Below are 133,529 nucleotides of genomic sequence, written 5' to 3' on the forward strand. Positions count from 1 at the left end.
GGTGTTGGATTCCTGTGATCGCCGGGCCCTCTGCTCAGGATGTGGGTGATGGGAGGTCCTTTGGGGAAGATGGCCCTGCTGGAGGAAGTGAGACGGGCTCACTGCACAAGGTCCACATGCAATCCCGCTGTTGCAATATTAAGAAAAAAGCCAAACTGTACAGACATCAGTATAACAGGAGGGACATGAGCTTAGATCTATGTTTCTTACCAGCAGAGAGAACTCGAGAAACTTTGGGTTATTAAAACCACATTCCAGAAGACGGTGAGGGTGGGATGTTTCGAGAGAACAGCATTGAAACATGTATATTATCTAGGGTGAAACAGATCACCAGCCCAGGCTGGATGCATGAGACAAGTGCTTGGGCCTGGTGCACTGGGAAGACCCAGATGAATCAGGTGGAGAGGGAGGTGGGAGGGGGGATTGGGATGCGGAATACTTGTAAATCCATGGCTGATTCATGTCAATGTATGACAAAAACCACTACAATATTGTAAAATAATTAGCCTCCAACTAATAAAAATAAATGAAAAAAAAAAAAAAATACCACATTCCCACCTCTCCCTCGTACCCATGTCCAAAGGCCTGGTCTTGGCCTCCTCTCTGCCCACAGAGAGCTGTGTGACCCTGGGCAACCTGCCTCCTGGGGAATTGGTTGTTCTATTCTCTTACTAAGGTTTTAAAAGCTGATTTCCATTTTCCCTGTGGGGGCAGATGTTTTTTCTGACCTAGTTTACGGGATCGTTGGCAATTATAATTTCCAAGAGTCCAGTAGGTCAGAATTTCCTTTATATCTTGTGGAATGTGTATATTTAGAAAGGTTTCCTCAAATCAATGTTACTGTTAATGCTTCCTTCAGTCCCTCCAGTTTTTTCTCTCTGGTTTACACTGGATCCTTTTGAATGATTGACTGATTAGGACCTTTAGTTTCTTTTCCACCTCTTCTCTATTCTCTTCCTCTTTCTCCCCTTCTATCCTCCCTCTCTTTTTAACTTTCATAGGGACCTGGGCTTGTGCTGTGTCATCGAGAAGCTAGTTGTTTCATGTCCCCAGAAGGGGTCCCACCCCTCATATTTTGGCCAGGCTGTGCCCAGGAGGGCGGAGGGTGCCCAGAGGTCCTGGACAGGAGGAGCAGCAGAGAACAGACAGGGCCCCTGATGATGTGGGTAGGGTTCTCAGACCTGGAGGAACTAGGCAAAAATGGAACACAACCAGGAAAGTGTGACCTTCAAGAGGAGCTGGAGAGGAACTGGCGGAAGAGGAACTGGCAGAGGGAGGCTTGGAGCTGGGCCTCCAGGGACAAGTAACCCACCACATAGTGAGGCCAGTGGGGAAACACATTTCATGGGGAGGGGCAGCCTGTGCCAAGTGAGGTGTCAGTCTCCTGCAGCAGGCCCTGTGGAGACAGAGAGTGTGAGGAAGACAGGAGCTGGGGCAGTCGGGAGGGTCTGGGTGCTCGGCTAGGGACTTTCTTAACACTGCTCTCCCTTCCAAGGGAGCATGACGGCAGGCACATGAGGGAGGTGGTTGGGGAGAATCCATCTGCCCATGAGGATGGGAGGGATGAATGATTTGCCATGCAGCTGGGCAGGGACAGGCTTCTCCGGAGTCCTCACCTCTCCCACCAACAGCGTTTCCATAAAAGGACCAATCAGAACTAACAGAGGAAGATGCACTGGACGGAATCAAGCAGAGGAAGCACTGACCAAGTCCACACCCAGCTGAGGCCCCAGACAAGGGTCAGGACCAGGCCAGGAATGAGAGGGAAGGATGGAAGGATGAGTCCAGTGTTCAACGCATTTACAATTGTTTGTCATTATCCAAGAGCTGGCCCTTCTGCCTGATCCCTCCTCTTCTTTCTGACTTGACTCTCTTCTCATGTTTCATGATTTCAATAGGCTGATCTGGTTCCTGGGGTCCTGCAGCTTCTCAGGGCAGAGAAGGAGGCAGGGGGCCAGCCAGCTCTCCTCTCCCACGTGCTTCAAGAAGAGCCTGCCTGTATGAATTCTCTTCCAGCCACATGTCAGTACCTCCAGTCTCTGCCACCACTTCCCAGCGAACAAGCTGAGGGTTAGGTTACTCTTCCTGAGGGAGAACCCTGGGCATCACAGAGGAAGATGTAGAAAGATTCTAGGATGGAGCTCAGGTGAGGCAATTTGTGGGAGGCTCTAAGGAAATAGGGCCACTCTAGGTTGAGTGCTGCAGAGAATGGCGCCGGGGGAGCTGGGGCAGTCAATGAGAGTCTCAGTAACACCATGTATGGAGACCAGAGCGAGGATAAAGCTGTAATGGGTAAAGAAGGAGCAGTCGTGCTTTTCAGCCAAGGGAGGGGGCGAGGTATGGGTGAGGGCGCAGTGATGGGTGTTTGCTGTCTCCTCACTCCTGCTCTCAGGGTGACCCTGTGTGAGGCTGGAGTTCTGTGAGAGCCTTTACATCCAACTGGAGAAGAGCATCGCCCTGTTGTGACACCAGGCCAGCTTCGGGAAGTCAGGGGTTCTTTCTTTCTCAATCTTTTATTAACATTCATGTAAATAAACAGAGAGGAATACATCCATAGACTTTAAGATGCCTCTTATTATTAAATTCAATTAACATAGAATATTCCCATCACATTCACTCTTCTTTGCACCATAGAAACAAAAGAAAGGCACCCTCTCAGATGTGTCCAGCTCTTCGCAGCCTCATGGATGCAGCCCTCCCAGCTCCTCTGTCCATGGGTTTCCCAGAAAGAGTCCTGGAGTGGGCAACCATTTCTTTCTCCAGGGGATCCTTCCTGCCCAGGGATCGATCCCATATCTCTTCCATCTTGCGTCTCCTGCATAACCACTAGCATTCCTTTTAAAGTTTATGTCTCTCTTTTTGGCCACACTTTACTAAAGTCCTCTCATTTGAATATTATTATGAACTCATGGCCTTTCACAGACTCAGCCTGTCTCAATGAAACATATTCATAGCAATCATTATCTTTTATTATTATTATTATATGTGGGTGCCCTGTTATGACCACTTCTCTGATCACCTTCAAGAGCATCTGTGCCTTTGCAGGAGCAGAGTTGTCGGCCTGTGGGATTCACCTCCCCAGTAAGGGGTCTTCCTTCCTTTGAGGGGACAGAAGCCCAAGGGTTCACATGTCAGTGGGCAAGATGCTGCTGGACAATATCTGTTTACAGCCCACTCATGCTTTTCAACCAAGTATGTTCACTCTTATTATTCTGGTTTAGCTCTGTCTTCATGCCTACTTTACTAGAGAACTAGATTATATTTTTGGGCTCCAAAATCACTGCAGATGATGATTGCAGCCATGAAATTAAAGGATGTTTATTCCTTGGAGGGAAAGTTATGACCAACCTAGGCAGCATATTAAAAAGCAGAGACATTACTTTGCCAACAAAGGTCTGTCTAATCAATGCTATGGTTTTTGCAGTGGTTTTGTATGGATGTGAGAGTTGGACTGTGAAGTAAACTGAGCACCGAAAAATTGATGCTTTTTAACTGTGGTGTTGGAGAAGACTCTTCAGAGTCCCTTGGACTGTAAGGAGATCCAACCAGTCCATCCTAAAGGAGATCAGTCCTGGGTGTTCATTGGAAGGACTGACACTGAAGGTGAAACTCCAAAACTTTGGCCACCTGATGCAAAGAGTTGACTCATTGGAAAAGACCCTGATGCTGGGAGGGATTGGGGGTGGGAGGAGAAGGGGACGACAGAGGATGAGATGGCTGGATGGCATCACCGACTCGATGGACATGAGTTTGAGTAAACTCCAGGAGTTGGTGACGGACAGGGAGGCCTTGCGTGCTACGATTCATGGGGTTACAAAGGGTCGGACACAACTGAGCGACTGAACTGACTGAATGAGTTTCATCAACACAAACATGTCTCCTACACTGACAGTTGTCACAGCAGGAGCCACACACTTCTTGTTGGCATTTCATTCAGCTGCTTCCATCACCTTTAAGATGGTGGCACTAGAAATCAGACCAATCTTGTGGGTTATTGACTACTATAAAGTGACTTCTGCTATCTTAGAGTTAATACAATCTAGTCCTAAGTGCATATGGTTAAAACAGATCAGTTTGTACAGAGGGTTCTGCTCTTTTCTTCCAAGGAAAAGCTTCTTCTTTAGATAGTTGATCAATCTCTTTAAATGATATTACTGCTTTGGGAGGTGGAATAATGTGAGAATGTGTGCGCAGTAGACAGGAACCTGGATTTGGATTCTGGCTCTAGACTAGCTATGTGCCTTAGGTAAATTACTTAACCTCTCTGAGTGTCAGTTTCCTTTCTTATAGGATTATTGTGAGAACTAAAAGGAAGTGAATTCATACCAAGCAATTGGGAAGGTGCCTGGTGCAAAGTGGGAAGTCATCAACCACAATCGCTAATAAGTAGTAGGTATTACATTTTGCTTGTCCTTGACTTAAATTTGATAGTATTTGTTTGCTTCTTATTAGGAAAAATAAGGATTTCATTTATGTTTATACTTTCTATTATACCTGTCCCCTTCTTCTTTTTTTTTTTTTTCCCTTCTTCTCCTCATATTATTATTCCACTAATTATATATCCTCTGTTAGGAAGCTTTGTACTTGTAAGCACTTTACTTACATCTTTGTTTCTTATGCTCTCGACTGGACCTACTATTTCTTGATTCCCAGCTTTGTAAACTGAGATATTAATCCTCCTCCTCCCTTCAGTGCTTTGGCTCCCAAGTTCTGGAAGTGTATTTTGATTTTTAAATTAACAAGTATATTTATTTCACATATTTAAATACTCTGTTTCATTTTAAAAGATAAATATTATTTTATAATGACTATAAATGAAATAAAACTAAGATTTTTGAATCACTATATTATACATTTGAGAGTTAAATCATATTATATATATTAATATTACTTCAGTTTTGAAACAGTCTCCCAGGGACTTGGACATAGATAGATTTACTTTAGACTTTTTAAAAAAAATCAAACAAAAGAGTTTACATTTTTTGTGATATTGTAATACATTTTTTCAGAGCTAACTTGTACCATATAGCTGCACATGCTTCTCAGCAGTTCAGTTCAGTTCAGTGTAGCCGGTCAGTCGTGTCCTACTATTTGCGACCCCATGAACTGCAGCACAGCAGGAATCCCTGTGCATCACCAACTCCCGGAGCCTATCCAAACTCATGTCCATTGAGTCGGTGATGCCATCCAACCATCTCATCCTCTGTCGTCCCCGTCTCCCCCTGCGCTTTAGTTTTTCCTGATGTTTCTCACTGTCCTTATCTTCACCCCTTGCACTGTTTCTCTTCAACATTTCCTCCATTTCTCTCCAACTGTGCCTCATGGGATACTGAGCCCCCTATCCCCACAGACTCTGGATTTCTTACCCCATTCTGGACTGGTTTCTCTCTAGGTCTGCTGCACACCCAGCTGGGATCCTTGGATTCCTTTCCCACTGGGTTGATGTTCCTGATTCCTGGATCCCACGTCTATCTCTCTCATGGGTATCCTTTACCTTCCTCCATAATTAAACAGAGACGTAATCTATTTTTTTTTCCCTGCATCTCATTCTCAAGTAACCTTCTAAATGTCTGGTGAAGAGTGAAGGCTGCTGTGAATATGGGAGGGGATGTGGGGTTGGTCAGCTTGTCCCCTGCTCTCCCCTAGGCCTCTCTCTGATCTTGCTCCCTCTCTGGGGCTCTGCCCAGCAGACCAGTCTTCTCTCCTGTGAACAGGCTCCCTGTTTCTCTCCCTCTACTGCACTCCTCTTTATTCAGCTATCACTTCTCCATCCAGTGAGTCTTCAAATATTTGTTAAAGACTCTGGTCTCCTATTGTTCCCGTCCTTGTTTTTGCTAGCAGCAGAGGGAAGAGAGGCAGGCTATGGGTTCTTGACCCAGTGAGTGGGGTCAAACCAGTGTACCAAAGGCAAGACTTCTGAACTTAGGTAAGTCAGGTAACACCTATGTGTCAGCTTCCTTATTTGTAAATGAGGATACAATGGTACACATCCCAAAAGCTAATGGAATAACATATGAGGTACCATTGGTAAAGTTTCAGAGCTGATACCAATGCAGAGCAATGATCACAAAAACAAGTTGCTCTTATCAGTGAAAGTGAAAGTTGCTCCGTCATGTCCGACTCTTTGTGATCCCTTTGATTACACAGTCCATGGAATTCTCCAGGCCAGAATACTGGAGTGGGTAGCTGTTCCCTTCTCCAGGGGATCTTCCCAACCCAGGGATCAAACCCATGTCTCCTGAATTGCAGGTGGATTCTTTACCCATTGAGTCACAAGGGAAGCCCAGGTGAAGTTGTTTCCACTTGATTGTGAACCGGGGACCTTTGGCATGTTAGGTGAATGTGATAACCACTACACTACAGAAACCATGCACTCTTATCAGTAGATGGTACTATACCAATATATACCTTTACCATCATTTCAGTCAAGTCTCAGGAAGAGTAGTTGAGAGATGTTCTTTTGCTTTCTTAAATACAGTAGCTGAACATCAATACTTGCTTGCCTTCCTCATCTCCCATTGCAAGATAATCACATGCAGAACCAAAATAAATTATTTAATGATAAAAATATGATCTATTTTTTAGAGAAAGACCATGGAGAAAGGGCATATCTGAAAGGATAGACACCCTTATATATTAAAAGTGTGAACATAAATTGCTATAGTTTGTTTGCATATCATTGTGGCTCTAGGTATGGAAATATTTAGGTGTTGATGCCATCTGATCTTAATTCTACTTCTAGATATAGCTTAAGGATACATTCTCAGATGTAGGTGAAGTTTTATACAAGGAGAATATTCTGTGCACTATTATTTACATAAAGGATTAGAAACTACATCAAGTCCAATATTCAGGAGGCGAAATCAAGGAGGACAGAACACCTGCAGGGCTTCTCAGCCACTCAGAGCAGGGAGACAGGAATTGGGGCAGGGCTGATGGGACTCCAGACCCTTGGGGGAAAAAGGCTCTTGCAAAAGCAAGGAAGACCTGGGCTCTGGGAGCTGTATCACCAGGAACTTTATCAAGGAGAGACTTGAGCACAGGGAGCTCATCATTTTGGAACGAAAAGAGACATTTACCAGTTAACATATATCCACAAATAAATATTTTTGTATATTAGAGGGAGTAGACATAGTCATGACAAATGTGTGATTTGCATCAGAAAGACTCGGGTTCCAGTCCAGACACTGGCACCAGCGTGAAAACTTGGACTGAGCTAAGTTTAAGTAAGTTTCAGGAGCCTGCAAGTCAAGGACACTGGATCAATATTATCATTAATATTAGTTATTACCAATTCAAAAACACAGGTGTCCCAACCTCACTTCATTTCCAGAGTATCACCTCCTATCTGTTCTTCTAGCCTCTGGTTTGATTGTTTCTATAACTTCACAGATGGCTGTCTCCTGTCTGATGACCTTCTCCTTGGGCCCCACAGGAAAGCAGGACTCAGATTTGGCTTGGAAGAAACTGTAGGAGGTGAATGTCTTTGCTGAACTAACAACCAGCAGAGCCCAGGAGACAGAGAACCACACTGGGATAAGTCCCTGGAGGCACTGGTGACCGACCAAGGGGAACCCCCTAGAGAACTTGGCCCTCGCTGCTCCCTGCAGCCACTGTGCCCTCACAGTGGAGCTCACAGTCTGTTTTCTCTTCCCCAGGGGTGAGGTCACACCTCCTTCCAGCCTGATGCAGACAAGGAGCTGAAGGGAGGTCTCTGAGAGCCCCTGCTGCCAACATGAGCTCAGAAAACTTCGGACACTGCTCAGGTAGTCAGCTGCCTCTTCTCTGGAAGGTTCCTACTTCTGACCCAGAAGTGAGGGTGGTGTTTCCAGGCTGAGTTAAACGCCAAGGAATCAAGAACCATGAAGAGGATGGATAAGCATCCTTGAGCTTCCAAGAGAGACCAGGAGATTCCCCTCACCCTGGGGTCTGCCCACAGCCTCCTTCCCGACCCTCTTCTCAGGATCCATGACCAAGGTGCTGACTTCCTGCCTCTCCCACCACCCAGCAAGTGACTCAGAACAGAGGCAGGGAGAGCACATGTGGAGCATGGACAGCAGATGGGAGTCCCCAAGGCCAGGCAGGCCTGAAGGAGGTCGTCCAGCATCACTGGAGCTTCTGCTGCTCTCTCCCTTGACCCTAGCCTCCTCCTGTTCCCAGACCCTGGGCCATCACCACAGAAGCTGTTTCCTCTGTCTTTGCCCAGCCACCTGCCCAGCTGCTCTGCAAGGGTCAGTGGACCCTGCACTGAGACCCAGTCTGGCCTTTGCCATCTCCCACCTGGAGGGGAGGGGTGATGAGGATCACATCTGACTCCACCCCTCCTCCACGTGGTTGATCCCCTCCCCTGCCTATCCTAGAGTCTGTGGTCAGAAGCAGGAATCCTCTCACATGGCAGTTTTACTCAATGGCATGTGGTCCTAAAGTCTTTTTTCAAATTAGGTAACACGAGTTTGTAATGTTTTCCAAGTTTCATGTGTACAACATTATATTTCTACTTCTATATACACTACTGCATGCTCATCACCAAAAATGAGTTGCAAAGAATCCCCTTTGTGTTCTATAAAGTAGAATGGACAAATCACAGGAGATTTAAATGTAAGGAGGATTCAAGTCATGTCCAAGAAATGTCTGATACTTGACCTTGGATTCAACCTCAGAGCTTTTGGCTCTGTGGCCTTGGGCTGTCCATTCTCCTGTCTGAGTTTCACTTTCCTCTTCTGTGAAATAAGAATAATGCCTCTTTGTGTGCATTTACCAACAAACACATTTTATTTCAAGTCCCAGGCCACACACATATATATAGCCTGGCCACCAATATCTTAGCTGCAATTCTATAACCTCCAGATCTCTGAAATCACACATGGATTTTGATAACTCATGAAAGAGTAACCTTACCATGTAGTGATCTGAGGCTATTTATAGTCATTACATTCTTAATCCAATTTAACATCAGTATTCAATTGTTTCGCTGCCCAAACATGAAAGCATTCATTTATAGGCTGCTGCCAGTCTATTCTGGAAGTGGTAGCTAACAGATCACACTTGCTCTTTCTTCTCTTTGTGTGTGTGTGTTCAGTTGTTCAGTCATGTCCAACTCTTTGCAACCATATGGACAGCAGCCTGCCAGCCCCCTCTATCCATGGGATTCTCCAAACAAGAATTTTGGAGTGGCTTGCCATGTCCTCCTTCAAGGGATCTTCCTGACTCAGGGATCAAACCTGCATCTCTTACATCCCCTGCATTGGCGGGCAGGTTCTTTACCAATAGAACTTGGGAATCCCACCTATGACATCAGTTTACCTGGGAATCCCACATAAGACCTCATTTCACCTAACCTCCTTACAAGCCCTATTTCAAAAAGGTCACCCGGGGATTAACTCTTCAATACAAACTGGGGGGTGGGGGGACAGTCCATCCATAACCCTAGATGACCTCACCAAGAGCACCCCAGGTGACTGCTGCTCAGCAAGATGAATTTTAACTACTTTATACTCAATAACGTTTATGTTCCACCACAAATTCTTCTAATCTGATTCCCTTTTCTCTCATCTAGATATTGAGATCTTTTTTGAGGAGGTCGTTGAATGTCTCTGGGACATACTGAGCAGAAAGGAACTGCTCCTCCTGCTGAATAAAATCCTAGAGAGAATTAAGACCGAGGCCACTTTATCCAGGTAACCTGCCCAGCTGCACCAGGATGGTCACCCATGTCCCCGGCACCAGGCTAGCTTCCTCCTGGCAGGCACACCTCCTCCAGGAAGGACCCTATTGTTGGGGTCAAGGATGTTCCTTCTCAAGATCCCATCAGGAATGTTTCTTCCATGTCATTTGCTGACAGTGAATGATCCTGGGTTGAGAAGAGATGAAACCTGCAAGGAAGGTGCAGGTTATGTGACCTTGGACAAATTACTGAACTACTGTCTGCTTTAGTTTCTTCATCTTTTCATTTTTAGTGTGAGGACACTGTGAGCATGCAATTAAGTGCTTACCATAAGGACTGACATAGAGTAAGAACTCAGTCAATATTAACACTTAAAAAACTTGTTGGGAAGAGACAGGGGTCAAGGGTCTTCTTTCTGGTAATGAGAACCAAGCAGAATTTCCTTTGGGACAAGTTAGAAAATTCTGACACCACCATCTGTGTCCTGGGCTTCTGCCTACTTTCTTTCTATTCCCCATGTTAGGAACTGTACCAACCCTACAGGATCCTGCTGGCCCATAAGGAAGAGAGGCTAGAGAGGAACTGGAGGAGCTGGTGGTATCCTGGATCTAGCCCTGCCCAACTCCTGGGCCTATGGGTTTAAGACTTTGAATCAGATCTGTTTGTGTCCAACAGGAATAGCAATTCAGTCTGATGGATTATGGTGATGGCTTCAGAGTGAACTGCAGGGTCAGAGGTGGGAAACCAAGAGCAATCATCTTGTCCAAAGGACCAGGGAGGCCTGGACCAGGGTCAGACCCAGGGGTCAGGGTGAGGCAGAGGGTCTAGGTTGGGGGACTAGTAGGCAGGCTTGGGTAGCAGGACCAGGACTAGATTGAGGAGAGTGGGCCCTAAGGACACAGAACTGAAGGGGCTGTGACCCTACCAGAGTTCCCCTTAGTGGGAATAGGGGACATTTCTTCCCTCTCTGATGGGATCCCCTCATGCTGGGCTAGAGGGCCCTGGGTGACTGTGTCTGCACACCCTGCCTTGGACCTGGCTTCTCACTCAGTCTGGGACCCTCTTCTAATCTACGTGGAGTCACCCTGACAGTGGGAAGGCAGTGTGGCTCAGTGAGCCCTCCAGAGTCACAGTGAGTGGCTGCGACTGTGTGTCATTAGAGGGATTCTGAGGAGCCTCATGCATCCCCACCCAAGAGGAAATGCTTCCTCCACCAGCTGTGCAAGTGCCGGTCTCCTCAGGCTCAGCTGTTCAGATGGGTGTTTCCTCAAGTCCCTTGAATCTTTAGAGGTTCCACATAGTTGCACACAGCCTGGGGTACAGGCAGGTGACGCTGTCACCAGGTAAATTGTGAGTTAAGCTGGTGACCCCTGAGCGGTTGAGGGTGCTGGGTGATGGGTCAGGAGTCAGTGAGATGAGCTGGAGAGTCCAAGGGAAACCAGGGCTCATAGCACATCTCCTGCTTCCCTGTCAACTGGGGCAGTGGGTGGACCCAGTGACCTTCTGCTGAGAAGGTCAAGGGCACAATGCTTAGGAGACAGCAGATGGCAGACCAAATGATTATAAGGTGCCTTCGAGCTCTGACTTTTGGGGTTTAAAAAATTCTAAGTCATAGAGACAGCCAATCTGCAAAGTATAAGGGCACAGTGCCCAGGACTGCCCTTACTTTGACTTCAATGGAAAATTTAGGGGATCCCCAAAACAACTCTCAGGTTCAAGAATTCCCTATAGAATGGACAGGACTCACTGAAAGCTTCATGATCCCAGCTACAGTTTACTACAGGGAAGGAGAAAAGTGCCCACCAGTCAGAGGGCAGAGTCTGGGCAGGTTTCACAGACGAAGCTTCCATTGTCCTCAGGACACGTTACTGACCTGCATTCAGTGTGTGACAAGATGCACGGAGTACTGCCCATCAGGGACTCTGACCTTGCTTAAAAGCCAAGTTACCCTGACCTGTCATCTCCAGCCCCTCCTGGAAGTCACACTTGTGCCCTAGTGTCCAGCTCTCCCAGATGGCAGAAGTGACACCATGAGACCCAGAGACCCTGGGTCACTCGTCACCTTGTGAGACTGGCCAGTGGCCAAAGGCCCAGGCAGGCAAGGACATGCCTATCAGTCGGAATTCTACGGGCTTAGGGACCACTTCCCAGTAGCCAAGTGCAAAGAGCAGGGAGACCTCTCACTACACACCGAGGCCCTCAAATGAAGGTTTTCTCCTCCAGTGCTACATGTCTTTATTTATCTGTGGAGTTCCCACTCCAAAAACTCTTTTGAAGTGATGGTGTTGACCCACCTGTGAGACGTCTTTACCATATACCTTTTCTGTGGCTGAGCCATATGACCTGTGGGATCCTCATTCCCCAACCAGGGATTGAGTCAAGGGGCAGTGGGAGTTCAGAGTTGTAACCTCTGGACCACCTGGGAATTCTCTCAAATACCTGTCTTAAGTTGCCAGTATCCTAAGGTGACTTTTGTTTACCTATGCCAAGTTTAGCTATGTCAAGATGGAGCATCCATAAAGTATAAAACGTGTTTAAGGTTGAAAGGGAAATGTTTACATTTATAAAATTCTTCTCTAATTGATTGATAGTAACCTATCTGTGTTTATGCAGAATAGATATTATGGAGCCAATTTCACAGACAAGCAAACTGCCTTTCTAATCCCTTGACCTTCATTGTTACAGGGAAGAGGCAGAGGAACTACACAAATACGTGGACGAATTAAAAAGAGCCTTGGTTGAGGAGGACCAAGAAAGAGTCCCCAAAGAGCAGCTGGACAGGAGGAGTTTTCTGATTAAGTTTCCTCAGGTGAAACAGCAGCTGGAGGAGTTCATAGGCAAGTTCTACGCACTCGCAGACAAGGTTGACAAGGTGCATAAGGGATGTACCATCTCCAACATGATGACCCATAGCACCGTTGCTGTGTCTAGTATTCTGACCATTGTTGGCCTGGCTCTGGCACCCGTGACAGTGGGGGCCAGTGTGGTGCTCTTGGCCACTGGGATAGGGCTGGGAGCAGCAGCGGCTGTGACCGGTGTGTCCACCAGTATCATCGAACATGTGAAGAGGTCATCAGCAGAAACCGAAGCCAGTTGTATGATGTCAAGTGTTGTCAAGAAATGGAAGGTTCTCCTCGAGGTACTCAAGGGCATCCCCACAACAGAGAAAGTCACAGAGGTTATACAATGCATTGAAATGAACATCCATGCCATGGAGACAGGCAAAGCCAACCCTGGCTCTGCAGCCAATGCAAACATCAACATGAGCCTTGGGAGAATCTCAGGCCCGGCCATCCAGCAGATAGAGGGAGGTTTAAAAACCACACCTTTAACAATTCCCAGAGGAACCCGCATCATGGGTTAGGCCACTGCAGGTGTCTTCTTTCTGGTGAATGTGGGCTTGCTGGTGAAGGAGTCAAAGCACTTGCACGATGGTGCCAAGACAGTAGCAGCTGAAAGCCTGAGGCAGCGGGCATGGGAGTTGGAGAGGAAGTTGGAGGAGCTCACCCAGATCTATGAGAGTCTGCAGGAGGACCTGATTTAGCCATCCCCAGAGCAGTGCAGGGTCCAGGGACACGTGAGGGGCTAACATGCAGAGGTACCTTGTTAGAGGGAAAGAGAGGGAGACCACATTAATGAAGCTGGGGGTTAGGAATTTGGCATTTCTGTGGTTGAGCACAGCTGGGAAGGGATGGATGTAGGTGATGGATGAGGAGAGAGAAGGAAGGGGCCTAGAGCCTGGATTAAGGGAGGAGGGGGCATGAGAGAATGAGAAGCAGGGAGAAACCACTTTTTTTCATACTAAGAACTTTTTACTTTGTGTTAGAGTATAGCCGATTAACAGTGTTGTGATAGTTTCAGCTGAACTGCAAAGTGACTCAGCCATACACACACATGCGTGCATTTTCCCCCTAACTCCCCTCCCATCAGAAACCACTTCCTTTGGACTAAAGATGACCCTGGAGGCAGAATAAAGGGAGAGACAGGCAAACTAGCAATGAGAGGCCAGGTATACGAATGGGTTGAAAATGGGATAAAGTCAGAAAGTTAGGATTGTTGGGATCCAGAAGGAGCAGGGGCTCCTCTATCGCCCTCCAGAGGCTGTGATGTCCCAGCAAGAAGAGTCTTCCCCTGCTGGTTGTCTCTAGACCTCTCTTCCAATATCAACTCACTTTTAGCCCTAGCTGATGTGTCTTACTAAGGCAGTGACTTCTTTTGTTTGTTTGCTTTATTAAAGGATCATTGATTTACAATATTCTGTTAATTTCAGGTATACAGCAAAGTGATTCAATCATACAGGTATCTATGTATTTATCTGGGCTTCCCAGGTGGCGCTAGTGGTAAAGAATATGTCTGCTAAGCAAGAGTCACAGGTTTGATTCCTGGGTAGGGAATTTCCGTGGCGGAGGAAATGACACCCACTGCAACATTCTTGTCTGGAAATCCCATAGACAGTGGAGCCTGGCATGCTAAGGTCCATGGGTTGCAGAGAGTCAGACACGACAGAACATCTCAGCATGTGTATATCTATATTCTTTTTATTCTTTTCCATTATAGTTTCTTACAAGATATTGAATACTGTTCCTATGCTACTACAGTAGGCAGGCCCTTGTTTATCTGGTGTATATCTGATAATCCCATCTCTTAATTTATCTGTCCCCCCAAAACTTTGGTAAAAAGTTCACTTTCTATGTCTATGAGTCTGTTTCCATTCATTTGTTCACTTGTATTATTTTATGGATTCTACATATAAGTTAATATCACATCTTTGTCTTTGTCTGACTTACTTCACTCAGTATAGTAATCTCTAGATCCATACATATTGTTACAGATAATATTATTTCATTCTTCTTTATGGCTGAGTAGTATTCCATGGTATGTATAAGTGTACCACATTTGCTTTATTCATTAATCTGTCAACAGACATTTAGGTTAATATAATGTCTTGGCCGTTATGAATAGTACTGCTATGAACATCAGGGTACACGTATCTTTTCAAATTAGAGCTTTACTTTTTTCTAGATATATGCCCAGAACTGGGATTGCTAAATCATGTGGTAGCTCTATTTTTAATTGTTTAAGAAAACTCCATGTAGTCTTCTATGGCAGCTGCAATTTACATTCCCACCAACAGTGGAGGAGGGTTCCCTTTTCTCCACAGCCTCAGAGCATTGCAGATGTAGATGATGGCCCCTCTGATTGCTGTAAGGGAGATACCTTATTGTAGTGTGACTTGCATTTCTCTAATGATTAGTGATGTTGAGTATGTTTTCATGTCCCTGTGGCCATCTGTACGTCTGCATGGAGAATTGTCTATGTAGATCTTCAGGCAGTGACTCTTGATGACAATGATGGTGATGACGCTGGTGACAGCAGTGGTGATGACAGCACAGTGGGGGGAACAGGTGACAAGTAGCTAGGTGCTCTTTGAGTCCACAGTGCACTGAGAGACCAGTGAAGTTTCCATGAAAATCCAAGTGTGGAGTAGGAACAGAGGTTGATTTAAAAAAAGAGAAAAAAGGATGAAGCAAGGAGGCAGAAACAAGCCAAGGAACTTTGCGGTGTGTGAGGAGATGAAACAGCCTGGGGCCAACAGACACGACTCTCTGACCCTCGCTGTCTTCTTCAGCTGGGGGTGAGGCTGGAGAAGATATTTCAGGTTGCTCTGCTTCCCTCCACCTTGTGTTCTATAGACTCTGATTCACTGAGGCTTCCTTGAGTTGACTGATGGGTTCACCTGGGCTCCAGATGCCTGACCTCCTTCTCCACGAGCCTGTCTCCCGGGATCTCAGGGAGCACGTCCTCCTTGGCTCCTCCTGCCTGCCTGCTGGGCTCCCATCCAATCATTTCCCTAAGCCCCTGGAGCCCTGCAGCCTCCGTGGGACGCACGGGGGAGCCCATGTCATCTAACTTGGGCTGAACACAGGGGTACTCCTCTTCCAGCCCTGGGGACAAGGATGGACACGGGCACCCAAGGGTGATTGAGAACAGAGGGCTTGTGTGCATTGTGAGAGAGGGTCAGCGATAAACAGAGGGGCAGAGAGAGACAGCACACACCTCACCCAGGCTGCCTTCATGTTTCCGCAGGACTCCTGCATGAACTTCCAGAACAGTCTTCTTGTGTTTACCTTGGGGGACTGACCTGCCTCACCTGTCTATTCCCCACAGGGGACTAGAATGACTCTTTAGAATATTGATCTTAGCCCTACCTGCTTCCACGCCTCCATGGCTGCCCATGACTCTGAGCACAGACATTCAAAGCCTCCCTGCAGCCTAGCCTGCTGGAGCCGTGAGGGACCAAGGGCAGAGCTGGATGCCAGGCTCACTCCATCCCCAGGAGCAGGACTGAGGGGCTCGGGAAGTGGGCAGGAAGGAGCGAAAGTCCATCCAAGACCATATTCTGACCTGGTCACCCATCTGGTCTTGCACCTGCCAGGACCTTCTGAGGAGCCTTCTCGGGATGCCTCAGGCTCCTCCTCTGCAGGGAGGAGAGGGGAGCATCTGGGTGTTGCTCTCAAGCCCACGGGCCTGCTCCACGGGGCACTGACTCTCTGTGTTTCCATGTGTGGAGCATGTGAGCACCTAACAGGCTCCCACACCTGGAGCCCAGGGTAGGAAGCCAGAGACGCGGGACCTGGAAATGATCCCAGGATGTCTCCTAAGTCCCTCCCCATGTGCTGCAGAGCCTTCTCCACACTTTTGTCCAAACCTCCCTCAGAAGACTGTCCTCAGTGCCTCTGACTCCCTCTCAGCCCTGTTTTCCTGAGGCTCCAACCACTCTCATTCCTTCCTGAAGACGTCAGCAGTCATGGCCATCGCCTGCCTGACCCTCAGACATGTGAGTTCATTCCTTCATCAGTCCTTCCTCAGTTCCTGGAGAATTCCCATCCTGCACAGACTTCTCTGGGCAGGTTTCAGGCACCGGGTACAGAGCCACTCAGTGTCCCCCCATCTCCCCTGAGCCCTTAGAGCTGGACCCCATTGAGCTCACTGTGCGGCTGATCCAACTCCACGGTGACGCATGTCAGGTGAGAGCCCTGTGGTTCTGAGCAACAGAGACTGAGTCTGGCTGAGTGAGCACAGAAGAGCGTGCACTGGGAGGGAAGAAGCCCAGGTCAGAGAATAGAAAGAAGTCCCCAACATGCACAGTTCAGGGAGGACAGGAAGCAGGACAGGTCCCCCTCCAGGATCCCACAGTCTGGCCCCTGAGGTCCCGTGAGCAGGGGCTTAGGTCCAAACACCTGGAATCTCAGTGTCAAGTTCCCAGGAGACAGAATAACTTGGGCCTGGGGAAATATCCTTGGATTAATAGTTCAGGCTGAAGGATGAAGAAGATGAATGATTAACAGGGACCCAAACCCTGGGCAAAGTCTCAGGAAGAGAGGCTTCAGATTTAGTGCTTCCTGGATGCACACGTCCCTCTTCTCAGACCAACAGAAATGACTCTCCTCATGCTGTTCTGGGTCCAACCATCCCACACAGGACAGTAAGACCCCATATACTTCCCCAGCTGGAGACAAACACGAATCATCTCCACCTGCTATGCGTTGCAGGGATGTCAGGGGTAAAGGGCCCCAGTTCAATGCTAGTGCTTCTCCTGCTCTGTTGGGCTCCTTTCTCAGCATTCTGCATGCATGTTATATATGTGCAGGCAACAAGGAGGTGCAGTAGAGACCCTGGGCTCCAGGAACATTGCTCCCCTGATACCAGTCTTCACTGGGATCCCACTCCCTGTTCCTCTTTCCTGCAGGGAAATTCACGCCTGGGGAGCCTAGGCTGGGCCATCGCTGTTCAGCACCATCACCTGGGTCCTCATCAGGTCCTCACTTCCCCTCTGAGAGCAGGTGGTATCACCCCCCTGGAGAACAGGAGGAAGCTGGGCCCAGGGACCAAGTGAGTGGCTGAGGCCCCTGCCTGGGAAGGGCCATTCTGGGTGGGCCCTCTCGGTACCTTGAGCCTCCTCCCTGATGCATGTTGAGCTGATTGGTCAGGAGAAGGCAGGGTGTCCTGTTCCAGGAGGAAGTGAAGCAAGCCTGTGGTGTTTCTGTAGCACAGCTCATCCTGGCCCAGGGCAGTGTACCCCCCCCCTGGGAGCCCAGCCCATGCAGCTGTCTGTCCCCACCTGCTGTCCTGTCCCACGTGGGTGAGACGGGCAGTGAGGTGTGCTGCACACGTGTGCCCGCCACCGAGGACCTACGCGCCTCTGGGCAGAGCCTCTGCTGACAATTTCATGTTTCTCTCATGCCTTTGTGTTGGGCATCTTTAAGATCCTGCTCCCATCTCTCAACAATGCCTGGAAGTTCATATTAACTTGTTCTTTTCCAAAGGGTGCTGTCCTGGACCTCACACTGGTGATCACAGCTGAGTCTGGGCAGAGCCCTCCCTCCAAAGATAGGGGCATTGTTTTTGAAAGACAGCAGACGTGTTATTACCAACCATTCTTTAACCTGATACTTAAAGAAGCTGTATATTTCATTATGAAAACACTACAACTAACAGTTCAGATTCAGGAAGTGGGGTAAAACCTGGAGAAGTAAAATAACTCCCCCAGTAAGATTATTGGACATCTCCCTACATTACAGCTATGGTTTTAGAAGCAAACCTCAAAAATCTTGTCATTTCTTAGTATATACTTTAGTTCATCCCTATATTTTAAAAAGGTCTTTGCCTGGTGGCCAGACCCTAAAGAATCTGCCCACAATGCGGGAGACCCGAGTTCATATCCCTTGGTTGGGAACACTTCCTGGAGAAGGGAATGGCAACCCACTCCAGTATTCTTGCCTGGAGAACTTCATGGACAGAGGAGTTTGGCAAGTTACAGTCCATGGCTTCACAACAACTTGAACAAAACACTTTGCAAATGTCTAAGTTTGCTCTTCCCATATTGTTGGAAGTTTAGGCTCTTGCAACTTCCTTCATTTTCAATAACACTGGAGTGAACATATTTTTGGTATGAAGATTTTTTCTCATCTTTGATGCTGTTTTTCTGGAGGTGGGCCCTGCAGATGACATTGTTAGTGTAAAGGGAATGAGCGCTTAACAGCTCCCTATGTTTGACCCATCCCACCCCCACCGCGACCTGCCCCTAGTGTCCCTGCAAGCTGACTTTGCCACCAAGAACTTGGCCAAGGCCACCAAGGAGCGCATGTTCCACTGGCTGGTCCTGTGCATCAACAAGGCTCTGGACAAGACCAAGAGGCAGGGCGTCTCGTTCATAGGGATCCTGGACAGCGCTGGCTTCAAGATCTTTGATATGAACTTCTCTCCCTGGAGCCCTTCCTACCTCCCAAGCCTCTGGGGCTGCCTTTTCCAGACATCCCTGGATATCTGCAGGTGAGGGTTGGGAAACTGTAGGGAGTGTAACACAGCCCCCTGGGTGAGGGTCACAGCTGTAGGCATTGTTGGCTTTGTTACTGCCAAAGTTATGGGCAGCAAATAGCAGAGCTGACTGCATACTACCTGGCACCCAGCCTCCAGTGACTGGATCCCAGGGCTTGGACCTAATTGAACAGGGGTGTCCTCAGCCTGTGGAGGTCCTGGCTGAGACGAAAACTGGCTCTCCTCTGCAAACTGTGTTGCCTGCACAGAGTGTCTAACAATTGGTTACATTCGGATACTGGGTTGCACCCAGTCTGGGCCCAGCCTCCTCATCAATGACAACTGTTGATGAGAGACTCGTCCTGTCACAGCGCTGCTCCCAAGCCACTTGTGGCCCTTGTGTGCCATCCTGCACCTGGCCCCACTTTCTTGGCTTCCCCCGCTTCACTCCTTAGGTTCCTAAGTATGTCGAAGCCCCTCTTGACTTTAAACTACCTGTTTAAAGAAACACACTTTCCCTAATTACCTAGGGTAATGCTACCAAAGCCCCGATGTCCACTGCCACCTTTGTTAGAAATGCATGGAGACAAAGATGCCAGCAGGTAAGATCCCTTCAGGGCCCAGGTTCTGTGTTTCTCTACAAGTCTGACTCCTTACCTGGATCTTGCTGGCCCCCATGTGCCCTCTACGTGGCATCCCTCCACCCACTTTCCCTGCACCAGGAGAAGTCTGCCCACAGAGCATCAAGACCAATCCAGGGCCTTGGCTTTTCTCCAGGACTGCGTGGTGGCTGGGGTGGATGTGGTCAGAGGCCAGATCTCCTCTCCAGATCAAGGCCCTGGAGCTCGAGAGCAACCTGTACCACAGGGGCCAGAGCAAGGTCGGCTTTGGGCAGCCATCCTAGCCCATCTGGATGAGGAGCGGGACCTGGAGATCACAGACGTCATCATCGGCTTCCAGGCCTGATGCGGGGGCTACCCGCCCGGGAAGTGAGTCCCGGGATGCCCACCAGCGGCTCAGGGCCCCCAGCTGGCCCGTGGTGGAGGCACTGAGGAAGGGGCGCCTGGGCGCCCTCATGCAGGCAGGTGTCTCCCGGGGAGGCCACATGGCTTTCCCGCCCCCCTGCTTCCTGGGTTTCTGCCTGAGGTTTAAAGTGAGCAGGCGGGAGGGGTGACTGCACTCTGATTTTCCCTGCAGGAAAAACCCCTGCCTCCCACTGTCCCTCCCTGTGTCCCTTCTGTAGGGGTGACACCCAGAGCCGGCTGTCCTCAGAGCACCCCGAGCCCCGGGGGGAGGCGCGCTGGTGTCCCGGCGGCTCCTGTGGGGGAGGGGCGGACTTGCGCAGGTCAGTGGGCGGGGCGGCTGCCCGTGTGCCCCTGATTCCTCTGTGTCTGGGCTCTGGGGCGTCTGTCCTGGCCTGAGCCCTTAGCCCTGGGAACAGGGTGTCAAGTGAATGTTTGCAGGACGTGAGCTGCTGACACTCTCCCACCAAACACAAGTCCCTGAGTTGCTAAAACAAAGCGCCCGCCTCTCCCCTGCTCTCAGCGCCCTTAGCTGCAAAACACATCAGATACATAACAGTTGGCTTTAAGACCAAACTATGGTTGGCTATCCTCATGGAATAATCTTCTGTCCCTCCCTCAGTCCTGGATGGTGGGGACCATAATGGCCCAGGGACACTTCCTGGGGTGAATCAGCCCTGGGGGAAGGGCAGGCGGGCCTCCATGGGGCATCCAGGTCCACTGCAGTCACTTCTGCTTGAGGCAACCCGAGAAGTTCACCAGCAGTCCAGCTACAGGACTCTCAGACTGTGGGAACTTGATTCTCCATTTCTTCATCCGTGAAACGGAGCCAACACTCCTAGAGGTAATGAGAGATTTCAGCAGGAAAGGGGTGGACGGGGCGAGCACAGTGCCTGGCACACGCTCAGACCCCCGTCCACAGAGGCTCTTTGCTCAGGAACCAAACAGGGGGCAGGGCCAGCTCTCCGTTGTAGACTTCTCTGAGTTGCCAGGACACTGGTTTTCTGATAAAAGTCCTCCATTTGGAGAGAAAAATATCTGTGTTCAGGTGGAAAGAAGCCAAGGTAGAAAAGGGCAGCATGCTCTCAGCCCTTCCCACGAACTTCTGCATCCACCTAATGGCAGTGACCACCAAGGCAGCCCTCCTCATGTGGACTAAAGGCACTAGTTCCGTCCCTGCCAGCAGGGCAAAGTCTAGAGGGATCTGTCAAAAGGTGAAGGGGGAAGGGCATGGGAAGAATGGCTGAACGGTGGCCTTAGGCCCCACTTCCAGGTACCATGGGAGCAAAACAGGAAACAGTGGACTCTACAGGAGAGGTCACAGAGGGCTTCTCAGAGGAGGTGATTCCAGATTTGGGCTTTGCAGAAAGCATTTCTCCTGGTTGGATGCAGCAGGTGTCATTCACAGAAGAACCTAGAAGTGTGAGTGAATCATAGAAGCCACCTCACGTGGCCCTCAGCAGCAGAGTATGACCAGTATGCACTGAGCAACTGGTCTGCTCTAGGACTGCACCTCATGCTGGAGGCATGAAGGTGAGTGAGGCAGGCAGGCTGGTGAGTGTGGGGTTGGAGGGGTGAGAAGATGGAAATGGGGGGAGCAGTGATTTGCCAAAGGACTCACAGTGTGGGGTGACAGGTCTACCTTCATGGAGCCTGAGACGGAGTGGACTGTGTCAAGAAGGTTGTGGAATGTCAGGACTAAGCTTGTTTCTCTAAGGGGGTCAGCTGGAGGTGGGAATAGTCCCAGGGCGGGGCCTGGTGAGCAGGGTGTTTGTTTGACTTGAACCACTCAGAAGTGAGGGTTTTGCTTTCAGTTTTGCTTCCCAGAGTATATCTGGGCCCAGAGGGTGTGTGAGGTCATTGCAGAGACACACAGCCAGTGGCTGCATCTGCACAGCTGAGAACATCTGGATCTTGTTGACAGCCATAGGAAGATGCCTGGGTAGGCAGGGGGGCAGGACCCTGCCCATCTCCCCATCCTCAGGATGAATGTCTGAGAAAGCATGATGTCACTAGTTGACAGAAGGGAACTGAAAGCTCAGAGAGGTAAGGCCATGGCCGCGGCAGCAGGTGAAGCAGGGGCAGAGCCTGGATGTGGAGGCAGGTGTGTCTGAGGGCTTCCTCCCAGCGAGGGCCCCTGAACTGAGCAGAAGGTGGGCGGCACCCGTCCCGGTGGGCTCAGCTCAGCACGTGGACTCCTGAGATGTGAGTGGTGAGCCCAGGAGGAAGGTGGGTGTTGGGGGTGCTCAGTACTTTAGGAAACTGGAGGAAGCAGAAGGGTGGAGGAGAACAGGGGAGTCAGAGTCTCCCTCCTATGACACGGTCACCATGAAGCTGCCCCCAGGGAGCTAGGCTGGGGCTGATGGGGGAAAGGGGATTTCTTTTCAGTTACAAGGAATCAAGATTTGTTGAAAAACCCTGCCTCTGAGTGGAGGCTCAGTGCCAGGCCCTGGGGGTGACTGCGGCCTGAAGAGAGACAGGAAACCAAGCGGGGAGTCGAAGGGCGTTGGCTTCCTGTGTTCACGGAGCCCTCTGCTCAGGATGTGGGTGGTGGGAGGGCCTGTGTGGGGAAGATGGCCCTGCTAGAAGAAGTGAGAAGGGCTCACTGCACAAGGTCCACATGCAATCCTGGTATGGCAATATTAACATAAAAAGCCAAACTCTACAGACATCAGTATAACAGGAGGGGCATGAGCTTAGATCTATGTTTTATACCAGCAGAGACAACCTAGAAATATTTGCTATTAAAACTACATTCCCACCCCTCCTTCGTACCCATGTCCAAAGGCCTGGTCTTGGCCTCCTCTCTGCCCACAGAGAGCTGTGCGACCCTGGGCAAGCTACCTCCTGGGCAATTGGTTGTTCTATTCTATTACTAAGGTTTTAAAAGCTGATTTCTATTTTTGCTGTGGTTGCGGATGTTTTTTCTGACCTGGTTTAGGGTATCCTTGGCAATTTTAATTTCCAGGAGTCCAGTAGGTCAGAATTTCCTTTATATCTTGTGAAATGTGTGTATTTAGAAAGGTTTCCTCAAATCAATGTTATTTTTAATGCTTCCTTCAGTCCCTTTGGTTTTTTCTCTCTGGTTTACATTGGATCCTTTTGAATGATTGATTGATTAGGATCTTTAGTTTCTTCTCCACCTCTTCTCCATTCTCTTCCTCTTTGTCCCCCTTCTACCCTCCCTCCCTTTCTAACTTTCACAGGGGGACCTGGGCTTGTGCTGCGTCACTGAGAAGCTGGTTGTTTCATGTCCCCAGAAGGGGTCCCACCCCTCATATTTTGGCCAGGCTATGCCCAGGAGGGCGGATGGCGCCCAGAGGTCGTGGACAGAAGGAGCAGCAGAGAACAGACAGGGCCCCTGATGATGTGGGTAGGGTTCTCAGACCTGGAGGAACTAGGCAAAAATGGAACACAACCAGGAAAGTGTGACCTTCAAGAGGAGCTGGAGAGGAACTGGGGGAAGCTGGCAGGGGGAGGCTAGGAGCTGGGCCTCCAGGGACAAGTAACCCGTCACATAGTGAGGCCAGTGGGGAAACACGTTTCATGGGGAGGGGCAGCCTGTGCCAAGTGAGGTGTCAGTCTCCTGCAGCAGGCCCTGTGGAGACAGAGAGTGTGAGGAAGACAGGAGCTGGGACAGTCGGGAGGGTCTGGGTGCTGGGCTAGGGACTTTCTTAACGCCGCTTTCCCTTCCCAGGGAGCATGACTTCAGGCACATGAGGGAGATTGTTGGGGAGAATCTGTCTGCCCATGAGGAGGGGAGGGATGCATGACTGGCCATGCAGCTGAGCAGGGACAGGCTTCTCCGGAGTCCTCCCCTCTCCCACCAACAGCGTTTCCATAAAAGGACCAATCAGAACTAACAGAGGAGGATGCCCTGGACAGAATCAAGCAGAGGAAGCACTGACGAAGTCCACACCCAGCTGAGGCCCCAGACAAGGGTCAGGACCAGGCCAAGAATGGGAGGGAATGACGCAAGGATGAGTCCAGTGTTCTACGCATTTACAATTGTTTGTCATCATCCAGGAGCCGGCCCTTCTGCCTGATCCCTCCTCTTTTTTCTGACTTGACTCTCTTCTCATGTTTCATGATTTCAATAGGCTGACCTGGCACCTCGGGTCTTTCACCTTCTGGACAGAGAAGGAGGAAGGGGGGCAGCCAGCTCTCCTCTCCCATCCTCTTGGAGGAGGGCCTGCCTTGTGAATTCTCACACAGCCACGTGACACTGCCCCCAGCCTTCGCCACCAGGCACACCCCCTAAACACAAGCTGATGTGACTCTTCTGAGGGAGAGCTCTGGGCATCACAGAGGAAGGGGTAGAAAGAAAGATTCTAGGAGTGGAGCTTAGGTAAGGGGATTTGGGGGGAGCTCTAAGGAAATGGGGTTGCTCTAGATTGGGTGCTGCAGAGAATGGGGGGCAGCACTACCAGTGGGGTCTCAGTAACTCCATCAGTGGAGAGGGGAGACCGAGCGAGGATAAAGCTGTAATGGGTAAAGAAGGAGCAGTCATGCTTTTCAGCCAAGGGAGGGGGCGAGGTGTGGTTGAGGGCGCAGTGATGGGTGTTTGCTGTCTCCTCACTCCTGCTCTCAGGGTGACCCTGTGTGAGGCTGGAGTTCTATGAGAGCCTTTACATCCAACAGGAGAAGAGCATCACCCTGTTGTGATACCAGGTCAGCCTCGGGATGTCAAGGGTTCTTTCTTTCTCAATCCTTTATAAACATTCGTGTAAATAAACAGAGACGAATATACCCATAGACTTTAAGATGCCTCTTATTATTAAATTCAGTTAACACAGAATATTCCCAACACATTCACTGTTCTTTGAACCATAGAGACAAAAGAAAGGTACCCGCTCAGATGTGTCCAGCTCTTCGCAGCCTCATGGATGCAGCACTCCCAGCTCCTCTCTCCATGGGCTTCCCAGCAAAAGTCCTGGAGTGGGCAACCATTTCTTTCTCCAGGGGATCCTCCCTGCCCAGGGATCGATCCCATCTCTCTTTTGCCTTGCGTCCCCTGCATAACCACTAGCATTCTTTTTAACTTTTCTCTCTCTTTTTGACCACACTTTTCTAAAGTCCTCTCATTTGAATATTATCATGAACTCATGGCCTTTCACAAACTCAGCCTGTCTCAATGAAACATATTCATAGCAATCATTATCTTTTATTATTATTATTATTACATGTGGATGCCCCCTTATGACCGCTTCTCTGATCATCTTCAAGAGCATCCTTGCCTTTGCAGGAGCAGAGATGCCGGCCTGTGGGATTCATCTCCCCGGTAAGGGGTCTTCCTTCCTTTGAGGGGACGGAAGCCCTTGGGTGCACATTGTCGGTGGGCAAGATGCTGCTGGACAATAGCTGTTTACAGTCCACTCATGCTTTTCAGTCAAGCATGTTCACTCTCAGTATTATTGTTTAACTCTGTTTTCATGCCTACTTTACTAGAGAACAAGGTTATTTTGGGGGGCTCCAAAATCACTGCAGATGATGATTGCAGCCATGAAATTAAAGGATGTTTATTCCTTGGAAGGAAAGTTATGACCAACCTAGACAGCATATTAAAAAGCAGAGACATTACTTTACTAACAGAGGTCCATCTAGGCAAGGCTATGGTTTTTCTACTGGTCATGTATGGACGTAGAATTGGACTGTGAAGAAAGCTGAGCACCGAAAAATTGATGCTTTTGGACTGTGGTGTTGGAGAAGACTCTTGAGAGTCCCTTGGACTGCAAGGAGATCCAAACAGTCCATCCTAGAGGAGATCAGTCCTGGGTGTTCATTGGAAGGACTGATGCTGAAGCTGAAACTCCAAAACTTTGGCCACCTCTTGTGAAGAGTTGACTCATTGGAAAAGACCCTGATGCTGGGAGGGATTGGGGGCAGGAGGAGAAGGGGATGACAGAGGATGAAATGGCTGGATGGCATGACCGACTCGATGGACATGAGTTTGAGTAAACTCCAGGAGATTGTGATGGACAGGGAGGCCTGGCATGCTGTAATTCGTGGGGTCACAAAGAGTCAGACACAACTGAGCGACTGAACTGACTGAATGAGTTTCATCAACACAAACATGTGTCCTACACTGACAGTTGTCACAGCAGGAGCCACACACTTCTTGTTGGCATTTAATTCAGCTGCTTCCATCACCTTTAAGGTGGTGGCACTAGAAATCAGACCAATCTTGTGGGTTATTAACTACTATGAAGTGACTTCTGCTATCTTACAGTTAATAAAATCTAGTCCTAAGTGCATATGGTTAAAACAGATCAATTTATACAGAGGGTTCTGCTCTTTTCTTCCAAGGAAAAGCTTCTTCTTTAGATAGTTAATCAATCTCTTCAAATGATATTACTACTTTGGAAGGTGAAATAGTGTGAGAATGTGTGCACAGGAGACAGGAACCTGGATTTGGATTATGGCTCTAGCACTAGCTGGGTGCTTAGAGGAAATTACTTAACCTCTCTGAGTGTCAGTTTCCTTTCTTATAGGATCATTGTGAGAACTAAAAGGAAGTGAATTCATACCAAGCAATTGCGAAGGTGGCTGGTACAAAGTGGGAAGTCATCAACCACAATCACTAATAAGTAGTAGGTATTGCATTTTGCTTTTTCTTGACTTAAATTTGATACTATTTATTTATTTTTATTAGGAAAAATAAGGATTTCATTTATTTCTATACTTTGTATTATACCTGTCCCCTTCTTCTTCTTATATCATTATTCCACTAATTGTATATCCTCTGTTAGGAAGCTTTGCACTTGTAAGCACTTTATTTACATCTTTGCTTCCTATGCTCTCGACTGGACCTCCTATTTCTTGATTCCCAGCTTTGTAAACTGAGATATTAATCCTCCTCCTGCCTTCAGTGCTTTGGCTCCCAAGGTCTAGAAGTGTATTTCGATTTTTAAATTAACAAGTACATTTTCTTCACATATTTAAATACTCTGTTTCATTTAAAAAGATAAAGATTATTCTATAATGAGTATAAATGAAATAAAACTAAGATTTTTGAATCACTGTATTATACATCTGTTAGTTGTATCATATTATATATGTTAATATTATTTCAGTTTTAAAACAGTCTCCAAAGGACTTGGACATAGATATATTTACCTTAGGATTTTTTTAAAAAATCACACAAAAGAGTTTACATTTTTTTGTGATATTGTAATACATTTTTTAAGAGCTAACGTGTACCATATAGCTGCACATGCTTCTCAGCTGTTCAGTTCAATTCAGTCATTCAGTCGTGTCCGACTCTGTGACCCCATGAACTGCAGCACACTAGGAGTCCCTGTCCATCACCAACTCCTGGAGCCTAACCCAAACTCATGTCCATTGAGTCGGTGATGCCATCCAACCATTTCATCTTCTGTCGCCCCCTTCTCCTCCTGTGCTTTACTTTTTCCTGATGTTTTTCACTGTCTTCATCTTCACCCCTTGCACTGTTTCTCTTCAACATTTCCTCCATTTCTTTCCAACTGTGCCTCATGTGGTATCGAGTCCCTTGTCCCCACAGACTCTGGACTTCTTATCCCATTCTGGACTGGTTTCTCTCTAGGTCTGCTGCACGCCCAGCTGGGATCCTTGGATTCCCTTCCCACTGGATTGATGTTCCTGATTCCTTGATCCCACGTCTGTCTCTCTCATGGGTATCCTTTACCTTCCTCCATAATTAAACAAAGATGTAATCTATTTTTTTTCCTGCATCTCAATGTCAAGTAACCTTCTAAAAGTCTGGTGAAGAGTGAAGGCTGCTGTGAATACAGGATGGGATGTGGGGTTGATGAGCTTGTGACATGCTCTCCCCTCAGATTCCCTCTCATCTTGCTCCCTCTCTGAGGCTCTGCCGAGAAGACCATTCTTCTCTCCTGTGAACAAAGTCCCTGTTTCTACACCTCTACTGCACTCCTCTTTATTCATCTATCACTTTTCCATTCAGTGAGTCTTCAAATATTTGTTAAACACTCTGGTCTCTTATTGTTCCCATGCTTGTTTTTATTAGCAGCAGAGGGAAGAGAGGCAGGCTATGGGTTCTTGACCCAGTGAGTGGGGTCAAACCAGTGTACCAAGGGCAAGACTTCTGAACTTAGGTAAGTCAGGTAACACCTATGTGTCAGCTTCCTTATTTGTAAATGAGGATACAATGGTACACATCTCAAAAGCTAATGGAATAACATATGAGGTACCATTGGTAAAGTTTCGAAGGCGACACCAATTGCAGAGCAACAATCACAAACATAAGTTGCTCTTATCCATGAAAGTAAAAGTTGCTCAGTCATGTCTGACTCTTTGTGATCCCTTGGATTACATAGTACATGGAGTTCTCCAGTCCAGAATACTGGAGTGGGTAGCCGTTCCCTTCCCCAGGGGATCTTCCGACCCCAGGAACTGAACCCACGTCTCCTGATTTGCAGGTGGATTCTGTACCCATTAAGCCACAAGGGAATCCCAAGTGAAGATGTTTCCACTCGATTTTGAACCGAGCGCTTTTTTGTGTTAGGTGAACGTGATAAGCACTAAACTATGGAAACCACGCACTCTTATCAGTAGAGGGTATTATACCAATATATACCTTTACCATCATTTCAGTCAAGTCTCAGAGGAGTAGTTCACAGATGCTCTTTTGCTTTCTTAAAAATTGTAGCTAAATGTCATCAACACTAACTTTCCTTCCTCATCTTCCATGGCAAGACAATCACATGCAGAACCAAAATAAATTATTTAATGATAAAGATATGATCTTTTTTTTAAGAACGACCACTGAGAATGTGTATATCTGAAAGGATGAACACCCTCATATATTATAAGTGTGAACATAAATTGCTACAGGTTCTTTGCATAGCATTTGGCTCTAGGTATGGAAATTTGTTAGGTGTTGATGCCATCTGATCTTAATTCTACTTCTAGATATAGCTTAAGGATACAGTCTCAGATGTAGTTGAAGTTTTATACAAGGTGAATATTCTTTGCACTATTATTTACATAAAGGATTAGAAGCTACATCAAGTCCAATATTCAGGAGGGGAAAGCAAGGAGGAAAGAAAACCTGCAGGTGTTCTCAGCCACTCAGAGCAGGAAGACAGGAATTGGGGCAGGGCTGGTGGGACTCCAGGCCCTTGTGGGAAAAAAAGACTCTTGCAGAAGCAAGGAGGATCTGGGCTGTGGGAGCTGTATCACCAGGAACTTTATCAAGGAGAGACTTGAGCACAGGGAGCTCATCATTTTGGAATGAAAAGAGTCATTGACCAATTAACATATATCCACAAATAAATATTTTTGTATAATAGAGGGGTAGAGCATAGTCATCACAAATGTGTGGTTTGCATCAGAAAGACTCAGGTTCCAGTCCAGACTTTGGCACCAGCATGAAAACTTGGACTGAGCTAAGTTTATGTGAGCTTCAGGAGCCTCCATGTCAAGGACTCTGGATCAATATTATCATTAATATTAGTTATTACCGATTTGAAAACACAGGTGTCCCAACCTCACTTCATTTCCAGAGTATCACCTCCTATCTGTTCTTCTAGTCTCTGGTTTGATCGTTCCTGTAACTTCACAGATGCCTGTCTCCTGTCTGATAAACTTCTCCTTGTGCCCCAACAGGAGAGCAGGACTCTGATGTGGCTTGGAAGGAGCTGTAGGAGGTAAATGACATAGCTGAACTAACAACCAGTGAGCCCAAGAGACAGAGAACCACACTGGGCTAAGTCCCTGGAGGCACTGGTGGCCGTCCAAGGGGAACCTGCCAGATAACTTGTGCCTCGCTGCTCCCTGAAGCCACTGCACCCTCACAGTGGAGCTCACAGTCTGTTTTCTCTTCCTCAGGGGTGAGGTCACACTGCTTCCAGCCTGATGCAGACAAGGGGTTGAAGAGAGGTCACTGAGAGCCCCTGCTTCCACCATGAGCTCAGAAAACTTCGGACACTGCTCAGGTAGTCAGCTGCCTCTTCTCTGGAAAGTTCCTACTTGTGCCCCAGGATTGAAGGTGGTGTTTCCAGGCTGGGTTAAACTCCAGAGTAATCAAGAACCACAAAGAGGATGGATAGGCATCCTTGAGCTTCCAAGAGAGACCAGGAGATTCCCCTCACCCTGGGGTCTGCCCACATCCTCCTTCCTGGCCCTCTCAGGATCCATGACCAAGGTGCTGACTTTCTGCCTCTCCCATCATCCAGCAAGTGACTCAGAACAGAGGCCAGGAGAGCACACACGGAGAATGGACAGCAGATGGGAGTCTCCGAGGCAAGGCAGGCCTGGGAGAGGAGGTCCTCCAGCATCACTGGAGCTTCTCCTGCTCTCTCTCTTGGCTCTAGCCTCCTGCTGCTCCCAGAACCTGAGGTATCACCACAGAAGCTGTTTCCTCCAGCTCTTGCCCAGCCACCAGCCCAGCCACTCTGTGAGGGTCAGTGGACCCTGCACTGAACCCTAGTCTGGCCTTTCCCGCCTCCCAGCTAGAAGGGAGGGGCAATGGGGATCACATATGGCTCCACCCCTCCTCGACCTGGTTGATCCCCTCCCCTGTCCATCCTAGAGTCTGTGGTCAGAAGCAGGAATCCTCTCACATGGTAGTTTTACTCAATGGCGTGTGGTCTTAAAGTTTTTTTTTAAATTAGGTAACACGAGTTTGTAATGTTTTCCAAGTTTCATGTGTACAACATTATATTTCTACTTCTATATACACTACTGCATGCTCACCACCAAAAATGAGTTGCAAAGAATCCCCATTGTGTGCTATAGAGTAGAATGAACAAATCACAGGAGTTTTAAATGTAAGGAGGATTCAATGTCATGTACAACAAATGTCTGATACTTGACCTTGGATTCAACCTCAGAGCTTTCGGGTCTGTGGCCTTCGGCTGTCCATTCTCCTGTCTGAGTTTCACTCAGTTTCACTGAGTTCCTCTTCTGTGAAATAAGAACAATGCCTCTTTGTGTGGATTTACTAAGAAACACATTTTATATCAAGTCCCAGCCCCACATATATATATAGCCTGGCCGCCAATATCTTACCTGCAATTCCATAACCTCCAGATCTCTGAAATCAGACAGGGATTTTGATAACTCTTTGAGGATAATTACCCTGCAGTGATCTGAGGCTATTTAGTCATTACATTCTTTATCACATTTAACATGAGTATTCAATTGTTTCACTGCCCAAACATAAAAGGATTCATTTATAGGGTGCTGTAAGTCTATTCTAGAAGTGATAAATAACAAATCACACTTGCTCTTTCTTCTCTTTGTGTGTGGGTTCAATTTCTCAATCATGTCCATCTCTTTGCAACCACATGGACTGCAGCCTGCCAGCCTCCTCTATCCATGGGATTCTCCAAACAAGAATATTCGAGTGGCTTGCCATGCCCCCCTTCAAGGGTTCTTCCTGACACAGGAATCAAACCGCATCTCTTATATCTCCCGCATTGGTGGGCGGGTTCCTTACCAGTAGAACTCCTTGGGAATCCCACATAGGACCTCATTTCACCTAACCTCCTTACAAGCCCTATTTCCAAAAGGTCACCAGGTGGTTAACTCTTCAACAAAAATTGGGGGGTGGGGGGACAGTCCATCCATAACCCTAGGTGATCTCACCAAGAGCACCACAGGTGACTGCTGCTAGCAAGATGAATTTTAACTACTTTATACTCAATAATGTTTATGTTCCACCACAAATTCTTCTAATCTTATTCCCTTGTCTTTCATCTAGATATTGAGATCTTTTTGGAGGAGGTCGTTGAATGTCTCTGGGACAAACTGAGCAGAGAGGAACTAGGACTTCTACTGAATAAACTCCTGAAGAGACTTAAGACTGAGGACAGATTGTCCAGGTAACCTGCACAGGTGCCCCAGGAAGGTCACCCATGTCCCCCAGCACCAGGCTAGCTTCCTCCTGGCAGGCACACCTCCTCCAGGAAGGACCCTATTGTTGGGATCAAGGGTGTTCCTTCTCAAGATCCCATCAGGAATGTTTCCTCCATGTCATTTGCTGACAGTGCATCATCTGAGGTTGAGAAGAGATGAAACCTGCAAGGAAGGCTCAGGTTATGTGACCTTGGAAAAGTTACTGAACTACTCTTTGCTTTAGTTTCTTCATCTTTTCGTTTTTATTGTGAGGACACTGAGATCATGTATGTAAAGTGCTTCCCATAATGCTTGACACAGAGTAAGTACTCAATCAATACAAACACTTGAAAATTTGTTGGGAAGAGACAGGGCTCAAGGGTCTTCTTTCTGGTGATGAGAACCGAGCAGGATGTCCTTTGGGACAAGTTAGAAAATCCTCACACCACCATTTGTGTCCTGGGCTTCTGCCTGCAGTCTTTCTATTCCCCATGTTAGGAACTGTACCAACCCTGCAGGATTCTGCTGGCCCTTATAAGGCAGAGAGGCTAGAGAGGAGCTGGAGGAGGCTGTGGGATCCTGGATCTAGCCCTGCCCAACTCCTGGGCCTGTGGGTTTAAGACTTTGAATCTCAGATCTGCCCTGTGTCCAGTGGGAATAGCAATTCAATCTGATAGATTATGATGATGGCCTCAGAGTGAACTGCAGGGTCACAGGTGGGGAAGCAAGTGCAATCATCTCGTCCAAAGGACCAGGGAGGCCTGGACCAGGGTCAGACCCAGGGATAAGGGTGAAGCAGAGGATCCAGTTTGGAAGACTTGTAGGGAGGCTTGGGCGGCAGGACCAGGACTTGAGTGAGGAGAGTGGGCCTTAAGGACACAAAACTGAGAGGACTGACCCTAGCAGAGGTCATCTGAGAGGGAGGGGGGGACATTTCTTCCCTCCCTGATGGGATCCCCTCATGCTGGGCTAGAGGGCCCTGGGTGACCGTGTCTGCACACTCTGCCTGGGACCTGGCTGCTCACACCATCCGCGACCCTCTTCTAAGCTACGTGGAGTCCACCTAACAGTGGAAGGCCATGCTCAGGGAGCCCTCCAGGGTCACAGTGAGTGGCTGCGACTGTGTGTCATTTGAGGGATTCTGAGGAGCCTCACGCATCCCCACCCAAGAGGAAACGCTTCCTCCACCAGCTGTGCAAATGCAGGTCTCCTCAGGCTCAGCCGTTCAGATGGGTGTTTCCTCAAATCCCTTGAATCTTTAGAGGTTCCACAAAGTTGCACATGGCCTGGGCTGCAGGTCAGTGGAGCTGTCGCCAGGTAAATTGTGAGTTAGATAGGTGACCCCTGAGCCATTGAGGGTGCTGGGTGACATTTCAGTGAGGTGAGCTGGAGAGTCCAAGGGAAACAAGGGCTCATAGCACATCTCCTGCTTTCCTGTCAGCTGGGGCAGTGGGTGGACCCAGTGACCTTCTGCTGAGAAGGTCAATGGCACAATGCTTAGAAGACAGCAGATGGCAGACCAAATGATTATAAGGTGCCTTCGAGCTCTGACTTTTGGGGTTTAAAAAATTCTAAGTCATAGAGACAGCCAATCTACAAAGCTTAAGAGCACAATGCCCAGGACTGCCCGTACTTTTACTTCAATGGCAAATTTAGGGGATCCCCAAAACAACTCTCAGGTTCAAGAATTCCCTATAGAATGGACAGGACTCACTGAAAGCTTCATGATCCCAGCTACAGTTTATTACAGGGAAGGAGAAAAGTGCCCACCAGTCAGAGGGCAGAGTCTGGGCAGGTTTCACAGATGAAGCTTCCATTGTCCTCAGGACACGTTACTGACCTGGATTCGGTGTGTGACAAGATGCACAGAGCACTGCCCATCAGGGACACTCACCTTGCTTAAAAGCCAGATTACCCTGACCTCTCATCTCCAGCCCCTCCTGGAGGTCAGACTCGTGCCCTGGTGTCCAGCTCTACCAGATGGCAGAACTGACATCATGAGACCCACAGACCTTGGGTCACTCGTCAGCTTGTCAGACTGACCCATAGCCAAGGCCCAGGCAGGCAAGGACATGCCTATCAGTCGGAATTCTATGGGCTTAGGGACCACTTCCCAGTAGCCAAGGGCAAAGAGCAGGGAGACTTCTCACTACACACCGAGGCCCTCAAATGAAGGTTTTCTCCTCCAGTGCTATGTGTCTTTGTTTATCTGTGGAGTTCCCACTCCAAAAACTCTTTTGAAGTGATGGTGTTGACCCACCTGTGAGACGTCTTCACCACATACCTTTTCTCTGGCTGAGCCATATGGCCTGGGGATCCTCATTCCCCAACCAGGGATTGAGTCAAGACCGATAGTGGGAGTGCAGAGTTGTAACCTCTGGGCCACCTGGGAATTCTCTCAAATATCTCTCTTAAGTTTGCCAGTATCCTAAGGTGACCTTTGTTTACCTATTCCAAGTTTAGCTATGTCAAGATGCAGCATCTATAAAGTATGAAACATGTTTAAGGTTGAAATAGAACATTTTACATTTATAAAATGCTTTTCTAATTGATTGATAGCAACATATTTGTATTTATGCAGAATAGGTATTATGGAGCCAATTTTACAGGCAAGCAAACTGCCTTTCTAATCCCTTGACCTTCACTGTTACAGGAAAGACGCAAATGAACTACACAAATATCTGAAGGAATTGAAAAGAGCCTTGGTTGAGGAGGACCAGGAAAGACTCACCAAAGAGGAACTGGACAGGAGGAGGTTTCTGAAAAAGTTTCCTCAGGTGAAACGGCAGCTGGAGGAGTTCATAGGCAAGTTCCACACGCTCGCAGACAAGGTTGACAAGGTGCATAAGAGATGTACCATCTCCAACGTGATGACCCACAGCACCGGTGCTGTGTCTAGTATTCTGACCATTGTTGGCCTGGCTCTGGCACCCGTGACAGCGGGGGCCAGTGTGGTGCTCTTGGCCACTGGGATAGGGCTGGGAGCAGCAGCGGCTGTGACCGGTGTGTCCACCAGTATCATCGAACATGTGAAGAGGTCATCAGCAGAAACCGAAGCCAGTGGTATGATGTCAAGTGTCGTCAAGAAATGGAAGGTTCTTCTAGAGGTACTCAAGAGCAACCCCCACATTGTTGAGACAACAGAGGAAATCACAGAAATTGTACAATGCATTGAAATGAAAATCTGTACCCTGGAGACAGGCAAAGACAACTCTGGCTCTGGTGCATACAATTACATGAGCGCTGGGAGGATCTCAGTCCCAGCTATCGAGCAGATACAGGCAGGTTTGAAAGCCACAGCTTCAACAATAACCAAAGGAGCCCGGATCATGGGTTTGGCCACTGCAGGGGTCTTCCTTCTGGTGGATGTGGCCTTCCTGGTGAGGGAGTCAAAGCACTTGCACAATGGTGCCAAGACAGTAACAGCTAAAAGTCTGAGGAAGCAGGCACAGGATTCTGAGAAGAAGTTGGAGGAGCTTACCCAGATCTATGAGAGTCTGCAGGAGGCCGTGATTTAGCCATTCCCAGAGCAGTGCGAGGTCCAGGGACACATAAGGGGCTAACGTTCACAGTTACCTTGTTAGAAGGAAAGAGGGAGATCACATTAATGAAGCTGGGTGTTAGGAATTTGGCATTTCTGTGGTTGAGCACAGCAGTGCAGGGATGGATGTAGGTGATGGATGAGGAGAGGGAAGGAAGGGGCCTGAAGCCTAGATTAAGGGAAGAGGGGGCACGAGAGAATGAGAGGCAGGGAGAAACCACTTTTTTTCATACTAAGAACATTTTATTTTGTGTTGGAATATAGCCGATTAACAATGTTGTGATAGTTTTAGGTGAACAGCAAAGCGGCTCAGTCATACACATACATGCATCCATTTTCCCCCAAATTCCACTCCCATCAGAAATCACTTACTTTGTACTATTGATAACCCTGGAGGCAGAATAAAGGGAGAGGCAGGCGAACTAGCTATAAAAGGCCAGGTATACGAACGGGTTGACAATGGGAGAAAGTCAGAGAGTTAGGATTGTTGGGATCCAGAAGGAGCAGGGGCTCCTCTATCGCCCTTCCCAGGCTGTGATATCCCAGCAAGAAGAGTCTTCCCCTGCTGGTGGTCTCTGGACCTCACCTAAAACATCAACTCACTTGTGGCCCTAGCTGATGTATCTTACTTAGGCAGTGACTTATTTTGTTTGTTTGTTTTATTGAAGGATAATTGATTTACAATATTCTGTTAATTTCAGGTATACAGCAACGTGATTCTATTATACAGGTATCTATGTATTTATCTGCGCTTCCCAGGTGGTAAAGAATGTGTCTATTAAGCAGAGACACAGGTTTGATTCCTGGGTAGAGAAGATTCCCTGGAGTAGGAAATGACACCCCACTCCAATATTCTTGTTTTGAAAATCCCATAGAGAGTGGAGCCTGGCATGCTACAGTCCATGGGGTTGCAAAGAGTCACACAACAGAACATCTAAGCATGTATATATCTATATTCTTTTTTATTCATTTCCATTATAGTTTCTTACAAGATATTCAATACTGTTCCTATGCTACTGCAGCAGGAAGGCCCTTGTTTATCTGGTGTGTATCTGTTAATCCCATCTCCTAATTTGTGTATCCCCAGAAAAGTTTGATAAAATGTTCATTATCTATGTCTATGAGTCTGTTTCTATTTTGCAAGTAAGTTCATTTGTACTATTTTCTGGATTCTACATATAAGTTAATGTCACATCTTTGTCTTTGTCTGACTTACTTCACTCAGTATAGTAATCTCTAGATCCCTACATATTGTTACAGATAATATTGTTTCATTCTTCTTTATGGCTGAGTAGTATTCCATGATATGTATAAGTGTACCACATTTGCTTTATTCATTAATCTCTCAACAGACATTTAGGTTAATATAATGTCTTGGCCGTTATGAATAGTACTGCTATGAACATCAGGGTACATGTATCTTTTCAAATTAGAGCTTTATTTTTTTCTAGATATATGCCCAGAACTGGGATTGCTAAACCATGTGGTAGCTCTATTTTTAACTGTTTAAGAAAACTCCATGTAGTCTTCTATGGCGGGTGCAATTTACATTCCCACCAACAGTGGAGGAAGGTTCCCTTTTCTCCACAGCCTCAGAGCATTGTAGATGTAAATGATGGTGCCTCTGATTGCTGTAGGGGAGATAACTTATTGTAGTTTGACTTGAATTTCTCTAATAATTAGTGATATTGAGTATGTTTTCATGTCCTTGTGGCCATCTGTACATCTGCATGGAGAATTGTCTATGTAGATCTTCAGGCAGTGACTCTTGATGACAATAATGGTGCTGACGTTGGTGACAGCCATGGTGATGACAGCACAGTGGGGGAAACAGGTGACAAGTCGCCAGGTGCTCTTTGGGTCCAGGGTGACTGAGAGACCAGGGACATCTCCATGAAAGTCCAAGTGTGGAGTAGGAACAGAGGTTGATTTAAAAAAGAAAGAAAGAAGGATGAACCAAGGAGGCAGAAACAGGTCAAGGAACTTTTCAGAGTGTGAGGAGATGAAACAGCCTGGGGCCAACAAACACGACTCTCTGACCCTCGGTTTCTTCTTCAGCTGGGGGTGAGGCTGGCGAAGATATTTCAGGTTGCTCTGATTCTCCCCACCTTGTGTTCTCTAGAATCTGGTCCAGTAAATATGAGCTGGTTCAGTGAGGCTTTCTTGCACTGATTGATGGGTTCACCTGGCCTCAGGATGCCTGACTTCCTTCCCCATGAGCCTGTCTCCCAGGATCTCAGGGAGCACGTCCTCCATGGCTCCTCCTGCCTGCTTGCTGGGCTCCCATCCAATCATTTCCCTAAGCCCCTGGAGCCCTGCAGTCCCCATGGGATGCCCAGGGGAGCCCATGTCATCTGTCTTGGGCTGAGCATGTGGATACTCCTCCTCCAGCCCCATGGACAAGGATGGAGACGGGGCACCCAAGGGTGATTGAGAGCAGAGGGTTTTTGTGCAGTGTGAGAGAGGGTCAGCCGTAAACAGAGGGGCAGAGAGAGACAGGACACATCTCACCCAGGCTGCCTTCACGTATAACCAGAACTGCTGCAGGATCTTCCATTGTGTTTATTTTGGGGCACTGCCCTGCCTTACCTGTCTATTCCCCACATTGGGCTAGAATGACTCGCTCCCAGAAAATTGCAGAAGAAGGTAAACTTCCAAACTCATTCTATGAGGCCATCATCACATTAATACCAAAACCAGACAAAGATGCCATAAAAAAAGAAAACTACAGGCTAATATCACTGATGAATATAGATGCAAAAATCCTTAACAAAATTCTAGCAAACACAATCCAACAACATATTAAAAAGATCATACATCTGACCAAGTGGGCTTTATCCCAGGAATGCAAGGATTCTTTAATATCCAAAAATCAATCAACGTAATATACCACATTAACACAGTGAAAGATAAAAACCATATGATTATCTCAGAAGATGCAGAAAAAGCCTTTGACAAAATTCAACATCCATTTATGATAAAAACTCTCTAGAAAGAAGGAATACAAGGAATATACCTCAACATAATAAAAGCTATATAGGACAACCCCACAGCAAACATTATCCTCAATGGTGAAACATTGAAAGCATTTCCCCTAAAGTCAGGAACAAGACAAGGGTGCCCACTCTCACCACTACTATTCAACATAGTTTTGGAAGTTTTGGCCACAGCAATCAGAGCAGAAAAAGAAATCAAAGGAATCCAGATAGGAAAAGAAGAAGTAAAACAATGATATGATCCTCTACATAGAAAACCCTAAAGACTCTACCAGAAAATTACTAGAGCTAATCAGTGAATATAGTAAAGTTGCAGGCTGTAAAATTAACACACAGAAATCCCTTGCATTCCTATACACTAACAATGAGAAAACAGAAAGAGAAATTAAGGAAACAATACCATTCACCATTGCAACAAAAAGAATAAAACACTTAGGAATAAATCTACCTAAAGAAACAAAAGACCTATACATAGAAAACTATAAAACACTGATGAAAAAATCAAAGAGGACACAAATACATGGAGAAATATACCATGTTCATGGATTGGAAGAATCAATATAGTGAAAATGAGTTTACCACCCAAAGCAATCTATAGATTCAATGCATAGCCTATCAAGCTACCAACAGTATTTTTCAGAGAACTAGAACAAATAATTTCACAGTTTGTATGGAAATTAAAAAACCTGGAATAGCCAAAGCAATCTTGAGAAAGAAGAATAGAACTGAAAAAAAAAAAAAAAAAAAAAGAATAGAACTGGAGGAATCAACCTGCCTGACTTCAGACTCTACTACAAAGCCACAGTCATCAAGACAGTATGGTTCTGGCACAAAGACAGAAATATAGATCAATGGAACAAAATAGAAAGCCCAGAGATTAATCCACCTACCTATGAACATCTTATCTTTGACAAAGGAGGCAAGAATATACAATGGAAAAAAGACAACCTCGTTAACAAGTGGTGCTGGGAAAACTGGTCAACCACTTGTAAAAGAATGAAACTAGAACACTTTCTAACACCATACACAAAAATAAACTCAAAGTGGATTAAAGATCTAAATGTAAGACCAGAAACTATAAAACTCCTAGAGGAGAACATAGGCAAAACACTCTCCGACATAAATCACAGCAAGATCCTCTATGACCCACCTCCCAGAATATTGGAAATAAAAGCAAAACCAAACAAATGGGACCTAATTAAAGCTAAAAGCTTTTGCACAACAAAGGAAACTATTAGCAAGGTGAAAAGACAGCTTTCAGAATTGGAGAAAATAATAGCAAATGAAGCAACAGAATAAGGATTAATCTCAAAAATACACAAGCAACACCTGCAGCTCAATTCCAGAAAAATAAATGACCCAATCAAAAAATGAGCTAAAGAACTATACAGGCATTTCTCCAAAGAAGACATACAGATGGCTAACAAACACATGAAAAGATGCTCAACATCACTCATTATTAGAGAAATGCAAATCAAAACCACAATGAAGTACCATTTCTCGCCAGTCAGGATGATTGCTATCCAAAAGTCTGCAAGCAATAAATGCTGGAGAGGGTGTGGAGAAAAGGGAACCCTCTTACACTGTTGGTGGGAATGCAAACTAGTACAGCCACTATGGAGAACAGTGTGGAGATTCTTTAAAAAAACTGGAAATAGAACTGTCATATGATGCAGCAATCCCACTCCTGGGCATACACACTGAGGAAACCAGAACTGAGAGAGACATGTGTACCCCAATGTTCATCACAGCACTGTTTATAATAGCCAGGACATGGAAGCAACCTAGATGCCCATCAGCAGACAAATGGATAAGAAAGCTGTGGTACATATGCACAGTGGAATATTACTCAGCCATTAAAAAGAACGCATTTGAATCAGTTCTAATGAGGTGGATTAAACTGGAGCCCATTATACAGAGTGAAGCAAGTCAGAAATAAAAACACCAATACAGTATACTAACGCATATATGCGGAATTTTAAAAGATGGTAACGATAACCCTATATGTAAGAAAGAGAAAGAGTCACAGATGTGTAGAACGGACTTTTGGACTCTGTGGGAGAAGGCGAGGTGGGGATGATCTGAGAGAATAGCATTGAAACATGTACATTATCAATTGTAAAACAGATTGCCAGTCCAGGTTTGAGGCATGAGACAAGTGCTCAGGGCTGGGGCACTGGGATGACCCAAAGGGATGGGATGGGGACGGAGGTGGGAGGGGGGGTTCAGGATGTGGAACACATGTAAATCCATGGCTGATTCATATCAATGTATGGCAAAAACCACTACAATATTGTTAAGTAATTAGCCTCCAACTAATGCAAATAAATGAAAAAAAAAAAAGAATATTGATCTTAGCCCTTCCTGCTTCCCCTCCTCCACAGCTGCCCATGACTCTGAGTACAGACACTCAAAGCCTCCCTGCAGCCTAGCCTGCTGGAGCTTCTGGTCCCCCAAGGGCAGAGCTGGGTGCCAGGCTCACTTCATCCCCAGGAGCAGGACTGAGGGAAGTGGGCAGGGATGGAGGGGAAATCCTTGCAAGGCCATGTTCTGACCTGGTCACCCATCTGGGATTGCACCTACCTGGACCTTCTGAGGAGCCTTCATGCTCCTCCTCTTCAGGGAGGAAAGGGGATCATCTGGGTGTTGTTCTCACCCCCACGGTCCTGCTCCACAGACCACCAACTATTTGTGTTTCCACGCGTGTAGCAAATGACCACCTGACAGTCTCCCACACCTGGAGCCCAGGGCAGGAAACCAGAGACGCGGGACCTGGAAATGATCCCAGGAGGTCTCCTAAGTCCCTCCCCACATGCTGCAGAGCCTTCTCCACACTTTTGTCTTTGACATTGTTTAACGTGATAATTAAAGAAGCTGTATATTTCATTATGAAGACACTACATCTAACACTTCAGATTCAGGAAATCGGGTAAAACCTAGAGAAGTAAAATCATTCCCTCAGTAATGGGACAGCTCCCTACAGTGCAGCTATGTTTTCGGAAGCAAACCTCAAAAATCTTGTCCTTTCTTCTGTACATACTTTAGTTCATCCCTATATTTTAAAAAGGTTTTTTCCTGATGGCCAGACCCTAAAGAATCTGCCCGCAGTGCAGGAGACCCGAGTTCATATCCCTGGGTCAGGAAGACTTTCTGGAGAAGGGAATGGCAACCCACTCCAGTATTCTTGCCTGGAGAACCTCATGGACAGAGGAGTCTCCAAAGCTACAGTCCATGGCTTCACAAAGAGTTGAACACAATTGAAGGAGTAACACTTTGCAAATGTCTAAGTTCGCTCTGCCCATATTGTTGGAAGTTTAGGCTCTTGCAACTTCCTTCATTTTCAAAAACACTGCAGTGAACATGTTTGTGTATGAAGTTTTTCCCTCATCTTTGAGGCTGTTTTTCTGGGACTAGGTCCTGCAGATGACATTGTTGGGGTAAAGAGAATGAGTGCTTAAAGTCTCCCTATGTTTCACCCATCCACCCCCCAACCGCCACCCGCCCCGTGGGTCCCTCCAGGCTGACTTTGCCATCGAGGCCTTGGCCAAGGCCACCCATGAGCGCATGCTCCACTGGCTGGTCCTGTGCATCAACAAGGCTCTGCACAAGACCTAGAGGCAGAGTGTCTCATTCATCAGGATCCTGGACACTGCTGGCTTCAAGATCTTTGATATGAGCTTCTCTCCTTCGAGCCCCTTCCTATATCCCAAGACTCTGAGGCTGCCTTTTCCAGACATCCCTGGATATCTGCTGGGTGAGGGTTGGGGAATTGAAGGGAGTGTGGCATAGCCCCCTGGGTGAAGGCCACACCTGTAGGCATTGTTGGCTTTGATACTGCCAAAGTCATGGCCAGCAAGTGCCAGACCTGACCTCACACCACCTGGCACACAGACTCCAATAGTTGGCCCAAGAGGTTTGGACCTAATTGAACAGGGGTGTCCTCAGCTTGTGGAGGTCCTGGCTTAGATGAAAGCTGGTTCTTCTTGGCAAACTGTGTTGCCTGCACAGAGCGTCTAACAAGTGGTTACACACAGATGCTGGGTCACACCCAGTCTGGGCCCAGCATCCTTGTCAATGACAGTTGTTGATGAAAAATCTGTCTTGTCACAGCACTGCCTCCAAGCCACTTGTGGCACTTGTGAGCCATGCTGCAACTGGCCCCACTTTCTTGGCTTCCCCTGCTTCGCTCCTTAGGTTCCTAAGTATGTCAAAGTCCCTCTTGACTTTAAACTAACTGTTTAAAGAAACACTCTTTTTCTAATTACCTAGTGTAATGTACCGGAGCCCCGATGTCCACTGCCACCTGTGTTAGAAATGCATGGAGACAGAGATGCCAGCAGGTAAGATCCCTTCAGGGCCCAGGTTCCGTGTTTCTCTGCAAGTCTGACTCCTTACCTGGCCCTAGATGGCCCCCACCTGCCCCCTTCCTGGCGTCCATCAACCCCACTTTCCCTCCACCAGGAGAACTCTGACCGCAGAGCACTAAGACTGATCCAGGGCCTTGGCCTTTCTCTAGGACTCCGTGGTGGCTGGGGTGGCATGTGGTCAGCGGCCAGATCTCCTCTTCTAGATCAAGGCCCTGGAGATCGAGAGCAACCTGTACCACTTGGGCCAGACCAAGGTCTTCTTGGGCAGTCGTGCTGGCCCACCTGGAGGAGGAGCGGGACCTGAAAATCACGGACGTCATCATTGGCTTCCGGGCCTGATGAAGGGGCGACCTGTTCAGGAAGTGAGTCCCCGGATGCCCACCAACGGCTCAGGGCCCCCAGCTGGCCTGTAGTGGAAGCACTGAGGAAGGGGGGCCTGGGCACCCTCATGAAGACAGGTGTCCCCCAGGGAGGCCCATGTGGCTTTCCCGCCCCCCTGCTTCCTGGATTTCTGCCTGAGGATTAAAGTGAGCAGGCGGGAGGGATGACTGCGCTCTGATTTTTGCTGCAGGAAAAACCCTTGCCTCCCACTGTTCCTCTCTGTGACCATTCTGTAGGGGTGACACCCAGAGCCAGCTGTCCCCAGAGGACCCCGAGTTCCTGGGCAGAGGCCCCTGGTGTCCCTGCGGCTCCTGTGGGGGAGGGGCGGACTTGCACAGGTCAGGGGGCGGGGCGGCTGCCCCTGTGCCCTTGACTTCTCTGTGTCTGGGCTCTGGGGCGTCTGCCCTGGCCTGAGCCCTGAGTCCTGGGAACAGGGTGTCAAGTGAATGTTTGCAGGACGTGAGGTGTTGACACTCTCCCACCAAACACAAGTCCCTGAGTTGCTAAAACAAAGCGCCCACCTGTCCCCTCCTCTCAGCTCCCTTACCTGCAATACACAACAGATACATAACAGTTGGCTTTAAGACCAAACTATGGTTGGCTATCCTCATGGAATAATCTTCTGTCCCTCCCTCAATCCTGGATGGTGGGGACCATAATGGCCCAAGGACACTTCCTGGGGTGAATCAGCCCTGGGGGAAGGGCAGGCGGGCCTCCATGGGGCATCCAGGTCCACTGCAGTCACTTCTGCTTGAGGCAACCTGAGAAGTTCACCAGCAGTCCAGCTACAGGACTCTCAGACTGTGGGAACTTGATTCTCCATTTCTTCATCCATGAAACGGAGCCCACACTCCTAGAGCTGATGTAAGAGTTCAACAGGAAAGGCGTGGATGGGGTGAGCACAGCGCCTGGCACATGCTCAGCCAGCCCCCCGTCCACAGAGGCTCTTTGCTCAGGAAGCAAACAGGGGACAGGGCCAGCTCTCTATTGTAGACTTCTCTGAGTTGCCAGGACACTGGTTTTCTGATAAAAGTCCTCCATTTGGAGAGAAAAATATCTGTTTTCAGGTGGAGATAAGCCGAGGTAGAAAAGGGCAGCGTGCTCTCAGCCCTTTCGATGCACTTCTGCATCCACATCATGGCAGTGACCATTAAGGCCAGCCCTCCTCATGTGGACTCAAGGCGCTAGTTCCATCCCTGCCAGCAGGGCTAAGTCTAGAGGGATCTGATCAGATGGGATGGGGGAAAAGGCATGGACAGAATGGCTGAGGGGTGGTCTTAGGCTCCCCTTCCAGGTACCATGGAAGCAGAACTAGAAATAGTGGGTCTACAGGTGAGGTCACAGAGGGCTTCTCAGAGGAGGTGATGCCAGATTTGGGCTTTGCAGAAAGCATTTCTCCCAGTTGGATGCAGCAGGTGTCCCTGGCACAAGTACCTAGAAGTGTGAGTGAATCCTAGAAGCCACCTGGACGTGGCCCTCAGCAGCAGAGTATGACCAGTATGCATTGAGCGACTGGTCTGCTCTAGGACTGTACCACATTCTGGAGGCATGAAGATGAATGAGGCAGGCGGGCTGGTGAGTGTGAATTTGGAGGGGTGATCAGATGGAAATGAAAGGTTGTTGCTGAACGATAAGACGCCAGGATTCTTGGCCTCCAGAGGAGACGAATTCAATCTGGGGCCAGAGACAAGGCTGGATCACTCAGAGCTTTTGTGTAATAAAGTTTTATTAAAGTTATAAAGGAGATAGGGAAAGCTTCTGACATAGGCATCAGAAGGGGGCAAAAGAGTACCCCCCTCCTAGTCTTTAGCTGTATGTTATATAGTCACTCAAGTCTGTTAATGAAAAGAAAGGAATGTCATAGAATTTAGAATGACACCAGATAATTCATCCCTGGCCATAAAACGATTGACTTGAATTTTGTAGAAGGGCAGATTACCAACAAATAATTTCATTTACATAGATTAGGGAACAATATCTGAGTAAGTAGGTTAAGCCGTTTGGCGGAACCAACGTGAAGATAGAGTCTGGGGTACATTAACATAGCTTAAGACAACATTTCCATAAGAAAAAGAAATGTATTGGTTAACTCAAGGTTTCAGAGTAGTTAGTTTCAGGTGAAACCAGGTGTCATGGCAACACTGCATTTTAAGAGAAACCTCCTTTTAAATTTGTGTAGAGAAGGAAAAACATATCACTGGTTTGTTTCCTCCTGCTGCTTGAGAGATAAAAATGTCTGGCACTTGCAGCCTATTTCACCCGTTTGGAGTCCTCTGGCCTTCCTGCCTGTTGCCCTCTCAGAAATGGATGGGCAGTGATTTGTTAAGGGACTCACAGTGTGTTGGTAGCAGGTCTTCCTTCATGGAGCCTGAGATGGAGTGGACTGTATCAAGAAGGCTGTGGAATGTCAGGACTGGGCTTCTTTCTCTAAAGGGGTCAGCAGGAGGTGGAAATAGTCCCGGGTGGGGCCTTGTGAGCAGGGTGTTTGTTTGACGTGAACCACTCAGAAGTGAGGGTTTTGCTTTCAGTTCTGCTTCCCAGAGTATATCTGGGCACAGAGGGTGTGTGTGGTCATTGCAGAGATGCACAGCTGGTGGCTGCATCTGCACAACTGAGACATTCTGGATCTTGTTCACACTCAGCCAGAGGAAGACACCTGGGTAAGCAGGGGGGAGGACCCTGCCAATCTCCCCGTCCTCGGGATGAATGTCTGAGAAAGTATGATGTCACTAGTTGACAGAAGGGAACTGGAAGCTCAGAGAGGTGAGCTCATGGCCAAGGCAGCAGGTGAAGCAGGGGCAGAGCCTGGATGTGGAGGCAAGTGTGTCTGAGGGCTTCCTCCCAGCCGAGGGCCCCTGAACAGAGCAGAGGGACGGCGGTACCCATCCTGGTGGGCTCAGCTCAGAACGTGGACCCCTGAGACGTGAGCGGTGAGCCCAGGAGGAAGGTGGGTGTTGGGGGCACTCAGTACTTTGGGAAACTGGAGGAAGCAGAGTGGGTGGAGGAGGACAGGGGAGTCAGAGCTTCCCCTCCTATGGCCTGGCCTCCTTGAAGCTGCCCCCAGGGTGCTAGGCTGGGGAGATGGGGGAAAGGGGACTTTTTTCAGTTACAAGGAATCTGAGTTTGTGAAAAACCCTGCCTCTGAGTGCCAGGCTCAGTGCCAGGCCCTGGGGGAGACCTTGGCCTGGAGATGGATAGGACACCAAGCGGGGAGTCTATGGGCATTGGCTTACTGTGTTCCCCAGGCCCTCTGCTCAGGATGTGGGTGATGGGAGGTCCTGTGTGGGGAAGATGGCCCTGCTGGAAGAAGTGAGAAGGGCTCACTGCACAAGGTTCACATGCAATCCCTCTGTTGCAATATTAAGATAAAAAGCCAAACTCTACAGACATCAGTATAACAGGAGGGGCATGAGTGTAGATCTATGTTTTTACTGGCAGAGACAACCCTAGAAACTTTGGGTTATTAAAACCACATTCCCACCCCTTCCTCGTACCCATGATCAAAGGCCTGGTCTTGGCCTCCCCTGGCCCACAGAGAGCTGTGTGACCCTGGGCAAGCTACCTCCTGGGGAATTGATTATTCTATTCTCACTAAGTTTTTAAAAGCTGATTTCCATTTTTTCCTGTGGGTGCAGATGTTTTTTCTGACCTGATTTACGGGATCCATGGCAATTTTAATTTCTAAGAGTTCAGTAGGTCAGAATTTATATCTTGTGAAATATGTGTATTTAGAAAGGTTTTCTCAAATCAATGTTATTTTTAATGCTTCCATCATTCCCTTTAGTTACATTGGATCCTTTTGAATGATTGATTGCTTAGGATCTTTAGTTTCTTCTCCATTCTCTTCCTCTTTCTCCCCCGTCTACCCTCCCTCCCTCTCTAATTTTCACAGGGGACCTGGGGTTGTGCTGTGTCATCGAGAAGTTGGTTGCTTCATGTCCCCAGAAGGGGTCCCACCCCTCATATTTTGGCCAGGCTGTGCCCAGTAGGGTGGAGGGTGCCCAGAGGTCCTGGACAGGAAGAGCAGCAGAGAACAGACAGGGCCCCTGATGATGTGGGTAGGGTTCTCAGACCTGGAAGAACTGAGCAAAAAGGGAACACAACCAGGAAAGTGTGACCTTCAAGAGGAGCTGGAGAGGAACTGGGGGAAGGTGGCAGAGGGAGGCTAGGAGCTGGGCCTCCAGGGACAAGTAACCCGTCACATAGTGAGGCCAGTGGGGAAACACATTTCATGGGGAGGGGCAGCCTGTGCCAAGTGAGGAGTCAGTCTCCTGCAGCAGGCCCTGTGGAGACAGAGAGTGTGAGGAAGGCAGGAGCTGGGGCAGTCAGGAGGGTCTGGGTGTTGGGCTGGGGATTTTCTTAAAGCCACTTTCCCTTCCCAGGAAGGATGACTTCAGGCACATGAGGGAGATTGTTGGGGAGAATCTGTCTGCCCATGAGGAGGGGAGGGATGCATGACTGGCCACGCAGCTGAGCAGGGACAGGCTTCTCCAGAGTCCTCCCCTCTCCCACCAACAGCCTTTCCAAAGAAGGACCAATCAGAACTAACAGATCAGGACACCCTGGACAGGAATCCAGCAGAGGAAGCACTATCAGAGTCCACACCCAGCTGAGGCCCCAGACAAGGGTCAGGACCAACCAAGAATGGGAGGGAAGGACAGAAGGATGATATCGAGGGTTCAGATGCGTTTACAAAGTTTTGGCATCATCCAGGATCCAGCCCTTTCTGCCCAAGTCCTCGTCTTCTCTCTGCCTTGGCTCTTGGTCCTCGTGTTTCATGATGTCACTTGGCTGCCCCGACTCCCGGGTCATGCAGCTTCCAGGCGGGGCGGGCAGCGTGGGACCAGCCAGCTGTCCTCTCGCACCTGCTTCAAGGTAGACCTGCCCACGTGATTTCTCTCCCATCCACATACTCAGTGCCTCCAGCCCCACCACCAGGGACATTCCCTAGTGAACAAGCTGATGTTACTCTTCCTGCAGGACAGCCCCAGGCATCACAGTGAGAATGTGATAGAACGATTCTTGGATGCGGGCTCAGGGGAGGGGATTTGGGGGAGGCTATAAGGTAATGGGGGCTTCCCTGATAGCTCAGTTGGTAAAGAATCTGCCTGCAATGCAGGAGACCCCAGTTTGATTCCTGGGTCGGAAGATCCACTGAAGTAGGTAAAGGCTACCCACTGCAGTATTCTGGCCTAGAGAATTCCATGGACTCTATAGTCCATGGGGTCGCAAAGAGTTGGACATGACTGAGAGACTTTCACTCACTCAGTAAGGAAATGGGTCCACTCTAGATCAGGTGACATGGAAAATGAGGGGCACTCCTATCAGTGGGGGTCTCAGTAACTCACCTACGGAGGGGGAGACCAGAGTGAGCATTAAGGTGTAACTGGTAAAGAATGAGCAGTCATGCTTCTCACCCAAGGGAGGGGGCGAGGAGGTGTGGGTGAGGGCGCAGTGATGGGTGTTTGCTGTCTCCTTTGCTCCTGCTCTCAGGGTGACCCTGTGTGAGACTGGAGTTCTGTGAGAGCCTTTACATCCAACAGGAGAAGAGCATCACCCTGTTGTGATACCAGGCCAGCCTTGGGATGTCAGGGGTATTCTTTCCTTCTCAGTCCTTTTTAATGGTCACATAAATAGACAGAAGGGAATATACCCATAGATTTTAAGACTCCTCTTATTATTAAATTCAATTAACAATGAACTATTTCCCACTACACTTACTCCTCTTTGCAGCATAGCTACATTCTGTAAGCTTTGTGTCTCCCTTCTTAGGATATAAACTCTTCTCATTGAATTATTATGAACTCATGGCCTTTCTCAGACTCAACTAGGCCCAATGAAACATGATCATAGAATTCACTTTCCATCGTCAGCAGCATTATTATAAGTTGCTCAGTCAGGTCCGACTCTTTGTGATCCCATGGGCTGTCAGGAGCCTGACTCCTCTGTCCAGGGAATTCTCTAGACCAGAATACTGGAGTGGGGAGCCATTCCTTCTCCAGGGGATCTTCCCAGGGCTTGAACCCAGGTCTCTCACATTGCAAGCAGATTGTTTACCATCTGAGCCACCAGGGAAGCTCATTTTATGTGGGTGCCCCTTCTAAATGCTGCTCTGAACATTTCCAAGAGAATCTTTGCCTTGGGGGTGTATAGATGCCAACCTGTGGATATAGATGCCGACCTGTGGAACTGACCTCCCCTTCAAGGAGTCTTGCTTCCTTTGCGTGGACAGAAGCCCATGGGTGCACAGGTTTGTGGGCAAGGTGCTGCTAGATGATGTATCTGTTTAAGGCCACAGTTCACTGTGATTATCCTGGGTTACGTGTATTATCATCCCTCCTTTTCCTAGAGAACTTGGCTTCATCATCACAAACATGCCTCCTAAACTGACAGTTGTCACATCAGGTGTCAGGCTTATTTCTTATTGTCTCTTAATCCAATTGCTTCCACCAGTTTTATGTGATGGCGCCTGAAATCAACCCATTCTTATGGGTTACTAACTATTATGAAGTGACTTCTGCTTTTATAAAATTTAAAAAATCCAAAATGTTAAATGCATATGTTTAAAACAAATCAGTTTATACAGAGGGTTCTTGAAACCCCTTCGCAGTAAAAAGCACTTTTAGTTGTTTGCTTTTTCTTTAGGTAATTCAGCAATATCCTTAGATAATTTCCTTGCTTACAGGGTCATTGAGAGAACTAAAAATAAGTGAATGCTTGAGAAGCACTTAGAATGCTGCCTGGTGCAAAGTGGGGAGTCGCCAACCACAATAGCTAATAAATATTAAGTATCATATTTTTATTTTCCTAATTTAAAAAATTGGATACTATTAACTTACTTCTTGCCAGGGAAAATAATGATTTCAGTTATTTTTGCACCTTTTCTTATATCCTCCCCTGTCTTCTCCTAATATCATTATATCACTCATCTTACATCTTCTTTTAGAAAACTTTGTGGTTATATGCACTTTATTTGTGCCATTCTTTCTTAGGCCCTCAGGTTCAACTGGTGTTTCTTGATTCCACACTTTGTAAAATGAGACTATTTCTCTTTCACCCTCCAATGCGTCAGTTCCCAACTTCTAGAAGTGTGATTTAATATTTATATTGATTGACAACAAATAAATTTAGTTCTCATATTTAAATGCTTTGTTCTAAAAGTTAAAAGTCAAAGAAGACAATTTCCATTTTTGTGATGTTTTAAATATTTTCTCTGGAGTAACTTGTATTAATACTCTGCATTTGCACATACATTTTGGCATAGCTTTAGTTTTTCCTGATGTTTTGAATTGCCTTTGTTTTCACCCCTTGCACTATCTTCAAATTTCCTCCATTTCTTTGCACCTGTGCCTCATATGATACCGAGTCCCCTGTCCCCACAGACTCTGGACTTCTCACCTCATTCTGAACTGGTTTCTCTCTAGATCTGCTGTGTGCCCAGCTGTGATCCTTGGATTCCCTTCTCTCTGGGTTGATGTTCCTGATTCCTGGATCACATTCAGGAATCTTTCTTTCTCTTTCTTATCCTTCACATCATCCGCCCGCCCCTCCCCCAACACACACATCTTTTCTTTCCCTCTGCACCTCACTCTCAAGTAACTTTCTAAGGAATGATTGTGAATAGCAACTTTTCTGTTCTCCATTTAGCTCCATTTCTTTTGTAATTTAAGAAAAAATTTCTGGAAGCTTTTTTTGACCTTCTTTTCCAATCTTTCTTCAGACTTATTTTGTAAACACTTATTAAGTCCCAAGATTTTTTTGTCTGTTTCACTTTTCCCCAAATCTCAGTGCATCTTCTCATTTCATGAATAAAAACCCTTTCTAATCTATTTAACGACCTGGATTCAAGTTTTAAACTTATTTTCTTCCTTCAAAGTTGTCCATCCATCTCTTCTGGTGTCTTTTCTCATCTGTTTATCTTAGTCACCCTTTCCCACACTGTCATCATTTCCATGTATCTGACCCTGGATGACCCATTCATATTTAAGAGGGAGTAAAGTTGACTGGTAAGCTTCACTCTAGAGTGTTTGCCTGAGGACCCTTAAATTCCATAATACAGAGATGGTCTTTTTGGGGTCTCTGAATCCAGGTTGTCCTCCCTCTGGTGTGAATTTGCGTGAATATGTGATAGGATGCAGATTGCTGAGACTGTCCCCTGCTCTATCCTTCTGTATCACTCTCATGTTGCTCTAAGCAAGCATCCTTCTTGCCTGTACACCTTCTCCCCGTCTCTTCCCTCCACTCCTCTTTACTCAGCAGTCACGTCTCCATCCAGTCAGTCTTCAAACTACTGCTGAAGACTCTGGACTCCTGTTGCGCACATTCGTGGCTTTATAATAGCAGCAGAGTACCGAGAGGTGAGGTGTGGGCTCTTGAGCCCAGGAAGTGGGTTGAAACCTAGTGTGTCATGGACAAGATTTCTGACCTTGGGCAAGTCACATAACATCTATGAAAAAAGTAAGGGAGTTCACTTCAGTTGAGCTCACTCACTCAGTCATGTCTGACTCTTTGTGACCCCATGAATTGCAGCAGGCCAGGCCTCCCTGTCCATCACGAACTCCTGGAGTTTACTCAAACTCATACCCATCGAGTTGGTGATGCCATCCAACCATCTCATACTCTGTCGTCCCCTTCTCCTCCTGCCCCCAATTCCTCCCAGCATTGGGGTCTTTTCCAATGAGTCAACTCTTCGCATGAGGTGGCCAAAGTATTGGAGTTTCAGCTTCAGCATCAGTCCTTCCAATGAACACCCAGGACTGATCTCCTTCAGGATGGACTGGTTGGATCTCCTTGCAGTTCAAGGGACTCTCAAGAGTCTTCTCCAACACCACAGTTCAAAAGCATCAATTCTTTGGCGCTCAGCTTTCTTCACAGTCCAACTCTCACATCCATACCTGACCACTGGAAAAACCATAGCCTTGACTAGACGGACCTTTGTTGGCAAAGTAACGTCTCTGCTTTTTAATATGCTATCTAGATTGGTCATAACTTTCCTTCCAAGGAGTAAGCATCTTTTAACTTCATGGCTGCAGTCACCATTTGCAGTGATTTTGGAGCCCCCAAAAATAAAGTCTGACACTGTTTCCACTGTCTCCCCATCTATTTCCCATGAGGTGATGGGACCAGATGCCATAATCTTAGTTTTCTGAATGTTGAGCTTTAAGCCAACTTTTTCACTCTCCTCTTTCACTTTCATCAGGAGGCTTTTTAGTTCCTCTTCACTTTCTGCCATAAGGGTGGTGTCATCTGCATATCTGAGGTTATTGGTATTTCTCCTGGCAATCTTAATTCCAGCTTGTGCTTCTTCCAGCCCAGCGTTTCTCATGATGTACTCTGCATATAAGTTAAATAAGCAGGGTAACAATATACAGCCTTGATGTACTCCTTTTCTATTTGGAACCAGTCTGTTGTTCCATGTCCAGTTCTAACTGTTGCTTCCTGACCTGCATATAGGTTTCTCAAGAGGGAGGTCAGGTGGTCTGGTATGCCCATCTCTTTCAGAATTTTCCACAGTTTATTGTGATTCACACAGTCAAAGGCTTTGGTGTAGTCAAGAAAGCAAAAATAGATGTTTTTCTGGAATTCTCTTGCTTTTTTGATGATCCAGCGGATATTGGCAATTTGATCTCTGGTTCTTCTGCCTTTTCTAAAACCAGCTTGAACATCTGGAAGTTCTCGGTTCATGTATTGCTGAAGCCTGGCTTGGAGAATTTTGAGCATTACTTTACTAGCATGTGTGGTAGTTTGAGCATTCTTTGGGATTGCCTTTCTTATGGATTGGAATGAAAACTGACCTTTTCCAGTCCTGTGGCCACTGCTGAATTTTCCAAATTTGCTGGCATATTGAGTGCAGCACTTTCACAGCATCATCTTTCAGGATTTGAAATAGCTCAACTGGAATTCCATCACATCCACTAGCTTTGTTCATAGTGATGCATTCTAAGGCCCACTTGACTTCTCATTCCAGGATGTCTGGCTCTAGGTGAGTGATCACACCATTGTGATTATCTGGGTCGTGAGGATCTTTTTTGTATAGTTCTTCTGTATATTCTTGCCACCTCTTCTTAATATCTTCTGCTTCTATTAGGTTCATACCATTTCTGTCCTTTATTGAGCCCATTTTTACATGAAATGTTCCCTTGGTATCTCTAACTTTCTTGAAGAGATCTCTAGTATTTCCCATTCTGTTGTTTTCCCCTATTTTTTTGCATTGATCACTGAGGAAGGCTTTCTTATCTCTCCTGGCTATTCTTTGGAACTCTGCATTCAAATGGGAATATCTTTCCTTTTCTCCTTTCCTTTTTGCTTCTCTTCTTTTCACAGCTATTTGTAAGGCCTCCTCAGACAACCATTTTGCTTTTTTGCATTTCTTTTCCATGGGGATGGTCTTGATCCCTGTCTCCTGTACAATGTCACGAACCTCTGTCCATAGTTCATCAAGCTCTCTGTCTATCAGATCTAGTCCCTTAAATCTATTTCTCACTTCCACTGAATATTCATAAGGGATTTGATTTAGGTCATACCTGAATGGTCTAGTGGTTATCCCTACTCTTTTCAGTTCAAGTCTGAATTTGGCAATAAGGAGTTCATGATCTGAGCCACAGTCAGCTCCAGGTCTTGTTTTTGCTGACTATATAGAGCTTCTCCATCTTTGGCTGCAAAGAATATAATCCATCTGACTTTGGTGTTGGCCATCTGGTGATGTCCATGTGTAGAGTTTTCTCTTCTGTTGTTGGAAGAGGGTGTTTGCTATGACCAGTGCATTCTCTTGGCAAAATTCTATTAGCCTTTGCCCTGCTACATTCCGTACTCCAAGGGCAAACTTGCCTGTTACTCCAGGTATCTTTTGACTTCCTGCTTTTGCATTCCAGTCCTCTATAATGAAAAGGACATCTTTTTTTGGTGTTAGTTCTAAAAGGTCTTGTAGGTCTTCATAGAACCGTTCAACCTCAGCTTCTTCAGAATTACTGGTTGGGGCATAGGCTTGGATTACAGTGATATTGAATGGTTTGCCTTGGAAACGAACAGAGATCATTCTGTCGTTTTTGAGATTGCATCCAAGTACTGCATTTCAGACTCTTTTGTTGACCATGATGGCTACTCCATTTCTTCCAAGGGATTTCTCTCGACAGTAGTAGATATAATGGTCATCTGAGTTAAATTCACCCATTCCAGTCCATTTTATATTTTTTATTTTATTTTCATTTTTTTTTTATAGTGGAGTGCAGTTTATTACACCGGCGGGCACAAGGCAGAGTCTCCTCTTAGCCAAGGACCCCAACCAGCATTTGTGAAAATCTTTATACCCCATGTGTCCAAACCCACTACCCCAATTCCCTTGAGACTTACATAAACAAAGGAAGGGTAAATACAACTACAATAACCCCATCATTCACGTGTTATGTGTTTAAACAGTCAATAATCAATAAGCCTGCAGTTACATTCCAAATAGTTAATAACTGATAAGCCTGTGCTTACATTCTGATAGATAGTGTCTGGAGGCAGGGGTGATTAGTGTCTGTTTTCTCTTCTTCAAGATTCCCCTGCCCAGAGGGGGGTCTTATCCTTCCATTGTCATTCCCACAGGCGCTAAGCACAGAGTTCAGAGTCCACTGGAGAGGTGGCCGCGCAGATCAGCACAGACAGGCCTGAGATGGAGTCCAGGCCCTATGAATTCCTTCTTCATTCCCCCTTCTTGATGCTCTTAGTTTCCATTACGAGCATCATTTATTGAGATATATTGTACCTTAGCCCTCCTGCCACCCACATGAGAGAATGCTATCAACCTCTGGGTTACAAAATTCACAAGGCATTGTAGGAAGTAGGGCCCACAAAGCAGTATGATCAAGATTACTATAACAACAGTTCATTAGACATGGCTTTCACTTGATTTTGCATATCCTCCAAGGCAGCAGATACATCTTCAGACAGGTCAGGGATGTACACACCATTCGCCATCCAATCCATTTTAGTTTGCTGATTCCTAGAATGTCTACATTCACTCTTGCCATCTCCTGTTTGACCACTTCCAATTTACTTGAGAAAGAGAGAGAGAGAAAAAGAGAGAGAGAGAGAGAGAGAGTGACCAGACTGGGGGTGTGAAGCAGGGTCTGGCGATGCTTTTTTTTTTACCGTGGCTTTTAGACCCTAAGTTAGTACATTTCTAAGGGGAAAATAGTTTAACATCACATCAGCTTGTCCTTCATGAAACCAGGGTGTTTTCTGCATACTTCTTTGTTTATGAGGGTCTTGTACATTATTTTCTGGCCTTGGGGCCTATTAACATTTTATGCAAGTCAGGTGAATGTAAACCTATTTTCTGTTTCTGTGGTGATCTTAACAGAAAAGTTACAGTCTCATAGGGCAACAGTACAGCATGTCACAACATAGTAGAAATATTACCTTGTTAACATAAAGGTCAGTTCTTCTGCAGAAGTTGTCAGTTGAATTTATCTAAGAGGTTTACCCCACACAGACTCTGAAGCTTCAGTGAGGCAGCCTCTGCCTGCACTCTTGGCTGACAATTAACAACCATCTCATTGTGACTACACTAGGGCTAAGCTCTTATTTTTCTAGATCTATAATTATATTAACTAATGGTTTCCACTGCACAACCTTAGCACATTAAGAGTAAAAACACAGCAAGCAAGTGTTAACCCAATAACCACTTTTAGTATAATTTTTCTTGTGTTTTCTAATAGGGCTTCCTCACTCCCCAAAGGGCTCTATGTCTATTAGGGCCTTTATATGATCAGGTTCTTTATGCTATTTTATGATTAGGGTATTATAAGCAGTCATGCATATTAGTACCAAGGGCATAAACGCATTTGCTAAACAAACTAGAATGCCAGCAAAGGAGTTTAAATTGAAACACTCCTTTCATCCTGGATAATCTCATAAGATACCGCCACCTGGGAAACTTATTGATAAAAGTTCTAAATTGATTCTTATTTGGAAAGAAATTGGGGAAGACCTTCTGCCTATGTCACAGAAATTAGGGAGTAGTCTATTGAAGCAAGCATCAGAAAGACAGATATCATCTTTAAGGTGAGCACCGGGGGCAGCTTTTCAGAATCCCTGAAAACCTGATCCACCTTGCCTGTCAGGTTTTCTCCTCATGACCTTGTCATGGGCAGGATCTCGTGAGCTGGCTCCCGGCACTATGCAATATTGCTCTTTATAGCATCGGACCTTGCTTCTATCACCAGTCCCATCCACAACTGGGTATTGTTTTTGCTTTGGCTCCATCCCTTCATCCTTCCTGGAGTTATTTCTCCACTGATCTCCAGTAGCATATTGGGCACCTACCGACCTGGGGAGTTTCTCTTTCAGTATCCTATCATTTTGCCTTCTCATACTGTTCATGGGGTTCTCAAGGCAAGAATCCTGAAATGGTTTGCCATTCCCTTATCCAGTGGACCACATTCTGTCAGACCTCTCCACCATGACCCAACCATCTTGGGTGGCCCCACACGGCATGGCTTAGTTTCACTGAGTTAGACACAACTGTGGTCCTGTGATGAGATTGGCTAGTTTTCTGTGATTGTGGTTTTAGTGTGTCTGCCCTCTGATGCCCTCTCGCAACAACTACCGTCTTACTTGGGTTTTTCTTACCTCAGACGTGGGGTATCTCTTCACAGCTGCTCCAGCAAAGCACAGCTGCTGCTTCTTACCTTGGATGAGGGGTATCTTCTCACAGCCACCCCTCCTGACCTTGAACGTGGAGTACCTCCTCTCGGAGCCCGGGTACATATCTCAAGGGTTACTGCAATAATCCAAATTATATTTGGTAAAGTCTTAGATCAGCTATCTAGAGCAAAGACCACAAGCACAATGACTCCTCCTATCAGTAGCTGTTATTATACCTGTAAGCATGTTTACTATCATTTCAGTCAGGTCTCAGGAGGAGTAGTTGATAAACGCACTTTTGTCTTCTTAAAATACTGGTGAAGGTAATCAACGTTTGCTTTCTTTCATCACCTACCAAGGCAACGTAATCCCAGACAGAATTAAAAAGTTCTTTCTCTATAAAGATTTGTTTTAAAGCGGAGACTTCTGAGAATTAGCAAGATTAAAAGAATTGACAGTCTCATATATGAATATAACTGTAATAAATTGGTGCAATTTTTTGGCGCAAGAGAGCGACTCTAGGTATGAAAACATTTGAAATATTTAGAGCCCTTACCAAATCATTCAACTTCCAGAACAAGCTTAAGGACACGGTCTCAAGTACAGGCAAAGTTTTATACAGGAAGAATGTTCTTTACACTATTATTTACACAAATAATTAGAAACAACCTAAAGTACAACAGTCAGGGGAGGACAGCAGAGAGGACTGGGCAATATCCAGGTCCTCAGCGGCCCAGGGCAGGGCTGCAGGGATGGGGCTTGTGGGATAAAGGCTCTTGCAGAAGCAAGGAGGATGTGGGCTGTGGGAGCTGCAGCTCCAGAAACTTTATAGAGGCAGAGACTCAAGCACAGGGAGCAAGACATCATTTTGGAATAAAAAGAGTCATTTACCAATTAACATATATCCCCAGGTAAGTATTTCTGTATATTGTATATTTTGTATATTGTATATAATTATATAGTTATCATTAGCATGCTATTTGAATCAGAAAGACTTGGATTCAAGTCCAGGCTCTGGCACCAGCATGAAATCTTGGGCTGACCTATGTTTAGGTGAGTTTCAGGAGCCTGCACATCATAGACACTGAATCAATATTAGCTATTACCAATTAGTGGCACAGCTGTTCTCACCTCCCATAATTTCCATAGTTTCCTTTCTATGTTCCTTTCTGTGTTCTTCTGTCTCTGGTTTTATTCCTCCTATAACTTCACAGATGGCTGTCTCCTGTCTGATTACCTTCTCCCTGGGCCCCAACAGGAGAGCAGGACTCTGACTCAGCTTGGAAGGAGCTGTAAGAGGTGAGTGACTTTTCTTAACTAACAGGCAGCAGAGCCCAGGGGACAGAGAAACACAAAGGGTTAAGTCCCCGGTGGCACTGGTGGCCGTCCCAGGGGAACCCACCAGAGACCTCCCCCCTCGCTGCTCCCTGCAGCCCCTGCTCACGTGTGATCTAGCCCACCGTCTGTTTTCTCTCCCACAAGGGTGAAGCCATACCTTCTTCCAGCCTGACTTGGACGGGTGAGCCGAAGCGACATCTCCGAGACACTGCTGCTGCCACCATGAGCTCAATAGACCTCTTGTACTGCTCAGGTAGTCAGCTATCTCTTGTCTGACTGGTTTTCGCTTGTGATCCAGAATCGAGTGTGGTGCCTCCAGGCTGAGACAACCCACAAAGGAATCAAAAACCAAGAAGGGGGTGGCTGAGCATTCTGGAGCCCTCCAGAGAGGCCAGGGGAGCCCCCCACATTTGGGATCCTATCCATACAGCCTCAATCCCAACCCTGTCCTCAGGGCACCGCAGCACAGAGCCTACTTCCTCCCCCACTGCCATCCAGCAAGGGACTCAGAATTGAGGCCAAGACAGCCCATGGTGAGGGGGACAGCTGATGGGGATCCCCAAGGTCAGGCGGGAGAGGGAGAGGAGGTCCCCCAACATCCCTGGAGCTTCTCCTGCCCTGTCCCTTGCTCCAAGCCTCCTTCTGCTCCCAGACCCTGGGGTGTCACCACAGAGGCTGTTTCCTCCAGTTCTCGCCCTGCCACCCCCTCCTCCTCAGCCACTCCGCAAGGGTCAGGGGACTCTGAACTGAGCTCAGGTCTTGACTGTGCCACCTCAGTCCTCAGGGAGGGGTGGTCAGAGCTTCAACATATGAATTGGGGAAGAGGGGACACATATGTCCCCACCCATAACACCAGGGACCTTTGGTCAGGAAGATGGACCTTCAACACATTTTCAGTTCAGTTCAGTTCAGTCGCTCAGTCGTGTCCAACTCTTTGCAACCCATGGACTGCAGCAGGCCAGGCCTCCATGTCCATCACCAACTCACAGAGTTTACTCAAACTCATGTCCATTGAGTCAGTGATGCCGTCCAACCATCTCATCTTGTTTTCCCCTTCTCCTCCCACCTTGAATCTTTCCCAGCATTAGGGTCTTTTCAAATGAGTCAGTTCTTTGTATCACGTGGTGAAAGTATTGGAGTTTCAGCTGCAACATCAGACCTTCCAATGAACACACAGGACTGATTTCCTTTAGGATGGACTGGTTGGATCTCCTTGCTGTCCAAGGGACTCTCAAGAGTCTTCTCCAGTATCACAGTTCAAAAGCATCAGTTCTTCGGTGCTCAGCTTTCTTTATATAAAACTCTCACATCCATATATGACTACTGGAAAAACCATTGCTTTGACTAGAAAGATCTTTGTTTGCAAAATACTGTCTCTGCTTTTTAATATGCTGTCTAGGTTGGTCATAACTTTTCTTCCAAAGAGTAAGCTACTCAATGCCGTTTGCATTCCACCACAGTTTCTTCTAATTTTATTCTTTTCTTTTTCCATCTAGAGAGTGAAAATGTTTATCAAGTTGTCGCTGAGCTTTCCCAGGACACAGAAAATAAACTGAAGCTCCTAACCCAAAACTGGGAGAGATTTGTGGCTAAGGCCAATTTACCCAGGTAACATGCATGGGTGCACCAGGAATGTCACTCAGATTCCTCTGCCCCTGGCTAGTTTCCTCCTGGCAGGCATACCTCCTCCACGCAGCATCCTATAGTTGGAGTCAAGCGTGTTTCTTCTCAAGATCCCAATAGCAGTGCTTCCTTCATGTCATTTGCTGGCAGTGAACGGCCTCGGGGTGAGAAGAGGTGAAACCTGCTACAGGGTCAGGTTATGTGACCTTGGACATGTTACTGAACTACTCTTGGCCTTAGTTTCTTCATCTGTCCCGTTTTATTGTGAAGACACTGAGATCATGCATGCAAAGTGCTTTGCATAATGGCTGACACAGAGTAGTGCTCAATTAATATTAACTTTGAAAAAACTTCTTGGGAAGAGATAGGGGCCAAGGATCTTTTTCCTAGAGATGAGGACAAAGCAGAGCTCACTTTCAAACAAGTCAGTAAATCCCACCAACATCCTTTTGTGTTCCTGTGGATTCTGACTAGAGCCCTTTCCTTCCCCATCGTAGGAATTGTAACAACCCTGGAAGATCCAACAGGCCCATACACCAGAGAGGCTGGAGAGGAACTGGGTGGAGCTCGTGGGGTCCTGGCTCTAGCCCTGCCAGCTCTGGGGCTCTGGGATTATATCTTGGAGTCTCAGATCTGTCCTGTGTCCAGTGGGAATAGCAATTCAATCTGATGGACTATGGTGATGGCCTCAGAGTGAAATGCAGGTCAGAGGTGGGGAAGCAAATGCAACCATCTCATCCAAAGGCTCAGGGAGGCCTGGACCAGGGTCAGACCCAAGGGTCAGGGTGGAGCAGAGGGTCCAGGTTGGAGAACGAGTAGACAGGCTTGGGCAACAGGATGAGGACTAGAGTGAGGAGAGTGGGCCCCGAGGACACAGGACTGAAGGGGCTGTGATGCTAACAGAGGTTCCAGGAGTGGGAGGGAATATATTTCTTCCCTCCCTGATGGGATCCCTTCACGCTGAGCTAGAAGGGCCCTGGGTGATCATGTCCTCCACACCCTGCCTGGGACCTGGGTTCTCACTCCATCTGGGACCATCTTCTAGTCTACATGGAGCGGCCCTGACAGTGGGAAAGCAGTGTGGCTCAGTGAGCCCTCCAGGCCCACAGTGAGTGGCTGCGATTGTGTGTCATTTGAGGGATTCTGAGGAGCCTCACGCATCCCCACCCAGGAGGAAAACACTTCCTCCACCAGCTGTGCAAGTGCCGGTCTCTTCAGGATTAACAATTCAGATGGATGTTCCCTCAAGTTTCTTGAGTCTTGGAGAGGGTGTATAAAGTTGCACATGGCCTTGGGGTGCAGGCCCATTTACCAGCTAACATGTAACATCCAAGAGGTCAAGGATGCTGGGTGATGGGTCAGGAGTCAGTGAGGTGAGCTGGAGAGTCCAAGGGAACCAGGGCTCACAGCACATCTCCTGCTTCCCTGTCAGCTGGGGAAGTGGATGGACCCAGTGACTTTTCAATGGAAAGATCAAGGGCACAAGCCTTAGAAGACAGCAGATGCCAGGCAAAATGATCTTAAAGGTGACATCTTCTTCTGACTTTTGGTGTTTTTTTTTTTTTTTCCTAAGTATGCAGAGTTAGGCAACCTGCTAAATCTGAGGGCACAGTTCCCAGGACTGTCCTTACATTTAACACCAGTAGCAAGTTTGGGGGTTCCCATAATCACCCTCAGGTTGAAAATTCCTTAGAAGCATTCTCAGAACTCACTGAAGATACCGTCATCCCGGTTATGGTTTATTACAGGAAAGGATGCAGTTTCAGCCACAGGGCAAAGTCTGGGCGGGTTTCACACACAAAGCTTCCGTTGTCCCCAGGATGCTTTCCAGCCTTGGAATCAGTGTGCAGCAGGATACACAGAGAACTGTCTTCCAGGGAATCTCATGCAAAACAAATTATCCTAACCTGTGGTCTCTAGCTCCTCCCGGCGGTCAGACTAATGCCCTAGAGTCCAGCTTGTCCAGAGGTCAGAACTGATACCACATGACCCAGAGGCCCCCATCGTGAATGTCACCTTTTCTGTTTGTCCAGTGGCCAAAGGCCCGAGCAGATGAAGACACTCCTATCAGCAAGAATGTTCTAGGGGCTTAGGGACCACTTCCCAGAATCAATGGCTAGGAGCAGATTGACTCTTTGCTACACTCTAAGGTCCATGAATGAAGGGTTTTCTGCTCAAATCAAACTTTTCTTTGTTTCTCTGTGGAATTCCCACCCTACCAACTCCTGGCAAGTGATGGTTTTGACCTGCCCCTGAGTTCTAAACCAAATACCTACTTTAACTGTATGCTAATATGATTTTGGCTTATTTTTTCCACCATTGAATAAGTATATGGAACATCTTCAATGTCTGAATATGTGCTTAATGTAAAAAGAAACACTTATAAACATTTAATTAAATAATTTCTGTAATTTATGCAGAATAGATCCTGTCCAGCCTATTTTTACAGACAAACAAATTGTCTTAATTCCTTGATCATCATTATTACAGGGAGGAGGCAGAGGCATTACATGAATATCTGAACAGGCTGAAAACAAACTTGAGTGGAAAGGACCCAGAGACACTCAAAGAAGACCAGCTGGACAGAAAGAAGTTTTTGGAGGAGTTTCCTGTGATGAAACAGGACCTGGAGGAAGACACAGAAAAAAATCCATGCTTTTGCGAACAAAGTTGACAAGTTACACAAGGACTGCACGATTTCCAAGGTGGTGGCCCACTCCACTGGCACTGTGTCTGGCATCCTCAGTGTCCTTGGCCTGGCTCTGGCACCTCTGACAATGGGGGCCACTCTGCCTCTCATGGCCACTGGGTTAGTGCTGGGCATAGCGGCTGCTGTGACCAATGTGTCCACCAGCATCGTGGAACAAGTAAACACGTCATCAGTGGAAATCAAAACCACTCAACTGCTGTCCCATGACAGGAAGAGATGGAAGGTAATCAAGGATGTACTCCTTAAAAGGAAACCTCAAATTATTTCTGCAATGAATTCACTCATCACTGCCCTACAATACACTGAGAAGCAAGTCCAATTCATCAAGGTGATTAAAGCCAGCCCTGCCTTAGCAGCCAAAGTCAAGATCTTTATAACCAAAGGGAAAAACATCATTCATGGCAGTGTTCAGGTGCGGAAAACTTTTGGCAGCATGGCTTTAGCAATGACAAAAGAAGCCCATATCACTGGCATAGTCCTGTCAGGTATCGGCATTGTGATAGATGTGGGCTTCCTGGTGAAAGAGTCAATACATTTACACCGTGGAGCAAAGGCAGAGTCAGCTGAAAAGGTGAGGCAGTGGGCCTGGGAGTTGGAAAGCATATTGGAGTTACTCACTGAGATCCATGAGAATCTGCAGAAGGGCTCAGTTCCCCCACCCCCAGAGGAGTGCAGGGACCAGGGACATGTGCTGGGTGTCTCAGAGGCAGCTTGTTAGAGGAGAAAAGGAGGGGAGACAACACTGATGGTCCTGGGTGTTAGGAATTTGGCATTTCTGGAGCTGAGAAGGGAGGGATGGATGCAGGTGGCAGATGAGGACAAAGCAAGAGCCTGGAGCCTGGACTGAGGGAGGAGGGGGGCTAAAGAGTGAGGGGGGGGGGAGAAACCACTTCTTTTGGACTGAAGAACACACTGGGGGTACAATAAAGGGAAAGGCAGGTGGAACTAGCTGTGGAAGGCCAGGAATACGAAAGGGTTAAAAATGAGAGAAAGTCAAAGGGTGAGGACTGTTGGGATCCAGGAGAAGTAGCCGGGGCTCCTCTATCGCCCTCCTCAGGGTGTGACGTCCCAGCAAGAAGAGTCTCCACCTGGTGGTGTTCTCTAGCCCCATGTCTCCAGCATCACCTCACCTTCGATTCCAGCAGGTTGTTATTAATTAGGCAGTGACTTCTTTTGTTTGTTTGTTTGTTTTTATTGAAGTGTAGGTGACTTACGGTATTGTGTGGGTTTCTGGTGTGCAGCCAAATGTATTGATTATACATGTAGTTTTGTGTGCTGTACAGTAAATCTTGATTGCTTATCTATTTTACGTATGACAATGTGCACCTGTTCATCACATATTCCCATTTACCCTTCCTCCCCTTTCCTATTTTGTACCATCAGTTTGTTTTCTTTGTCTGTGAGTCTGTTTCTGTTTTGTAAATAAGTTCATTTGTACTACTTTTTAGATTCCACATACAATTGAGGTCATACAATATTTGTCTTTCTCTGACTGACTTACTTCATTTACAATAATCTCTATGTCAATCCAAGCAACTAAAAACAGCATTATTTTATTCTTTTATGGCTGGGTACTATGCCAGTTATTTCACATCTTTTCTCGTCTATTGATGGACACTTAGGTTGCTTCCATGCTATTATAAACAGTGCTGCTCTGAACACTGGAGTGCATGTTACTTTTTGAATTGGAGCTTTTGTCTTTTCCAGAAGTGCTGACTCATACAATAACTCTATATTTAGTTTTTTAAGGAAACTCCATGCTTTTCCATGGGATTCCCAGGTGACTCAGTGGTGAAGAATCCACCTGCCAATACAGGAGACAAGTGTTCGATTCCTGGGTTGGGAAGATCCCCTGGAGAAGGAAATGGCAATCCACTCCAGTATTTTTGCCTGGAAATATTCCATGGACAAAGGAGTCTGGCAGCCCATGAGGTCACTAAGAGTCAGACACGACAGATGACTAACACTGGATCTCCTCACCTTGTGTTCTTTAGACTTTATTTTAATAAATAGGACTGATTCACTGAGGTTTCCTTGTGTTGACTGATGGGGCTCACCTGAGTCCAGAGCCCTGAGCTCCTTCCCCGTGAGCCTGTCTCACAGGATCTCAGGGAGCACGTCCTCCATGGCTCCTCCTGCCTGCCTGCTGGGCTCCCATTCAGTCGTTTCCCTCAGACCCTGGAGCCCCGCAGGCCCCATGGCACACCCGGGGGAGCCCATGTCTTCTGACTTGGGCTAAGCACGGGGATACTCCTCCTCCAGCCCCGGGGACCAGGATGGACACGGGGCACCCAAGGCTGATTGAGAGCAGAGGGCTTGTGTGCAGGTATGGGGGCGGGGGTGGGGGTCAGCCGTAAACAGAGGGGCAGAGAGAGATAGCACACACATCACCCAGGATGCCTTCATGTTTCACCAGGACTCCTGCAGGAGCTGCCAGAACTGTCTTCCTGTGTTTACCTTGAGGCACTGCCCTGCACCCACTCATCTATTCCCCACACCGGCTAGAATGACCCATAAGAATATCGACCTTAGCTTCCTTATCCATTCGTCTGCTGATGGGCATCTAGGTTGCTTCCATGTCCTGCCAATTATAAGGAAGCTATGGTACATATACACAATGGAATATTACTCAGCCATTAAAGGGAATTCATTTGAATCCGTTCTAATGAGATGGATGAAACTGGAGCCCGTTATACAGAGTGAAGTAAGCCAGAAAGATAAAGACCAATACAGTATACTAATGCATATATATGGAATTTTAAAAGATGGTAACGATAACCCTATATGCAAAACAGAAAGAGAGACACAGATGTACAGAACAGACTTTTGGACTCTGTGGGAAAAGCGAGGGTGGGATGTTCTGAGAGAATAGCATTGAAACAAGTATACTATCAAGGGTGAAACAGATCACCAGGCCAGGTTGGATGCATGAGACAAGTTCTCAGGGCTGGTGCACTGGGAAGACCCAGAGGGATGGGATGGGGAGGGAGGTGGGAGTGGGGATCGGGATGGGGAACACATGTAAATCCATGGCTGATTCATGTCAATGTATGGTAAAAACCACTACAATATTGTAAAGTAATTAGCCTCCAACTATTAAAAATAAATTTAAAAAAAAAAGAATATCGACCTTAGCAGCAACTGCTTTCGCCTCCGCAATGGCTACCCATGACTCTGAGCACAGATGCCGAAGCCTAATTGCAGACCAAAGCAATGTGCAGGAGCCTGGGGTCCCCCAAGGGCAGAGCAGGACGCCAGGCTCACTCAATCCCCAGGAACAGGACTGAGGGGCTGGGCGATGGGATCAGGGATGGAGGGAAAGGCCACCCAAGGCCATGTTCTGACCTGGTCAACCATCTGGGCTTGCACCTACCTGGACCTTCTCAGGAGCCTTCACGGGATGCCTCAGGCTCCTCCTCTCCAGGGAGGAGAGAGGGTCATCTGGGTGTTGTTCTCACCCCCACAGGCCTGCTCCACGGGGCACTGACTCTCTGTGTTTCCATGTGTGGAGCTTGTGACCACCTAACAGTCTCCCTCGCCTGGAGCTCAGGGCAGGAAGCCAGAAACCCGGGACCTAGAAATGATCCCAGGATGTCTCCTAAGTCCCTCCCCACGTGCTGCAGAGCCTTCTCCAGACTTTTGTCCAAACCTCCCTCAGTAGACTTTCCTCAGTGCCTCTGACTCCCTCTCAGCCAGTGTTTCCCTGAGACTTCAGTCAGCCCTCCCATTCCTTCCTGAAGATGTCAGCAGTTATGGCCATCATCTCTCTGATCACCGAATCATGAGTTTCATTCCTTCTTTAATTCTTTGTAAGCTCCTGGGGAATTCAAATCCTGCACAGACTTCTCCTGGGGAGGGTTCTGGATCCAGTGCCTGGATACAGAACCATTCAGTGTCCATCCCCATGTACCCCGAAACACTTAGAGCTGGACCCCATCCAGCTCAATGAGCAGATGATGCAATTCCACAGTGACCCGTGTCTCAGGTGAGATCCCTGTGCTTCTGAGCAACAGAGACTGAGTCTGGCTAAGTGAGTACAGAAGAGCGTGTGCTGGAGGGATGCAGGCCAGGTCAGAGAAAGGAAAGAAGCCCCCAAACCTGCACAGTTCACCAAGTACAGAAAGTAGGGCAGGTCCCCCTGCAGGAGCTCACGGTCTGTCCCCAGAGGCCCCTTCCAGCTGGGAGCTTAGGTTCAAGCACCTGGAATCTCAGTGTCAGGTTCCCAGGAGACAGAGGAGCTTGGGTCTGAGGACTATATTCTGGGACCAATAGGTTAGGCTGAAGGATGAGGAAGATGAATGGTTAACAGGGACCTGAACCCTGAGGGGAGAGTCTCGGGAAGAGAGACTCCAGATTTAGTGCTTCCTGGGTGCACAACGTGCCCTCTTCTCAGACCAATGGAAATGATTCCCCTCACCCTATCCTGGGTCCAACCATCCCACACACGACAGTAAGTACACTGCCCACTTCCCCAGCTGGAGACAAACACGAATCATCTCCACCTGCTACGTGTTGCAGGGGTGTCAGGGGTAAAGGGCCCCAGTTCAATGCTAGTGCTTCTCCTGCTCTGTTGGGCTCCTTTCTCAGTGTTCTGCATGCATGTTATATATGTGCAGGCGGCAAGGAGGTGCAGTAGAGACCAGGACCTCCAGGAGCATTACTCCCCTGATACCAGTCTTCACTGGGATTCCACTCCCTATTCCTCTTTCCTTTGGGGAAATTCACACCTGCGGAACCTGGGCTGGGCCATCGCTGTGTCAGCACCATCACCTGGGTCCTCATCAGGTCCTCACTGCCCCCTGAGAGCAGGTGGTATCACCCCCACGGAGAACAGGAGGAAGCTGGGCCCAGGGTCCAGGAGAGTGGCCACAGCCCCCACCTGGGAAGGGCCATCCTGGGTGTGGCCTCCGGGTGCCTTGAGCCTCCTCCCTGATCCATGTTGAGTTGATTGGTCAGGAGAACACAGGGTATCCTGTTTCAGGAGGAAGTGAAGCAAGCATGTTGTATCTGTAACACAACTCATCCTGGGCCCAGGTTGGTGGACCCACCTCCTTGGAGCCCAGGCCATGGGGCTGTCTGTTGCCACCTGCTGTCCTTTCCAATGTGGGGAGAGATGAGCACAGGTATGCCCTGCACCCAGGACCTGAGTCCCTTCTGGCAGGGCCTGTATTGGAGGTTTTTAGCTCCTCACTTGACCCTGAGTTTGGTGGTTTTAAGCTGCTGCTCCTAGTTCTCACAAACGCCTTGAAGTTCACAGAGCTGCCTTCATACCAACTGGCACACAGCCTCCAGCTGGCTTGTTCCCAGGGCTTAGACCTCAGAGCACAGGGGTGTCTTGCATCTGCAGAGGTCCATACTTAGAATGCACCAGTTTTCTCAGGAAGATGCGCTGCTGACACTGAATATCTAGCACCTGGTTACACTCAGATGCCTGTGGAGCTGATCTGGACCCAGCCTCTCCGACAAGGACAATTGGTGAAGAGCACCTTGTACTGACCAGTGAGGCTCTCAAGCCACCTGTGCTGTTGCCCATCACCCTGCACATGGCCCCACACTGCTCAGCCTCCCCTGCTTAGCTCCGCCTGCTTCTGAAGGACGTTGAAGCCAGTCTTGACTTTAAAGTACCTTTTCAAAAGAAACCTTTTGGGACTTCCCTGGTGGTCCAGTGGTAAAGAATCTGCCTGCCAATGCAGGGGATACAGGTTTGATCCCTGGTCCGGGAAGATCCTACATGCTGCAGAGCAACTAAGCTCATGGCACCGCAACTTCGGAGCCCGCACCCTAGACCCGTGCTCTGCAAAAAGAGAAGCCACTGCAATGAGACACCCATGTACTCAATGAAGAATAGCACACTCGCTGCAACTAGAGAAAGCACCCCCTGCTCCCACAGCAATGAAGACCCAGGGCAGTCAAATAAACAAACAAGGACACTGTTTCCCTAGTGAATGCCTAATGCTTCCCTAAGGTAATGCCTCCTAAGCCCCACTATCTACTGCCACCTTTGTTAGAAATGCATGTGGGCAGAGACTCCAGCAGGTAAGGTCCCTAGAGGGCCGAGGTTCTATATTTCTCTGTGGCTTTCACTTGTTACCTGTCCCGTGCTAACCCCCACCTGCCCCCTCCTGCGTCCCCTCAGCCCTACTCTCCCTGCACCAGGAGGAGGCTGCCCACAGAGCAGCAGGGCCAGCCCTGGCTCCAGGCCCCTCCCCCGGCCTTGGCCTTGCTCCAGGGCTCCGTGGTGGCGGGGGTGGCACATGGTCAGCAGCCGGCTCTCCTCTTCTGGATGGAAGACCTGGAGCTCGACAGCAACCTGTACCACATCAGCCAGAGCAAGGTCTTCTTCCGGGGCCAGCGTGCTGGCCCACCTGTAGGAGGAGCAGAACCTGAGGATCACGGACATCATCATCGGCTTCCAGGCCTGCTGCTGGGGCTACCTGGCCAGGAGGTGAGTCCCGGGACACCCACCCCACCCAGCCTGATCCTCACTCAGGGTCCGCAGCTATCCTGTGGTGGAGGGCAGTTAGGAAGCTGGGCCTGGGCACCCTCATGTTGTCAGATTCCCCCCGGGGAGGCCCACATGGCTTTCCCTGCCCCTGAATTTCTGCCTGAGGTTTAAAGTAAGCAGGCGGGAGGGATGACTGGGCTTGGATTTTCCCTCCAGGAAAGCTCCTGCCTCCCACTGTTCCTCCCTGTGTCCCTTCTATAGGGGTGACACCCAGAGCCGGCTGTCCCCAGAGGACCCCAAGCTCTGGAAAGGAGGAGGATCTGTCAGGAATCCTCTGTTCCTTACTAATTCCTGAATATTCAGGAGTTAAGGGGAAAGGCCAGCCTTTCCCAGGGCTGAGAAATCCATGCATCTCTTTTGTTAGTTTTTCAACATGGTGATAAGTCCCCTCTTCCTTCTTATGAACCATATGGTAAAAGTGATTGTTTACAACTCTCTCTCTTTAATATGGATAACCTTATGTTTTGTAAGTCTGGAATTTTAATCTTTATCTTTGCTGAGAATAACTACCTTGTAAGACAGTGTATATGCTCACACCATGTTGATTAAAACACCTTTGCTCCGTCAGAGCTTGGGTCCCCGTGTCTTTCTTACTCTCTCTCTCTCTATATATATATATAATTTTTTTTTTTCTGTCTGACTCCCTAGAACGTGGAAGCCGGCTGCTTAACCCAGAGAATATTATCCTTCTTTCACTTTCTCATCGTCGACTCCAGACTCCCAGGTTCCCGTCCAATGAAGGACCAATAAGTGGCGCCCAAACAGGGACTCTAGTACACGTGGCAGATTTGGACGGAGTGATCCCAGAGGGCCTATTGAGGCCGTTAAGTACCAAGACATGGGTCAATTGGCTGGAAAGCCCCCTCACTATTTCTACGTTACTTAAGACCTAGTGAATAATTATGCGGGGAGAAATAAAAACAAACAAACCTAAAAGGCAACTAGAAAAATTACTTCTTTATGAAAATACAAATCAGAAATGTCAAAAGGCTGTAGCCCCAATTCGTGAGACCGAGACGATTTTTGATTATTTGAAGGCTTCTCACAATATAGGATCAGAGATTCAAAAATGCAAATGCTAGCTGAAACAATGGTTGCTGCCTTAAGAAAAGGAAAATAAAGGATGCTTTACATGTGGAGATAAGAAGCATTTAAAAAGGAACTGCCCTAAGAAAGCTAAAAAAAAAAAAAAAAAAAGAAGAAGAAGAAGAAAAACTTCCAAAAATCTTCCCTTGCTGCTGTAGAGAAATGCATTGGGCCAAAGAGTGTAAACCTAAGTTTGACATTAAAGGAAAACCTATTCTGGAAAATTCCAATCAGGAGACCCCCCAGGTCCTCTTCAACAAAAACCAGGGACAAATTCCATCTTTTCCCTCAAACCCTCAACATCCAACAGTGCTGCCGTCGATATAACAGCCCTAAATTACTTTCTCCTTTACTCTCAAGCAGTCCCCTCTAAAATACCTACCAGACTTTTTGGGCCCCTGCCCCCACAAACCTTCGGTCTTTCACTTGGCCGATCTAGTTTGACTTAACAGGCAGGAAGGCCAGGTGTCTCCAAATGGAAAAAATAGGCTGCAAGTGTCAGACATTTTTATCTCTCTTAAGCGGCAGGAGGAAACAAACTGATATTTTTTTTTCCTTCTCTATACAAATTTAAAAGGAGGTTTCTCTTAATATACTGTGTTGCCATAATGACACCTGGTTTCACTTAAAGTTAACTATTCTTAAACCCTGAGTTAACCAGTACATTTTTCTTATGGAAATGTTTGTCTTAAGCTATGTTAATATGCTATACATTTACCCCAGACTCTGTCTTTAAGTCAGTTCCGCGTAATGGCTCAGAACCTACTTGACAAACCAGTATGTTATACTCAGATACTGTTCCCCTAATCTATGTAAACAAAACTATTTGTATGGTAATCTGCCTTTCTTCAAGATTCATGTCAATCTTTTTATGGCCCGGGACAAGTCATCTAGTACCAAGATTATCCCAAAATACATCTTATGAATGAGGGGCCTGGTGCCATTTAAATTTTAAGACATTCCTTTCTTTTCATTAACAGACTGCTAATGACTATATAACATCCAGCTGAAAACTAGCAGGAAAATACTCTTTCTGCCCCCTTCTGATGCCTATGTCAGAAGCTTTCTCTATCTCCTTTATACTTTAATAAAACTATTACAAATAAATCTCAATTTGAAAACACATTACAAACTTCTACCAATTTCCAATTAGCTTTTCTAGAATACTTTGGAGAAATTTCATTTCATTATCCTTCTGGTAAGCTGTGAACTTTCTTCAAAAACACTAAATTTATTCTTTCTTGCATTTCTTTCATATAGATGGGACTAAAAATGCCAAAGCTTCATTCTGGTCTCTTAAAGAATATAAAGTCTTTTACACTAAATTCCATTCTGCTCAACAAAATGAATTATATTCTCTTATTCAAGTTATTTGCCTACATCCTCATGCCATTAATATAGTCTCTGACTCTACATATTCAGTTTTTATATTAAAAAATATAAAAACTTCCACCATAAACTCCAATCAACCTATTATTGAACAACTCTTTTTCAAACTACAATCTGTTATTAAAAACCACACTTCTCCCATTTATGTTACACATACAATCTTTTTCTATTAAACATATTACAGGTATTCCTTATAATCCACAGGCACAAGGCATAGTCGAATGAGCACATCACACACTAAAGTTACAAATAAAAAATTTAAAAAGGGGGAATACACAGGAACACGACTGTCTTCCTTATCTAGAGCAGACTTTACTAGATTCCAAAATAAGATATTTTCTGAACCTATAACTACTGTTAATACAGCTTTATTTGTTTTAAATTTTTTAAACTTGCCACAAGGAGATATCTTGACAAGAACAGAAATGCATTTCGAGGAATTGAAGAACACTTCTCTTCCTCTGCCCATTTGGTACCAAGATGGGTTAATGAAACAATGGAAATCTGAGAAACTAATCTTACAGGAAAAAGGATATGCTTGTATTTCCCCAGATGGATCCAACGAACTCACATGGCTTCCTCTCAAAAGATTTGACCCAAGTGGGCCCCTGACGTTCAAAATGGAGACAAAACTGGAAGAATCCCAGGAGGAAAAAAATTCCAATATGGGCCATGGCGACTGTAAAGATCTCCAAAAAGCGCCGCCCTTGGCGGCATCAACCCTATGACCTCCCCTCTTGGGGACAGATAAAAACCCTTACTAATCAAGCTAAAAATTTGATCTCTCAACAGGAAATGCCTTGAGTCCTGAATACATTTTCCTGGCAATGCTCAGCCTGCTAGCCTGTGCCTTCCAAACTTAACTGGGCTTACTTACCCAATCCCCCTTTATTATAGGTCATAAAATGGATGGAGAAAAGACCGATCATATCAACCAATGACTCCACCCATATGCCCCCTCCCTGGAATCCTCACACCCTGGGGAGGAGGGAAAAGTAATTAACATTTCTTTAGGCTATGAAGTCCTTCCACTGTGCATGGGCCCAGCAAAATTATGCATAAACGTTAGCTGACAAACTTGGGCTTTCGTCTTGCCTCCAAAAAAAATTCTTTCAGACATTGCTGCCCTTTGTCTGTGAACCATGTTTACACTACGGGAACTTTAGGGAAAGAGTTAGGGAAAAAACAAAAAACATTATGTAAAAGGTTACTAATGAAACATTACCATGACAAAGGACTTCTTGGCTGGCTTGAGGGTGGAATGGCATCCACTCCTCCTCCTTGAATCGTCCTTGATAAACAAATTGGGCCTGAACAATGGGGCATGTGGGAACTTGCTACCAGCACCGAAAAACTTGGAACTTAGACCGGACATTTTACAGGGACCAGTCATAGTCATAGTAACTATCTATTTTGCTATAATCAGTTGTATTTTATACAGGCCTGTGTCCTGCTTCCTTTTGTTACAGCCATAAAAAATTTACAATTTAATAAGACTTTATGTTCTGTAGCTTGTATTAATTGCCAATTTTGTGTTCCTCCTGTTCAATTCAATCATAGTGCCTACAACTGGGAACAAATCAAATTTCATTTACATGATAATGCCTCTCTGAATGTACAATTACTGCAAAAGAAAATCTTTAAAAGTTTTTCTAAATGTCTGCCTCTTCCACTACTTTGGAAACTTTAGCTGAACAAATTATCCGGGCTAGACCCACGAAGATGGTTTTAAAGTATTACCCACAGCATCAGGTCTGGAACTGTAACTTTGGTGATTGTGTTGATAATTACATTTGTTGTTTATTGTCGCCTTTCTATAAGGTTGCTTAATACTGCTGCTGTTGCTGCTGCTAAGTCGCTTCTATTGTGTCCAACTCTGTGCGACCCCATAGACAACAGCCTACAAGGTTCTGCCATCTCTGGGATTCTCCAGGTAAGAACACTGGAGTGGGTTGCCATTTCCTTCTCCAATGCATGAAAGTGAAAAGTGAATGTGAAGTCGCTCAGTCATGCCCGACTCTTCAAGACCCCATGGACTGCAGTCTACCAGGCTCCTCTATCCATGGGATTTTCCAGGCAAGAGTGCTGGAGTGGGGTGCCAACCACACTCAATTGGTCAGGACATTTTTTTTTTTTTACAAATATAATAAAATAAGGGGAATTGTCAGGAAGCATTTAACAGGAGGCTTCCTGTGTGCTGTTTTGGATCTGTCAGGAATCCTCTGTTCCTTACTAATTCCTGAATATTCAGGAGTTAAGAGGAAAGGCAAGCCTTTCCTGGGGCTGAGGAATCCAAGCATCTCCTTTGTTAGTTTTTCAACATGGTGATAAGTATCCTCTTCCTCCTTATGAACCATATGGTAAAAGTGATTGTTTACAACTCTCTCTCTTTAATATTGATTGCCTTATGTTTTGTAAGTCTGGAATTTTAATCTTTATCTTTGCTGAGAATAACTACCTTGTAAGACAGTATATATGCCCACACCTGTTGATTAAAACACCTTTGCTCCATCAAAGCTTGGATCCCCATGTCTGTCTTTGTTTCTCTCTCTCTCTCTCTCTATATATATATATATTTATTTATTTATTTATTTATTTATTTATTTATTTATTTATTTATTTATTTATTTATTTATTTCTGGCTGATTCCCGGGAATGTGAAAACCGACTGCATAACCCAGGGAATATAAGCCTCTTTCCTTTTTTCACTTTCTCATCGTCAACTCCAGACCACCAGGTTCCAGTCCAATAAAGGACCAAGACTCTATGTCTGGGCTCTGGGGCGTCTGTCCTGGCCTGGGCCCTGAGCCCTGGGAACAGGGTGTCAAGTGAACGTTGGCACGATGTGAGCTGCTGACACTCTACCACCAAACACACGTCCCTGAGTCGCTGGAACAAAGAAGCCACATCTCCCCTCCTCTCAGCTCCCTTACCTACAAAACACAACAGATACATAACAGTTGGCTTTAAGACCAAACTATGGTTGGCTCTCCTCATGGAATAATCTTCTGTCCCTCCCTCAGTCCTGGATGGTGGGGACCATAATGGCCCAGGGACACTTCCTGGGGTGAAGCAGCCCTGGGGGAAGGGCAGGCGGGCCTCCATGGGCCATCCAGGTCCACTGCAGTCACTTCTGCCTGAGGCAACCCGAGAAGTTCACCAGCAGTCCAGCTGCAGGACTCTCAGACTGTGGGAACTTGATTCTCCATTTCTTCATCTGTGAAACAGAACCAGGACTCCTAGAGCTGGTGTGAGAGTTCAACAGGAAAGGCGTGAATGGTGTGAGCACAGCGCCTGGCACACACTGACCTCTCTGTCCTCAGAGGCTCTTTGCTCAGGAACCAAACAGGGGACAGGGCCAGCTCTTTCTTGTAGATGTCTCTAGGTTGCCAGGACACTGGTTTTCTGATAAAAGTCTTCCATTTGGAGAGAAAAAAATCTATTGTCAGGTGGAGATAAGCCAAGGTAGGTAGAAAAGGGCAGCGTGCTTTCAGCACTTCCCACGAACTTCTGCATTCACCTAATGGCAGTGACCACCAAGGCCGGCCCTCCTCATGTGGACTAAAGGCAGTAGTTCCGTCCCTGCCAGCAGGGCTAAGTCTAGAGGGATCTGATCAAAAGGGATGGGGGGAAGGACATGGACAGAGTGGCTGAGGGGTGGCCTTAGGCCCCTCTTCCAGGCACCATGGGAGCAGAACAGGAAAGAGTGGATTCTACAGGCGAGGTCCTGGAAGGCTTCTCAGAGGAGGCGATGCCAGATTTGGACTTTGCAGAAAGCATTTCTCCTAGTTGGATGCAGCAGGTGTCCCTGGCAGAAGAACGTGTGTGAGAGAATCTTAGAAGCCACATGAGCACAGCCCTCAGCAGCAGAGTATGACCATTAGGGACTGACCAACTGGTGTGTTCTGGGACTGTACCACATGCTGGTGGCATGAAGGTGAATGAGGCAGGCAGGCTGGTGAGTGTGGGGTTGGGTGGGGGAGAAGATGGAAATATGGAGGAGTGATTTGCCAAGGGACTATGGTGTATTGGTGGCAGGTCTTCCTTCAAGGAGTCTGAGGCAGGGTGGACTGTGTCAAGAAGGAAGTGGAATGTCAAGACTGGACTTGTTTCTCTAGGGTGAGCAGGAGGGTGGGAATAGCCCAGGGTGGGGCCTGGTGGGCAGGGTGTTTGTTTGACTTGAGTCACTCAGAAATAAGGGTTTTGCTCTCACTTTTGCTTCCCAGAGTATATCTGGGCCCAGAGGATGTATGTGGTCATTGCAGAGACGCAGAGCTGGCGGCTGCATCTGCACAGATGTGAACAACTGGATCTTGTTCACACTCGGAGAGAGGAAGGTTCCTGAGTAAGCAGGTGGGTAAGACCCCGCCCATTTCATCTTCCTATCTTCAGGACGATTGTCTGAGAAAAGGATGGTTGTCACTAACTGACAAAAGAAGAAAATGGAAGCTCAGAGAGGTGAGGTCATGGCCGAGGAGGCAGGTGAAGCAGGGGCAGAGCCTGGATGTGGGGCAGGCGTGTCTGAGGGCTTCCTCCCAGACGAGGGCCCCTAAAGAGAGCAGAGGGAGGGCGGCACCCATTCAGGTGGGCTCAGCTCAGGACGTGGACCCCTGAGACATGAGCAGCGACCCCCAGAAGGAAGGTGTGTGTTCTGGGTACTCAGCCATTTAGGAAATTAAAGGAAGTAGACAGGGTGGAGGAGGACAAGGGAGTCAGAGCTTCCCCTCCTATAACCTGGTCACCTTGATGCTTTCCCCAGGGAGCTCGGCTGGGGCTGATGGGAGAAAGGGGATTTTTTTCAGATACAAGGAATCAAGGTTTGTTGAAAAAAACGTGCCTCTGAATGCCAAGCTCACTGCCAGGTGCCGGGGGACACTGCGGCCTGGAGAGGGACAAGACACCAAGCGGGGAGTCGAAGGGCATTGGCTTCCTGTGTTTGAAGAGCCCTGTACTCAGGATGTCGGTGATGGGTGGTCCTGTGTGGGGAAGATGGCCCTGCTGGAAGAAGTGAAAAGGGCTCATTGCACAAGGTCCACATGTAATCCCGGTGTGGCAATATTAAGATAAAAAGGCAAACTCTACAGACATCAGTATAACAGCCTTTTCTAAATCAAGCTTGAACATCTGGGAATTCATGGTTCACATACTGTTGAAACCTGGCTTAGAGAATTTTGAATATTACTTTGCTAGCATGTGAGATGAGTGCAACTGTACAGTAGTTTGAGCATTCTTTGGCACTGCCTTTCTGCCTGATTGGATGAAAACTGACCTTTTCCAGTCCTGTGGCCACTCCTGAGTTTCAGTACTTTCAGTTTTTTCTCTCTGGTTTACATTTGGATCTTTTTGAATGATCGATTGCTTAAGATCTTTAGTTTCTTCTCCATTCTCTTCCTCTTTGTCCCCCTTCTACCCTCCCTCCCCTTTCTAACTTTAACAGGGGAAGTGGGGTTGTGCTGTGTCACCAAGAAGCTGCTGGTTTCCTGTCCCCAGAAGGGGTCCACCCCTCATATTTTGGCCAGGCTGTGCCCAGGAGGGTGGAGGGTGCCCAGAGGTCCTGGACAAGAGGAGCAGCAGAGAACAGACAGGGCCCCTGATGATGTGGGTAGGGTTCTCAGACCTGGAGGAACTGAGCAAAAAGGAAACATGACCAGGAAAGTGTGACGTTCAAGAGGAGCTGGAGAGGAACTGGAGGAAGCTGGCAGAGGGAGGCTAGGAACTGGGCCTACAGGGACAAGTAACCCATCACATAGTGAGGCCAGTGGGGAAACACAATTCATGGGGAGGGGCAGCCTGTGCCAAGTGAGGAGTCAGTCTCCTGCAGCAGGCCCTGTGGAGACAGAGAGTGTGAGGAAGGCAGGAGCTGGGGTAGTCAGGAGGGTCTGGGTGCTAGGCTAGGGACTTTCTTAATGCTCCTTTCCCTTCCCAGGGAGCATGGCTGCAGGCACATGAGGGAGATGGTTGGGGAGAATCTGTCTGCCCATGAGGAGGGGAGGGATGCATGACTGGCCATGCAGCTGGGCAGGGACAGGCTTCTCCGCGGTCCTCCCCTCTCCCACCAACAGCCTTTCCAGAAAGGGACCGATCAGAACTAACAGAGGAGGATGCCCTGGACAGGAATCCAGCAGAGGAAGCACTATCAGCATCTACACCCATGTGAGGCCCCAGACAAGGGTCAGCACCAGGCCAGGAGTGGGAGGGAAGGACAGAAGATGAGTCCAGTGTTCAATGCATTTACAATTGTCTGTCGTCATCCAGGAGCCGGCCCTTCTGCCCGAGCCTGCCTCTTCTTTCTGACTTGACTCTCTTCTCATGTTTCATGATTTCAATAGGCTGGCCTGGCTCCTGGGGTCCTGCAGCTTCAGGGCAGAGACGGAGGCAGGGGACCAGCCAGCTCTCCTCTCCCATCCTCTTGAAGGAGGGCCTGCCTTTGTGAATTCTCACCCATCCACATGACACTGCCTCCAGCCTTCGCCACCAGGCACACCCCCTAAACACAAGCTGGTGGTCACTCTTCCTGAGGGGGAGCTGTGAGCATCGCAGAGGAGGGTGTAGAAGGAAAGATTCTAGGAGTGGAGCTTAGGTAAGGGGATTTGGGGGGAGCTCTAAGGAAATGGGGTTGCTCTAGATTGGGTGCTGCAGAGAATGGGGGGCAGCACTACCACGGGGTCTCTGTAACTCCATTAGTGGAGAGGGGAGACCGAGCGAGGATAAAGCTGTAATGGGTAAAGATGGAGCAGTCATGCTTTTCAGCCAAGGGAGGGGGTGAGGTGTGGGTGAGGGCGCAGTGATGGGTGTTTGCTGTCTCCTCACTCCTGCTCTCAGGGTGACCCTATGTGAGATTGGAGTTCCGTGAGAGCCTTTACATCCAACAGGAGAAGAGCATCGCCCTGTTGGGACACCAGGCCAGCCTCGGGATGTCAGGGGTTCTTTCTTTCTCAATCCTTTGTAAACATTCGTGTAAATAAACAGAGAGGAATCTACCCATAGACTTCAAGATTCCTTTTATTATTAAATTCAATTAACACAGAATATTTCCATCACATTCACTGTTCTTTGCACCATAGAGACAAAAGAAAGGTACCAGCTCAGGTGTGTCCAGCTCTTCGCAGCCTCATGGATGCAGCCCTCCCACCTCCTCTATCCATGGGTTTCCCAGTAAGAGTCCTGGAATGGGCAACCGTTTCTTCCTCCAGGGGATCCTCCCTGCCCAGGGATCGATCCTATATCTCTTTCATCTTGCATCCCCTGCATAATCAGTAGCATTCTTTTTAACCTTTATGTCTCTCTTTTGGGCCACACTTTTCTAAAGTCCTCTCATTTGAATTTTATTATGAATTCATGGCCTTTCACAAACTCAGCCTGTCTCAATGAAACATATTCATAGCAATCATTATCTTTTATTATTATTATTATTATATGTGGATGCCCCCTTATGACCACTTCTCCAATCATCTTCAAGAGCATCCTTGTCTTTGCAGGAGCAGAGATGCCAGTCTATGGAATTCATCTCCCTTGAAAGGGGTCTTCTTCCTTTGAGGGGATGGAAGCCCAAGGGCGCACATGTGGGTAGGCAAAATGCTGCTGGACAATATCTGTTGAAGGTCACAGTTCACTCTCATTATTCTGGTTTAGCTCTGTTTTCATGCCTACTTTTCTAGAGAACTAGGTTTCACCAACACAAACATGTCTCCTACACTGACAATTGTCACAGCAGGAGTCACACATTTCTTCTTGGCATTTAATTCAACTGCCTCCATCATCTTCAAGGTGGTGGCACTAGAAACCTCCCCATTCTTGTGGGTTACTGACTACAATAAAGTGACTTATGCTGTCTTAGAGTTAAAACAATCCAGTCCTAAGTGCATATGGTTAAACAGATCAATTTGTACACAGGGTTCTGCTCATTCCTTCCCAAGGAAATGCTTCTTCTTTAGATAGTTAATTGATCTCTTTAAATGATTTTACTACATTGGGAGGTGGAATAGTGTGAGAATGTGTGCACAGGAGACAGGAACCTGGATTTGGATTCTGGCTCTTGACTAGCTGTGTGTCTTCAGCAAGTTACTTAACCTCTCAGAGCATCAGTTTCCTTTCTTATAGGATCATTGTGAGAACTAAAAGGAAATGAATTCATACCAAGCAACTGGGAAGGTGCCTGGTGCAAAGTGGGAAGTCATCAACCACAATCACTAATAAGTAGTAGGTGTTGTATTTTGCTTGTTCTTGACTTAAATTTGATAGTATTTATTTACTTCTTATTAGGAAAAATAAAGCTTTCATTTATTTTTAAACTTTCTATTATACCTGTCCCCTTCTTCTCCTTATATTGTTATTCCACTAATTGCATATCCTCTGTTAGGAAGCTTTGTATTGTAAGCACTTTATTTACATCTTTGTTTCCTATGCTCTCCACTGGACCTACTATTTCTTGATTCCCAGCTTTGTAAACTGAGATATTAATCCTCCTCCTCCCTTCAGTGTTTTGGCTCCCAAGTTCTAGGCGTGTATTTTGATTTTTAAATTAACAAGTACATTTATTTCACATATTTAAATACTCTGTTTCATTTTAAAAGATAAAGGTTATTTTATAATGACTATAAATAAAATAAAACTAAGATTTTGGAATCACTATATTATATATCTGTAAGTTATATCATATTATATATATTAATATAACTTCAGTTTTAAAACAGTCTCCAAAGGACTCGGACATAGATATTTTTACTTTAGATTTTTTAAAAAATCAAACAAAGGCGTTTACATTTTTTGTGATAATTTAATACTTTTTTTTTCATTTATTTTTATTAGTTGGGGGCTAATTACTTTACAATATTGTAGTGGTTTTTGCCATACATTGATATGAATCAGCCATGGATTTACATGTGTCCCCATCCTGAGCCCCCTCCCACCTCCCTCCCTAGCCCAACCCTCTGGCTCATCCCAGGGCACCAGCCCTGAGCACTTGTCTCATGCATCCAACCTGGACTGGTGATCTGTTTCACGCTTAATTATGTACATGTTTCAATGCTATTCTCTCAGATCATCCCACCGTCACCTTCTCCGACAGAGTTCAAAAGTCTGTTCTATACATCTGTGTCTCTTTTTCTGTCTTGCATATAGGGTTATCGTTATCATCTTTCTAAGGTCCATATATATGCGTTAGTATACTGTATTGGTATAAAAATATGGAATACTTCATGAATTTGCATGTCATCCTTGTGCAGGGGCCATGCTAATCTTCTCTGTATCATTCCAATTTTAGTATATGTGCTTCCAAAGTGAGCATTTAATACATTTTTTAAGAGCTAACTTGTACCACACAGCTGCACATGCTTCTCAGCTGTTCCATTCAGTTCAGATTAGTCACTCAGTCATGTCCGACTCTTTGCGACCCCATGAACTGCAGCACACCAGGAATCCCTGTCCATCACCAACTCCCGGAGCCTACCCAAACTCATGTCCATTGAGTTGGTGATGCCATCCAACCATCTCATCCTCTGTCATCCCCTTCTCCTCCTGCGCTTTAGTTTTTCCTGATGTTTCTAACTGGCTTCATCTTGACCCCTTGCACTGTTTCTCTTCAACATTTCCTCCATTTCTTTCCAACTGTGACTCATGTGATAGCGAGTCCCCTGTCCCCACAGACTCTGGACTTCTTATCCCATTCTGGACTGGTTTCTCTCTAGGTCTGCTGCACACACAGCTGGGATCCTTGGATTCCCTTCCCACTGGGTTTATGTTCCTGATTCCTGGATCCCACGTCTATCTCTCTTATGGGTATACTTTACCTTCCTCCATAATTAAACAAGTAATCTATGTTTTTTCCTGCATCTCATTCTCAAGTAACCTTCTAAAAGTCTGGTGAAGAGTGAAGGATGCTGTGAATATGGGATGGGATGTAGGGTTGATGAACTTGTCCCCTGCTCTCCCCTCGGCCTTCCTCTCATCTTGCTCCCTCTCTGGGGCTCTGCCCAGCAGACCATTCTTCTCTCCTGTGAACACGCTCCCTGTTTCTCTCCCTCTACTGCACTCCTCTTTATTCAGCTATCACTTCTCCATCCAGTGAGTCTTCAAATATTTGTTAAAGACTCTGGTCTCCTATTGCTCCCATGCTTGTTTTTATTAACAGCAGAGGGAGGAGAGGCAGGCCATGGGTTCTTAACCCAGTGAGTGGGGTGGAACCAGGGTACCAAGGGCAAGACTTCTGAACTTAGGTAAGTCAGGTAACACCTATGTGTCAGCTTCCTTATTTGTAAATGAGGATACAATGGTACACATCTCAAAAGCTAATGGAAAAACATATGAGTTACCATTGGTAAAGTTTCAGAGCCGATACCAATACAGAACAACAATTACAAACACAAGTTGCTCTTATCAGTGAAAGTGAAAGTTGCTCAGTCATGTCTGACTCTTTGTGATCCCTTGAATTACATAGTACATGGAACTCTCCAGTCCAGAATACTGGAGTGGGTAGCCATTCCCTTCTCCAGGGAATCTTCCCAACCCAGGGATTGAACCCACATCTCCTGAATTACAGCTGGATTCTTTACCCACTGAGCCACACGGAAAGCCCAAGTGAGGCTGTTTCCACTCGATTTTGAACCAGAGACCTTTTGAGTGTTAGGTGAAGATGGTAACCACTACACTACAGAAACCACACACTCTTATCAGTAGATGGTACTATACCAATATATACCTTTACCATCATTTCAGTCAAGTCTCAGGAGGAGTAGTTGACAGATGCTCTTTTGCTTTCTTAAAAATCGTAGCTACACATCATCAACACTTGCATTCCTTCCTCATCTCCCATGGCAAGTTAATCACATGCAGAACCAAAATAAATTATTTAATGATAAAGATATGATCTTTTTTTAGAAGAAAGACCACTAAGAATGCGTATATCTGAAAGGATGAACACCCTCATATATTATAAGTGTGAACATAAATTGCTACAGTTTCTTTGCATAGCATTTGGCTCTAGGTATGGAAATTTGTTAGGTGTTGATGCCATCTGATCTTAATTCTGCTTCTAGATATAGCTTAAGGATACAGTCTCAGATGTAGTTGAAGTTTTATACAAGGTGAATATTCTTTGCACTATTATTTACATAAAGAATTAGAAACTATATCAAGTCCAATATTCAGGAGGGAAAAGCAAGGAGGAAAGAAAACCTGAAGGTGTTCTCAGCCACTCAGAGCAGGGAGAGACGAATTGGGGCAGGGCTGGTGGGACTCCAGGCCCTTGTGGGAAAAAAGGCTCTTGCAGAAGCAAGGAGGACCTGGGCTGTGGGAGCTGTATCACCAGGAACTTTATCAAGGAGAGACTTGAGCACAGGGAGCTCATCATTTTGGAATGAAAAGAGCCATTTACCAATTAACACATATCCACAAATAAATATTTTTGTGTATTATAGGCAGTAGAGCATAGTCATCACAAATGTGTGATTTGCATCAGTAAGACTCGGGTTCCAGTCCAAACTCTGACACCAGTGTGAAAACTTGGACTGAGCTAAGTTTACATGACTTTCAGGAGCCAGCATGTCAAAGACACTGGATCAATATTATCATTAATATTAGTCATTACCCATTTGAAAACACAGGTGTCCCAACCTCACATCATTTCCAGAGTATCACCTCCTAACTGTTCTTCTAGCCTCTGGTTTGATTGTTCCTATAACGTCACAGATGGCTGTCTCCTGTCTGAGTATCTTCTCCTTGTGCCCCAACAGGAGAGCAGGACTCTGACTTGGCTTGGAAGGGGCTGTAGGAGGTGAATGATTTTGCTGAACTGTCATCCAGCAGAATGCAGGAGACAGAGAACCACACTGGGCTAAGTCCCTGGAGGATCTGGTGGCTGACTGAGCAGCACCCACCAGAGAACTTGGCCCTCACTGCTCTCTGAAGCCACTGCACCCGCACAATGGAGCTCACAGTCTATTTCTCTTCCCCAGGGGTGAGGTCACACCTCCTTCCAGCCTGACACAGACAAGGAGCTGATGGGAGGTCTCTGAGAGCCCCTGCTGCCAACATGAGCTCAGAAAACTTTGGACACTGCTCAGGTAGTCAGCTGCCTCTTCTCTGGAAGGTTCCTATCTGTGACCCAGAATTGAGGGTGGTGTTTCCAGGCTGAGTTAAACTCCAGAGGAATCAAGAATTATGAAGAGGATGGATAAGCATCCTTGAGCTTCCAAGAGAGACCAGGAGATTCCCCTCACCCTGGGGTCTGCCCACAGCCTCCTTCCTGGCCCTCTGCTCAGGATCCATGACCAAGGTGCTGATTTCCTGCCTCTCCCAGCACCCAGTAAGTGATTCAGAACAGAGGCAGGGAGAGCACATGTGGAGCATGGACAGCAGACGGGAGTCCCCGAGGCCAGGCAGGCCTGGGAGAGAAGGGCCTCCAGCATCACTGGAGGTTCTCCTGCTCTCTGCCTTGGCTCAAACCTCCTGCTACTCCCAGACCCTGGGGTGTCACCACAGAAGCTGTTTCCTCCGGCTCTTGCCCAGCCACCTGCCCAGCTGCTCTGCAAGGGTCAGTGGGCCCTGCACTGAATCCTAGCCTGGCCTTTGCCGCTTCCTACTTGCAGGGGAGGGGTGGTAGGGATCACATCTGGCTCCACCCCTCCTCCACCTGTTTGATCCCCTCCCCTGCCCATCCTAGAGTCTATGGTCAGAAGCAGGAATCCTCTCACATAGTAGTTTTACTCAATGGCGTGTGGTCCAAAAGTCTTTTTTAAAATTAGGTAACATGAGTTTGTAATGTTTTCTAAGTTTTGTGTCTACAACATTATATTTATACTTCTATATACGCTACTGCATGCTCATCACCAAAAATGAGTTGCAAAGAACCCACATTGTGTGCTATAGAGTAGAATGAAGAAATCACAGGAGTTTTCAATGTAAGGAGGATTCAAAGTCATGTCCAAGAAATGTCTGACACTTGACCTTGGATTCAACCTCAGAGCTTTCGGCTCTGTGGCCTTTGGCTGTCCATACTCCTGTCTGAGCTTCATGTTCCTCTTCTGTGAAATAAGAAGAATGCCTCTTTGTGTGGATTTACCAAGAAACACATTTTATATCAAGTCCCAGCCCACACACATATATATAGCCTGGCCACCAATATCTTAGCTGCAATTTCATAACCTCCAGATCTCTGAAATCACACAAGGATTTTGATAATTCATTGGGGAGTAGTCTTACCCTGCAATGATCTCAGGCTATTTATAATCATTACATTCTTTACCCCATTTTACATGAGTATTCAATTGCTTCACTGCCCAAACATGAAAGCATTCATTTATAGGCTGCTGCCAGTCTATTCTGGAAGTGGTAACTAACAGATCACACTTGCTCTTTCTTCTCTTTGTATGTGTGTGTTCAGTTGTTCAGTCATGTCCAACTCTTTGCAACCACATGGACTGCAGCCTGGCAGCCTCTCTATCCATGGGATTCTCCAAACAAGAATATTGGAGTGGCTTGTCATGCCCTCTTTCAAGGGATCTTCCTGGCTCAGGGATCAAACCTGCATCTCTTATATCTCCCGCATTGGCGGGCAGGTACTTTCCCACTAGAACACCTTGGGAATACACCTATGACCTCAATTTACCTGGGAATCCCATGTAGGACCTCATTTCACCTAACCTCCTTACAAGCCCTATCTTAAAAAATGTCACCTGGGGGTTAACTCTTCAACACAAATTGGGGGTGTGGGGACAGTCCATCCGTATCCCTAGGTGACCCCACCAAGAGCACCCCAGGTGACTGCTGCTCAGCAAGATGAATTTTAACTACTTTATACTCAATAACGTTTATGTTCCACCACAAATTCTTCTAATCTGATTCCCTTTTCTCTCATCTAGATATTGAGATCTTTTTTGAGGAGGTCGTTGAATGTCTCTGGGACATACTGAGCAGAAAGGAACTGCTCCACCTGCTGAATGAATTCCTGGAAAGAATTAAGACTGAGGCCACTTTGTCCAGGTAACCTGCCCAGCTGCACCAGGATGGTCACCCATGTCCCCGGCACCAGGCTAGCTTCCTCCTGGCAGGCACACCTCCTCCAGGCAGGACCCGATTGTTGGGGTCTAGGATGTTCCTTCTCAAGATCCCATCAGGAATGTTTCCTCCATGTCATTTGCTGACAGTGAATGATCCTGGGTTGAGAAGAGCTGAAACCTGCAAGGAAGGCGCAGGTTATGTGACCTTGGACAAGTTACTGAACTACTCTCTGCTTTAGTTTCTTCATCTTTTCATTTTTATTGTGAGGACACCGAGATCATGCATGTAAAGTGCTTCCCATAATGACAAAGTAAGGAATCAGTCAATATTAACACTTGAAAAACTTGTTGGGAAGAGACAGGGCCCAAGGATCTTCTTCCTGGTGATGAAAACCAAGCAGAATGTCCTTTGGGACAAGTTAGAAAATCCTGACACCGTCATCGGTATCCCTGGCTTCTGCCTACAGTCTTTCTATTCCCCATGTTAGGAACTGTACCAACTCTGCAGGGTCCTGCTTGCCCATAAGGAAGAGAGGCTAGAGAGGAGCTGGAGGAGCTGGTGGTATCCTGGATCTAGCCCTGCCCAAATCCTGAGCCTTACAGGGCTTAAGACTTTGAATATCAGATCTGTCCTGTGTCCAATGGGAACAGCAATTCAGTCTGATGGATTATAGTGATGGCCTCAGAGTGAACTGCAGGGTCAGAGGTGGGAAACCAAGAGCAATCATCTTGTCCAAAGGACCAGGGAGGCCTGGACCAGGGTCAGACCCAGGGGTCAGGGTGAAGCAGAGGGTCCAGTTTGGAGGACTATGAGGTAGACTTGGGCAGCAGGACCGGGACTAGAGTGAGGAGAGTGGGCCTTAAGAACACAGAACCAAAGTGGCTGTGACCCTCGCGGAGGTCCTCTTAGTAGAGGGGGGGACATTTCTTCCCTCTCTGATGGGATCCCCTCATGCTGGGCTAGAGGGCCCTGGGTGACCGTGTCTGCACACCCTGCCTTGGACTTGGTTATCACTCAATCTGGGATCCTCTTCTAATCTACGTGGAGTCCCCCTGATAGTGGGGAGGCCAAGTGGTTCAGTGAGCCCTCCAGAGTCACAATGAGTGGCTGCGACTGTATGTCATTTGAGGGATTCTGAGGAGCCTCACACATCCCCAAACAAGAGGAAATGCTTCCTCCACCAGCTGTGCAAGTGCCGGTCTCCTCAGGCTCAGGCATTCAGAAGGATATTTCCTCAAATCCATTGTATCTTTAGAGGTTCCACAAAGTTGCACACAGCCTTGGGCTGCAGGCAGGTGAAGCTGTCGCCAGGTAAACTGTGAGTTAAGCTGGTGACCCCTGAGTGGTTGAGGGTGCTGGGTGATGGGTCAGGAGTCAGTGAGATGAGCTGGAGAGTCCAAGGGAAACCAGGGCTCATAGCACATCTCCTGCTTCCCTTGTCAGCTGGGGCAGTGGGTAGACCCCTGTGACCTTCTACTGAGAAGGTCAAGGGCACAATGCTTAGAAGACAGCAGATGGCAGACCAAATGATTATAAACTGCCTTCTGCTCTGACTTTTGGGGTTTAAAAAATTCTAAGTCATAGAGACAGCCAATCTGCAAAGCGTAAGGGCACAGTGCCCAGGACTGGCCTTACTTTGACTTCAGTGGCAAATTTAGGGGATCCCCAAAACAACTCTCAGGTTCAAGAATTCCCTATAGAGTGGACAGGACTCACTGAAAGCTTCATGATCCCAGCTACAGTTTACTACAGGGAAGGAGAAAAGTGCCCACCAGTCAGAGGGCAGAATCTGGGCAGATTTCACAGACGAAGCTTCCATTGTCCTCAGGACACGTACCGACCTGGATTCGGTGTGTGACAAGATGCACAGAGTACTGCCCATTAGGGACACTCACCTTGCTTAAAAGCCAGATTACCCTGACCTCTCATCTCCAGCCCCTCCTGGAAGTCACACTTGTGCCCTAGTGTCCAGCTCTACCAGCTGGCAGAAGTGACACCATGAGACCCACAGACCTTGGGCCACTCGTCACCTTGTGAGACTGGCCAGTGGCCAAAGGCCCAGGCAGGCAAGGACATGCCTATCAGCTGGAATTCTAGGGGCTTAGGGATCACTTCCCAGTAGCCAAGGGCAAAGAGCAGGGAGACCTCTCACTACACACCGAGGCCCTTGAATGAAGGTTTTCTCCTCCAGTGCTATGTGTCTTTGTGTATCTGTGGAGTTCCCACTCCAACGACTCTTTCGAAGTGATGCTGTTGACCCACCTGTGAGACGTCTTTACCACATACCTTTTCTCTGGCTAAGCCATATGACCTGTGGGATCCTCATTCCCCAACCAGGGATTGAGTCAAGGTCAGCAATGGGAGTTCAGACTTGTAACCTCTGGACCACCTGGGATTTCTCTCAAATACCTCTCTTAAGTTGCCAGTATCCTAAGGTGACTTTCGTTTACCTATTCCAAGTTTAGCTATGTCATGATGGAGCATCTATAAAGTATGAAACGTGTTTAATATTGAAAGAGAAAAATTTACATTTATAAAATTCTTTTCTAATTGATTGTAACATATCTGTATTTGTGCGGAATAGATATTATGGAGCCAATTTTACAGACAAGCAAACTGCCTTTCTAATCCCTTGACCTTCATTATTACAGGAAAGACGCCAGAGAACTACACAAATATCTGAAGGAATTGAACAGAGCCTTGGTTGAGGAGGACCAGGAAAGACTCACCAAAGAGCAGCTGGACAGGAGGAGGTTTCTGATTATGTTTCCTCGGGTGAAACGGCAGCTGGAGGAGTTCATAGGCAAGTTCCACGAGCTCGCAGACAAGGTTGACAAGGTACATAAGGGATGTACCATCTCCAACGTGGTGGGCTACAGCACCGATGCTGTGTCTAGTATTCTGACCATTGTTGGCCTGGCTCTGGCACCCGTGACAGCGGGGGCCAGTGTGGTGCTCTTGGCCACTGGGATAGGGCTGGGAGCAGCAGCGGCTGTGACCGGTGTGTCCACCACTGTCATCGAACATGTGAAGAGGTCATCAGCAGAAACCGAAGCCAGTCACATGATGTCAAGTGTCGTCAAGAAATGGAAAGTTCTTCTAGAGGTGCTCAAGGGCAACCCCCACATTGTTGACACAACAGAGAAAGTCACAGAAGCTGTGCAATGCATTGAAGTGAACATCCATGCCATGGAGACAGGCAATGTCAACCCTGACTCTGCACTCAATGCACACATCTACATGAGCCCTGCGAGGATCTCAGTCCCAGCCATCCAGCACATAGAGGGGGCTTTCAAAACCACAGCTTTAACAATAACCAAAGGAGCCCGGATTGCGGGCTTGGCCACTGCAGGGGTCTTCCTTCTGGTGGATGTGGCCTTCCTGGTGAAGGAGTCAAAGCACTTGCACGATGGTGCCAAGACAGTAGCAGCTGATAGCCTGAGGCAGCGGGCATGGGAGTTGGAGAGGAAGTTGGAGGAGCTCACCCAGATCTATGAGAATCTGGAGGAGGACCTGATTTAGCCATCCCCAGAGCAGTGTGGGGTCCAGGGACACGTGAGGGGCTAACGTGCAGAGGTACTTTGTTAGAGGGAAAGAGAGGGAGTCCACATTAATGAAGCTGGGGGTTAGGAATTTGGCATTTCTGTGGTTGACCACAGCAGGGAAGGGATGGATGTAGGTGATGGATGAGGAGAGGGAAGGAAGGGGCCTGGAGCCTGGATTAAGGGAGGAGGGGGCACCAGAGAATGAGAGGCGGGGAGAAGCGACTTTTTTTTCATACTAAGAACTTTTTACTTTGTGTTGGAGTATAGCCGATTAACAGTGTTGTGATAGTTTCAGGTGAACTGCAAAGCGACTCAGCCATACACATACATGCATCCATTTTCCCCCAAACTCCCCTCCCATCAGAAACCACTTCCTTTGGACTAAAGATGACCCTGGAGGCAGAATAAAGGAAGAGTCAGGTGAACTAGCAATAAAAGGCCCGTTATACAAACGAGGTGAAAATGGGATAAAGTCAGAGAGTTAGGATTGTTGGGATCCAGAAGGAGCAGGGGCTCCTCTATCACCATCCCCAAGCTGTGATGTCCCAGCAAGAAGAGTCTTCCCCTGCTGGTGGTCTCTGGACCTCTCCTCCACATCAACTCACCTGTGGCCCTAGCCGATGTATCTTACTAAGGCAGTGACTTCTTTTGTTTGTTTGTTTTATTGAAGGATAATTGATTTACAATATTCTGTTAATTTCAGGTATACAGCAAAGTGATTCAATCATACAGGTATCTATGTATTTATCTGGGCTTTGCAGGTGGTAAAGAATGTGTCTGCTAAGCAGGAGACACAGGTTTCATTCCTGGGTAGGGAAGATTCCCTGGAGGAGGAAATGACACCCCACTTCAATATTCTTGTCTGGGAAATCCCATAGACAGTGGAGCCTGGCATGCTACAGTCCATGGGGTTGCAAAGAGTCAGACATGACAGAACATCTGAGCATGTGTATATCTATATTCTTTTTTATTCATTTCCATTATAGCTTATTATAGTTCATTACAAGATATGGAATACTGTTCCTATGCTATTACAGTAGGCAGGCCCTTGTTTATCTGGTGTGTATCTGTTAATCCCGTCTCCTAATTTATCTGTCCCCCCAAAGCTTTGGTAAAAATTTCCTTTTTCTGTGTCTATGAGTCTGTTTCTATTCATTTGTTCACTTGTATTATTTTCTGGATTCCACATATAAGTTCATATCACATATTTGGTTTTGTCTGACTTACTTCACTCAGAATAGTAATCTCTAGATCCATACATATTGTTACGGATAATATTATTTCATTATTCTTTATGGCTGAGTAGTATTCCATGTTATGTCTACATGTACCACATTTGCTTTATTCATTAATCTGTCAACAGACATTTAGGTTAATATAATGTCTTGGCCGTTATGAATAGTACTGCTGTGAACATCAGGGTACATATATCTTTTCAAATTAGAGCTTTAATTTTTTCTAGATATATGCCCAGAAGCGGGATTGCTAAATCATACGGTAGCTCTATTTTTAGTTGTTTAAGAAAACTCCATGTAGTCTTCTATGGCGGCTGCACCAATTTACATTCCCACCAACAGTGGAGGAAGGTTCCCTTTTCTCCACAGCCTCAGAGCATTGTAGATATAGATGACGGCCCCTCTGATGCTGTAGGGGGGATAACTTACTGTAGTGTGACTTGCGTTTCTCTAATGATTAGTGATGTTGGGAATGTTCCATGTCCCTGTGGCCATCCGTGTGTCTGCATGGAGCATTGTCCGTGTGGATCCTCAGGCAGTGACTCTGGTGACAAGGATGATGCTGATGTTGGTGACAGCACTGGTGCTGATAGCACAGTGGGGGGAACATGTGACACGTTGCCAGGTGCTCTTGGGTCCAGAGTGACTGAGAGATCAGGGACGTATCCATGAAAGTCCAAGTGTAGAGTAGGAACAGAGGTTGAATCAAAAGAAAGAAAGAAGAAAGAAGGATGAAACAAGGAGGCAGAAAAAGGCCAAGGAACTTTGCGGTGTGTGAGGAGATGAAACAGCCTGGGGCCAACAGACACGACTCTCTGACCCTCGCTTTCTTCTCCAGCTGGGGGTGAGGCTGAATAAGATATTTCAGGTTGCTCTGCTTCTCTTCACCTTGTGTTGTCTAGAATCTGGTTCAGTAAATATGAGCTGATTTACTGAGGCCTCCTTGCGTTGACTGATGGGTTCACCTGGGCTCCGGATGCCTGACCTCATTCCCCGTGAGCCTGTCTCCAAGGTTCTCAGGGAGCACGTCCTCCATAGCTCCTCCTGCTGGGCTCCCATCCAATCATTTCCCTCAGACCCTGGAGCCCCGCAGGGCCCGTGGGATGCCCGGGCGAGCCCGTGTCATCTGACTTGGGCTGAGCACGGGGATACTCCTCCTCCAGACCTGGGGACCAGGGTGGACACCCAAGGGTGACTGAGAGCAGAGGGCTTGTGTGCAGGTGTGAGTGGGGGTCAGCCATAAACACAGGGGCAGAGAAAGACAGCACACACCTCACCCAGGTTGCCTCACACCAGGACTCCTGCAGGAGCTTCCAGAACAGTTTGCCTGTGTTTACCTTGGGGCACTGCCCTGCCCCACCCGTCTATTTCCCGCACTGCCTAGAATGACCCAGAAGAACATCCCCCTTAGTGGTAACTGCTTTCACCTCGTCCACGGCTACCCGTGACTCTGAGCACAGATGCCAAAGCCTAATTGCAGACCAAGGCAGCATTCAGGAGCCTGGGGTCCCCTGAGGGCAGAGCTAAAGGCCAGGCTCACTCGATCCCCAGGAGCAGGACTGAGAGGCTGGGGGATGGGAGCAGGAATGGAGGGAAAGTCCATCCAAGGCCATGTTCTGACCTGGTCAACCATCTGCAATTGCACCTGCCTGGACCTTCTGAGGATGCTTCATGGGATGCCTCAGGCTCCTCCTCTCCAGAGAGGAAAGGGGAGCATCTGGGTGTTGCTCAAAGGCCCATGGGCCTGCTCGATGGGACACCAACTCTCTGTGTTTCCATCCGTGAAGCATGTGAGCACCTAACAGGCTCCCACACCTGGAGCCCAGGGCAGGAAGCCAGAGACCTAGGACCTGGAAATGATCCCAGGACGTCTCCTAAGTCCCTCCCCACGTGCTACAGAGCCTTCTCCACACTTTTGTCCAAACCTCCCTCGGAAGACTTTCCTCAGTGCCTCAGACTCTGACTCTGACTCCCTCTCAGCCAGTGTTCCCTGAGACTTCAACTGGCCCTTCCATTCCTTCCTGAAGATGTGAGAGAAAAAAAAAAGCAAAGTGAAGTTGCTCAGTCATGTCTGATTCTTTGTGACTCTATGGATTGTAGCCTGCTGGCCTCTCCTATCCATGGGATTTTCCAGTCAAGAATACTGGAGTGGATTGCCAGTTCCTTCTCCAGGGGATCTGGAAAAGGATCGACTCAGGGATCGAACCATCAGCAGTCATGGCCATCGCCTGCCTGACTTCAGAAATAGGAGTTCATTCCTTCATCAGTTCTTCATCAGTTCCTGGAGAATTCCAATCGTGCACAGACTTCTGGGCAGGGATTCAGGTGCTGGGTACAGAGCCATTAAGTGTCCACCCCCATGTCTCCCTGAACCCTCAGAGCTGGACCCCACTTAGCTCAGTGTGTGGTTGATGCAATTCCATGGTGACCCCTAGGTCATGTGAGAGCCCTGTGATTCTGAGCGACAGAGACTGATCCTGACTAAGTGACACAGAAGAGGTGCTAGGGGAAGCAGGGCAGGTCAGAGAAAGGAAAGAAGCCCCGAAACTCGCTCAGGTCAGGAAGGACAGGAAGCTGGACAGGTCCCCCTGCAGGAGCTCATGGTCTCTTCCCTGAGGCCCCAGACAGCAGGGGGCTTAGGTCCCGGCACCAGGAGTCCCAGTGTCAAATTCTCAGGACACAGAATAGCTGTGGTCCGGGGTCTATATTTTTGGACCAGTAGGTCAGGCTGAAGGATGAGGAAGATGAATGGGTAACAGGGACCCTGAACCCTGGGGGTAAAAGCTCGGGTCAGGAGGCTCCAGATTGAGTGCTTCCTAGATGCACATGTGTCCTCTTCTCAGCCCAACAGAAATGACTCTGCTCACCCTGTTCTGGGTCCAAGCACCCCACACATGACAGCAAGGGCACCGCTGACTTCCCCAGCTGGAGACAAACACGCATCACCTCCGCCTGCTGCATCTTGCAGTGATGTCAGGGGTGAAAGGCCCCAGGTGATGCCAGTGCCTCTCCTGCTCTGTTGAGCCCCTTTCTCTGTGTTCTGCATGTGTGTTACATATGTACAGGCAACAGGGAGGTGCAGTGGACCCTGACCTCCAGGAACATTGCTCCCCTGACACCAGTCTTCACGGGGATCCCACTCCTTGTTCCTCTTTCCTGCAGGGAAATTCACACCTGCTGAGGCTGGGCTGGGCCATCGCTGTGTCAGCACCGTCACCTGAGTCCTCATCAGATCCTCACTGCTCCTCTGAGAGCAGGTGGTATCACCCCCATGGAGAACAGGAGGAAGCTGGACCCAGGGTCCAGGAATGTGGCCCCGGCCCCTGCCTGGAAAGGACTGTCCTGGATGGGGCCTCTGTGTGTTTCCAGCCTCTTTCCGTCATCCAGGTTGAGCTGACTGCTCGGGAGGACACAGGGTGTCCTGTGCCAGAAGGAAGTGAAGCAAGCACATGGCATAACTGTAACACAATGTCCTGGGTCCGGAGCAGTGTACCTGCCTTCTTGGAGCCCAGGTCACGTGGCTGTCTGTCGTCACCTGCTGTCCTGTCCCATGTGAGGAGAGACAGGCAGGGGTCTGTGCTGCATGCATGTGCCCACCACCCAGGACCTGAGTCCCTCCCAGCAGGGCCTCTGCTGGTGGTTTCTAGTTTCTCTGCAGGCCCCGGCACTGGGTGGTTTTAAGCTGCTGCTCCCATGTCTCAAAGGTACCTTGCAATTCAGAGCCGCTTTCACACCAGCTGCACACAACCTCCTGTTGACTTGTTCCTGGGGCTTAAACCTAACTGAGCAGTGTTGTGCTAAGTCTGCAGCGGACAGTATTTACACTGAAGCTGCTTCTTTTCAGCAAGTTTTGTCGCGTGCACAGAATATCTACCAAGAGTTTACACACAGATGAGTGATGAGCTGGCCCTGGTCTCCCTGTCAATGACAATTGGTGATAAGAGACTTGTTCTGTCACAGCCCTGCTTCCAAACCACGTGTAGTCCTAGCCGGCTCTCCTGCCTGTGGTTGCACCCTGCTCAGCTCTGCTGCTTAGCTCCTCTGTCTCCTAAGGCTGCTAAACCCACTCTTGACTTTACATTACCTGTTAAACATAAAAAATTAAAAAAGCTTTTTCTCTATTTACCCAAGGTAAAGCTGCCCAAACCCCAATGTCCACTGAGACCTTTGGTAGAAGTGCACGTGGGCAGAGACATCCAGATGTGAGATTCCTTCAGGATAGAGGTTTTGTGTTTGTCTGCAAGTCTAACTCATGACTTCCCCTTTGCGGACCCCAACTTGTCCCCTTCCCAACCCCTTCTCCACTAGACCCCCAGCTCCTGCTTCCCCTGTATCTGGAAAAGCCTGCTCACAGGGCAGCAGGACTGACCCTGGCTCAGGCTCCTCGCCCAGCCTTGGCCTTGCTCCAGAGCGCAGGGGTGGGTGCTGGTGTGGGGAGTGGGGTGCGGTATGGGATGAGCATCCAGCTCTCCTCTTCTAGATCAAAGACCTGGACAGCAGCCTTTACCCCATTGGCCAGAGCAACATCAGCAAGGCAGGCGGGTATCAAGTGGGAAAGGGGGAGAGAGGGAGGGGCTGGGAAGAAGCCCATGTGGTGGGAGAGTGATTTGCCAAGGGCCTCACAGTTTGTTGGTGGCAGGTCTTCCTTCACAGATCCCAGATAGGATGTGCTAAGCCAAGAAGGCCCTGGCATGTCAGAGCTGAGCTTGTTTCTCTAAGGGGTCAAAAGGGAGGAGTCAATAGCCCAGGGTGAGGCCCGGTGGGTGGCCAGGCCTGAGTGACTCAGACAGGAGGGCTTTCACTTACCCTTTTCCTTCCCGGTGTATATCTGGGCCCAGAGGGTGTGTGTGGTTTATTGAAGAGATGTACAGCTGGTGTCTACATCTGCAGAGCTGAGAACAACTGGATCTTGTTCATACTTGGGCAGAGGAAGTCTCCTGGGTAAGCAGGGGTTTAAGACTCCACCTAAATCCCCATCCTCAGGAGGAATGTCTGAGAAAAGGATGGTTGTCACTAACTGACAGAAGAAGGAAATGGAAGCTCAGAGAGGTGAGGTCATGGCCGCGGCAGCAGGTGAAGCAGGGGCAGAGCCAGCATGTGGGGGCAGGTGTGTCTGAGGACTTCCTCCCACCACCAGGGCCCCTGAACAGAGCAGAGGGAGGGCGTCACCCGTTCCAGTGGGCTCAGCTCAGGATGTGGACTCCTGAGATGTGACTGGAAACCCGAGAAGGAAGCAGATTTGGGCGGGGCTTCAGTCCTTTGGCCTAGAACACACAGAAGAACTACACAAAAAAGGTCTTAATGGCCCAGATAACCACGATGGTGTGGTCACTCACCTAGAGCCAGACAACTGGGAGTGTGAAGTCAAGTGGGCCTTAGGAGGCATCACTAGAAACAAAGCTAGTGGAGGTGATGGAATTCCAGCTGAGCTATTTCAAATCGTAAAAGATGATGTGGTCAAAGTGCTGCACTCAATACACCAGCAAATTTGGAAAGTTCAGCAGTGGCCACAGAACTGGAAAAGGTCAGTTTTCATTCCAATCCGAAAGAAAGGCAATATCAAAGAATGTTCCAACTACAACCCAATTACACTCATCTCACACACTAGCAAGGTAATGCTCAAAATTCTCCAAGCTAGGCTTCAACAGTATGTGAACAGAGAAATTCCAGATGTTCAACCTGGGTTTAGAAAAAGCAGATGAACCAGAGTTCAAATTGACAACATTCATTAGATCATAGAAAAAGCAAGAGAATTCCAGAAAACATCTACACCTGCTTCATTGACTACACTAAAGACTGACTGTGTGGATCACAACAAACTGGAAAATTCTTCAAGAGATGGGAATATGAGGGAGGAGCTCAGATGGTGGAAGAATAGGACGGGGAGACCACTTTCTCCCCTACAATTTCATCGAAAGAACATTTGAACACTGAGCAAACTGCACAAAACAATATCTGATCACTAGCAGAGGACATCAGGTGCCCAGAAAAGCAGTTCATTGTCTTTGAAAGGAGGTAGGACAAAATATAAAAGATAAAAAGAGAGACAAAAGAGTTAGGGATGGAGACCCATCCTGGGAAGGGAGTCATAATAGAGGAAGTTTCCAAACACCAGGAAACCCTCTCACTGGCGGGTCTGGGGGAAGTTTTTGAATCTCGGACGGCAACCTAACTGGGAGGAGAAATAAATAAAACCCACAGATTACATGCCTAAAAGCAACTCCCAGCAGAAAAGTACCCCAGATGCCCGCATCAACCACCAGCAAGTGGGGGTGGAACCGAGAGGAGCGGGTGGCATTGCTTAGGGTAAGGACCGGGCCTGAATGCCCTGAGGGCAATCGGAGGGAGCTAACGTGAGATAGCAACTTAAACTGTGGGATAGCAAGAGAGAGAGAGAAAATTAACTGGCCCAAACACACTGCTGGCCATTCACAGAACAAAGGAAGGATTGAGCAATTCCAGAGAAGAGCTAGCCAGCTGCAGACCAGCCCATCCCCCACCGGAGGCAGGAGGCAGGGGGGAGGGGAAAGGGGCAAATGTGGCCCCAGGGACGGCACCCCCTACCAAACTGTAAACAGGCTCCCAGTTTCTAACCAAAGACTTCCTGAGATTCTGGATGGTTGACATCCACCGGGAGGGTCACAGCTAGAGGCCAGCTCCCCAGAACAGACACAAGGTGCACCCGACCTGCGCGCAGAAACTGAGGCTGGGACCGCGGAGGGGAGAAGGTGCACCGCACCTGGGGAGAGTGCGCTCGTCAAGCTCCTGGCTGCCTGAGCTGCTCGGGTGGTGAAGGCACAAAATGCAGTACCAACCGAGTCTGCGCTTTTGTGGAATACCCAAAAACTGGAACCCTACACAACTCAGGGCCTGCTCCCTGTAGAGCAGCCTGGAGCCTGAGCAGTGTAGACAGGGAAAGCACACATGTTGCAAGCGGGGGCAAACCCAGTGTGGCCGGAACACTGGAGTGCTCCCCACACACGCCGGTGACATTTGTCTGCAGTGCCCCTCCCTCTCCACAGCACGACTGAACAGGCGAACCTAAACAAGAGACCACCTCCACCTGCTTGTGTCAGGGTGGAAATTAGACACTGAAGAGACCAGAAACAGAAGCCAAATAAACAAAGGGAACCGCTTCAGAAGTGACAGGGAAAATAGATTAAAATACCTGTAGTTAACACTGACTACACCAGAAGGGGCCTATAGATGTGGAGAAGTGTAAGCTGGAACAAGGAGCTATCTGAAACTGAACTGAAGCCAAACTGCCCGCAACAGCTCCAGAGAAATTCCTAGATATATTTTTAGAAAAAAATTTTTTTCTTTAATTTTTTTTCATTTATTTTCTTTTAAAATTTGCTATTACTCCTCTATTACTCCTTAATTTTCTTTCTCATATATTTTTACTATTTTTTTAATTAAAAAATGTTTTCTTTTTAAAATTTTTTCTTTTATTTTCTTTTAAAGTCCTCTATTACTCCTCTATTACTCCTTAATTTTCATTTTCATTTCACTATAACCTTGCAAAAAAAAAGACCTTATTTTTATAGCAAACTTCATATATATTTCTTAAATTTTTTGTGTTTTTGTTTTGTTTTGTTTTTGAAAAAAGAATATTCCCTGAGAGAGGAATGCCTGCTATCTAAAATCTACAAGCAATAAATGCTGGAGAGAGTGTGGAGAAAAGGGAACCCTCTTACACTGTTGGTGGGAATGCAAACTAGTACAGCCACTATGGAGGACAGTGTGGATATTCCTTAAAAAACTGGAAATAGAACTGCCATACGACCCAGCAATCCCACTCCTGGGCATACACACCGAGGAAACCAGATCTGAAAGGGACACGTGTACCCCAATGTTCATTGTTTTTGTTTTTAATATTGTGTTTTTAAGAGTCTAACCTCTACTCTAGATTTTTAATATTTGTTTTTCAGTATTTGATATCAAATTTAGACATTTAAGAATCCAATATTCAGTACCCATTTTTACTCAGGAGTGTGATGATTACTCTCTCCCCCTTTTGACTCTCCTTTTTCTCCCCCAGATAACCTCTATTTCCTCCCTCCCCCTTCTCTTCTCAATCCAATTCTGTGAATCTCTGTGGGTGTTCTGGGCTATGGAGAACATTCAGGGAACAGAGTACTATGTGATCTGTCTCTATACTCTTGAGTGCCCCCTTTTCTCCTGCTGCTTATCTCTATCTCCTTCCTCCCTCTCCTCTTCTTCATGTAACTCTGTGAACCTCTCTGGGTGTCCCTCACTGTGGAGAATCGTTTACCATTAACCTAGAAGTTTTATTATCAGTTCTGTATTGTTGGAGAAGCCTTGAGGCTACTGGAAGAATTAGACTGAAGTCCAGAGGCAGGAGACTTAAGCCCCAAACCTGAGAATACAAGAGAACTCCTGACTAGAGGGAACATTAAGTAATAAGAGATCATCCAAAAGCCTCCATACCTACACTGAAACCAACCACCACCCAAGAGCCAATACGTTCCAGAGCAAGACATACCATGCAAATTCTCCAGCAATGCAGGAACATAGCCCTGAGTGTCAATATACAGGCTGCCCAAGGTCACACCTAACACATAGACCCATCTCAAAACTCACTACTGGACACTCCATTGCACTCCAGAGAGAAGAAATCCAGTTCCATGCACCAGAACACCGACACAAGCTTCCCTAACCAGAAAACCTTGAAAAGCCAATCATCCAACCCCACCCACTGGGAGAAACCTCCACAATAAAAAGGAACCACGGACCACCAGAATACAGAAAGCCCACTCCAAACACAGCAATCTAAACAAGATGAAAAGGCAGAGAAATACCCAATAGTAGAAGAACATGAAAAATGCCCACCAAGCCAAACAAAAGAGGAGGAGATAGGGAATCTACCTGAGAAAGAATTTAGAATAATGATAATAAAAATGATCCAAAATCTTGAAAACAAAATGGAGTTACAGATAAATAGCCTGGAGATAAGGATTGAGAAGATTCAAGAAATGTTTAACAAGGACCTAGAAGAAATAAAAAAGAGTCAATTATAAATGAAAAATGCAATAAATGAGATCAAAAACACTCTGGAGGGAGCCAACAGTAGAATAACTGTTAGGATAAGTGAGGATAGATAGGATACGTGAGATAGAAGATAAAATGGTTGAAATAAATGAAGCAGAAAAGGAAAAAAGAAAAAAGAATCAAAAGAAATGAGGACAACCCCAGGGACAATGTGAAACACCCCAACATTTGAATCATAGGAGTCCCAGAAGAAGAAGACAAAAACAAAGGCCATGAGAAGATACTCAAGGAGATAATAGCTGAAAGCTTCCCTAAAATGGGGAAGGAAACAATCACACAGGTCCAAGAAACCCAGAGAGTACCAAACAGGATAAACCCAAGGCAAAACACCCCAAGACACATATTAATCAAGTTAACAAAGATCAAACACAAGAAACAAATATTAAAAGCAGCAAGGGAGAAACAACAAATAACACACAAAGGGATTCCCATAAGGATAACAGCTGATCTATCAATAGAAACTCCTCAGGCCAGAAGGGAATGGCAGGACATACTTAAAGTAATGAAAGAGAATAACCTACAACCTAGATTACTGTACACAGCAAGGATCCCATTAAGATGTGAAGGAGAATACAAAAGCTTTACAGACAAACAAAAGCTGAGAGAATTCAGCACCACCAAACCAGCTCTTCAACAAATGCTAAAGGATCTTCTCTAGACAGGAAACACAGAAAGGTTGTATGAACGTGAACCCCAAAAAACACAAAGTAAATGGCAATGGGACCATACCTATCAAAAATTACTTTAAATGTAAATGGGTTTAATGCCCCAACCAAAAGACAAAGATTGGCTGAATGGATACAAAAACAAGACCCCTATATATGCTGTCTACAAGAGACCCACCTCAAAACAAGGGACACATACAGACTGAAAGTGAAGGGCTGGAAAAGTGTATTTCACGCAAACGGAGACCAAAAGAAAGAAGGAGATGCAATACTTATATCAGACAAAATAGACTTTAAAATAAAGGCTTTGAAAAGAGACAAAGAAGGACACTACATAATGATCAAAGGATCAATCCAAGAAGAAGATATAACAATTATAAATATATATGCACCCAACATAGGAGCACCGCAATATATAAGGCAAATGCTAACGAGTATGAAAGGGGAAATTAACAATAACACAATAATAGTGGGAGACTTTAGTACCCCACTCACACCTATGGATAGATCAACTAAACAGAAAATTAACAAGGAAACACAAACTTTAAATGACACAATGGACCAGCTAGACCTAATTGATATCTATAGGACATTTTGCCCCCAAACAATCAATTTCACCTTTTTCTCAAGTGCACACGGAACCTTCTCCAGAATAGACCACATCCTGGGCCATAAATCTAGCCTTGGTAATTTCAAAAAAATTGAAATCATTCCAGTCATCTTTCCTGACCACAATGCAGTAAGATTAGATCTCAATTACAGGAAAAAAAAAAAAAAAAAACTATGAAAAATTCCAAAATATGGAGGCTAAATAACACGCTTCTGAATAACCAACAAATCATACAGAAATTAAAAAAGAAATCAAAATATGCATAGAAATGAATGAAAATGAAAACACAACAACCCAAAACCTATGGGACACTGTAAAAGCAGTGCTAAGGGGAAGGTTCATAGCATTACAGGCCTACCTCAAGAAACAAGAAAAAAGTCAAATAAATAACCTAACTCTACACCTAAAGCAACTAGAGAAGGCAGAAATGAAGTACCCCAGGGTTAGTAGAAGGAAACAAATCTTAAAAATTAGGGCAGAAATAAATGCAAAAGAAACAAAAGGGACCATAGCAAAAATCAACAAAGCTAAAGGCTGGTTTTGAAAATGGAGCCCATTATACAGAGTGAAGTAAGCCAGAAAGATAAAGAACATTACAGCATACTAACACATATATATGGAATTTAGAAAGATGGTAATGACAACCCTATATGCAAAACAGAAAAAGAGACACAGAAGTACAGAACAGACTTTTGAACTCTGCGGGAGAAGGTGAGGGTGGGATGTTGCAAAAGAACAGCATGTATATTATCTATGGTGAAACAGGTCACCAGCCCAGGTGGGATGCATGAGACAAGTGCTTGAGCCTGGTGCACTGGGAAGACCCAGAGGAGTCGGGTGAAGAGGGAGGTGGGAGGGGGGATCGGGATGGGGAATAAGTGTAAATCTATGGCTGATTCATATCAATGTATGACAAAACCCACTGAAATGTTGTGAAGTAATTAGCCTCCAACTAATAAAAAAATTAAAAAATAAAAAAATAAAAAAATAAAATGAATGAGACAGAAAAAAAAAAAAAAAAGAGATGGGAATACCAGACCACCTGACCTGCCTCCTGAGAAATCCGTATGCAGGTAAGGAAGCAACAGCTAGATCTGGATGTGGAACAACAGACTGGCTCCAAATTTGGAAAGGAGTACATCAAGGCTGTATATTGTCATCCTGCTTATTTAACTTGTATGCAGAGTACATCTTGAGAAATGCTGGACTGGATGAAGCAAAAGATGGAATCAAGATTGCCGGGAGAAATATCAACAACCTTAAATATGCAGATAACTCCACCCTGTGGTAGAAGGCAAAGAACTAAAGAACCTCTTGATGAAAGTGAAAGAGGAGAGTGAAAAAGCTGGCTTAAAACTCAACGTTCAAAAAACTAAAATCGTGGCAACCGGTTTCATCACTTCATGGTAAACAGATGGGGAAACAATGGAAATGGTGACAGACTTTATTTTCCTGGGCTCCAAAATCACTGCAGATGGTGACTGCAGCCATGAAATTAAAAGGCATTTGCTCCTTGGAAGAAAAGCTGTGACCAACATAGACAGCATATTAAAAGACAGAGACATTACTTCATCAACAAAGGTCCATCAAGTCAAAGCTATGGTTTTTCCAGTAGTCATGAATGAATGTGAGAGTTGGACCATACAGCAGGCTGAGCACTGAAGAATTGATTCTTTCAAACTATGGTGCTGGAAAAGACTCTTGAGAGTCCCTGGGACTGCAAGGAGTTCACACCAGTCAATCCTAAAGGAAATCAGCCCTGAATATTTATTGGAAGGACTTATGCTGAAGCTGAAGCTCTAACACTTTGACCACCTGATGCAAAGAACTGACTCATTGGAAAAGACCCTGATGCTAGGAAAGATTGAAGGCGGGAGGAGAAGGGGACAACAGAGAATGAACTGGTTGGGTGGCATCACCAACTTGATGGACATGAGTTTGAGCAAGCTCTGGAAGTTAGTGATGAACAGGGAAGCCTGGAATGCTGCAGTCCATGGGGTTGCAAAGAGTCAGACAGGACTGAAGGACTGAACTGAAATGAGGAGAGGCCAGGTATGGGATCTTGAGCCCATAGAGTGAACTGGAACCCAGTCTACCATGAACAAGATTTCTGACCTTGGGTAAATCACATAACATTTATGATTCAGTTTCCTTATCTTCAAACAGGGATACAATAGTACACACCTCAGGGTTATTGGAATAATATACATAATAATTTATAAAACCTTAGAGCAACTGAAGTGTAGAGCAAAATCAGAAACACTTGAGGCTCTCATCAATAGCTGTTGCTATATCAATAAGGATCTTTACTATCATTTCAGTCAGATCTCAAGAGGGGTAGCTGATAAATGCTCTTTTGCCTTCTAAAAAGGGGTTAAACATAATCAACATTTGCTTTCTTTCTTTACCTCCCAGCACATGATAGTCACAACCAGAATCAAAAGAAAACCTCTCAATATAAAGATCTCCTTAAAACACACAAACACACATATACACACACAAAAAAAAACAACAACACACAACTGAGAGCTGACAAGATTGAAAGATGGCACTCTCCTATTTCATGAGGATGAATATAAATTGGTAGTTTCTTTGGATAACAGTGTGGCTCTAGGTATAAAAAATTTTAAGGTGTTGATACCCTCAGACCCAGTCTTTCTACTTCCAGAAATAGCTTAAAGAAATATTATCAAATGAAGCTGTTCTTTGCACTATTATTTACATAAATAATTAGAAACAGCCTAAAAGTTCAACAGTCAGGGGACAACAGCAGAGAGAACTGGGCACCATCAGTGGTCCTCAGCCACCCAGGGCAGAGCTTCAGGAATTGGGCGGGGTCGGAGGGACTTCAGGCCCTTGTGGGATAAAGGCTGTTGCAGAAGCTAGGAGGTTGTGGGCTGTAGGAGCTGCATCATCAGGAAATTTATCAAAGCAGAGACTGGAGCACAGGGAGCAAGACATCATTTCAGAACGAAAACACTTGTTTGTTAATAAACATATCTATGAACCAATATTTTTATATTAAAAAAAGCATAGGGCATAATCATCACAAATTTGGGATGTAGATTGAAAAGACCAGGCTCTGGCACCAGCATGAAAACTTGGGCTGACCTAATTTTAAGTGAGTTTCAGGAGTCTGCATGTCATAGACAATGAATCAATATAAGTTATTACCAATTAGTACACATAAGTATTCCCTCAGGTAATTTCCAGAGTATCCTTCCTATCTGTTCTTCTGTCTCTGGTTTTATTGCTCCTATAACTTCAAAGATGGTTGTCTCCTGTCTGATTACCTTCTCCTTGGGCCCCAAAAGGAGAGCAGGACTCTAACTCAGGGTGCAGAGAGCAGTGGGAGGATGAGTGACTTTCCTTAACTAGTGGCCAGCAGAGCCCAGGGGACAGAGAATCATGCTGGATTAAGTTCATGGTGGCACTGGTGGCCATCCTAGTGGAAACCCCTGGAGACCAAACCCCTCACTACTTCCTGTAGTCACTGCTCACTCATGATGGAGCCCACAGTCTGTTTTTCCTTCCCAAGGGTGAAGCCACACCTCCTTCCAACCTGATGCAGACAAGGAGCTGAAAGGAGATCTCTGAAATCGTGCTGCTGCCATGAACCCAAGGACCTCTGGGACGGCTCAGCTAGTCAGCTGTCTCTTGTTTGGATGGTTCCTACTTGTGACCCAGAACTGAGATGCTGCCAACTATCTGAATTAACCTAGAGAAGAATCAAGAAGGGAATAGATAAGCATCCTCGAGTCCCATGGAGTCCAAGGGGACTTCCCCTACCCTGGGGTCTGTCCCCATAGCCTCCTTCCTGGCCCTCTTCTCTGGGAGCCATGGCCAAGGTGCTCAGTTTCTCCCTCCCAGTCCCCCAGATCCCAGCTCATGACTCAGGAGTGAGGCCAGAACAGCCCACGGACAGAGGGGACAGCAGAGGGAGTCCCTGAGGCCAGACAGGGCAGGGAGAGGAGATCCCTCAACATCCCTGAAGCTTCTCCTGCCCTCTCTCTTGTCCAAGAATCCTCCTGCTCCCAAACCCTGGGGCATCATGACAGAGGCTGTTTCCTCCAAATCTCGTCCTGCCGCCTGCCCAGCTGCTCTGCAAAGAACAGCAGACCCTGAACTGAACCCCAGTCTGGCCTTTGTCACAACCCCCTTGTGTGACCTGGAGCACAGCTACCTGATGTCACCTATAAAATGAGAAGAATATTTCCCTGTATTGTTATGAGGATGAAACGTAATGTGCTCTGTGGCCTGGGCCACACAGCAGGCCCTGCCAAGTATGGTGCTGTCCCCTCTACCTAGAATGTGTTAGATCCAGGTGGAAAACTCCCGCTCCCCACAGAATCAGCTCTGCCTCCATGCTGTGTCACCATACCTGCCCAGGGATCTGATATATAAGCATGTGCTTACCAGGTCTGATACCTCAAGCAGGTACTGCCTCTAGTGATCTCAAACACCCCTGCAGACACCCAAGTGCTCTGTTATTTCCCCCACCCACCCACACCCCAATCAATATATACACAGATTTAGTGCTCTGGGTTCCCTCCATATGAGACCTGGGTTCCTTTCACTCTTACTAAAACAGGAAAAAGAAAAAAAATTAACAACCCTTCATGCTGCAGGATAGACAGAGAGCGAGTGAGCTGGTATCTCTTCCTCTTCAAATAAGGACACAAATCTTCTTGGGTTAGGCCCCACACTTATGACCTCATTTCACTGGAATTTCCACCTTAAAGGCTCTATCTTCAAATAGACTCACTGAGGTGGGGGTGAGGCTATGGCTTCAACATATGATTGGGACACAGTCCACCCATAACCCCCGGTGAATCCATCAACAGTACCTCCAGATGACTGCTGCTCAGGAAGATTAACTTTAACCAGTTCATACTCATTATCATTTACCATTTACCATAATTTCTTCTCATCTTAGTCTTTTATCCATCTAGGGTAAAAACTTTTTTTGAGGATATCACTGAGTATATCCAGAAGAGAGTAAGCAACCAATAGCTGCAAAACCTCCTCACTGAAGGCAAAACCTGCTCACTGAAGGCAAAACCCGGGAGAATTTTGTGACTGAGGGTGGTTTGTCCAGGTAACCTACACCAGTGCATCGGAAATGTTACCCACATCCCCACACCTCAGGCTAATTTCCTCCTGGTGGGCCTCCTCCAGGGGTCAGGGTGGAGCAGAGGGTCCAGGCTGGAGGACTAGAAGGCAGATTTGGGCAGCAGGACCAGGACTAGAATGAGGAGAGTGGGCTTTAAGGACACAGAACTGAAGAGGCTGTGACCCTAGCAGAGGTCCCCTGAGTGGGAGGGGGGACATTTCTTCCCTCCCTGATGGGATCCCCTCAAGCTGTGCTAGATGGGCCTCGGTGACCGTGTCCTCCACACCCTGCCTGGGACCTGGCCTCTCCCTCCATCCAGGACCCTCTTCTGGTCTGCATGGAGCTGCCCTGATAGTGGGAAGGCCCTGTGGCTCAGTGAGCCCTCCGGGGTCACAGTGAGTGGCTGTGATTGTGTGTCATTTGAGGGATTCTGAGGAGCCTCGTGCATCCCCACCCAAGAGGAAAACGCTTCCTCCACCAGCTGTGCAAGTGCCAGTCTCTTCAGGCTCAGCCGTTCAGATGGGTGTTTCCTCAAGTCTCTTGAATCTTTAGAGGTTCCATAAAGTTTCATATGGCGTTAGGGTGCAGGTATGTGAAGCTGTCACCAGGTAAGGTGTGAGTTAGGCTGGTGACCCCCGAGAGGTCAGGGATGCTGGGCACAGAAAGATGTCAGGATTCCAATTACAGTTTATTGCAGAGTGGAATTCAGGTTCCCATCAGCTCCAGGACAGTCTGGGCAGGTTTCACACGCAAAGCTTCCATTGTCCTCAGGACGACTTACTGTCCTGGATTCAGTGTGTGGCAGGACACACAGAGCCCAGCCCCCAGGGATGTTCACCCTGCTTAAAAACAAATTATAATGTTTTAAAAAATGTTCATTTTGCCTGAAATATAACATCAAATAAATTGGTGAGTTATCATAGGATGAGATTTCTAGAAAGTTCTGGATATGTTTACTATGTATTTTGCTTATTTGTGTAATGTCTACAGTCCTCAATTTGTATCTCTCTTTGTATTGTGATAGACTTTCTTTTTTGTTAGTTGCCAGCAAGTTAACTCGGTGTTAAAGAATTTTAAATGCATGACAACAAAAACACTTTTGTGAGGTTGAATGAGAATAGGACCAGGCTTCAATCTTTTATTTATTATGGTGATGTTTTATTTATCTATTACTATTATTATTTCCAAGCTAAAAAATTAAAAACAAATTATTAATACCCTGACCTGTTTTCTCTGACTCCTCCCAGAGGTCAGACTAATGCCCTAGTGTCCAGCTCCTCTGGAGGTCAGTGCAGACATGACTTGACCCAAAGGCACCATCATGTGTCACTTTGTCAGACTGTCCAGTGGCCAAAGGCCCAGGCAGACAAGAACACTCCTATCAGCCAGAATATTCCAAGAGCTTAGGGACCACTTCCCAGTTGCCAAGGGCAAAGAGCAGGTTGACTCCTCACTACAAACTAAGGCCCTTGAATGAAGGTTTTCTTCCCAAATCCCACTTCTGTTAGTTTCTCTGTGGACTTTCCACCCTACCAGTCCTTTGGAAGTGATGGTGTTGACCTGCCTCGGAGGCATCTTTATCAAATACCTCTCTTAAGACTATCTTAAAATGGCTTTTGCTTATTTATTTCATGATTGAATAATGGAGTATCCATGAGGTACAAACATGTGTTTAATGTTGAAAATAATTTACATTTGCAAAACTCTTCCCTTGTGATTTATAATAAAATCTCTGTGGCTTATGCAGAATAGATCCATTGAGCTTACTTTACGGACAAGCAAATTGTCTTTCTTAATCCCTTGATGTTCCTTGTTACAGGAAAGAAGTGGAGGCATTACGTGAATTTCTGAATGAGTTGAAGACAGACTTGGCTATGGAAGACCAAGAGAGATTCCAACGGGACCTGCTAGACAGGGAGAGGTTTTTAAAGGACTTTCCTCGGGTGAAAAAGGAACCAGAAGAGAGCATAAGAAAGCTCTATGCACTTGCACACAGGGTTGACAAGTTGCACAGGGACTGTACCCTCTTCAGGGTGGTGGCCAACTCTACCGGCACTGTGTCTGGTGTTCTGAACATCCTTGGCCTGGCTCAGGCACCCATGACAGCAGGGGCCAGTTTGGCGCTCTTGACCACTGGGTTAGGGCTGGGAGCAGCAGCTGCTGTGACCACTATGTCCACCAGCATCGCGGAACACTTTAGTAGATCATCACCAAAAACGGAAGCCAGTGGCCTCTTGTCAACTAGCATCAAAGAAAAGGTGTCTGTGGGAGTTCAATGTCTGTGTACACTTGGGATGGCTTTTTCTACAGCGAAAGTCTACAAATCCATGCAAGGGGTTAGGAAAAATGTCCATGCTGCAAAGCTGGTGAAAGACAGCTCTCAGTTAGCAGCCCATGCCAAAAGCTTCACGAGCACTGGGCAAGTCTCTGTCCAAACCAGCAAGGAGGTGAATGAAGCTTCAAAGGCATGGATCTGGCAATGACCGAAAAGGCCCGGATCATTGCTGGAGGCTTTGCAGGAATCTCCCTTCTAGTGGATGTGGGCTTCCTGGTAAAACAGTCAATGCACTTACATGAGGGGGCAAAGACAGAGTTGGCTGAGAAGCTGAGGCAGCAGGCCAGGGAGCTGGAGAAGAAGTTGAAGCAGGTCATACAGACCTATGAGAGGCTGAAGGAAGGCCTGACTCCCCCACCCCCAGAGCAGTGCAGGAACTAGGGACACATGTGAGACCAAGGATCAGAACACCTTGTTGGAGGGGAAAGGAGGGGGAGACAACACTGATGGGGCTGCGTGTTAGGAATCTGGCATTTCAGTAGCTGAGCACAGCAGGGGAGGAATGCATGCAGGTGGAAGATTGGGAGAGAGAAGGAAGGAGCCTGGAGCCTGGACTAAAGGAGGAGGGGGACTAGAGAGTGAGGGGAGGGGAGAAACCAGTTATTTTGGACTAAAGAACACACTGGGGGCAGAACAGAGAGGCAGGGGAACTAGCAAGAAGAGGCCAGGAATATGAAAGCATTTAAAATGAGAGAAAGTCAAAGAGGAGCGATAGCTGGGATGAAGGAGAAGCAGCCCGCGCTCCTCTATCGCGCTCCCCAGGGTTTGCTGTCCCAGCAAGAAGAGTCTCCCCCTGGTGATGGTCTCCAGCCCTCCTTCTCCAGCATCAGCTCACCTTTGATCCCAGCAGGTTTATCTTAATTAGGCAGTGACTTCTTGATGATGATGGTGGTGGTGGCAGTGATGATTACTTAGTGGGTAGAACATTTGTTGAGATGCAGGTGATATTTGGGACCAGGATCACTGAGTGACTAATGAAGATCCTATGAAATTCCAAATACTGTGTGAAACAGAGGTTGATTTCAAAAAAAAAAAAAAAATCACAAAAGAAAGAAGAAATGACACCAGAAGGCAACAGCTGACCAAGGAACTGTGTGGTGTGTCAAGGAGATCACCAGACTGCGGTGAGGAAAGGCCGCCTCTCAGACCCTTGGTTTCCACTTCAGTGATGGGTGGCGCTGGACAAGACACTCAGGTTCCTTTGTCTCTCCCCACCTTTTGTTCTCCAGACTCTGGTTCAATAAATATAAGCTGATTCACTGAGGCTTCCTTGCATTGATTGATGGGTTCAACTGGGCTCCGGATGCCTGACCTCCTTCCCCATGAGCCTGTCTCCCAGGATCTCACGGAGCACATCCTCCATGGCTCCTCCTTCCTGCCCACTGGGCTCCCATCCAGTCGTTTCCCTCAGACCCTGGAGACCCCAGGCCCCATGGGACACCCTGGGGAGCCCATGTCATCTGACTTGGGCTGAACACGGGGATACTCCTCCTCCAGCCCCGGGGACCAGGATGGACACGGGGCATCCAAGGGTGATTGAGAGCAGAGGGCTTGTGTGCAGGTGTGAGAGAGGGCCAGCTGTAAACAGAGGGGCAGAGGGAGACAGCACATCCCTCATCCAGGCTGCCTTCATGTTTCACCAGGACTCCTGCAGAAGCTTGGCCAGAGCCTGGACCTCAAAGGGTGAAGGTTGAGCTTTGGGACCTTGCTCTTTCTTATCATAAAAGAGAATAATTTGTTTGCTGGAAGTTCACAGGAATATCATGACCTGACATCAAGAAAAAAGGTTCTGACACCAAGAAGGTTGCAACAACTAACCAGGCCCCTTGCTTACCTTTCTCATGAAAGGGCTTTCCTGAGAGCTTTGGGGAGTTTGGGATTTTTAAGGCATGAGTCACCCGTCTCTTTCCATGGCCCTGCAATGAGCCTTCTTTGGTTCCAAACTTCAACATTTTGGTACTGTTTGGCCTCACTGTGTGTTGGGAACATGGACTTGCATTCAGTAAAACAGGCAGCCCAAAGTATTCTGCTGGAGCCTCAGGTCTCTTGAAGGCAGAGGTGGACGCCAGGCTCACTCCATCCATGGAGGCAACACTGAGGGGCTGGGGGAAGTGGGCAGGAAGGAGGGAAGGTCCGTTCAAAGCCATGTTCTGACCCGGTCACCCATCTGGGATTGCACCTGCCATGACCTTCTGAGGAAACTTCATGGAACGACCTCAGGCTCATCCACTCCACGGAGGAAAAGGGAGCATCTGGGTGTTGCTCTCACCCCCATGGGCCTGCTCCATAGGGCACCAACTCTCTGTGTTTCCATGTGGAGCATGTGAGCACCAAACAGGCTCCCATCTCATGGTAACCCCTGTCTCAGGTGAGATCCATGTGGTTCTGAGCAACAGACACCAAGTCTGACTAAGTGAGCACAGAAGAGAGCCCACTGGAGGGAACCGGGGCAGGTCAGAGAATGGAAAGAAGCCCCCAAACCTGCACATTTCAGGAAGGACAGGAAACAGGACAGGTCCCCTTGCAGGAGCTCATGGTCTGTCCCCTGAGGCCCCTGCTAGCAGGGGGTCTTAGGTCCAGACACCTGGAATCTCAGAGTCAAAATCCCAGGAGACAGAAGAGCTTGGGTTGGGAGACTGTATTCTTGGACAAATAGGTCAGGCTGAAGGATGAGAAGGATGAGTGGGTAATAAAGACCTGAACCCGGGGGGAAAGACTTAGGTTAAGAGGCTCCAGATTGAGTGCTTCCTGGATGCACACGTGCCCTCTTCTCAGACCAACAAAATGACTATCCTCACCCTGTTCTGGGTCCAAGCTCCCCATGCACGACAGCAAGTGCACCACCTTTTCATATGGTTCATCCTGTTCATGTTCATAGGGTTCTTGTGTCAAGAATACTTTGGTCACCTGATGTGAAGAGATGAGTCAGTGGAAAAGAGTCTGATGTTGAGGAAGACTGAGGATTACTGGCTACTCTAGGCTCTGTCCTTGGGGCCTTTTCAGGCCAGAAGGGTAGCAGACTTATTAGAATTTCAGTCACTTCTATCTGTCCAAGAACTGCAGCTGCCTTCAAGGGAAATCCACAAAAAATGACTATCTCATCCTTTACCCATCATTCAATCTGTATTTGACTCCCCTCAAAATCTTCCTGTTCTACTCCTTCTCCAGAGCCCTTGCATGGTGGTTTTGCACTCTGTACTTTAGTGTTTTGTATTTTGTACCAGGTCTAGAGTGTGTGGTCATTGCCTGCAGGAGAGTCTGCTTGTCAGGAGCTTGTCTGAAATGATTTTTGAGCCTTACTTCTTTCACTGACTTGTGTGATCTGAACAAGTCACGTCCCTGACTTTGCCTGTTTCCCTATCTACATAATAAAATAATAATTCTGCCCCTCCTCGGAAGAATCACATGGTAAAAAAGTAAATGGATTACAAATGGCCAAGTGCTCTTCTGATAGAGTCATACCCTTCACTCCTCCTGTCCTTCCACAGGCTCTCCAGGTTCCAGGGTACCCCATGACTCTATACCAGGGAAGCAGGCCCTTATGGGGAGGGAGAACTTGGACCTCTCCTCTGTGTTTCAGGCCCCCTCCCATCTCCTTCCCCTTGGACATAAATCAGAATGGCGAAGATCCCAACTTTAGAGTCAGACCTGGGTTTCTATTTTTCTTTACATCTCTGACATCTCGGATAAGCCGTTTTCCTTTGCCTGACGAGCAAGGCTGCCCTTTGCCTCCCCACTGATGGGGAGACCCTTCAGCTGACACAGTGCCGTTCTCAAGCCTCATGTGGTTCTCGCCCTCTGCTTCCACATCTGGCCTGGCAACGCTTGTCCTCCTGCGCTTTGCTCCTCTGGCTCCTAAGTATGTCAGGTCACTCTTGACTTTGAACTACCCTTTTAAAAAAGCAACCCTGTCTCTAGTCACCTAAAGCAATGTTACCTGAGCCCCCATGTCCGCTGCCACCTTTGTGAGAAATGCACATGGGCAGAGACGTCCACAGGTAAGGCCCTTCATGCCTGAGTTTCTGCATTTCTCTGCAAGACTGACTCCTGACCTGCCCCTTGTTGGCCCCCACCTGCCCCCTCTTGGCGTCCCCTTACCCCCCACTCTCCCTGCACCAGGAGGAGGCTGCCCACAGACCAGCAGGGCCAACCCCGGCTCCAGGCCCCTCCCCTGGCCTTGGCTGTTCCAGGACTCCGTGGTGGCACATGGTCAGTAGCTGCCTCTCATCCTCTGGATCGAAGCCCTGGAGCTCTGCATCAGCCTGTACCGCATCAGCCAGAGCAAGGTCTTCTTCCAGGCCAGCATGCTGGCCCACCTTGAGGAGCAGGACCTGAGATCACAGACGTCATCATCGGCTTACAGGACTGCTGCAGGGGCTACCTGGCCAGGAAGTGAGTCCCGGGACACCCACACCTTGCTCATGAACCCCCAGCTCTCCTGCAGTGGAGGGCACTGAGGAAGCAGGGCCTGGGCGCCCTCATGGCAGGACGTGTCCCCGGGGAGACCCATGTAGATTTCCCTGCCCCCTGCTTCCTGGATTTCTGCCAGAGGTTTAAAGTGAGCAGGAGTGAGCGGTGACTGTGCTCAGATTGTCCTTCCAGGAAAGCCCCTGGCCACTGCCTTTCTTCTTGTGTCCCTCCTGTAGGGGAGACGCCCAGCGCCGGCTGTCCCCAGAGGACCCCGAGCTCCAGGGAGGAGGCGCCCTTAAGTCCTGACCACTCCTGTGGGGTCGGGGCAGGCTTGTGCAGGACCGCAGGAGGGGCAGCAGCTGCGTGTTTACCCCTTGACCCCTCTGTGTCAGTGCTTCCAGTCTGAGTCGTGAGCGCTGAGGAGAGAGCGTGAGAGTGTGGTGTTTGGACAGATGGACGTTTGCAGGACATGAGCTGCTGATATTCTTCTGCCCAACAACAGTGGTTTTCTGAGTTGCTTGAAGAAAGGCCCCACCTCTGCCCGACCAAGGCTGCCTTATTTGCAAAATCAGATCAAATTTCTGGCCTTTGTTATGGGTGGCTGTAAGACCAAATTGCAGTGTGTGGTCCTCATGAAATAACACCCATCACTCTTCTGTCGTCCCTCAAAACCTGGGGGGAGGTGACCATGATGGCCCAGGGACATTTCTTGGGATGAAGCAACCCAGTCAGGCCGGCCTCCATGAAGGGTGTGGTCCCATTGCAGCCTCTTCTGCTTGGGGGCAAAGAAGATAAAGTCCAGCAGCAGTTGAGTTGCAAGATTCTCAGGCTGAGTTACCTCTGCTTCTCCATTTCCCGGTAAAATGGAGCCAGTACTTCCTAGAGCTGATGTGGGTTCAACAGGAAAGGTATGGATGGTGCAGGCACAGCACCTGGCATACACTCAGCCCTCCATCCACAGAGGCTCATTGCTCAGGAACCAAATGGAGACAGGGCCAACTCTCTGTTGTAGACTTCTCTGAGTCACCAGGACACTGATTTTCTGATAAAAGTCCACCATTTGGAGAGAAAATATCAAGTTGTCAAGTGGAGATAAGCCAGGGGAGAAAAGGACAGCATGCTCTCAGCCCCCGCCACCCACTGCAATGAACTTCTGCTTTCACCTAATGGCGGTGACCACAAAGACCAGGCCTCCTCCTGTGGGTCGCTGGGAACAAAGACTCTAGTTCCATCCCTGCCAGCAGGGATAAGTCTAGATGGATCTGATCAGAAGGGGTGGAAGGGGCATGGACAGTGTCAGAGGAGTGGCCTTAGGCCCCTCACCCAGGTACCATGGGAGCAGAGCAGGGGACTGTGGACTTCACAGGGGAAGGTCCTAGAGGACCTTCAAGCCTCCCAGAGGAGGTGATGTCAGATTTGGGCTTTGCTGCATGAACATGATTTTCCAGGTGGTTGCAGCAGGTGACCCTGGCAGAAGGTCCTCTGTAAGTAAGTGCCCAGAATCCTCATGGACGTGACACTCAGCAGCAGCAGCATGACCAGTATGCAGTGAGCAGGTGGCATTTTCTGGGACTGGGTCTCATGCTGGTGGCGTGAAGGTGAATAAGGCAAGCAGGCTAGCGAGTGTGGGTCAGTAGAGAAGGCAGAGGGGGCTGGGAAGAAGCCTACGGGTTGAGGCCAAGGGCCTCACAGTGTGTTGGTGGCAGGTCTTTTTTCAAGGAGTGCAGAGCAGGATGAACTGAGCCAAAAATGTCAAGACTGGGCTTGTTTCTCTAAGGGGAGCCATGGGAAGGAGGGAGAAGCCCAGGGAGGGGCCTGTTGGTCAGAATATTTGATGCAAGTGACTGAGAACTGAGTGTGTTCAATTTCCCCTTTCAGTTCTCTGGGTTTATCTGGACCGACAGGATGTGTGGTTTATTGCACAGACACAAAGCTTGTAGGTGCATTTGCAAAGCTGAGAACAACTAGATTTTGTTCACACTTGGCCAGAGAAGATTCCTGGGTAAGCAGGGAGGTAGGGCCCCCACCCATCTCCCCATTCTCACAACTAAGGATGATTGTCACTAGTTGACAGAAGAAGGAAAGGAAGCTTAGAGAGGTGAGGTCACGACTGAGGCAGCAGTTTAAGCAGGGGCAGAGCCTGCATGTGGAGGCAGGTGTGTCTGGCAGCTTCCTCACACCCCCTGGGCCCCTGGACAGTGCAGAGGGAGGGCGACGCCTGTTCAGATGGGCTCAGCTTGGAATATGGGCTCCCGAGAAAGGAGCCAACACCCCAGAAGGAAGATGTATGTTGCAGGTGCTCAGCCGTTTGGGAAACTGGAGGAAATGGAGGGGTGGAGGAGGAAAAAGGAGTCAGAGCCTCCCCTCCTATGGCCTGGCCTCCTTGAAGCTGCCCCCAGGGTGCTAGGCTGGGGCTGATGAGGGGAAGGGGATTTTTTTCAGTTACAAGGAATCAAGCTTTGTTGAAAAACCCTGCCTCTGAGTGCCAGACTCAGTGCCAGGCCCTGGGGGAGACTGCGGCCTGGAGAGAGACATGAAACCAAGAGGGGAGTTGAAGGGTGTTGGATTCCTGTGATCGCCGGGCCCTCTGCTCAGGATGTGGGTGATGGGAGGTCCTTTGGGGAAGATGGCCCTGCTGGAGGAAGTGAGACGGGCTCACTGCACAAGGTCCACATGCAATCCTGCTGCTGCAATATTAAGAAAAAAGCCAAACTGTACAGACATCAGTATAACAGGAGGGACATGAGCTTAGATCTATGTTTCTTACCAGCAGAGAGAACTCGAGAAACTTTGGGTTATTAAAACCACATTCCAGAAGACGGTGAGGGTGGGATGTTTCGAGAGAACAGCATTGAAACATGTATATTATCTAGGGTGAAACAGATCACCAGCCCAGGCTGGATGCATGAGACAAGTGCTCGGGCCTGGTGCACTGGGAAGACCCAGATGAATCAGGTGGAGAGGGAGGTGGGAGGGGGGATTGGGATGCGGAATACTTGTAAATCCATGGCTGATTCATGTCAATGTATGACAAAAACCACTACAATATTGTAAAGTAATTAGCCTCCAACTAATAAAAATAAATGAAAAAAAAAAAATACCACATTCCCACCTCTCCCTCGTACCCATGTCCAAAGGCCTGGTCTTGGCCTCCTCTCTGCCCACAGAGAGCTGTGTGACCCTGGGCAACCTGCCTCCTGGGGAATTGGTCGTTCTATTCTCTTACTAAGGTTTTAAAAGCTGATTTCCATTTTCCATGTGGGGGCAGATGTTTTTTCTGACCTGGTTTATGGGATCGTTGGCAATTATAATTTCCAAGAGTCCAGTAGGTCAGAATTTCCTTTATATCTTGTGGAATGTGTATATTTAGAAAGGTTTCCTCAAATCAATGTTACTGTTAATGCTTCCTTCAGTCCCTTCAGTTTTTTCTCTCTGGTTTACACTGGATCCTTTTGAATGATTGACTGATTAGGACCTTTAGTTTCTTTTCCACCTCTTCTCTATTCTCTTCCTCTTTCTCCCCTTCTATCCTCCCTCTGTTTTTAACTTTCATAGGGACCTGGGCTTGTGCTGTGTCATCGAGAAGCTAGTTGTTTCATGTCCCCAGAAGGGGTCCCACCCCTCATATTTTGGCCAGGCTGTGCCCAGGAGGGTGGAGGGTGCCCAGAGGTCCTGGACAGGAGGAGCAGCAGAGAACAGACAGGGCCCCTGATGATGTGGGTAGGGTTCTCAGACCTGGAGGAACTAGGCAAAAATGGAACACAACCAGGAAAGTGTGACCTTCAAGAGGAGCTGGAGAGGAACTGGAGGAATGTGGCAGAGGGAGGCTTGGAGCTGGGCCTCCAGGGACAAGTAACCCACCACATAGTGAGGCCAGTGGGGAAACACATTTCATGGGGAGGGGCAGCCTGTGCCAAGTGAGGTGTCAGTCTCCTGCAGCAGGCCCTGTGGAGACAGAGAGTGTGAGGAAGACAGGAGCTGGGACAGTCGGGAGGGTCTGGGTGCTCGGCTAGGGACTTTCTTAACACTGCTCTCCCTTCCAAGGGAGCATGACGGCAGGCACATGAGGGAGGTGGTTGGGGAGAATCCATCTGCCCATGAGGATGGGAGGGATGCATGATTTGCCATGCAGCTGGGCAGGGACAGGCTTCTCCGGAGTCCTCACCTCTCCCACCAACAGCGTTTCCATAAAAGGACCAATCAGAACTAACAGAGGAAGACGCACTGGACGGAATCAAGCAGAGGAAGCACTGACCAAGTCCACACCCAGCTGAGGCCCCAGACAAGGGTCAGGACCAGGCCAGGAATGAGAGGGAAGGATGGAAGGATGAGTCCAGTGTTCAACGCATTTACAATTGTTTGTCATTATCCAAGAGCTGGCCCTTCTGCCTGATCCCTCCTCTTCTTTCTGACTTGACTCTCTTCTCATGTTTCATGATTTCAATAGGCTGATCTGGTTCCTGGGGTCCTGCAGCTTCTCAGGGCAGAGAAGGAGGCAGGGGGCCAGCCAGCTCTCCTCTCCCACGTGCTTCAAGAAGAGCCTGCCTGTATGAATTCTCTTCCAGCCACATGTCAGTACCTCCAGTCTCTGCCACCACTTCCCAGCGAACAAGCTGAGGGTTAGGTTACTCTTCCTGAGGGAGAACCCTGGGCATCACAGAGGAAGATGTAGAAAGATTCTAGGATGGAGCTCAGGTGAGGCAATTTGTGGGAGGCTCTAAGGAAATAGGGCCACTCTAGGTTGAGTGCTGCAGAGAATGGCGCCGGGGGAGCTGGGGCAGTCAATGAGAGTCTCAGTAACACCATGTATGGAGACCAGAGCGAGGATAAAGCTGTAATGGGTAAAGAAGGAGCAGTCGTGCTTTTCAGCCAAGGGAGGGGGCGAGGTATGGGTGAGGGCGCAGTGATGGGTGTTTGCTGTCTCCTCACTCCTGCTCTCAGGGTGACCCTGTGTGAGGCTGGAGTTCTGTGAGAGCCTTTACATCCAACTGGAGAAGAGCATCGCCCTGTTGTGACACCAGGCCAGCTTCGGGAAGTCAGGGGTTCTTTCTTTCTCAATCTTTTATTAACATTCATGTAAATAAACAGAGAGGAATACATCCATAGACTTTAAGATGCCTCTTATTATTAAATTCAATTAACATAGAATATTCCCATCACATTCACTCTTCTTTGCACCATAGAAACAAAAGAAAGGCACCCTCTCAGATGTGTCCAGCTCTTCGCAGCCTCATGGATGCAGCCCTCCCAGCTCCTCTGTCCATGGGTTTCCCAGAAAGAGTCCTGGAGTGGGCAACCATTTCTTTCTCCAGGGGATCCTTCCTGCCCAGGGATCGATCCCATATCTCTTCCATCTTGCGTCTCCTGCATAACCACTAGCATTCCTTTTAAAGTTTATGTCTCTCTTTTTGGCCACACTTTACTAAAGTCCTCTCATTTGAATATTATTATGAACTCATGGCCTTTCACAGACTCAGCCTGTCTCAATGAAACATATTCATAGCAATCATTATCTTTTATTATTATTATTATATGTGGGTGCCCTGTTATGACCACTTCTCTGATCACCTTCAAGAGCATCTGTGCCTTTGCAGGAGCAGAGTTGTCGGCCTGTGGGATTCACCTCCCCGGTAAGGGGTCTTCCTTCCTTTGAGGGGACAGAAGCCCAAGGGTTCACATGTCAGTGGGCAAGATGCTGCTGGACAATATCTGTTTACAGCCCACTCATGCTTTTCAACCAAGTATGTTCACTCTTATTATTCTGGTTTAGCTCTATCTTCATGCCTACTTTACTAGAGAACTAGATTATATTTTTGGGCTCCAAAATCACTGCAGATGATGATTGCAGCCATGAAATTAAAGGATGTTTATTCCTTGGAGGGAAAGTTATGACCAACCTAGGCAGCATATTAAAAAGCAGAGACATTACTTTGCCAACAAAGGTCTGTCTAATCAATGCTATGGTTTTTGCAGTGGTTTTGTATGGATGTGAGAGTTGGACTGTGAAGTAAACTGAGCACCGAAAAATTGATGCTTTTTAACTGTGGTGTTGGAGAAGACTCTTCAGAGTCCCTTGGACTGTAAGGAGATCCAACCAGTCCATCCTAAAGGAGATCAGTCCTGGGTGTTCATTGGAAGGACTGACACTGAAGGTGAAACTCCAAAACTTTGGCCACCTGATGCAAAGAGTTGACTCATTGGAAAAGACCCTGATGCTGGGAGGGATTGGGGGTGGGAGGAGAAGGGGACGACAGAGGATGAGATGGCTGGATGGCATCACCGACTCGATGGACATGAGTTTGAGTAAACTCCAGGAGTTGGTGACGGACAGGGAGGCCTTGCGTGCTACGATTCATGGGGTTACAAAGGGTCGGACACAACTGAGCGACTGAACTGACTGAATGAGTTTCATCAACACAAACATGTCTCCTACACTGACAGTTGTCACAGCAGGAGCCACACACTTCTTGTTGGCATTTCATTCAGCTGCTTCCATCACCTTTAAGATGGTGGCACTAGAAATCAGACCAATCTTGTGGGTTATTGACTACTATAAAGTGACTTCTGCTATCTTAGAGTTAATACAATCTAGTCCTAAGTGCATATGGTTAAAACAGATCAGTTTGTACAGAGGGTTCTGCTCTTTTCTTCCAAGGAAAAGCTTCTTCTTTAGATAGTTGATCAATCTCTTTAAATGATATTACTGCTTTGGGAGGTGGAATAATGTGAGAATGTGTGCGCAGTAGACAGGAACCTGGATTTGGATTCTGGCTCTAGACTAGCTATGTGCCTTAGGTAAATTACTTAACCTCTCTGAGTGTCAGTTTCCTTTCTTATAGGATTATTGTGAGAACTAAAAGGAAGTGAATTCATACCAAGCAATTGGGAAGGTGCCTGGTGCAAAGTGGGAAGTCATCAACCACAATCGCTAATAAGTAGTAGGTATTACATTTTGCTTGTTCTTGACTTAAATTTGATAGTATTTGTTTGCTTCTTATTAGGAAAAATAAGGATTTCATTTATGTTTATACTTTCTATTATACCTGTCCCCTTCTTCTTTTTTTTTTTTTTTCCCTTCTTTTCCTCATATTATTATTCCACTAATTATATATCCTCTGTTAGGAAGCTTTGTACTTGTAAGCACTTTACTTACATCTTTGTTTCTTATGCTCTCGACTGGACCTACTATTTCTTGATTCCCAGCTTTGTAAACTGAGATATTAATCCTCCTCCTCCCTTCAGTGCTTTGGCTCCCAAGTTCTGGAAGTGTATTTTGATTTTTAAATTAACAAGTATATTTATTTCACATATTTAAATACTCTGTTTCATTTTAAAAGATAAATATTATTTTATAATGACTATAAATGAAATAAAACTAAGATTTTTGAATCACTATATTATACATTTGAGAGTTAAATCATATTATATATATTAATATTACTTCAGTTTTGAAACAGTCTCCCAGGGACTTGGACATAGATAGATTTACTTTAGACTTTTAAAAAAAAATCAAACAAAAGAGTTTACATTTTTTGTGATATTGTAATACATTTTTTCAGAGCTAACTTGTACCATATAGCTGCACATGCTTCTCAGCAGTTCAGTTCAGTTCAGTGTAGCCGGTCAGTCGTGTCCTACTATTTGCGACCCCATGAACTGCAGCACAGCAGGAATCCCTGTGCATCACCAATTCCTGGAGCCTATCCAAACTCATGTCCATTGAGTCGGTGATGCCATCCAACCATCTCATCCTCTGTCGTCCCCGTCTCCCCCTGCGCTTTAGTTTTCCCTGATGTTTCTCACTGTCCTTATCTTCACCCCTTGCACTGTTTCTCTTCAACATTTCCTCCATTTCTCTCCAACTGTGCCTCATGGGATACTGAGCCCCCTATCCCCACAGACTCTGGATTTCTTACCCCATTCTGGACTGGTTTCTCTCTAGGTCTGCTGCACACCCAGCTGGGATCCTTGGATTCCTTTCCCACTGGGTTGATGTTCCTGATTCCTGGATCCCACGTCTATCTCTCTCATGGGTATCCTTTACCTTCCTCCATAATTAAACAGAGACGTAATCTATTTTTTTTTCCCTGCATCTCATTCTCAAGTAACCTTCTAAATGTCTGGTGAAGAGTGAAGGCTGCTGTGAATATGGGAGGGGATGTGGGGTTGGTCAGCTTGTCCCCTGCTCTCCCCTCGGCCTCTCTCTGATCTTGCTCCCTCTCTGGGGCTCTGCCCAGCAGACCAGTCTTCTCTCCTGTGAACAGGCTCCCTGTTTCTCTCCCTCTACTGCACTCCTCTTTATTCAGCTATCACTTCTCCATCCAGTGAGTCTTCAAATATTTGTTAAAGACTCTGGTCTCCTATTGTTCCCGTCCTTGTTTTTGCTAGCAGCAGAGGGAAGAGAGGCAGGCTATGGGTTCTTGACCCAGTGAGTGGGGTCAAACCAGTGTACCAAAGGCAAGACTTCTGAACTTAGGTAAGTCAGGTAACACCTATGTGTCAGCTTCCTTATTTGTAAATGAGGATACAATGGTACACATCTCAAAAGCTAATGGAATAACATATGAGGTACCATTGGTAAAGTTTCAGAGCTGATACCAATGCAGAGCAATGATTACAAAAACAAGTTGCTCTTATCAGTGAAAGTGAAAGTTGCTCCGTCATGTCCGACTCTTTGTGATCCCTTTGATTACACAGTCCATGGAATTCTCCAGGCCAGAATACTGGAGTGGGTAGCCGTTCCCTTCTCCAGGGGATCTTCCCAACCCAGGGATCAAACCCATGTCTCCTGAATTGCAGGTGGATTCTTTACCCATTGAGTCACAAGGGAAGCCCAGGTGAAGTTGTTTCCACTTGATTGTGAACCGGGGACCTTTGGCATGTTAGGTGAATGTGATAACCACTACACTACAGAAACCATGCACTCTTATCAGTAGATGGTACTATACCAATATATACCTTTACCATCATTTCAGTCAAGTCTCAGGAAGAGTAGTTGAGAGATGTTCTTTTGCTTTCTTAAATACAGTAGCTGAACATCAATACTTGCTTGCCTTCCTCATCTCCCATTGCAAGATAATCACATGCAGAACCAAAATAAATTATTTAATGATAAAAATATGATCTATTTTTTAGAGAAAGACCATGGAGAAAGGGCATATCTGAAAGGATAGACACCCTTATATATTAAAAGTGTGAACATAAATTGCTATAGTTTGTTTGCATATCATTGTGGCTCTAGGTATGGAAATATTTAGGTGTTGATGCCATCTGATCTTAATTCTACTTCTAGATATAGCTTAAGGATACATTCTCAGATGTAGGTGAAGTTTTATACAGGGAGAATATTCTGTGCACTATTATTTACATAAAGGATTAGAAACTACATCAAGTCCAATATTCAGGAGGCGAAATCAAGGAGGACAGAACACCTGCAGGGCTTCTCAGCCACTCAGAGCAGGGAGACAGGAATTGGGGCAGGGCTGATGGGACTCCAGACCCTTGGGGGAAAAAGGCTCTTGCAAAAGCAAGGAAGACCTGGGCTCTGGGAGCTGTATCACCAGGAACTTTATCAAGGAGAGACTTGAGCACAGGGAGCTCATCATTTTGGAACGAAAAGAGTCATTTACCAGTTAACATATATCCACAAATAAATATTTTTGTATATTAGAGGGAGTAGACATAGTCATGACAAATGTGTGATTTGCATCAGAAAGACTCGGGTTCCAGTCCAGACACTGGCACCAGCGCGAAAACTTGGACTGAGCTAAGTTTAAGTAAGTTTCAGGAGCCTGCAAGTCAAGGACACTGGATCAATATTATCATTAATATTAGTTATTACCAATTCAAAAACACAGGTGTCCCAACCTCACTTCATTTCCAGAGTATCACCTCCTATCTGTTCTTCTAGCCTCTGGTTTGTTTGTTTCTATAACTTCACAGATGGCTGTCTCCTGTCTGATGACCTTCTCCTTGGGCCCCACAGGAAAGCAGGACTCAGATTTGGCTTGGAAGAAACTGTAGGAGGTGAATGTCTTTGCTGAACTAACAACCAGCAGAGCCCAGGAGACAGAGAACCACACTGGGATAAGTCCCTGGAGGCACTGGTGACCGACCAAGGGGAACCCCCTAGAGAACTTGGCCCTCGCTGCTCCCTGCAGCCACTGTGCCCTCACAGTGGAGCTCACAGTCTGTTTTCTCTTCCCCAGGGGTGAGGTCACACTTCCTTCCAGCCTGATGCAAACAAGGAGCTGAAGGGAGGTCTCTGAGAGCCCCTGCTGCCAACATGAGCTCAGAAAACTTCGGACACTGCTCAGGTAGTCAGCTGCCTCTTCTCTGGAAGGTTCCTACTTCTGACCCAGAAGTGAGGGTGGTGTTTCCAGGCTGAGTTAAACGCCAAGGAATCAAGAACCATGAAGAGGATGGATAAGCATCCTTGAGCTTCCAAGAGAGACCAGGAGATTCCCCTCACCCTGGGGTCTGCCCACAGCCTCCTTCCCGACCCTCTTCTCAGGATCCATGACCAAGGTGCTGACTTCCTGCCTCTCCCACCACCCAGCAAGTGACTCAGAACAGAGGCAGGGAGAGCACATGTGGAGCATGGACAGCAGATGGGAGTCCCCAAGGCCAGGCAGGCCTGAAGGAGGTCGTCCAGCATCACTGGAGCTTCTGCTGCTCTCTCCCTTGACCCTAGCCTCCTCCTGTTCCCAGACCCTGGGCCATCACCACAGAAGCTGTTTCCTCTGTCTTTTGCCCAGCCACCTGCCCAGCCACTCTGCAAGGGTCAGTGGACCCTGCACTGAGACCCAGTCTGGCCTTTGCCATCTCCCACCTGGAGGGGAGGGGTGATGAGGATCACATCTGACTCCACCCCTCCTCCACCTGGTTGATCCCCTCCCCTGCCTATCCTAGAGTCTGTGGTCAGAAGCAGGAATCCTCTCACATGGCAGTTTTACTCAATGGCATGTGGTCCTAAAGTCTTTTTTCAAATTAGGTAACACGAGTTTGTAATGTTTTCCAAGTTTCATGTGTACAACATTATATTTCTACTTCTATATACACTACTGCATGCTCATCACCAAAAATGAGTTGCAAAGAATCCCCTTTGTGTTCTATAAAGTAGAATGGACAAATCACAGGAGATTTAAATGTAAGGAGGATTCAAGTCATGTCCAAGAAATGTCTGATACTTGACCTTGGATTCAACCTCAGAGCTTTTGGCTCTGTGGCCTTGGGCTGTCCATTCTCCTGTCTGAGTTTCACTTTCCTCTTCTGTGAAATAAGAATAATGCCTCTTTGTGTGCATTTACCAACAAACACATTTTATTTCAAGTCCCAGGCCACACACATATATATAGCCTGGCCACCAATATCTTAGCTGCAATTCTATAACCTCCAGATCTCTGAAATCACACATGGATTTTGATAACTCATGAAAGAGTAACCTTACCATGTAGTGATCTGAGGCTATTTATAGTCATTACATTCTTAATCCACTTTAACATCAGTATTCAATTGTTTCGCTGCCCAAACATGAAAGCATTCATTTATAGGCTGCTGCCAGTCTATTCTGGAAGTGGTAGCTAACAGATCACACTTGCTCTTTCTTCTCTTTGTGTGTGTGTGTTCAGTTGTTCAGTCATGTCCAACTCTTTGCAACCATATGGACAGCAGCCTGCCAGCCCCCTCTATCCATGGGATTCTCCAAACAAGAATTTTGGAGTGGCTTGCCATGTCCTCCTTCAAGGGATCTTCCTGACTCAGGGATCAAACCTGCATCTCTTACATCCCCTGCATTGGCGGGCAGGTTCTTTACCAATAGAACTTGGGAATCCCACCTATGACATCAGTTTACCTGGGAATCCCACATAAGACCTCATTTCACCTAACCTCCTTACAAGCCCTATTTCAAAAAGGTCACCCGGGGATTAACTCTTCAATACAAACTGGGGGGTGGGGGGACAGTCCATCCATAACCCTAGATGACCTCACCAAGAGCACCCCAGGTGACTGCTGCTCAGCAAGATGAATTTTAACTACTTTATACTCAATAACGTTTATGTTCCACCACAAATTCTTCTAATCTGATTCCCTTTTCTCTCATCTAGATATTGAGATCTTTTTTGAGGAGGTCGTTGAATGTCTCTGGGACATACTGAGCAGAAAGGAACTGCTCCTCCTGCTGAATAACATCCTAGAGAGAATTAAGACCGAGGCCACTTTATCCAGGTAACCTGCCCAGCTGCACCAGGATGGTCACCCATGTCCCCGGCACCAGGCTAGCTTCCTCCTGGCAGGCACACCTCCTCCAGGAAGGACCCTATTGTTGGGGTCAAGGATGTTCCTTCTCAAGATCCCATCAGGAATGTTTCTTCCATGTCATTTGCTGACAGTGAATGATCCTGGGTTGAGAAGAGATGAAACCTGCAAGGAAGGTGCAGGTTATGTGACCTTGGACAAATTACTGAACTACTGTCTGCTTTAGTTTCTTCATCTTTTCATTTTTAGTGTGAGGACACTGTGAGCATGCAATTAAGTGCTTACCATAAGGACTGACATAGAGTAAGAACTCAGTCAATATTAACACTTAAAAAACTTGTTGGGAAGAGACAGGGGTCAAGGGTCTTCTTTCTGGTAATGAGAACCAAGCAGAATTTCCTTTGGGACAAGTTAGAAAATTCTGACACCACCATCTGTGTCCTGGGCTTCTGCCTACTTTCTTTCTATTCCCCATGTTAGGAACTGTACCAACCCTACAGGATCCTGCTGGCCCATAAGGAAGAGAGGCTAGAGAGGAACTGGAGGAGCTGGTGGTATCCTGGATCTAGCCCTGCCCAACTCCTGGGCCTATGGGTTTAAGACTTTGAATCAGATCTGTTTGTGTCCAACAGGAATAGCAATTCAGTCTGATGGATTATGGTGATGGCCTCAGAGTGAACTGCAGGGTCAGAGGTGGGAAACCAAGAGCAATCATCTTGTCCAAAGGACCAGGGAGGCCTGGACCAGGGTCAGACCCAGGGGTCAGGGTGAAGCAGAGGGTCTAGGTTGGGGGACTAGTAGGCAGGCTTGGGTAGCAGGACCAGGACTAGATTGAGGAGAGTGGGCCCTAAGGACACAGAACTGAAGGGGCTGTGACCCTACCAGAGTTCCCCTTAGTGGGAATAGGGGACATTTCTTCCCTCTCTGATGGGATCCCCTCATGCTGGGCTAGAGGGCCCTGGGTGACTGTGTCTGCACACCCTGCCTTGGACCTGGCTTCTCACTCAGTCTGGGACCCTCTTCTAATCTACGTGGAGTCACCCTGACAGTGGGAAGGCAGTGTGGCTCAGTGAGCCCTCCAGAGTCACAGTGAGTGGCTGCGACTGTGTGTCATTAGAGGGATTCTGAGGAGCCTCATGCATCCCCACCCAAGAGGAAATGCTTCCTCCACCAGCTGTGCAAGTGCCGGTCTCCTCAGGCTCAGCTGTTCAGATGGGTGTTTCCTCAAGTCCCTTGAATCTTTAGAGGTTCCACATAGTTGCACACAGCCTGGGGTACAGGCAGGTGACGCTGTCACCAGGTAAATTGTGAGTTAAGCTGGTGACCCCTGAGCGGTTGAGGGTGCTGGGTGATGGGTCAGGAGTCAGTGAGATGAGCTGGAGAGTCCAAGGGAAACCAGGGCTCATAGCACATCTCCTGCTTCCCTGTCAACTGGGGCAGTGGGTGGACCCAGTGACCTTCTGCTGAGAAGGTCAAGGGCACAATGCTTAGGAGACAGCAGATGGCAGACCAAATGATTATAAGGTGCCTTCGAGCTCTGACTTTTGGGGTTTAAAAAATTCTAAGTCATAGAGACAGCCAATCTGCAAAGTATAAGGGCACAGTGCCCAGGACTGCCCTTACTTTGACTTCAATGGAAAATTTAGGGGATCCCCAAAACAACTCTCAGGTTCAAGAATTCCCTATAGAATGGACAGGACTCACTGAAAGCTTCATGATCCCAGCTACAGTTTACTACAGGGAAGGAGAAAAGTGCCCACCAGTCAGAGGGCAGAGTCTGGGCAGGTTTCACAGACGAAGCTTCCATTGTCCTCAGGACACGTTACTGACCTGCATTCAGTGTGTGACAAGATGCACGGAGTACTGCCCATCAGGGACTCTGACCTTGCTTAAAAGCCAAGTTACCCTGACCTGTCATCTCCAGCCCCTCCTGGAAGTCACACTTGTGCCCTAGTGTCCAGCTCTCCCAGATGGCAGAAGTGACACCATGAGACCCAGAGACCCTGGGTCACTCGTCACCTTGTGAGACTGGCCAGTGGCCAAAGGCCCAGGCAGGCAAGGACATGCCTATCAGTCGGAATTCTACGGGCTTAGGGACCACTTCCCAGTAGCCAAGTGCAAAGAGCAGGGAGACCTCTCACTACACACCGAGGCCCTCAAATGAAGGTTTTCTCCTCCAGTGCTACATGTCTTTATTTATCTGTGGAGTTCCCACTCCAAAAACTCTTTTGAAGTGATGGTGTTGACCCACCTGTGAGACGTCTTTACCATATACCTTTTCTGTGGCTGAGCCATATGACCTGTGGGATCCTCATTCCCCAACCAGGGATTGAGTCAAGGGGCAGTGGGAGTTCAGAGTTGTAACCTCTGGACCACCTGGGAATTCTCTCAAATATCTCTCTTAAGTTTGCCAGTATCCTAAGGTGACTTTTGTTTACCTATGCCAAGTTTAGCTATGTCAAGATGGAGCATCCATAAAGTATAAAACGTGTTTAAGGTTGAAAGGGAAATGTTTACATTTATAAAATTCTTCTCTAATTGATTGATAGTAACCTATCTGTGTTTATGCAGAATAGATATTATGGAGCCAATTTCACAGACAAGCAAACTGCCTTTCTAATCCCTTGACCTTCATTGTTACAGGGAAGAGGCAGAGGAACTACACAAATACGTGGACGAATTAAAAAGAGCCTTGGTTGAGGAGGACCAAGAAAGAGTCCCCAAAGAGCAGCTGGACAGGAGGAGTTTTCTGATTAAGTTTCCTCAGGTGAAACAGCAGCTGGAGGAGTTCATAGGCAAGTTCTACGCACTCGCAGACAAGGTTGACAAGGTGCATAAGGGATGTACCATCTCCAACATGATGACCCATAGCACCGTTGCTGTGTCTAGTATTCTGACCATTGTTGGCCTGGCTCTGGCACCCGTGACAGTGGGGGCCAGTGTGGTGCTCTTGGCCACTGGGATAGGGCTGGGAGCAGCAGCGGCTGTGACCGGTGTGTCCACCAGTATCATCGAACATGTGAAGAGGTCATCAGCAGAAACCGAAGCCAGTTGTATGATGTCAAGTGTCGTCAAGAAATGGAAGGTTCTCCTCGAGGTACTCAAGGGCATCCCCACAACAGAGAAAGTCACAGAGGTTATACAATGCATTGAAATGAACATCCATGCCATGGAGACAGGCAAAGCCAACCCTGGCTCTGCAGCCAATGCAAACATCAACATGAGCCTTGGGAGAATCTCAGGCCCGGCCATCCAGCAGATAGAGGGAGGTTTAAAAACCACACCTTTAACAATTCCCAGAGGAACCCGCATCATGGGTTAGGCCACTGCAGGTGTCTTCTTTCTGGTGAATGTGGGCTTGCTGGTGAAGGAGTCAAAGCACTTGCACGATGGTGCCAAGACAGTAGCAGCTGAAAGCCTGAGGCAGCGGGCATGGGAGTTGGAGAGGAAGTTGGAGGAGCTCACCCAGATCTATGAGAGTCTGCAGGAGGACCTGATTTAGCCATCCCCAGAGCAGTGCAGGGTCCAGGGACACGTGAGGGGCTAACATGCAGAGGTACCTTGTTAGAGGGAAAGAGAGGGAGACCACATTAATGAAGCTGGGGGTTAGGAATTTGGCATTTCTGTGGTTGAGCACAGCTGGGAAGGGATGGATGTAGGTGATGGATGAGGAGAGAGAAGGAAGGGGCCTAGAGCCTGGATTAAGGGAGGAGGGGGCATGAGAGAATGAGAAGCAGGGAGAAACCACTTTTTTTCATACTAAGAACTTTTTACTTTGTGTTAGAGTATAGCCGATTAACAGTGTTGTGATAGTTTCAGCTGAACTGCAAAGTGACTCAGCCATACACACACATGCGTGCATTTTCCCCCTAACTCCCCTCCCATCAGAAACCACTTCCTTTGGACTAAAGATGACCCTGGAGGCAGAATAAAGGGAGAGACAGGCAAACTAGCAATGAGAGGCCAGGTATACGAATGGGTTGAAAATGGGATAAAGTCAGAAAGTTAGGATTGTTGGGATCCAGAAGGAGCAGGGGCTCCTCTATCGCCCTCCAGAGGCTGTGATGTCCCAGCAAGAAGAGTCTTCCCCTGCTGGTTGTCTCTAGACCTCTCTTCCAATATCAACTCACTTTTAGCCCTAGCTGATGTGTCTTACTAAGGCAGTGACTTCTTTTGTTTGTTTGCTTTATTAAAGGATCATTGATTTACAATATTCTGTTAATTTCAGGTATACAGCAAAGTGATTCAATCATACAGGTATCTATGTATTTATCTGGGCTTCCCAGGTGGCGCTAGTGGTAAAGAATATGTCTGCTAAGCAAGAGTCACAGGTTTGATTCCTGGGTAGGGAATTTCCGTGGCGGAGGAAATGACACCCACTGCAACATTCTTGTCTGGAAATCCCATAGACAGTGGAGCCTGGCATGCTAAGGTACATGGGTTGCAGAGAGTCAGACACGACAGAACATCTCAGCATGTGTATATCTATATTCTTTTTATTCTTTTCCATTATAGTTTCTTACAAGATATTGAATACTGTTCCTATGCTACTACAGTAGGCAGGCCCTTGTTTATCTGGTGTATATCTGATAATCCCATCTCTTAATTTATCTGTCCCCCCAAAACTTTGGTAAAAAGTTCACTTTCTATGTCTATGAGTCTGTTTCCATTCATTTGTTCACTTGTATTATTTTATGGATTCTACATATAAGTTAATATCACATCTTTGTCTTTGTCTGACTTACTTCACTCAGTATAATAATGTCTAGATCCATACATATTGTTACAGATAATATTATTTCATTCTTCTTTATGGCTGAGTAGTATTCCATGGTATGTATAAGTGTACCACATTTGCTTTATTCATTAATCTGTCAACAGACATTTAGGTTAATATAATGTCTTGGCCGTTATGAATAGTACTGCTATGAACATCAGGGTACACGTATCTTTTCAAATTAGAGCTTTACTTTTTTCTAGATATATGCCAAGAACTGGGATTGCTAAATCACGTGGTAGCTCTATTTTTAATTGTTTAAGAAAACTCCATGTAGTCTTCTATGGCAGCTGCAATTTACATTCCCACCAACAGTGGAGGAGGGTTCCCTTTTCTCCACAGCCTCAGAGCATTGCAGATGTATATGATGGCCCCTCTGATTGCTGTAGGGGAGATAACTTACTGTAGTGTGACTTGCATTTCTCTAATGATTAGTGATGTTGAGTATGTTTTCATGTCCCTGTGGCCATCTGTACGTCTGCATGGAGAATTGTCTATGTAGATCTTCAGGCAGTGACTCTGATGACAATGATGGTGATGACGCTGGTGACAGCAGTGGTGATGACAGCACAGTGGGGGGAACAGGTGACAAGTAGCTAGGTGCTCTTTGAGTCCACAGTGCACTGAGAGACCAGTGAAGTTTCCATGAAAATCCAAGTGTGGAGTAGGAACAGAGGTTGATTTAAAAAAAGAGAAAAAAGGATGAAGCAAGGAGGCAGAAACAAGCCAAGGAACTTTGCGGTGTGTGAGGAGATGAAACAGCCTGGGGCCAACAGACACGACTCTCTGACCCTCGCTGTCTTCTTCAGCTGGGGGTGAGGCTGGAGAAGATATTTCAGGTTGCTCTGCTTCCCTCCACCTTGTGTTCTATAGACTCTGGTTCAATAAATATAAGCTGATTCACTGAGGCTTCCTTGAGTTGACTGATGGGTTCACCTGGGCTCCAGATGCCTGACCTCCTTCTCCACGAGCCTGTCTCCCGGGATCTCAGGGAGCACGTCCTCCTTGGCTCCTCCTGCCTGCCTGTTGGGCTCCCATCCAATCATTTCCCTAAGCCCCTGGAGTCCTGCAGCCTCCGTGGGACGCACGGGGGAGCCCATGTCATCTAACTTGGGCTGAACACAGGGGTACTCCTCTTCCAGCCCTGGGGACAAGGATGGACACGGGCACCCAAGGGTGATTGAGAACAGAGGGCTTGTGTGCATTGTGAGAGAGGGTCAGTGATAAACAGAGGGGCAGAGAGAGACAGCACACACCTCACCCAGGCTGCCTTCATGTTTCCGCAGGACTCCTGCATGAACTTCCAGAACAGTCTTCTTGTGTTTACCTTGGGGGACTGACCTGCCTCACCTGTCTATTCCCCACACGGGACTAGAATGACTCTTTAGAATATTGATCTTAGCCCTACCTGCTTCCACGCCTCCATGGCTGCCCATGACTCTGAGCACAGACATTCAAAGCCTCCCTGCAGCCTAGCCTGCTGGAGCCGTGGGGGACCAAGGGAAGAGCTGGATGCCAGGCTCACTCCATCCCCAGGAGCAGGACTGAGGGGCTCGGGAAATGGGCAGGAAGGAGCGAAAGTCCATCCAAGACCATATTCTGACCTGGTCACCCATCTGGTCTTGCACCTGCCAGGACCTTCTGAGGAGCCTTCTCGGGATGCCTCAGGCTCCTCCTCTGCAGGGAGGAGAGGGGAGCATCTGGGTGTTGCTCTCAAGCCCACGGGCCTGCTCCACGGGGCACTGACTCTCTGTGTTTCCATGTGTGGAGCATGTGAGCACCTAACAGGCTCCCACACCTGGAGCCCAGGGTAGGAAGCCAGAGACGCGGGACCTGGAAATGATCCCAGGATGTCTCCTAAGTCCCTCCCCATGTGCTGCAGAGCCTTCTCCACACTTTTGTCCAAACCTCCCTCAGAAGACTGTCCTCAGTGCCTCTGACTCCCTCTCAGCCCCGTTTTCCTGAGGCTCTGACCACTCTCATTCCTTCCTGAAGACGTCAACAGTCATGGCCATCGCCTGCCTGACCCTCAGACATGTGAGTTCATTCCTTCATCAGTCCTTCCTCAGTTCCTGGAGAATTCCCATCCTGCACAGACTTCTCTGGGCAGGTTTCAGGCACCGAGTACAGAGCCACTCAGTGTCCCCCCATCTCCCCTGAGCCTTAGAGCTGGACCCAATTGAGCTCACTGTGCAGCTGATCCAACTCCACGGTGACGCGTGTCAGGTGAGAGCCCTGTGGTTCTGAGCAACAGAGACTGAGTCTGGCTGAGTGAGCACAGAAGAGCGTGCACTGGGAGGGAAGAAGCCCAGGTCAGAGACTAGAAAGAAGTCCCCAACATGCACAGTTCAGGGAGGACAGGAAGCAGGACAGGTCCCCCTCCAGCATCCCACAATCTGGCCCCTGAGGTCCTGTGAGCAGGGGCTTAGGTCCAAACACCTGGAATCTCAGTGTCAAGTTCCCAGGAGACAGAATAACTTGGGCCTGGGGAAATATCCTTGGATTAATAGTTCAGGCTGAAGGATGAGGAAGATGAATGATTAACAGGGACCCAAACCCTGGGAAAAGTCTCAGGAAGAGAGGCTCCAGATTTAGTGCTTCCTGGATGCACACGTCCCTCTTCTCAGACCAACAGAAATGACTCTCCTCATGCTGTTCTGGGTCCAACCATCCCACACAGGACAGTAAGTCCCCATATACTTCCCCAGCTGGAGACAAACACGAATCATCTCCACCTGCTATGCATTGCAGGGATGTCAGGGGTAAAGGGCCCCAGTTCAATGCTAGTGCTTCTCCTGCTCTGTTGGGCTCCTTTCTCAGTATTCTGCATGCATGTTATATATGTGCAGGCAACAAGGAGGTGCAGTAGAGACCCTGGGCTCCAGGAACATTGCTCCCCTGATACCAGTCTTCACTGGGATCCCACTCCCTATTCCTCTTTCCTGCGGGGAAATTCATGCCTGGGGAGCCTAGGCTGGGCCATCACTGTTCAGCACCGTCACCTGGGTCCTCATCAGGTCCTCACTGCCCCTCTGAGAGCAGGTGGTATCACCCCCATGGAGAACAGGAGGAAGCTGGGCCCAGGGACCAAGTGAATGGCTGAGGCCCCTGCCTGGGAAGGGCCATCCTGGGTGGGCCCTCTGGGTGCCTTGAGCCTCCTCCCTGATCCATGTTGAGCTGATTGGTCGGGAGAAGGCAGGGTGTCCTGTTCCAGGAGGAAGTGCAGCAAGCCTGTGGTGTTTCTGTAGCACAGTTCATCCTGGGCCCAGGGCAGTGTACCCAACCCCTGGGAGCCCAGACCTTGCAGCTGTCTGTCCCCACCTGCTGTCCTGTCCCACGTGGGTGAGACGGGCAGTGAGGTGTGCTGCACATGTGTGCCCGACCCTAGGACCTGCGTGCCTCCAGGCAGAGCATCTGCTGACAGTTTCATGTGTCTCTCATGCTTTGGTCTGGGCATCATTCAGATCCTGCTCCCATCTCTCAACAATGCCTGGAAGTTCATATTAACTTGTTCTTTTCCAAAGGGTGCTGTCCTGGACCTCACACCGGTGATCATAGCTGAGTCTGGGCAGAGCCCTCCCTCCAAAGATAGGGGCATTGTTTTTGAAAGACAGCAGACGTGTTATTACCAACCATTCTTTAACCTGATACTTAAAGAAGCTGTATATTTCATTATGAAAACACTACAACTAACAGTTCAGATTCCGGAAATCAGGTAAAACCTGGAGAAGGAAAATAATTCCCCCAGTAAGATTATTGGACAGCTCCCTACAGTACAGATATGGTTTTAGAAGCAAACCTCAAAAATCTTGTAATTTCTTAGTATATACTTTAGTTCATCCCTATATTTTAAAAAGGTCTTTGCCTGGTGGCCAGACCCTAAAGAATCTGCCCGCAATGCGGGGGACCCGAGTTCATATCCCTTGGTTGGGAACACTTCCTGGAGAAGGGACTGGCAACCCACTCCAGTATTCTTGCCTGGAGAACTTCATGGACAGAGGAGTTTGGCAAGTTACAGTCCATGGCTTCACAACAACTTGAACAAAACACTTTGCAAATGTCTAAGTTTGCTCTTCCCATATTGTTGGAAGTTTAGGCTCTTGC

General features: G+C 47.3%; 2 protein-coding genes, 1 non-coding gene and 3 pseudogenes across 10 annotated transcripts; 5 read left to right on the forward strand and 1 right to left on the reverse strand.

The window, feature by feature from the left end:
* Positions 1 to 4,349: 4,349 nt before the first annotated feature.
* On the forward strand, positions 4,350 to 91,076 carry LOC122680087 (apolipoprotein L3-like). Of its 4 annotated transcripts, XM_043881016.1 has the most exons (5): positions 77,875 to 77,990; positions 79,511 to 79,609; positions 83,362 to 83,469; positions 85,267 to 85,387; positions 88,057 to 91,076. In XM_043881016.1, the coding sequence occupies exons 3-5, from the start codon at positions 83,439 to 83,441 to the stop codon at positions 88,925 to 88,927; spliced, it is 1,023 nt and encodes a 340-aa protein (XP_043736951.1). In that variant the 5' UTR covers positions 77,875 to 77,990; positions 79,511 to 79,609; positions 83,362 to 83,438; the 3' UTR covers positions 88,928 to 91,076. The 4 variants fall into 4 exon arrangements, with proteins under 4 accessions (XP_043736952.1, XP_043736949.1, XP_043736948.1 ...); XM_043881017.1 differs by lacking the exons at positions 77,875 to 77,990; positions 79,511 to 79,609 and adding an exon at positions 4,350 to 4,389; XM_043881014.1 differs by lacking the exons at positions 77,875 to 77,990; positions 79,511 to 79,609 and adding an exon at positions 75,658 to 75,763.
* LOC122680095 lies at positions 7,715 to 13,350 on the forward strand (annotated as a pseudogene).
* LOC122680088 (apolipoprotein L3-like) lies at positions 21,884 to 36,505 on the forward strand. 5 transcript variants are annotated; one of them, XM_043881020.1, is made up of 6 exons: positions 21,884 to 22,050; positions 25,250 to 25,285; positions 26,496 to 26,594; positions 29,836 to 29,942; positions 31,712 to 31,832; positions 34,499 to 36,505. In XM_043881020.1, the coding sequence occupies exons 4-6, from the start codon at positions 29,912 to 29,914 to the stop codon at positions 35,361 to 35,363; spliced, it is 1,017 nt and encodes a 338-aa protein (XP_043736955.1). In that variant the 5' UTR covers positions 21,884 to 22,050; positions 25,250 to 25,285; positions 26,496 to 26,594; positions 29,836 to 29,911; the 3' UTR covers positions 35,364 to 36,505. The 5 variants fall into 5 exon arrangements, with proteins under 5 accessions (XP_043736955.1, XP_043736954.1, XP_043736953.1 ...); XM_043881019.1 differs by lacking the exon at positions 25,250 to 25,285 and adding an exon at positions 29,614 to 29,654; XM_043881018.1 differs by lacking the exon at positions 25,250 to 25,285.
* Positions 80,590 to 80,696, reverse strand: LOC122680953. The gene has a single exon (XR_006336861.1). It is a non-coding gene; the product is annotated as a U6 spliceosomal RNA (small nuclear RNA).
* A 16,365-nt stretch (positions 91,077 to 107,441) lies between the features above and the next one.
* LOC122679986 lies at positions 107,442 to 108,361 on the forward strand (annotated as a pseudogene).
* A 14,293-nt stretch (positions 108,362 to 122,654) lies between these two features.
* Positions 122,655 to 128,328, forward strand: LOC122680094 (annotated as a pseudogene).
* The last annotated feature ends 5,201 nt before the right edge of the window (positions 128,329 to 133,529 follow it).

Source organism: Cervus elaphus, chromosome 22 (genome assembly GCF_910594005.1).
Source record: "Cervus elaphus chromosome 22, mCerEla1.1, whole genome shotgun sequence".
Classification (NCBI taxonomy): Eukaryota; Metazoa; Chordata; class Mammalia; order Artiodactyla; family Cervidae; genus Cervus; species Cervus elaphus.

Excerpts from the sequence above, each read along its gene's own strand:
- LOC122680088 (XM_043881020.1), top strand. The coding sequence starts at position 29,912 with ATGAGCTCAGAAAACTTCGGACACTGCTCAG. Across the intron at positions 29,943-31,711 it reads AAACTTCGGACACTGCTCAG|ATATTGAGATCTTTTTGGAG; the intron begins GTAGTCAGCTGC and ends TCTTTCATCTAG. Across the intron at positions 31,833-34,498 it reads ACTGAGGACAGATTGTCCAG|GAAAGACGCAAATGAACTAC; the intron begins GTAACCTGCACA and ends TCACTGTTACAG.
- LOC122680087 (XM_043881017.1), top strand. The coding sequence starts at position 83,439 with ATGAGCTCAGAAAACTTTGGACACTGCTCAG. Across the intron at positions 83,470-85,266 it reads AAACTTTGGACACTGCTCAG|ATATTGAGATCTTTTTTGAG; the intron begins GTAGTCAGCTGC and ends TCTCTCATCTAG. Across the intron at positions 85,388-88,056 it reads ACTGAGGCCACTTTGTCCAG|GAAAGACGCCAGAGAACTAC; the intron begins GTAACCTGCCCA and ends TCATTATTACAG.